Source organism: Gymnodraco acuticeps, unplaced genomic scaffold (genome assembly GCF_902827175.1).
Source record: "Gymnodraco acuticeps unplaced genomic scaffold, fGymAcu1.1, whole genome shotgun sequence".
Classification (NCBI taxonomy): domain Eukaryota; kingdom Metazoa; phylum Chordata; class Actinopteri; order Perciformes; family Bathydraconidae; genus Gymnodraco; species Gymnodraco acuticeps.
The window spans coordinates 1,803,893-1,948,071 of NW_022989899.1; the positions used below are offsets into that span (position 1 = coordinate 1,803,893).

General features: G+C 41.5%; 4 protein-coding genes across 6 annotated transcripts; 1 reads left to right on the forward strand and 3 right to left on the reverse strand.

Annotated features, from left to right (window-relative positions):
- Positions 1 to 27,123: 27,123 nt before the first annotated feature.
- wsb1 (WD repeat and SOCS box containing 1) lies at positions 27,124 to 39,231 on the reverse strand. Its single transcript, XM_034206011.1, has 9 exons — positions 38,857 to 39,231; positions 37,342 to 37,510; positions 36,127 to 36,410; positions 35,454 to 35,585; positions 35,074 to 35,174; positions 32,467 to 32,639; positions 31,064 to 31,177; positions 29,961 to 30,068; positions 27,124 to 29,201 (listed from the first exon to the last, which is right to left on the reverse strand). Exons 1-9 carry the CDS (start codon positions 38,897 to 38,899, stop codon positions 29,039 to 29,041), a joined length of 1,287 nt encoding a protein of 428 aa, XP_034061902.1. The 5' UTR covers positions 38,900 to 39,231; the 3' UTR covers positions 27,124 to 29,038.
- Positions 39,232 to 44,492: 5,261 nt separating this feature from the next.
- Positions 44,493 to 89,192, reverse strand: cuedc1b (CUE domain containing 1b). 2 transcript variants are annotated; one of them, XM_034206187.1, is made up of 11 exons: positions 89,091 to 89,192; positions 55,836 to 56,489; positions 54,206 to 54,333; positions 53,162 to 53,288; positions 52,620 to 52,872; positions 50,890 to 50,955; positions 49,777 to 49,857; positions 49,592 to 49,685; positions 49,342 to 49,400; positions 49,038 to 49,107; positions 44,493 to 47,301 (listed from the first exon to the last, which is right to left on the reverse strand). In XM_034206187.1, coding segments are annotated over exons 2-11 (1,179 nt in total). In that variant the 5' UTR covers positions 56,136 to 56,489; positions 89,091 to 89,192; the 3' UTR covers positions 44,493 to 47,300. The 2 variants fall into 2 exon arrangements, with proteins under 2 accessions (XP_034062078.1, XP_034062085.1); XM_034206194.1 differs by having other exon boundaries at positions 89,095 to 89,175.
- Positions 89,193 to 96,205: 7,013 nt separating this feature from the next.
- LOC117539831 (A-kinase anchor protein 1, mitochondrial-like) lies at positions 96,206 to 120,940 on the reverse strand. Its single transcript, XM_034206173.1, is given in 12 exon segments — positions 96,206 to 98,966; positions 100,172 to 100,237; positions 100,317 to 100,390; positions 101,871 to 101,937; positions 102,891 to 103,045; positions 103,898 to 104,075; positions 107,171 to 107,218; positions 107,220 to 107,299; positions 107,418 to 107,544; positions 108,445 to 108,569; positions 114,327 to 115,876; positions 120,809 to 120,940. Coding segments are annotated over 11 exon segments (2,508 nt in total). The 5' UTR covers positions 115,852 to 115,876; positions 120,809 to 120,940; the 3' UTR covers positions 96,206 to 98,903.
- Positions 120,941 to 134,340: 13,400 nt separating this feature from the next.
- Positions 134,341 to 143,865, forward strand: LOC117539852 (dehydrogenase/reductase SDR family member 13-like). 2 transcript variants are annotated; one of them, XM_034206209.1, is made up of 5 exons: positions 134,341 to 134,385; positions 141,690 to 141,808; positions 142,090 to 142,213; positions 142,320 to 142,646; positions 143,220 to 143,865. In XM_034206209.1, exons 1-5 carry the CDS (start codon positions 134,352 to 134,354, stop codon positions 143,477 to 143,479), a joined length of 864 nt encoding a protein of 287 aa, XP_034062100.1. In that variant the 5' UTR covers positions 134,341 to 134,351; the 3' UTR covers positions 143,480 to 143,865. The 2 variants fall into 2 exon arrangements, with proteins under 2 accessions (XP_034062100.1, XP_034062094.1); XM_034206203.1 differs by lacking the exon at positions 134,341 to 134,385 and adding an exon at positions 140,014 to 140,163.
- Positions 143,866 to 144,179: the final 314 nt, after the last annotated feature.

Sequence of the window (144,179 nt, forward strand, 5' to 3'; positions counted from 1 at the left end):
CATTTGCGTTACATCAGCATGTGTAACAGTTGTAAATATGCAGTGGTGTTTATTTGTAAATCATTTAGTATAATCACACAAATTCTGTGTTTTATATTTAATAATTCTGTGTTCTATATTTATTGATTGTTCAATACCTGACAAGGCCGGAGATGAAAAACAAGACATCTGATCAATATGTGTGTATACCTCCACCATTAAAATGAGCTGCTCCGACCCTCGGTCCTGACCATGGGAGCCTGCCTGTGCCTGCAGACCTCCACTCTCAGGACAGTTAAATAAATAAACACAAGGATAATTATGTGTTATTGTTGAGTAAATGGAGAATTGCACAGGGGAAAATAACGTATAACAGAAATAATATCGATAGCAGCATCCCTAGCAACCATCTTGGTGACAATGAAAACGTTGCATAGACACAATTTCCTGAAGTAATCTTCGTAATAACTAGCAAACTAAAGATCATGTACATCCACTGCACACATAATCTGAAATAACAACTCATATTTCTCGCATCAAATGACATCAAAACGCATTTTAATGGCCAAACTAACTTTAAAATAGGCATTTTCCACCGAGAATAAAACGAAGTGCGGCCATGTTTTTTTTTTCTGCAGGGAGAAATGTGAAGATCACGTGACATAGACGCCAGCCATTGGAATGAATGGTGAAAAAAAACGTAGGGATCTTACAATTTCAGAGGCGTTTTTGTAGAAATACTACGTCCTACGTTGTGGACCAACGTAGTTATTACACGTTTTTTTATGAGACTGGGTTGAAAACTCAAGTTACCAGATAAATAACAAAAAGTTCAGAAAAAAGTCCTAAACATTACCAACTTTGTTTGTCTACAGCAGTAAAATGCTACTTCATGCAACAATATTACCAATCTAAAATTGTTAATAAAAATATATCACATATGGAGGTAATTTTTCTGCATAATGAGTACTTATACTTTTGATACTTTAAGAACATTTTGCTGATACTAATTTGGTGCTTTTACTGAAGTGAGACTTTGAGATAAATTATTATTATTGTTATTATTAAACAAGAAAGTGTGATAAGTTGGAATACACTGCCATCTGCTGCCTGCACTGTCCATCAGGAAATGGCACACTACCACACAAATACCCAATGTATGTCAAACACCTGCTGTTGTGTATCTGAAGGCTAAAACTGACATTTTATGATTGTGCTTTAGTGCAGTATCACATTGTTTCACAGCATTACACCTCATGTTGTACTCAACCAGTGAATTGGTCCATAGAGCAGTCAGCAACTTGTATTGTTGAACCTTATTTTTAAAACCATATTACATTTACATTCATTTATCTGACGCTTTTATCCAAAGCGACTTACAATAAGTGCATTTAATCATGAAGCTACTAGCTCAAAATGCAACTTTGAAAGAACTATAGCTTTCAGGGGTTTTTCTAGAAAAATAGTATGATGGCGCTGATCTTGTATAAGATATATAAATTCTCGCGAGAACATGAGGGCTTCATGTTCTCGCGAGAATTTATATATCTTATACAAGATCAGTGTATACGGGCTGTATACACTTTGAGGACGTAAACAACAATGCAACATTGTAGCTCCATAAAAACAAAGCTGTCTATGCCGTCTGCAGCCTATTTGACACGATTTTCATATTTTTTGAGTAATTATACCGTTTTTGACGAACAAAAATATTTTTCTGGCATCACTTTAAAACTTTACCAGAAGATTGACATTTTGGTACGAGGGTGCACGCCGAAGGTGCCATGGCGCCCTTGAACAAGGTACCGTACCCCCCCCATTCGCTATTGCTCCCCGGGCACTGTACAATAGCTGCCCCTACTAGGATGGGTAAAAAGCGTACGTGCTGTGTATATGTGACCAATAAAGAGGGTTTCATCCTCTCCTCTATCTATTTCTATCTATTCTATCTTCTATTGGCTTCAGACCACTCGCACTGAGGAAGTAGTTGTCAAGTAAGGAAATCAGGTCCGAAAGAAAGAAACAGGGAAGGCAGGTTTAAAAGTATAAACAAAAAGCAAGTTTCACTAAATTGAAGCTGGTACAAAAAGCAGGAGGAGCAGGCAAGGTAAAACAAAAGGAAAGTAGCAAAATAAAACGAGGAACAAACCGGAAAGCATCGACAATAAGCGATTTGCCATTAAAGCTGTGAGGTCCGTGCAGAAAGCAGAGCAGTGTGTATATGGGGCATTCTACCGAATTAGAACAGTGCCGTCCCACAACAAAAAAAGTATTCAGACATAGATATTTACTAAGAATATGTTATGGTCTATTTAAACACAAGGCATTAAATTAGATAGTGATAAGCTTAGTATATACAAAAACATAATGTATAGGGTACTTTCTATTGGGAAGTAGCTGTCCCCAACCCTGACATCTACATTTCAATTTCTGTAAATAACACTTAAAACATTTTATTTTATTTTGTTCAATGGTGTATTTAGAATATCTTTATGATTACATTCAAACAGAAGTTGGAATATTTAGATTGATTGTGGGTATCATTTTTTAATAAAAAAACTATACTCAAAAAATCATGTCCCCAGTTTTCATGTCACTACTGAAACACAAGGGGTTTTAGTCCAATGGCTGAGCCTGGTCTTTAGCCACACCCCTGCATTTTTTACTAGGCAGTGACACTGCATCACCGTCCCTCATGGCTTAATGGCCAATTCATACTTTTGATATAAATCTGTTCCAAAATCTGAAAATCGGCGTGTAACCTTAACAATTGTCACTACCGAACACATATTATCTTCAGTTAAGTAAACTTTTTCGGGGTTTTATGCAAAGTATTAGGTTTTGATGTGTGTAAACCTCTTCAAAAACGTGTATGCTAGCCATGTACTTGCTAGCATTATTTAGTTATGCTCAATTTGAGTTAGAATCGTCACTACCGAAACAGTCACTACCGAAACAGTCACTACCGAAACATATGGTTACGTTTCGGTAATTGACATGATCGTTTCGGAAGTGACAAAATGGAATGGTAAGCAGGTAAGTAGTATTACAGATGCCGCATCAATCTCATTAGTATGCATACAAAAGTGACAGGTCACACCTCCCCCACTTATGCAAATTAGCTAAGTCCCGCCTCCTATTTGGTCGAGGTGTGATATCCCAAGTAGGTGTGATTTCCCAAGTAGGTGTGAGATCCGTCGATAGGAGGGGGTGATGTGTATTATTAAAAAATAAAATAAAATGCTGCTTCAAACACATTAGTATGCATAGAAAGTGACAGGAGGGCCCGCCCCCAATTGTGTGTGTGTGTGTGTGTGTGTGTGTGTGTGTGTGTGTGTGTGTGTGTGTGTGTGTGTGTGTGTGGTGTGTGTGTGTGTGTGTGTGTGTGTGTGTGTGTGTGTGTGTGTGTGTGTGTGTGTGTGTGTGTGTGTGTGTGTGTGTGTGTGTGTGTGTGTGTGTGTGTGTGTGTGTGTGTGTGTGTGTGTGTGTGTGGTGTGTGTGTGTGTGTGTGTGTGTGTGTGTGTGTGTGTGTGTGTGTGTGTCTTCCCCTAACTCCTGCTGTGGACCGGGGGGGGCTATATCAAATCTTATTTTAGTCCCTAAAGAAAAGCCCCCCATAAACATAATAATTAAAAAAATAGTATTGATGTATGTTACCACTTTCCTTCTTCATCAGACAGCCCTTTCTAACGGGAATCTAAGCTAAAATCTTCTATCGTTTCAAAGCCTCCTTCCTTCTGTGGTGATGCCTGCACTCTAAAAACAAATGCCTTGGCTCAACAAAGAAAATCAACGCAACAGTTTGCATCAATGTTAATTGAGTTAAGACAACTTCTAATGAAATTGTCTTAAAGCAACAAAGTTATTTGAGTTAGGGGAGAAGGCTTTTCCTCTACAATCAGAGTTTTTTTAAATTACCACTTACTTAATAATTGGTAGCATAAACATAGGTTTTGAAGTTGATTACTCAAAAGATTAAGTTGTTCCGACTAGTTTTACCACATGATTTAAAAGGAATTTTAAGTTTTATGTACTTAATTACCATCATCGTGAACACACATTTTTAAGTTGACAACCATTTATAAATGAAGTTGCTCCAAATATATTGTATTCAATAGTTTTTTTCTTAGCTTTTTCATATTTTTGCCTTTAAAGAAAGAAATTAATTGATTCCACAACAAAAATATTAGGCAATTCACTTTTTATTTTGAACTGCTGTTGTTTATTTAAACACATGATGTTTCAATCAGGAGAGAATTCATTTAGTTTGAACATTTATTGACACATGCGATAAGGTGCATGAACACCTGAAATCACAGCTGACTGCAGGAGAGAGGAGAACCATTTTATAGTGTGGCTGCAGCTCGTTGATTGGCTGCTGGAGAAGGAGGTGAAATGTAATAGGTTAAAGAGAACGCCTGTGATGAGCTAATTGTATGCAGCTGCGGAGTGAATGTATATACACCCAGTCTTCCTGAAAGAACTTGCGCTGAACTTCATTTAAATCTTGAAAAAAAAGATAAATAACACAAATTTAAATTGCCCCACAAATAATAAATAAACACATGAGCCATATTACCATGGGACATGGGGACACAGCAAATACATGCTGCCATCACATCGAAGTTAGAGGCCTTTGCATATTTAAAACCAGTGCCAAATATGTCAAATCTGTAAAGTCTTTGTAGAACTACAGAAACAAACTCTCAATGGCCATCAGTCTGCAGATCACACACATCAATTTTATAAAAGATGTAACAAAGATGTTTACACTGCAGACAGTCATTATTTCAAACAGTATGAACACATTTAACGCAGAATGCTCATTCATTTGTTTCCCTCGACCACGATGGTTGCCATCGTATGGTCAGATCCTGGGGTGGACCGGTCACTGATGAAGGCGATATTCATGTCCTTTTGAAGCACATTAAATAATAGGTTAGCGCATAAGAGATAATGAATTAGGTAACTGCATACTTTTTAAACTGTCACTCTTAGCGAATTCAGAGCCATTATTACCAGCTGCTAAAGCAACGCTGGTATTGTTTTCACCTATTGAGTCTGCATGTGTGTGTCGTCATGGCAATGTGGTCCTGAAGACACACAGAGGTGGTTTTTAATACTTTGCCTAGTGTTTAAATGCATGTGGACAGATTTTGTCACTCACAACCGTGCACGTTTTAGTGTATCTTCTCATCTTTTTTGCAGGTTCCATACAATATGTGAACTGGTTAAGTGAAGAGCAGAAGCTACTTTTCAAATGTTACACAATCCTTTTCCCATGCCATTGCTGTCAACACCTATCCATGCTGAACGTTGCTAAGATATTATTGATTGGGGCGTGGCCAAAAGTGCAATATGCTTCAAAATGTAACTGACACACACACATGCAAAATGTAACTGACACACACACATGCAGACTCAATAGGTGATGGCAGTGCTTTTGTCCTGTGTTTTTACACTGTGCCCATGGATTTTATTTTATTTCAAGATTTGTAATTACGTCGCTAAACTCCTTGAAAAGGTCCTCTTCCTTTTCTCCAAGGTACACGACAAGGCAGCGGATGGCTATAGTTCTCTGCGTACTTCAATTGTATTGTGCTATTTTTGAAAAAGGAAAAAAAGAGAAATGACCTAAATGAATATATTCTGAATGGGAGACTGCCAACAACTTGCATTTCAATGACAACTCTAAATAACGATCCTACCTCAAGAGGCATGTCCTTGATCTGCTTCACGAGATTAATTTTGAATCAAAAGCGATATCACAATAGTAACCAAAGTATTTGTACTCTCACAGTAGCCTCTACTTTGTATCCTCTCACAGAACTATTCACAGTTCAAAGGCTGCTAGTGTTGGTCAAACAGCAATTTGCCTATACAGTGCAACTACAAGGCTATCTGTATTTGAATGACAAAAGATGACACTCACCTTAAAATGTCCTTTGTATATTTCTATGTGTCTTAACTGTGGGAACTTGTCCAGGCATGTTAAGTGGGAGTGGACTTGAACTCCTTAACTCAAGGTGTAGAACAATGAAGTTATCAAGCCAATTGCATTACTTACTACAACTTGAATTTAGTTTTAAGTCAATTAACGCAGAAATCAGAGTTCAAATTACACACAATATTAAGTTGATGTAATTACCAACATTATTACGTCAACACAACTTATAAATTAATGTTTGCAACTTAAAATGTTTATCTAAATCAATTAACTCACATTTTTATCTTGCAACCATGCATTTAATTAAGTGGAGGTGAAAGGTCGCCTGAATTCGTTTTTAGAGTGTATATAGATGGCGTGTGTGATATGTCTACCTGGGTTTATAAGGAGATCTAATTTCTACAGCAAGAGAAAGGTGATGATGAACCATCCTGGCATTTCTTCTCTGCGTTTTCCCGACCTGGATCTGATCCTGAAAAACTATGGTAAGTACTTCATATCATTATTAAATGTTGTATGTTGTGTGTTAAACAACCTCTGTATATATATTGTATTTATTGTGTATTAGCACTATGATTCATAATGATTTTTAAGTTTTTGGGGAGACTGTTAACTAATGTTGAAGTACTTTAGTTTATAAAGGGATGGAGTCTCACACAGTGTCTGTGAAGGTGTGTGTGTATGTGTGTGTGTGACTGTGTGATCCTGTCCTCCTCCCCCTTCCTGCCATCTTATCAGTAGAGAGAGGGGGGATGGAATTTAAAAACAGTTACCGTACACTTGTATTGTTCTCGATTTAGAAGCTTTGGGAAAATACCCCTCTATGTACAAATAATGTGGTGTAGATTTTTAATCAAATCTTTTTTGTGTGTGTCTCAGTTCAGGAAAGTCTGAACCAAATACGAATTGGAATATTAGAGAGGCTTAACTCTTTTGGTGGAACCCCATATGATTCATTCCCTGTGGAAAGTGAGTATATATATGTATTTTAAAACTGTATGTGTTTGTATCTAGCTTATTTTTAAAATAAAATATGTTTTGTTTTTTTGCTGATGTGTAAAATATCCAAAATAATGTTTTATATCTCTTGTTAAAAGGTGATGAAGTTTGCAGCGTAAGCCAGCCATCAGTGTACCAAAACCTCCCCTCTCTGGAGTTTACACACAGCCTACCTTATGCGACAAGTGCTGATCTAAGTTTGATCTTCAGTGATCCTCTCACTCACCACCCCTCAGAGAGCCAGACAGACTCGTCCCCCTGTAACGCCCCCCTTCAACTGGTCTGATGCTAGCCCCCAACACCACTAAGGAATTCGGCTTTTTTCTCTTGCAGATGCCCTGCTGGCACCTTTTGTCCAGCTCTGCAAAGTTGCAGTCCTTTTAGCTGCCTCCTTCAGATTTCTCTCTCTCTGCTTCTGTCTCCTCTGTCTTGAAGGCATTCTTAAGCACAGAAATGTAACATTAGGCTATGCATAAAATAACCAAACGATTATTACATTAACTAATTTGAACAGTAATTCACATCATCATCTCATAACAAAATAAGCTAAGGCAACTACTTGCATTCAGTGACTTGATTTTTTAAATGAAAACCAGGGATATCTTTTGTTTTGCGGTCCATATCTCATTAAAAATATCTAATGTTAGTAACTATTAAAGAAAAATTCTCTCACAAAGGAACTGTAAGATACACTTTTTATGTATGCAAAACCTTAAACATTTCTGAAAATAAAATACTTTATCTGAATACATTTTCTTTTAAAGGCACTTTTGAAATTATTTATTTATTATTTCAGTGGAACAATCCAGTTTTTGTTAACATCAATGCTTTTTTCGCTTTTCTCGTGTTACTAAGATACTTTTAGACACACTTTGATGTATGCAACACTTAACAACCGGTAGAATATGAAGTACTTTGTAAGGAATTCGGGTTTTTTTAATGGCCTAGGCAGATTTTGGTTTTTTTTCTCTTGCCAAGATACTTTTAGACACACTTTGAGTATGCAAAACCTTAAAGCTAGAAAATGAAGTACATTGTCTGATTAGATCTTTTCTTAAAGACTACTTCTCTAAAAGTCAAGTTTGTGATTTTAACATCCAATGACCAAAACATACACTGACCCTGTACGGTCAGTGTATGTTTTGGTCATTGGATTTTCTTTTCACAAATGGAAATTCAAAAACAAAAAACGACTGGATATTTGATTTTCGTTTTCAAATTGAAAAACCAAAATTGAAATACAAGGCGTTTTTCTTTATCATGGTTAAAAAGGGATTTACTAAACTTAAAAAACGGGATGATTTTCATTTTCTACTTCTCAAAACAAAAAATAAAATCACTAGAAAACAGAAACAAAAAAACTACAGTTTTTTCATATTCTGCTACCGGAAGTTACCTTACAAAATAAGAGCGCAGACGAAACTCACGAAAGTGATTTCAAAACAAAAGCACTAGTAGGCTATGCTAAAATCACACTTTGAATCACTACAGTATCCTGTTGAAGGAACTGTGATTATTATAAACAAGGGGAATTTAGCGATCACAATGAAAACGGCCAAGACACACTTTGAGCCCAGAAAATGAATGTTATTAAGGGCTAAATATAGGCCTAATAGGCCTATTTCTAAAATGGACAACATTGTTAGGAGATTTCAACTATACAGCGATTCTGCACTGCGGTCAGCTCAGCCGTCTGGGTGACCAGATGTCCCGCTTTGTGCGGTATTGCACAGCATTTTCACGACTGTACGTGTACGACCCGCACATTGAGACGATGTCCCGCATATTTCATTTAGATTGGCTAAAACGCTTTTCTAAAATCTGATGACATGAATCAGATGCGGAGAAAGGCCGGCTCAGTTCGCTGACGGCCCGCCCTTTATTATTATATATTTTAAACGGCATCATGTAAGTTGCGCTGACAGGCGACAGAGGTTCACAGCAGTGGCGTTTTCTCCTGGAGGCCAAGGGAAGCCAGGCTTCCCCTGTTTTTTTGGATTGTAGTTATAATTTTAATAAATAAATAAAAACACTTCGTTTAGTTTCGGAAATTCTTTGTTGTGTGTTGCTGCCGGCCCGTCTCTCCCCCATTCTCATTGAGTATTTTACAAAGAGTGAAACAGCGCCCCTGTCGATGTTATGGTGAAACAGTAGATTGCACTCTCTGTTGCGAGAGGAGGCCAGCCGAAATTGGCTTCCCTTGGTGAAAAAAAATGGAGGGATTGACCAATCAGATGAGGCTCACGTCATGCCCCTGCCAACCTGTGATTGGTCAGGGCCATGCCAAGGGAAGCCAGAGGCGGCTGGCTTCCCTTGCCTCACAATCCAATCAAATCGCATCAACTTAGTGTTGCAGTGACGAGTCCTAAAACCAGGAAGTAAGCTGCGCTCGGTTTCCCTCGACAAAAAACAATGGGATTTCTCCATAGGATTTAGGAAAATAGCTCGAAATAAGGTCAGTGGAAAACAAACCTGTTAGATAGATAAATGCATGTTGTGTTCAGTCGGATAATATCCACATGTCTACCCTACTTTTATAATTTTCGAATCATAAAACTAATCGATAGAAGATAGATAGCGCCACTGCACCACTCTCACCGCCGTTAGAAAGTAGCAAGCAACTGAAGCAAGTGCAATTATGGAGGGTGGAGATTTGGAGTATTTAATCAAAAATAATTGTACTAAACTTCCGCTACAGCAGCAACAAGAAATACAATCTGATGACAGGCCAATGCCCAAACTGGAGCTCTGTACAGCGAGGAACAAAGGAGCGAATTGGACGTAAAACGTTAAAGGTCTCCTGATTTAGTTTGTGAATGAATGCTTATTTGAGTTTGGGCTGGAGAGTGAGTGCGGACCTGTCGGTTAGATAACAGGCGTGAGTAAGTCCTGCATCTGTATGATACAAATGTGTGTAAAATTATACCGGGTGCTGTAATGTGTAATCACTCATCTGGTTACGTTATTACATTGACCACCACACCCCCGACCCAAAAGAAAGGACGTATTATTGGCTTCCCCTAATTTTTTCCCCACGCCACGCTACTAGTTCACAGTGTACCCCCCCCCCCCCCCCCCTCCCTCCCTCCCTACACACTGACAGTTCACGAGCGCCCATAGTGTCTCTCCACCCCCCGTTGACAGTTCACGCGTCGACATTGCATTTACATGTCCCACGGGCCACGTCCCACACAAACATACTCTAGGGTAGAAGTGGCTTGATCTTGTTCTCAGCAAGGGACTTTGACAGGTGATTTCTCAAAAAGTAAAGATTAAAATTACTTCAATGTAAGTAGCCTAGTAGGCTAACTAATACAAAGTCAAACAGTAGCCTATCAATTTCATTAAGAACTAATGGTAACATTGTCTTTTTATCATTCATCAAAGATAGCAGATAAACATGCATTATGTAGGCTCCTATGGAGGGGACTCTGACAAGTGGGACAGAGCTCTGTCCCACTTGTGGCTTTCTGGCACCTGGGGCCTCATTTATAAAGGGATATACGCTCAAATAATGGCGTACGTCAGTTTCTACGCAATGTTTGCGATTTATAAAATACTAACTTGACGGGAAAATGTGCGGTCCTCCACGCAAACTCTAACCCATGCGTACGCACTAAGCACAACAACGGGAGAGACGAGAAACTGCGACACCGTTGGCAGAAGGAAGAATGGAGAGAAATATGTGGAAATAATACCATCAATAAAATGTTACCTCTCATTTATCATATATGAAGAATTCATTTTCAAACATTGATTAAAGCCAATCTTACAATTATTAAACAAACGCCTGTTTGAGACTCCTCAGTGCACACAAAAACATAACTTGGAGAAATAAATAAATACGGATATGTTATTTAAAACCACCTCGAATATGTTGTGTTAATGTTATGAAATGTTTTCTCATAAATGATGCGGTAAGCAGGAGGACAGAATTACGTCTAAACTGACGCCGTTTTGCATTTCTATAGGTTCTAGATACAGCATGGTTTTATATACTATCACGTTTAATCGTGTTTTATGCCGTTTGCCAAGACTTGATAAGTCGCTCGTAAAACACAGGAGGTATGGAAGCTAAGAACACCATGTGATCAATTGTACAGCTGATATAACACAACACATTAGTTGTATTTCCTTTAACTGGTGGATATAGAGTTGCTGCGGGGGGGGGGGGGGGCACTCTGGAGGGATTCCCCGATCACTTCTTACAGTCTCTCATCAAGAGGGTGTCTCCTGTCCCCGGTACAAACACACGGCCTGAGGAAGGCTATGTGTATTTTTTTTTCATGAACCTTTTTCGGACCACTTATTTATTTATTTTGGTGACGATCCGACCTCCATGCTGCTACTCTGGTTCAAACTGCATCCACCAAACAATATGATTTATCTCCACCTCCCCAAAATAACCAAAATCTGACACGGTGTGAGATGTCTTTTTTAGCTATTCCGTCGTCATTTCCTGCGATCTTCTTCATATAGTCAGTCAGAATGAATGGGCATTTCTTTGACTATTTATAGGCAAATATGGGCGTTAAGCAACCTTCCCCCGTGATATAAATATATAATAAATGAGGCCCCTGGTCACCTCAGCCGTCTCTCGAGTTTGTTTTTTCAAATCAGCTGCTTTTCATTTTTTTCCCTGCTATATTCAATGAGTGATACAAATATTTGTGTCCACAAGTTCATAATAAAACTGACACTGTTGGGCTCGGTACTAATTTGACTGCTACTGTTTAGTGCTGGGGGGAAACGATTATTTTGAAAACGATTATTCGGGCGATTATTTGTTCGATTAGTCGACTAATCTAACGATTATTTTTCTGTTGCTCAATTCATAAAAAACGTAATGTAAAAAAACGTAATGTAAAAAAACATTTTTTCACGATACTGTGTCTCAGGGGATCTTAATATTTAAGAACCTATTAATGTGTTATACCAGATTAACGGAAATAATCTCAGCTAACTGACGATACAAACCATGTTTACCAAAACAAAACACAAGTCTCATAAGCAGGGTCGGCGTCATGGGGGGGTCATTCGCGGGCCATGCCCCCCCCAAATGAGTCACTGTGCCCCCCCAACGCAGGGTTGGCAAGCCTTGCCACTTTGCCGGTTTTTTCTTTTTTTAATCATATAAGTGAAAACGTTTCTACTAAAGGTTTTTTGTGTGAAATACATCAGAAATAAAGAATACACATATAAAACACAGCCTGAGGTGTGCTCACTGCTGCTCTCTGATTGGTGTGTTGCTTGACCAATGACCCCCGACCTTTTTTTTGTTATCATTACGTGGCTGTGTGTTTAGATGAAAGCCCAGTGGCGATCTGTTCATCTGTTACACTGATTATACAGTAAAGCCATCGAAAATAATATGATATACAGTACAGTACAAGTACATGGGTCTCTGTGTTTTATTCAAGCTCGGCTCTGTGTGGCACGAGCGCATTTTGTGAGTGCGCGAGTGGTAACGTGAAATGTTGTTAGCATCTGGTTAGCTAGCTATGCTAACGGATATAAAGGGCTATTTCTACACCAAGGTGGAGGAGAGTCCTCTCCTGTCAGACTGAGAGGATCTTATAACGTCAGCTCAGTGAGGTAAGGACTCTCTCAGTGTTTAGATAGTTCACTTTAGTGTAAGTTATCTCAGTGGGTCTCAAACGGTTTGGTCACCATTTATGTAAGTATTTTCGAGGAATACCTTTATATGATCATTATAGTTGTTAAAGAGAGAATACATGAAAAACGGGTATGAAATACTATAGGACATTAACACAAGAATACAGTTTAAAAGGGGAATGATTAGTAAAATATCCATAAAGAAAAAGTAAATCTGTGTACAGTTCTGTTTCATATGGATGCTGAGAGATGTAGGCTATCCATAGATCTCTTCATTTTGCTCTCAAAGTGCACCAGATTGATGCATTTAACTTCAATATTTAAAAAATAATCTTCCCAGGGGAGCATGCCCCCAGACCCTCCTAGAGGAGGTTAGGTCCACCCCCACCTAAAACATGTTCACATGGATAGGATACTAAATACATTTGCATACTTTTTATATGGTGGCCTATGTCCATATCAAATCAAATCAAGTTTTATTTATATAGCACATTTTTCAACGATTTTTGGTCGAGCCAAAGTGCTGTACATATAATAAAAAATAACCTACAGTAAAGACACTTTACAACAAATACAACAGCACAGTTTGTGCAGAATATCAGTATGAGAAAACGACACCCTCTGTCCTTATATGTTTCTGTTTTGGTGGTCGTGCCACAACCGTGCATGAATGCACAAGTCATAGGTGCGCTATACAATAGCACTACACCCCTGCAATGTGTGTGAAAGACAATAGACTTTACAGCATGTTTTTTTTAATTGAAGTTGCGTTGGTGTTTGTGTGTTGGTTGTTGACGGCAGTGTGTGCCCCCCCTTAGTAAATGATTGCCCCCCCCATTCGATTTGTTCTAGAGCCGACCCTGCTCATAAGAAGCATCTAAATGACCCCTGAGCGAAAAATGCTAACGGACATTGGCACAGAACTCAAGATAAAAGTACCCTTATTACTTATCGTAGCTGCACATACAATATATCCGATTAAAGCTGAGACTCCACAGATTATGTAGGTATATAGTATCATCACTGAGTGATCCGGACTCGCGACAGGGGAAGCAAATACAGTCATCACAACACGTACCTTCACAGAGCTTCTCGGGAGATCGTCTCACCACCGTAATCTGATCAAAAGACGTGTTCAATGGCAATAAAATGAGAAAAAACGCGGCTGAATCGGTTAATCCATAGGTTTTTAACGTCTATGTATAAAAAAATGATTGAATTTATAATCCATAATTCCATTTTATGTAAAAATCGGAGAGCAAATGCTAGCTGCTAATGGTAGCCACCACAGCTAGCTGCTGCTTCTGCTAGGCTATGCAGCAGTCTCAGTGAGATATAAATATATAAATATCTTTGCGTTTTGGACTAACTTTAAAATATTCCCATGCTTTTGAAGACCTAGGGCGAGATGTTTTCGTTTGGGGGCTTCGTGTGCAATCCTGTGAGGAGGAGGTGGTAGCCGTTTCAGTCTCCATTGTGTTTGAAGTGCGATTGCGAACTGCTTGTTGCTTTGGGTGACCCACGTGTGTGTAGCGACGCGTCGACGCGGAAATATGTCGTTGACGATATTTTGAAGTCACACCACTCAGACCGCAAGGGTATTATAAGTGTAGAAAACGTTCATTTATTAACTTCCACAAGGCACAAACGATCTCAAAGCACAACACACAGACACACTTCTTCTGTTCATCTCCAGCATAAAACAATGATGAACCATCAGGTGATCTGCCCCCTTGTGGTATAAACATGCATGTGCAGGTAGACAACCTCAACCTTATGGGTGCTACACTACCAGAAAGGAAATGAAGTACTTTTACTATGTACTTTGTGAGTAATCCTCTGTCAGAGTCCCCTCCATATAGGCTAGTAGCCTACATAATGCATGTTTTTCGAGAGGGGTCTGCCTGCAGACCTCCACTCTCAGCAAGGGCGCCGGAAGCGGGGGGGCCAGGGGGCCATTGGCCCCCCCCACTTTTCAGCCCTGCCCCATATTTTCGCAGCAGCAGATGCCGCGGAAAACTGTACAAATCCCGTTTCAATAATTCCCCTCTACTCTAAAGTCGCATCTAAAACGCGATCTGATCTAGCTGTGTACATTTTGTTATTTGTTATTGTTATATATATATTCAATCTCAGCTACACGCATTTTTTAAGCTTGTAAAGGGTTGACCACAGCTCGCCTCTCACTGGCCACTCTGCTTTTCCACAGCGCCGCTTCCCCTCCTTCCGCTGACATTATGAATGTAAGGCATATAATCATAGATAACACGGCAGGGTCCGTTACAGTTTGTTTTCATCTGATTTCAAATAAACAAAGTCTTGGCTTTCAGAATATTAAACTTGTTTCAGCAAATTCAGATGATAAATACAGGTTCGAAGCTTGTAACGGCATAATTACAAGCGGAGAACGGAGTAACTTAACGTCACAACAGGCATAACAACAGCCGGTGTTTCTCGTGAGTGCAGTAATCCAAACGAAAATATCTTCCCTCCGTAGTATTTTGATCATTTGCTCCGCTAATAATCAATCAGATCGATCCAGAGAAGAGGACACTTTAAAGGCCTTTTTCTCAAAATGATGACTCTGTAACAGTCATTATATAATGTGACATATTTTGCTTAATATTTGGAGTAGCCTACAAAAACAATCCTGATATCATTAGAAAGCTAGGAATCAAAATGTGTCTTCGGGTCAATGCGACTGATTTCGATGGAGCAGGTCACTTTGCATTAGGTAAAATAAAGCAGGCAGACATAACAGGAAGAATATGTTGGCCTACATTTTAACCCAATCAAATAGGACATTGTCACACCATTCTAATGTATCCATGTAAATTACAACCAATAAAAAAGCTTAGATTTGTTTATTTGTTACGTTGTTTACTTTATTTGTTATGTTGTTCTGTGTGTGTCAGCCGTTAACCTAGAGATAGAAATAATATATACACTTGCAAATATGTCAGAAGAACCAGCGCAGAAGAAAACTAAATACAGTCAATCTAAACTTAAATTTAACAACTGGAAGGCAGTGGCGTAGCTGTGGGTGGGCCCGGGTGGGGCCCACCCACATGCATGTCTGGCCCACCCACAGCCAATCAGCGCTTCATAGCGCAGAGCCGGGAAGCCCAGAAGGAAGTGCCACAAACTGCAGTTCATCTAGTGGCCGACAGGGGATGGATGCAAAAAGGAGCAATTCCCATAGACCCCCATGTTAAAATGCCCAACTTTACAGCAGAAATAAACATGTTTCTAGCCTGGATCCAATAAAACGTATTCTGGATATAGTTAGATTCCACCTTCATGACAATGGAATAGGGAGTGCATTTTTTTACCGTGAGTTTTTATAGCAAGTAAAGTAACTTTTGCCGTGAGTGAATGAGCGAGGATGCGGGGCAGTTTACACACACGCAGCTGCTACATGCAGCAACACACACACACGGAGGAGATGGCGGAGAGAACGCGCTCCGAGGTGTGGTTAAACTATAGCCGTGTCGATGTGGACAATACTCGTTACCAAAAGTGGAATAAGAGTTTAGCATGTAAGGGCGGTAACACGAGCAATTTGTCTAAACATTTAGCAAAAGTGCTCCACATTCAGACGGAGAAATGCACCGGGTTCCACTGTCTTTCTAGTAGCTCTGTAGCCCCATCCACGAGTAACGTTTCCACGTCAGGTGTTATGTATGCTAGCAGCAACACACAGAGTTAACTACATTATACAAACATGGGTTAATGATTAGAGGTAACTGAGTTAGTTATTTTGTTAAAGTTTCAGCTATTCTGTTTACAATTCTGTCATCACATTATTTAATACGATTTGTTAAAACATTGTTGTTTCTTTTGATGTGAAATATTATTTATTTAATTGAAATAAAAAGCAATGTTAGTTTTGTTCACAATTTGTTTAGTTAGTTTACCTTATTTTTTTCTCCAAAAGAACCGATAAAAGTAATGTTAAAGGACCGGATCGATAAGACATAGACATAGACATACTTTATTGTCATTTCAACAAGACACAGAGTGTACTATTAAAACGTACTGGCTTACAGGAACAGGATAATATAAAAACTTGCTAAAATTGTACATATAAATAAATAATAGTGACGTGGTGCTGATAAAATTAAAGATAAAGTGTGCGTTTAATATATAAAGACTTACTATACATATAAATAAAATAGACTAAAATATACTATATAACAAGTGCTCTTTACACAGCGTAATGTAATCTTTATGTTACTGGTCTACTTGCTGTTCAGCAGTCTGATGGCATGGGGGAAAAGCTATTGCAGAATCTGGCTGTTTTGCTCTTAATGCTGCGGAACCTCTTGCCGGAGTGCAGCAGGGAGAACAGAGCACCTCCTCCATGTAGGCCTGTTCGTTGTTGTCCCTGATGAGTCCCACTGTTGTATCGTCCGCGTACTTTATGATGTGGTTGGTACTGAACCTGGAGCATAAACATAAGCGCTATCGATAAAAGTAGTAGTACCGTTAAAGCCTTAACGATACCCATCCCTATGTGGATGTCAGTTTTACACACATTCTGAGGCCGCCGTGCCTATTTTGTTTTGTTTTCACTGCTAATTTATGCTTATGTTCTATTAGTGCATTAAAAAATCATTAATGAAGTTTCAGCTCAGACCCCACGCTTAATATGTCTCCCCCTGGCCCACCTACATTTCTCCAGGCCCACCCACACAATAATTCCTGGCTACGCCACTGCTGGAAGGTCACATCCCTGACATCCACATCTCCGGAGCCTGGACCTTCTTCAAACAGCGAAGCCAGATGAACGACGTCGTCTGCTGCCTTTTTTAAATTTTCACAAATAGAATTAAGGTTTCACAAATCTCAAACCGTGTTATAAAGAATCTTTAGAGTCTCTGGGATAATCCAGTCCAAATAAATCGGCTATGCAGAGATTTAAGAGGTTCAAACACGGAGGATTGTTCGCTCAGCGCTGTCAATTAAATGTCCCTTAACTTTCCCCTTAACTGCCGAATCGGATGCTCTGAATCGGAAGCCAATTTCAGCGTCGTAAGCAGCAGCTCTGCGGCCGCAGAAACTGTCAAAACCGCCGCCGCCGCCCCCACCGCCGCCGTTGTTGAACCGAAACAGGCTGGTTCCGACTGCATGGAGGTTTGTTGTCGGGACATTGAGGCGGGTAAAGCATACTTGCCAACCTGGAGACCTCAGAAATCGGGAGCATTTCAAAACCACCGCGGGGGAGGGGTGGAGGGGTGCTAGTGGATGGCCGGAGCTGGATTAACATTAACATGCTTATTGTAGTTGTAAGGGCACTGCCTTGCGGCCTGTAGCACCATCCTTTATGGAGCATATGTGAAGGACAGGAGTGAGCAGAGTTGTCAATTCTTGTTCTGTTTTCTGTGACTATTTTCCCCACCCTCTCAGACTTTCAGTTGCGTGCGCTGCTAAAGAGACGCGCTACCATGGAAACCAAACAATGGTGTAGCTGTATTAAAGTCCGAGTGGAAACAGAGTAAATCTGATTTTGTCAGAAATCGGGAGAAATGCGGGAGAAATATGACCCTGGGAGGAAACCGGGAGAGGCCAGTGAAATCGGGAGTCTCCCGCGAAAATCGGGAGGGTTGGCAAGTATGGGGTAAAGCTGTACAGCTAACTATCGGAAAAAAGGAGACCGCTAGTAGATTATTTGAGCAAAGAGAAGGTAGCCTACTTCAAATAACGCAGAATGGTACAAAAACAGAGAGTGGTTAATTCTTTGCAAAACCACTAAACGATAGTGATACATTGCGATGTTAACAACCTCATGATAACCACATATTTTTTTAACTTAGGATGATACCTGTGTTTAGTCTAGAAAAAGGTAATTGTGTAGGCCTACATTTTATTATAAAGTTGTGTATATTTACAGACTGTTGCAAAAACTAAGAAACTATCAACATCAGGTTTAAAACTAAAATAGCTTTACAAAAAAGTAACACAATTAAATATGTTTGGAGTTGTATTTGAGTTATTAATTTACATTTTTTGTCAAAGAGATGCTGATTTGAAACTGTTGTTAGGCCTACATACAGTTACGGCATTTCCTGTTTCTGCCGGAGAGAGGGGAGGCCGTCCCAAAGCTTGCTGCTGTGTTTACTCCCTCCATCTGACAGGAGGGAGCTTAATGTGTCACTCCACGGAGTTCACTCCGTCACGGAGGGGGAGTGTGTAGGGGTAGGGTGTAGGGCGTGGTTTGGGATTGGGCCATACACACGCACTTTTTTTTGCCCCCCCACTTCTAAAATGAATCCGGCGCGCCTGACTCTCAGGACAGTTCTGGTGCAGGCGTCCACTCTCAGGACACCTCCACTCTCAGGACAGAAAGTGCACGCTAAGAATTCCAAAATAAAATCACCACTATCAGTACAGTGCCACTTTCCAAACAGGAAATGCACGCAAATACAAAATAAAATCGTACTGACACTTATTATCTATATAGATATATATTTATTTATATATATAAATACGACATCTTGTATTTTAGTTACACCCGCTAGACAACAGTGGAAGGTTCGAGAAACAACCGTGTTTGCCGGGTGCACCGCGGCGGAGGTGGGGAGGTTCCAGCTGGGAACCTCCACCCCGCTGCGGGACCCGTGGGACCCCTGGACGGTGCGTCTTGGTCACGCTTCATATCGGCCGGCCCGGGAAGGAAGAGACACGCAGAGTGGGGGAAGTCCCCCACCCTAACGCAGCACAGCCTCCCGGCCATCAGAGTCGAACCCGCAGTTCGGAGGAACCGACCGCCAGAGCACCGGCACTAGGCCGAGCCGGCGTGGAGGCCCTCCGACAGTGGGTCGCGTTTGCCATTCGATCAGTGAGAGGAGAGGAGAAAAATGCAACAAAAATTGTCAAAATCCGTTAATATATGGATGAGTATGAGTATATGATAAAAAATAATAAAACAGGGGAAAAGTGAAAAAAAGTGTCCAAGAACCAGGCTGGGGGGGTCAAAAGGGCTTGACCAAGGCCGACCCAAAGTGCACGGTGGGCGGACTCATCACCTCCGTGATAAGTCTCCATTGTGATTTGAAAACTTCCATCAAACGAGTCCTTCGGTGGGCGGGGGAAAAAACGCGTCAGAATCGTCACTTCCTGTACTGACAGTGGAGGTGTCCTGAGAGTGGAGGTCTGCACCGGAACTGTCCTGAGAGTGGAGGTCTGCAGGCAGGCTCCCATGTGTTTTTCTGCTATCTTTGATGAATGATAAAAAGACAGTGTTACCATTAGTTTGTTGTGGCGTTCCAGCATAACACAACAGGAAAGAATGAAACAGAGAGGAATCAATAAAACACAAACACAGACATGCTGATCAGTAATTATTATGTAGTTGTTGCAACAAACAAACAAACAATAATGGGAAGTACATCACCTGCTACCACAGCAGCCAATCGCAGAAATGCCCCCCACAGTAGCAACAATCATACAGCATATACACTCTAAAAACGAATTCAGGCGACCTTTCACCTCCACTTAATGAAATGCATGGTTGCAAGATAAAAATGTGAGTTAATTGATTTAGATAAACATTTTAAGTTGCAAACATTAATTTATAAGTTGTGTTGCCGTAATAATGTTGGTAATTACATCAACTTAATATTGTGTGTAATTTGAACTCTGATTTCTGCATTAATTGACTTAAAACTAAATTCAAGTTGTAGTAAGTAATGCAATTGGCTTGATAACTTCATTGTTCTACACCTTGAGTTAAGGAGTTCAAGTCACTCCCACTTAACATGCCTGGACAAGTTCCCACAGTTAAGACACATAGAAATATACAAAGGATATTTTAAGGTGAGTGTCATCTTTTGTCTTTCAAATACAGTAGATAGCCTTGTAGTTGCACTGTATAGGCAAATTGCTGTTTGACCAACACTAGCAGCCTTTGAACTGTGAATAGTTCTGTGAGAGGATACAAAGTATTAGATGCTACTGTGAGAGTACAAATACTTTGGTTACTATTGTGATATCGCTTTTTATTCAAAATGAATCTCGTGAAGCAGATCAAGGACATGCTTCTTGAGGGAGGATCGTTATTTAGAGTTGTCATTGAAATGCAAGTTGTTGGCAGTCACCCATTCAGAATATATTCATTTAGGTCATTTCTCTTTTTTTCCTTTTTCAAAAATAGCACAATACAATTGAAGTACGCAGAGAACTATAGCCATCCGCTGCCTTGTCGTGTACCTTGGAGAAAAGGAAGAGGACCTTTTCAAGGAGTTTAGCAACGTAATTACAAATCTTGAAATAAAATAAAATCCATGGACCCTGCTTTAAGATGTAGCACGGGAAATTAATTGGACAAACAGGTGGGAAAACCCAAAAGCAGGAAGTAAACAAGACGCAAGGACAAAATATATTTCAAAATAGGAACCAAAAACTAAGATTATGACAGTAGCAAGCAAGTCTATTGGTCGATACAGAGCCAAGTGCCACATCGGTTTAACTTCATCCTGGATGTAAGAAGGGCCAGATAACTTCACAGCATGGTCCGCCAGCACCAGTGTCTTGAAGCGGTAAGGGCAGCAAAAGAACAAGACCACACATTAAGATGCATGTTGGGCTTCACAGAATCAATTTACTTAAATCCTGTCCAGGACACGGAGATAGTGATTTGATCATAATGTGACTCGTAGAAACTTCTTAGCTACAGTGACTTTTTTCATCGTCATTCTAGTTTCATTTGCAGTGATAGAGCATAGAAAGATTGTTATTCACAAGTTCATCAATGCAAGATTAATATCCAGAAACAGTCATGGCTAAATTGGATGAAATATTGTATTAAGCCCAAATTGACCACCCTACACTCTCATAGCTGATAGTGCACACAGAAATGATTGAAGATGACAGCCTTACACTCCGCAGAGACCAAGGGCATTGAGCTGTTTGTCAAGGCACTTTTAAACGTCACCTGACTAAAAGACTAAACTGGAAGTATTTCTTCTTAAATGTCTTTTATTTTATTTTTTTAAGCACTTTGAATTGCCGTGTGCTGAAAGGTGCTATATAGATAAACTTACCTTGCCTTGCCTATTTTTAGAATGTGTTCTCACTTTATAGACAGGACAAAAAAGCTGATATGAAATCATTTTATTAGGAATGATTTTTGGATGTGCATTGGACCTGCTGGTGCTAAAGACAATAGGAATGATCAGTCAGCTTTTCATCAGTGTCCTGCAGGAGGCGCTCCGCTGCTTCTCACTGAACAGCAGCCTCTCCAACCCCTCTCTTTCAACATGGAATGCTTACGTGACATCTCTTCAAGTGCGAATGGGGGACACATTCAAAACGGCTTTTTCATTTTTATTCACATGCTCTGATTTAACTTTTCATTTGAATAATTTACAGATAATTATAATTACATATTTACAGAGGTGAAAGAAGTACTCAGATCTTTCACTCAAGTCAAATGCAATACTAGATTGTAAAAATACAATGCAGTCAAAAGTCCTGCAGTCAAAGGTATGAGCATTGAAATATACTTTAAGTACCAAAAGGAAAGTAGTCATTATGCAGTGTTGCCCACTTCAGAATCATATATATTAAAAATAATTGGATAATAATTTTTCAAAAGTGCATTATTTTCTTTCTTTTTTTTTTTTTATTGTACAATAACAAAAAGAGACATTCCTATCTCAGACAAAAACAAAAACCAAACAGACAAAATTAAATAAAATACATTCAGTTGGTCACTTCAACATTTCATAAACAAAACAAAAAATTCACTTCAGAATCATATATATTAAAATAATTGGATAATCATTTTGCAAAAGTGCATTATTTTCTTGATCAATTCAATTATGCAGCTGGTACAAGTTGGGTTTGTTTGATCTATTTTATATACTGATAGGTAGCTTAACCTATCATAGCATATCATACATTTAATAGTTCATACATTCTTTTTGAATTAATATTCTGAATATGAAAAGTAACTAGTAATTTAAGTTATAAAATAAATGTAACGGTGTAAGAAGTACAACAGTTCCCTTCCAAAATGTAGTAGAATACAAGTGAAAATACTCAAGTGATGTACATGTACCTATGAGAAACTTAAAAAAACAAAACATATCACTGCACAGTAGCATGCATCTGCACAAAGACAGAAAAGAGCTCTTACATGAAACAGCTCAAGGACAACACCGAGTAGAGTCTGTTACATTATATTGGAGGAAAAGGCAGTTTTTTCTTACTGAGACGGAATGAGGAAAAATCTGTATTTCGGGTGAGCTGTCCCTTTTGAGTAAATCCTAACATTGAGTAACATTGCACTAGCAGAGCATTAACACTGATACTATCAGAATGTTCTAGAAGCAGAGCAGCCAACACCCTCCTACTTCTGCCAAATGTATTTAAGACTCATTGTAACTCAATACATGATATTTATTTGTATCATAGTATATCTACTTTTACAAAAAGGATGTGAGTACTTTGTAGTTTAGAGAAGGAATGCAGAGGTGTAGTTCCTGCACTGTTTTTAGATTTGTACTGACTGTATATAAATGTATGTTAATCTATTATAGTTTTCATTTGACTTCTGAATAATGCCTATCTGCCTTGCGTAGAATTTGACCAGTGTACGTGTACTGGTGTTGTTTGTGAGAAGAGCTGCTAGCTGAATGGCTCCACCCCATGCATGCACGTGCGCACGCACGCACGCGCGCACACACACACACACACACACACACACACACACACGATGTTGATACTTTTGGATGCACAACACCAAGAGAATACAAACTCTGCATGCTGTGTTGCATGACACCATACCGATCACATGTTCGGACACGTTTAGGATTCCATTCTGCAATCTGCTCATAATTGCAAACAAGCAAAATAACTTTGAAAAGGTTTCTTGCTTTGAAAGTACATTTTAGCCAGTTGTGTGTTTTATCACCGTGAGCAGATGTGTGAGGAGGCATGCATGCCTCACATCCCCCCCCCACAGCAGCTCCATGCTGCAGTGTTGGTGTTAGTAGTGTTTGTGGGGGGGGGGGGTTACAATCCTCTTGTGTCATGGATCATTCGGGTTCTCGGATATTAACATGTCAGGAATATTAGGAATTAAAGTGAGGCGCAGAGAAACAAATAACAATAATTCACAGTACATGTATCAAATCGCTGCTGCCTGCACCTCCCTCCTATTCTTGAGAGCCCACAACACAGTGATGACTCACTTCCTCTGTTTGTGTAAATGCCTGAGAGAGAGAGAGTCACATCCTCTGGATGTCATATGATGATCATACAGAGATAACACAGACATGCTTCCTAGATTGGATTATGACTTGAAAAAAAACACTCAACTTAAATGTGTTCTCTTAATGCTACTCTTCCATCAAGCACATTTATTTTCTTTACTAATTCAAATGTAGGCTTACTGTAGTCTACATATTCACTATGCGGATGTAAACATTCAATCAAAACGAATTTGTAGCTCAATTGAAATAAAACATGTTGTGTTTTACTGAAAACAAAAACAGAAATCAAAAGGAGGAACTTCCAGGTTTCTGCCCGTTATGACTGCATTCATATTTCACGGTGCCGTTAGTTCTCCACAGAGACCGACTGACAGGAAAGGGATGATTTCTACATTTCCGCAAACAAAATATTCCTTTTGATGATTTAATCATTAAATGTATTATTAAAAATATGTTTACTGGAAAATGTAAATGTGCTGAACTTCCATCAGCGGAAATAATAAAAATAACTTTTAGACAGTGTTATTTTGTTGTCTTTTATAAAAATGTGTAATGGTACTGCTTTACTGATTCTTATATATTATGTGTAATTGTCTTTTATCTATTTGATCGTTTAAAAAATCGTTTGATTGTAACTGTTCTATTTATTTACTTTATTCTTCTGTTTATTTATTATTTGAACCATATTTGTATAAGCTTGTGAGTGGTTTGTCTGCACAAACCCGTTCAGAGAAGATGTATCTTTAATGCATGGGTGAAAGGTATACATGAGTCACAGTGAAATGCTCTGCTCATCATTATGTCAGCGAGAAACATTTGTGACGCAGATGTTTCACATGTTTTGAAATGGCCTTTTGTGCAAACCAAGCCGGGGCAATAATAAACCCGATCACAGCTCGTGTGTGTGTGTGTGTGTCTAGTAATTTTCCACTCCTTTGTTAGGAGGATGGTCCCACTAAGATCCATACACGCTTCACAGACACTTCTATTAATAAGTAAACCAAACCAGTTTAGAGCTGTCAGTGTTGTAATATTACAGAAGAATGATTTCACATCTCATAACTACTGTTTGTTTACATTTTGAGGACCACCCTCAAAGCATTGTTTATCATAGTGAAACTATAGAGTAGGCTATTCTGAAATGAGACACAGGGACAAGTATTTGTTCAATTCAATGTGAAGTGTTTAGTATGAAAAAAGGAATGGGAAAGCTTCCCGTTACTCTTCTGTTTACAGAGTGGTGCAGTAAACGCATATTTTTGTAGGCCGACCACGAAGTTAGCATCGCGAGGGCTCCCTCGACAAAAAGCCAATTGGAATTTTCCATTGGATTTTGGGATATTTAAGATAAGATCTATGTTAAACACACATTTATAATACATACACGTTTTGTTGAGCAGGATAATCTCCACATATTAACACCACTTAAATTATTGTTGAAGTGTAAATACAATTGCAAGGTACAAAATTAACGTCAGGCTATGCCAGTGGTTCCCAACCTGGGGGGGGCGCCAAAGATCGCAGGGGGGGGGGCGCCAGGCCTCAGATGATTTGAGGCCAAATATCATATTTAGAATTATTTTATTTTTTTACATATAATTGGAACGCAATACATGATTGTCACTAAAAGCCTTGTCTCTACATTACAATAAAAATATAAAAAGTAATTGATTCATTAATTTGAATACAAATTCAAGTTAGCAGCTATTAAAGGCATAAAAAGACAGAAATGTGTAAGGGAAACTTCTGTGTAGCAGCAATGCAGTGGGAGTCACCGACTCAGGAAAGAGACACGGTAGAGCAGGAGCTTTGATGTCAAACACTGATGGTTTATTTGTAGTTTCGGCCGGAGAATTCACATCACAAGTCACAGCAGCCACGATCTGACTGCACGGGTGGGTTGCCACGTCAATTCTAAAGATATTTAGCTAGTTCTGAGAGCATCATCAACATGCTGCATAACAAGATAAAATCATAACACCTCTATCAGCTGACGCCAACAGGCAGGAACATAGAATCATAACACCTCTATCAGCTGACGCCAACAGGCAGGAACATAGAATCATAACACCTCTATCAGCTGACGCCAACAGGCAGGAACATAGAATCATAACACCTCTATCAGCTGACGCCAACAGGCAGGAACAGGAAGACAGAACACTGAGCACAGCAGCCAAGGTTACGAGGTGCGTGTGCTCAGTCAGGACAGTTTGAACTGGGTCAAAGTTATGGGCCTTGGAAAATATTTCCACAACAAAATGTATAATTCTTTCTTTTATAGAAATGTTTCTTCTGCCCGTAAAGTGTCCGAACCAGGCTTTTCTGGATAAGTGCATTTTTAAAACATAACCATTGTCCATGCCGGTTTCAGTTGGATTATTTGTCACAGTTGCTCCGATCAGATCGGTCTCCTCCATTTTGTAGATTATTTACGACTTTTGAATCCACATAAACACATCGGCAAAATCCGGTTTACTTTGAGCATGTGTTTTAAACAGTTTAATCACTTTGTGAATTGTTTGTGCCGTCTTTAATTTCTTCATACAGCAGGAATCCAAATGAATTAATCCTGAGTCCAATAACCATCAAAGTCACTCCAATAGTGCTTCTTAACTACGCGTTCATCCTCCTTTAACAAAATACTCCACATTCATCCAGTTTGTGACAGTAGTTGTAGCATTTTGAGACTTTGAAACTTAATTACCGCTGTTGCGCCCCCCCCCCCCGTGTGTGTGTGTGTGTGTGTGTGTGTGTGTGTGTGGGGGGGGGGGGGGAGGGGGAACAACTTCCAACAGGAGTCATTTGGGGGGCCTCTTGGGAAAAAAGGTTGGGAACCACTGGGCTATGCTATTAACAAACTACATCATGGTCGCATGACCTGACATCATCACCGCTAAGCTAAGGTGGCTAATATTAGTCGTGATGACGTTAACTAGTCTTATTATATAACTTGGTAGCAACCTCCAACGACACCTAAAAGCAGCAGATGTTCACAAAAGCTAAAATAAATAGACTCATGTCTGGCGTGATGGAGTTTAGTCATCTGCTCATCTTATTTAGACACTGTTGAGCCACCGCCATTTTTAAGGCATGTGCATTTTCAAACATTCAACAATGGTGAATTTACAAACCGTTACTAACTCATTTGATATTGTAAAGGAAAAGGCAAAAAAAAAATCTCATCTGCTTGTGTTTACCACAGACCGTATTACCAAAAACGAATTGAAGACTTCCAGACCAGGGAACCCTGATGTGCTCAAATGCTAACTCATTCCTGGAATACAGTATTTACAGGAGCTACATGTTCTCATGTATGAGGATTCCAGGGAAAGGATCAAAGTAGAGGTCTTCAGGATACACACATTATTTTATCAAAAAAACTTTTATTGAAACAACAAACCCACAAAGAAAAATTACCTTTATACATTCATATATATTTGATTTATTTAACGCTTCATACTGCAAACTCACTGAGGCAGGACTGTGTTTTTCCAAACACCATGGTAACGTAATGCAACCCCCGGTAAGGATATACATAACGAAGCACTTCAGCCCCTTCATGAGACGCACTCCATATTTCAGCAGGAAACTATAAAAACAAAGTGGAAATGAAAACCTTTGGCATTAGCACCGACTGTCGGAGAACGTATTGCCAAAGTGATTGACGGCTGATGCGCAGCCACCTCCCTACAGAAACACAGGAAAAAACAAAAGGCTCACTTTGCCCTCTTCACATCTCACAACGTGAAAGTGACAATCAAGAACCAGAAGACTCCTAGAATACTGTATCTCCAAAAAGCGTCATTGTGGATTATCATGTGAATACATTTCTATCAAGAGTGAACATGAAGCTCTTACACCAGATAGCCTAGTTTAAATTAATTTCAGGGTCGCTTAAATGTCTTATCGTAACTTCAACATAAAGTGACACTTCCACTGTGTCCAATCTGTAAGGAAATGTAATAGCTCTCTGGGCTATAACAGTAAGACGTGTTACCATGTGTTGACTCTTTCACATTTATAAGGTTGACAAAGAACAACAAAAATGAGAAAGAAAAAATGGATATAAATGGCAAAGTGGGGAAACAAACGCTTAAGACTTGTTTATAGACATTTTCATATACACACACGCAACTCTGAGAACAGGGAGGGGGGGCACGCACACTTAAATTCAAGCATACTATTGCCATTGATCTCACCAGACTGAGAAAGGTTTGGGGGCAGAGTGCACCTACATCATGTGGTCGGACACATGTTTTCTGTGCAATTTACAGAAGTTTTGTTGACAGCCAGTTAGCGTGGTTTGGTAGCTTGCAGGATTGTAAGATCCCCCGAGGAGATTTTTGTAAACAATGTTATGTTTACACTGAGGGTTTCTCACTTCAACACAATGCTTGTAGGCCTGGGGCCAGCACATGTTGAATGCCTTCCTTCCTCGTTAATCTTTAGCAGAAGCCATTTGCTGCCTGAACTATCTTGACTGCTACATGTTTCTCTGTGCATTCCCACCACCAACAATCATAATGGAATGATAGTTGGTGAACGGTTCAGAAACAGTAGATTCCTTAAGGCTGTCAACACAATGATCAAAAGGAACAAATACAATTCAACTTTCTATGGTGCTTCTCTGGTAAACCGACCAATGAAATGATGCCTTTGCCCCGACCGATACAAGATTTGCAAAGCCAATGCAGATATTTCAAAGACATATCTCCACTTCAGTTCCTTGTCATTCACTGGCTGAAATGTTTCGGGGAGGGAACAATAACTGCTTGGCTGTTCTTTTCTTATGCCATGGCGATGATGTAAAGATACTTTACAGTTCACACATGTAGCATTGGCCTTTTGAGATCTTGAATCTTTTAAAAAATCCCACGTCTCATCCCTTTTGCTGACCCACCTGCAAACGGCACTTGCATGAAGTGCAACGCCCCCTTCAAGTTGAAGGGTTACTGAACCTGGCTGAGGCAGCTGGAAGAGGGGCTGCACACAGGCATGTAACGGGGGACAGGAGGCCCTGGAAAATGTTAACCTAACCGGTATGGATGTGTGCTTGCTACTGAAGAACTTACGAAAATAAATATTGACAGAACACGATATCCTGCTGTGAGTGGGGGGAGGAAGGGGTCTCTCTCTCTTTCTCTCTGTCCTGATTGCATTTGTTCAACAAAGTTCTATGAAAAAAGGTTTTCCAGGAAGTATTTTGTTGGTTTTCAAGCATGATGCTACAGCGACAGGTGCAGTTGAGTCAGCTGGTGGTCCTGGGTAGGGGTGGGGGTTAAATGATTTTGTAGGTCAGGTAGTCGCGGAGCGGTGTAGGAATGGCCAGCGTCTCCACTTGCTGGGTGGTAGTCAACCGGCGGATAGACATCCTACACATGTGCTGCAGACTGGCAACGCTACGAGGACACTCCCAGAAGAGCACACTCCCGCCACGAGTCCTAAAAACAAACAAAAAAACAAGGAAAACAGGTTGAGGGTCAGGGCACTGATGCATCGTAACCACACTGGGCTCCATTCCAAAACTGGCCCCTACCCCCCCTAACATCTGTCCTGATTAACCACCTGCCCTACCTGACCATGTGCTACGCTGTTTTATGTCCCTCCTGAAACACGGCGTGTACTAATAGTTCAGTGCAAACATTTACTTGTCAACGGCGCAAAATAAGGTAGAATGGTAGGAGTTTGAGGTCTTTAAGATTACATTGTAATTTACGATTATATATACCCAAGTCTAGTCTAGAAAACAGTAGATGATGTGTTCATTTGATTGTAAGGTTTATTATATTTACAGTGACTCTTGCTATAACCAAGAAGCTCATAAACATTGGACCTAAAAGAAATGGCTGTTTTGCGTGTTGGAGCAATGCTGATTTGAAACCATCTTTACGGAAAGTTGCGACAGTTCTTGTTTCTGACGAAGAGAGGGAATTTTGTTCTGAAGCTTGCTGCTGTATTTACACCCTCCACAAAGGAGCCTCATTCAGCTGGGTGTGTGACTACACACAGTTTAGTCATGGAGTGGGAGGTGGTAGGGATCGGTTTGGAATTGGGCCAGTGAATTTAGCAAATCTAAAAACAGCAGAGAATGCATGGTGCCAGCAAGCGGTGATAAAAGACGGGAAACTGGTTCCTCTGCAGAAGTCAATAAGGTGTGACTGACGTACGTGTGTGTTCAGGGTGGAGTGACAGAGCCTTACCCAGTAGCAAGGACACTTCCTTCAGCGGAGAAGGCACAGCAGAGGCCGTTAGAGAGGGAGCCGATGGCCTGAGGGGCTTTCTCCTCGATGCTCCAGAAACGCACCATTCTGAGCAGAGACAGAAAACACACTGCTGTCACATTCCAGTACAAACACTGGAAACTTGATGTTAAAGCAATATTTTGACATTTAAATTGAATTTAAACATATTTATAAACTTTGAATTATATATATTCCTTGTGTTTTAATGATTTGACCGTGCAATGAACTCTCATTGACGGGCTTGCAGTACATTTCCATAAATAACTTTTGAGTATTGCCAGTGAAAGACTGTTTTCCCATCTGGGAGGTACTTTCACTTGACCTTCCTTTTAGATCAGAAATGCCAGGAGAAGATTCAGTGTGCCTGGCAGCCCTGTTCCCACTCAGCCGCAATTAGGACTATTCCTCAGAATAAAAAGAGGAAAATAAATATCACCTTATTCATGTGGTCTTAATCCCCTTCCGTAGATTCCTAACAATTTTGCAATAGTTTTTTGCTTGATGGATGAATCTTACGTTTCATTAAATGTATTTACTGATTCCCTACATTCAATTGTTGCTACATAAACCATGTCCGGCAGTGTCCTCCCTGAAATACTTTCGGTGGGAGAGCTCTGTTTTTTTCCACAGTTGCCACTTCCCAGAGCTTCTTCCTGCCTCTCTTCCCAACATGTATCTGCCAACTACCATCACAGATATTAACTACCTTGTGACAGTCATGTGACCTATCCAAACACACCAGCATACAGTAGCTCTTTTCTCCCTCGTCCCTTTAACACTCATGACTCACTGCGAGATTTAAAAACAAGCAGAAGCACACAGTGAAGCTTTTCTGCAGCGCCATGCTGTTTAAATATCAGCCCGCGTTAACTGAATGAAATGTTCTCTACCGAAGTCAACAACTTCACATTTTTAAAGTTTCCCCGAAAAATGATCAGATCTTCCTCTAAAGGAAAGTGAGAAAGCAATAACACCCTAACCAACCAAACACAGAGATAGAGGTAAAGAAGTAAAGTAAAACAACAGGTCAGTGAATGTAACTAACTCATTCTGTGTCGTACCTGTCATCAGTGATGCTGGCGAGGTGGCGGCCGTCAGGGCAGAAGCTCACAGAGCGAACCCAGCGGTCATTGGCCCCCCCGGCAAAAATGGGTGATGGAGGAGGGAAAAGATGGCTGGAAAGAGAGGAGAGCAGGTGCTTAGAAACAGCATTAGTGTCAAACAGTTGGTGCAGAACCTCCCTTTACAATTGATAAGCATATCACTTCTAAAGAAATAACACATCTGAACACTTCAGTAGAGTGGGGGTTTTGCAATGGAGTGGTGCGGGAATGAGTCCTAGGATTTTACTACTCAGTTGCGCCACTTATGTGACGGGCAAGAAGAGTATGTGACGGGCAAGAAGAGTATGTGACGGGCAAGAAGAGTATGTGACGGGCAAGAAGAGTATGTGACGGGCAAGAAGAGTATGTGACGGGCAAGAAGAGTATGTGACGGGCAAGAATAGTCAATTCTAGTGTCTAACACTTAATGTGGAGAAAGAGATTTCCTGGATGGGTTGATTGTGCGTTGCTCTGTTGGTAATGCCTCGGGGTTCCGGTGGGCATGTAAACAAATACATAATGCTGCGCTATACTTTGTGGCCTCACCCAGTTGCATAGCGACACTTATTGTTTAGGTGTCTTTTAATAAGCAGGTAGTCAAATCATTAGCTAGAACTAGCTGGATCTGATCGATATGGACATAAACGCAAGTGAAGTCTAATCTGACGGGAGAGAGAGATCAGCTGCTGCTGACGAGTCGACACGCAGCTCTGCATGATCACAGAACAAAACACACACTTCAGGTTAGAATATCACACGTAGCTATTTTAATTAGCTCTCAAACTACCTAAACTAGTTATAGATGTTTAGTTTTACTGCCGGGTCACTCATTACTCCAGTTAAACAGTGGACATCGTCCTGCTGAAGGAAACGTTTAAAGGTCCCATGTCATGGCCATTTCCACTGATCATAATTCCATTGTTGAGGTCTACTAGAATAGATTTACATTGTTCAATGTTCCAAACTCACATTGGTTTCTCAAACAGCATCTCATGCGTACCCGGAAGAATCAAATGGACAGTGACGTCTCTCCAACGAGGCGTTTTGGGGAGGTATTTTCTGTGTTAGAGTTGTACTCGCTACAGGGTGTACTTTGAGGGTTTTGACTCTGCACACCGTTTACATGCAGAAAAACCTTCATAACACACAAGGGGACGGGTGATAACCGGAAAAACATGACATGGGACCTTTAAGTATCATAAAGAACACAGCTTTAAAGTGATTCCCCCTCCCCCCAACACATATTACTTTTAAATGCATTTTTCAGTTCAGTTGCCAATTAGAATACTGGAATCAAACCACCCTGACCAGTGCAATGGTGGGTAATAAAAGCGTTGCAGGGTAGCCTATTATTTTCTTACCCGAGTTCCAGCAGGATGGTGGCCTTGTGGTGGTCCCATACGATGACACGGGTGTCATAAGAGGCGGTGGCCAACAACGCCCCATCTGGGGAGAACTCACAGGACACCACGTCATTGTGGTGTCCCTCCAGCTTCCGGATCAGGGTTAACTTATCCATGTTCCATAGGAACACCTGCAACGGGAAGAGAGGATTGTTAGAGTCGATGCAAGGATTTGAGAGACATGACCGAACAGATGTGCTACTTTACACTTAATCATTACTATATACACATTTAGCATTTTAAAATTTAACTCAAGCAGAAGGAATTAAAGCAATTAAACAGTCAAGTTATGCTCAGTGTCATTGTAATGCAACCTTTAACCAGGCCCAAAAAACAAAAGAGCACATGCTACACAAGCAGCAAGGCTACATCAAAATACAACTACTACACCTACATTAACATAATAGCTTTAAGAGCACAATCATTTGAATTTATACATATTTAATATATTATTCAAAAAATTCAAGTAAAAAATAGAGAAAATAAAATAAAACAAGTAGTAACTTAAGGTAACATTAAGTTACTCCACTGGTTTCCCCTTTCAGAGTTTTAGTTCACTGTGTTTACAATAGGCTCGCAGCTCCGGCAGAAGCCTATGAAGAGACAGATACTGCAAGAGAAAAGAATATTTTATGGCCAAAGGGTTGATACCTCTGGCAAAAACACATATGCACACACCCGCTAAATCATCTGTAGAACCAGTTTGTCAGAATATGATATTTTTGCCCCAAAATCATGTCACTGTTAATTCGTCAAAAATCGAAAATGCTTTAAAGCGATGCTTGTTAACGAATCCAGTTAATAATCTAGATAAAACGTATAACAGTCACATGCAGACGAAAAGTTACGTTTCTCGACTAGCTAGTGTTCTCATTTAAGTTACAGTTAGCATTAGCAACATTAGCATTATTTTCTGTGTTACATTTCTAAGCTGCGTTTTCATCACAAGTGAACTGATGGAGTACTGCAGTTAAATTTGTTCCACTGTTGCTGCCAAGAGCTGTCATACTTTTTATTGAAGCAGACAAAAGCCCCAGGAGAACCGCTGATGGAAACACTACTGGCCAATTTGTCGAATGTTTTCTCAATAACAGCTTAGCTCTTATGCAATTTGTAAGACAGTGCATCCTTAACCTGCACCATGCTTCTATCAGAGAAAGGGGTTTGTGTAACATTTGCAAATCAAATCATTCACAGTAAAGAAGGGGGGGGGGTGCAGCTTGTTGGTTAAACTGTTTTCTATGAATTTTCCATTAGCGGCACAACAATGCTACACAGTATGCTACTAGGGAAACACTTATACTGACAGTTAAAGAACTCCTAGCAACAAAAGAGAAGTGTGTGCAGACAGTGGACGGATGGAGCTACTTAGGATGGGGGGGTGAAGGAAGAAAGGTGGGGGTGAAGGGGGGATAGAGGGAGTATTTAATAACTGAAATTAAAAATCAATAGAGGGACTGCAACAGCAGAGGTAGACAGACACGGAGCAGCACCTACGTACAGGGTGGTGCCAGGCTGCCCCTGGCCTTGGGGCAATGCGCCCTGTGCGTCCCCGGTTTACACCGGCTGCTCAAAATGTCAGCGCGGCGCTCCCTTCAAAACCAATCACACACTGAGCTCTGCCACCACCTGTGACAGGGAGAGCAAGACACACACTGTAGGGACACACACAGCCTAACAGAGCTACTACCACCAATAACAACCATGAGCACATTGATCTAGAGCTGCAACAGTGCATAAAGTCAACTGATGGGCGGGGGGGAACCGGTCTACAGGATCAATATCCAGAAACATGTCTGAGGTAAGTGCTGATGAAATATGGAAGATATATTCAAAATGTAATGAATTTTAAATCTGACCCTTGGATCGTATGCAGGGTTTAACATGAGGTCACAAGTGTCTCAAAGCTGCCATTATATATTTGAAGATTCCCTTACGTAATGATTTGAAAATGTTGTTTGGTTCCCCCCACTTCAACAGAAATACTAGAACTGAATAAATAATAATAAATAATATTTTTGCTCAATGTTACAATTCCGATATATTACAGGCCCTGAATTTTTTTTAAACTTTTTTTACATTAGCATTGAACAGAAATGTAAATGATCATGATTTAATTTGTATTTGAATGCCCTGAACCAAACAATGGATTTTTGATTACGCAATACTTAAATTACATTTTTCTCAATATTACATTTTAACCAAATATTGCGCTTACTGCCATCTGGATAATGCACTAATAGACATCATTATACCGATAATATTTCTATTCATTGTGCAGACCTATTTCAGCTGTAGCTGAATTATAAAATGTAAAGAGTTTACCATACATGTTCACACTATAATTTAGCTAAATAACAAGAGTGAAACAGTGGTCTGCTGGGCATGCAAACTTCAGAACACCAAAAGCATGTTTTTTGCACTGCAAACAAAACCAAACAGAAGGCACAACTTATCATGACACTGAGCAGTTTGTTCTTAGGAGGGAATGGGTGGGTGGGGCATTTGTAAGTTGATTGGCTATCAATGACATCAAAATAAGTAAAGAGGAACTTGTGTACTTACTGCTTTGCCTGCACCCACTGAGCACAGGATGGAGGAGTCAGGGGAGAAGGCGCTGCAGTACACCCAGTTCTGATGCCCCCGCAGAACCTTCACCATGTTACCTAGGAAACAAACAACATTATCTCAGGCAGGAGCAGGACACTGAGTCCTTCACTGTCAAACACAAATATTTTCTATAGCGATTGTAACTTTTTATCTGAGCCTGGGAGTTTAAGCCTGCTGAGACGAATGTAATCCTTTTACATTTGATTTTGTTTCATTTAGCTAGCAGGATGGCCACATAATGAGTCAATTACTTTTAAGTGCATTGCAAAGGGATTATGGGGCACCATTTGACATTTAAAGGGTACAGATCTAATTCACCTCTAAAAGAAACATACCATCATCTTTGAGGTCCCACACGCGGAGGGTCTTATCTCTGGAGGCAGACACCAACATGAGACTGCCATCGGGAGCAAAGGTCAAGTCTCGCACTAATTCAGTATGATCCATCAGATTCAGCAAGAGCTTTCCTGCAAAGAGACAAAGGAAACAGAGAAATCATGAACAGCTCATCCACAGTGAAGTAAAGCTGCCCCTCACTCAAGCAACACAAAAAGACAGAAACCAAATGTTTAAAAGAAGAAGCAGCAAGAACTCCTGTTCTGGTAATGCGCCTTAAAAAGTGTAAGTAAAGAATGAACCTGATAATGCTATACACAAACTACATCACAGTCACATGACTTATTGTAAACACCACTAAGCTAAAGGTGATTCGATGAGGTTACGTAGTCTCATTTAGCTGCTTACCTAGTGCTGTTTTAAAGACACATAAGAGCTTCAGACAATTAACGAGTGGGGCGTTTACTGACCTATTTGATGTCATAAAACAAAGCGTGAAAATCTCTTAAGCTTGTCTTAACCAGACACCTTATGACAGGAAGCTAACAAAACACGCTAACAAAACATTGACCAAAAGTGCTAAAATGTTAACTCACTCCAGGGTTTTGGAACTCATTCCTGCAGATCAATATTACCTGATCTGATAACAAACTCATGAAGCTATTTCCTCACCAGTGTATACATCCCAGATCTTGATGCGACCATTGTTGAGGCCCGTTGCCAGTAGCAGCTGGTCCTGACCGAACTTGAAGCGGTGCCACTCGATGTTAACGCAGCGGCTCTGCTTCTCGGGGACGGACGAGCCGAAGGCCAGGCCACAGACGATGTCACCGCAGTCGATGGTGTGTTCGCGGGGCTCGTCGGCCGGCTGGATTTCCTGGCCCCCGTCGCTGTTCTGACGGGACAAACGGCGAGGGCTCGAGGCATTGGTGGCCTCTCCATTGTGGCCGATTGAACTGCAGTGACAGAGAATGGACACAAGAGACAGCCAAGATGAGCAGCTGGTCTTAAAACAGAATGACTAAATAGATATGGTAAAGGTTTCCACCATGAAGTTGCTTATTGCTTAATAAGCTGTAGGGTATTTGGAGTAAAAAAAGAAAAAAAGAAGAGTAATTTCATTTTGGAAGAAGACATGCTGCTGAAGTTTTTTTAAAAGTATTTTTGGGATCTTTGAAGCGAAGTGAATACGTGAAATCACAACAGGAACACAGGAGTGAAACTAAACTCCAAAACACAGCTCCTAAGGCACCAACATCTAAAAACAGAAGCGGTTCCATCTAGTCTCCAGCACAGACACACTCAGTGAGCTTTTCACTGCTGCGAGGCTGTAGTGAAAACAAATGTCATCAGTTTGGCTGGCGTTGATTAAGCAGACCGACTAAATGTGTTCTGCACTTGCTTTACAGATAGTGTGAGAGTCACAAGGCCCTATTGAGTGGAAAGAAAAATGGCCCATTAAGCAGAAAGGGAGTCAATAATAAAAGCCACATGTCCTGGCAGAGGAGCAGTGGAAGAGCTTTGCTTCTCCGTATCTTTCTTAACCTTTCCTATCAGGACAAACTCTAAAAGTTGCGAGCATGAAAGTATGCTGAATCAAGTGCTAGAAATACATGTTTGAGAATAATTCTGCACACAGCCTGCAAAAGCAACAGGTCAGCGATTGGCATAATACTATCGGCATCAAAGTTCAGTCTCAGTGGAAACTGATGGTTTACTAAATTACAATGATTTACCTTACTGCAGATAAGGTCATTACATTTGAAAATGTTTATGTTTATGTTGGGCTTTCTTTGAACAGCCTGTGTTGTTAAAGCCCTGAGGTTGATTCCTACACACTGTTTAGTGGGGGGAACTGAGTGATTTGCAGTTTCTAAGGGTACTTACAAGTTCTTCAGACATTTTGCCCAGGGAATGAGCCTCACAATGCGATGCCCCTGAGACCAGGCAAAGTAGGAACCATTAGGTGCAAAGGCTACTGTCCACGTCTCGCGTCCAGCCTTCTGGTCGAAGGGAGCAACAGGCACCAGGAGTTCACCGATGAACTTTGCCTTTCCTAGAAGAAGAAGACTGTTGCGTTAGCTACACCCATCGAAAGACTTCCAAACATCCCAAAGTAACCTCTTCACTCAGAGGCATGGAGGGCTTGTCACAGATGCAGGCATCTGATTGGCTAACTATGTCAAACATAATATTGGTAAAAAAAACAGGTGGGGAAACTGTACAAGAGAAATGGTCAGAGGTGGAAAAGTACTCCGATGTTGTACTTAAGTAAAAGTAGAACTACAACAGAATAGGAATACTCTTTCACAAGTAAAAGTCATGCATTCAAAATGTTTCTCAAATACAAAGGTATTGGCATCAAAATATACTTAAAATACCGAAGTTAAAATAGTCATTATGCAGATTGGTCCACTCCAGAATAACATATCATATGTTATGATTATTGATGGGTTTATCAAAGTTGGTAAAGGTGCAGCTAACTTGAATCACTTGGTATGCTGCAGGGTACAGTGTGCATTTAGACTATAGAATTATTTATATTTCACATTATTAATCCAAATCCACAAAGTGACTATTTACATCTGAATTGTAGTGGAGTACAAGTACAAAGAAACACATTTAAATAGTAAAAGTATCTCACAATTGTACTAAAGTACAGTACTTGAGAAATGCACATAGCTTCTCTGATTGTATGCTACATTTATGTATTATTATTTTTAAATACTGTTACTGGTGCTTTTTATTGTCCACCTGGATGTGTATTTTTGTAATTTCCATTTATATCTTTAATATGTTATGTATGCCTCTTAATATGTTGCCATTATTGCCCTTCACTTTTGCTGTAACGATGCAACTTTCCCCTCCGTGGGACAAATAAAAAGGTATTCCAATACACCACTGGAAATTGTCAAAATGCTAAATTACGTAAATAATGCAATTACTCAAATGCATATGTATTTTAAGTAGAAACTATCAATGGTTAGTTTTCAATTATTTAACAAGAAGCGTGACCTACGTGTCGGACCATGAATCACTCACTGATTGGGGGAGGGACGCTTTAACCAAGAACCCAGCATGACAAAAATCAAACATTGACGTACTTGAAAACAAACAAAGCGTGGACAGTGACAAAACAGTCACATGTAATAACGTTATATACATAGATTGATTAAACAAAGCACTCGCTAAGTGAGACGGTGCTAACGCTAAAAGGCATGAAGAAAGCTAAACTGAGAGCTAGCTGTGATGCTAAGCCCCGAGACTGCACACCACGCAAGACCACTGAACACAAGCTAAACGAGCTAACTACGTTACACACCCACATGCTAGTTAGTTGCATTTTTAAGGTTTTAAAGAACCGTTGAGAACAACAATTAAACGGTAACGGGTTGGACTTACCTATATCATTTTCGTTTACAGAGTCTGGGAAGCTTGCCGCCATCTAAATAAGGGCACAGACCTAAGAGAAAAGCCAAGCACGGAATGTAAAGCCGAAAAAAAAATAGAGGAAATTAGCAAGGGGAGCGGACCGCAGTTCTTCCTCCTCCGATGTCGGTTGTATCCCTTCGCCGAGCGTTAACTTCCCTGGTGGAAAAATCAGTCGTAGTTCGCTTTTTGTGAACCTCTCGTTTTCTTTACTTTTGTCGATAATTTGCTTTATTTTACGGTTCAAATTCCATTAACATGAAACTGTAGAGTTGGGTGCAGTACGAACCCTGGTAGTACAATGGCTTCTAACCACAGGCTGATGTTCATCAAGAGCCTCAGAGGAGTGACGTAGAACATCCTACGTCATCACAGTTTCCATGGTAAAACTGTGAACGCCTCCCCCTGGAATTCTTTCATTGTACTACCATTACCGCCACCTTGTGGTATTTCACATATTTTATGTGGAAGTCATTTATATTTATGTTTTATACAGTCGGTCTTTGGTAGAAATAAATAATTCCATACTATGTGAAATGTTAATACATAAGCAAATAACATTTTTCCTACAGATCTCATACATTTGGTTTTGCCAAAGATATGCACTAAATTGAACATATTAAATAATCCAACACAGAACAGCAAATTAAACAGTCGGCTACACTTTAAACAATAAACTTGAAACTTAATCATCATTAATAAAAACAAAAATAGCTTCAAATAAATGTATATAAGTTACACTATCTTAATTATAACAGCCTCTTTATTAATTGGGTTTCATGTTCAACTATGTGTTCTGGGTTTTACCTTTTTACTTTAAGACAGATTTTCCTTCCATTATCCATACATTTAAGGTTGAACATTAGTTGACCTCCTTCAATATTGCAGTGTTAATTTAAGATCAAGTTAAAATGCTGATCTTTGTGGGAATACGTGCTGTATACAAAAACATATTTAGCCTACTTCACTGAAGTACCTTCTTTATTGTAATGTGAACAGTTATTTTAGAGATGCAGTTTTACAAAATAATTTAAATGTTTCATTTGTTTTTCAACCCGAGCTAGTTCAGTCCAATCCTCTTATTGGATATACTATACTGTATTTGTTTAGGTTTTTAATGGCTGGTCTCAATTACATTTCAAGATCGAGCTCTACACATTCCATTCTTAAACCAATAACAGCAAGAAGACATTTTGGGTATGTAACCTCAGCCGACTACTCTGGGTTGATTCATGTTCATACTTAGCTTAATTAATAGTCAAATTAGGAATTGTATTACCTTATGTCCATTGTTTTTGTTGTGATTTTACTAAACATCTTCGCTATTTAACACATTTAAAAGATACAACGTTTTACATTGTACTAAACTGTTCATTTTTATACATTCACCATCAAAGGGCAATGTATTGTTGGCAGATTGTGAAATGAAAAAAATGATTACCTTATTTTAGAATAGACTAAAAACATCTAGATATTTGGTTATTTAGACCTTAAACAGATTTCGATATTTTAAAGACTAGAGCTGGACTATAGTGTGAATAGTTATAATCATTAACTTATATTTGTACCAAAAGTGTGTATAATTCTGGGCAAACAAAATCACAGTGGACAACACATTTTACTTTATAGAAAAACCTTTAATGATCATGGTAATATATTTACAATATAACTCAAACAAATCCGACAGGGTACAACAAAAGGATATCCGGGCTCACATGTTTCCTTGCGTAAAAGAAAACCTGTGAAGAAATTAAATCACTAACAAGCTTTACAAACATTGGGGGAAAAAACATGTCTATCTTCAGCTTCTTCACAAATACAGTTGTAGAGTTCCTTTCGTGGTTTGTTTCTTCTGTTTGGCATTTTGATAACTAAAAGTAACAAAGATAGACCCATTTACGTGTGTGTGTTTAAGGAATTACAACAAAACTGTGCAATATAAAAATTATAAAATATTAGATTAATTGAAACCTTACATTGATTTAAATTGAAAAGAAAAACATTTTAGAAAGCTTTTAATACTTTACATTGCTTTAAATTTAACTTTCGTTAGTGTATTAAGTGCATCTCTTAAAACTCACACCTCTTCAAGATTTAAAACAAAAGTGATATTGAACTATACTTGAGCATTAGAAACTGTGCGATTATAAATGACAGACCATCTTTAAAGGTAATACCAAAAATACATTTAGCTCTGGCTGTTTAGATGTAATCCTGCGTTCACACCGGAAGCGATGCGATGTTCGTAAAGCCAATGCAGAGACGCGGACAGACGCGAATTCGCTCCGACGGCGAGCATGAAGCGGTGGACGCGAATTCCGCGGCACGATTGAGGCGATTGAAGGGGGCCGCGACAAACGCTCAAGTTCAATTTTTTCAACTCGAGCGTCATATTCGCGTGACGAATATCTGTTCAGAAACTAGACAAAAGTTAAACAAGTACAAACCACAGACTGTCTGTGTCATGGCGAATACAGTCGCTGGTTTATTTATGTCTGTAGGCCGTTGTTATGAGTTTGGACGGAGTATATACAACGTTAGCTTAGCCTGGTCGATCCGATCTTCATTCAGAAAAACAAGAATTGTAAGGGTCATTCCAGAATTGGAGGACAGTTTAGACACCAACATTTTAGAAAAATGAACCTTTTTAAAAAAAAATGTATTTAGGAAAAACAGACAATAAACCATCAAAAAAAGTGATTTGCCCAGCTAGGCATCAAATTAATATTTTCCAATGAAGAATTTCCTCTGTTACTCTAATTATAGTAACAGGGTTGAAAGTAACAGGGTTGAAAATCAATGCTAATTTGAGCTTTAACCTCAGGAATTATTGCTAGATGTAGCATGTAATGCTACTTTCAAGGCAAGGACAAACTTGGATATCTAATGCAAGAAAGATAACTTTTAAATGAATATGCTTTATTCTGACAATATCAGTAACAGGGTTGAGTGGGTCAGAGTGCCACACTCTTTAAAGACTGAAAATATTGTAAAAATATGAAAAATAAAAGAGAGGACTTAGTTTTGGTCTACCCATGGCACTAGCACATGGCTAGCTGATGTCACTTCCACTGTGTCATCTGATTTACCGTTTTTTCACTTCCTGTGCCAATCTAAAAAGGTTTGGGTAACAGGGTTGAACGCATGTTGAGGGACACACCTTCTGTGCACAATTACTGTTATTTAAAATATGTTTATGATTTAACAAATTGATTTTACCATTACAAGAGACATAATATCAATAGAATAATACCAACAAACGTTCAAGAGCAATTTGATAATTTAAATAATATTTTGAAACCACTTTTTCTACAACTTTATATACATTTTGTCTCAAGACAAGTATGTTTATCACAACAAGTGCATGTTTTAGCATTTTTGGCATGGATTATTAGATTTTTTATATGGGGGACATGAAATGTCCTCCAATTCTGGAATGACCCTTAAAAGGTTTTTCGCCGTCTTGTCAAAGCATTAATTCATGGTTTTTACTAACCGGTATCAGTCTATGGTTTAGAGCGATGCGATAAGAGCTAAGTGAATATTCGCATCGCGTCCGGTGTGAACACAGCATAGGCTTTCCGACACTTCGCGAAGCCTGTGCTCTTTACTGGAACTACACTCCCATCATTGTTTGGCATCATGTGACCTACGTTTGTTTCAACAACTCAGCAGAAACATTTCCCAATAACTAAATAAACTGCGAGAGCTGCAAAATAGTGTCTTACATTTGTGACCACCTATGCTGTGTTGAGGAAGACTCATGGAGGGGAAGTAATCAAAGGGAAATTGAGGAGAATAATCTGGGTGGGTTTCCCTGAGAGGAGAAGACATCAACAAGTTTTCCTTAAGAAGAATCGACCCACTAACACACCACGACACAAACCAGACGCACAAATGCTCCAGACAACTCAAGCTGTTTGACATTTCAATACATCTACTCATCTTTTTTCAGTGGACCCCGGTTCACAGCAGACATTTTGAAACGCTCAACTGGATTAAACATTAGGGACGACAGCGTCATGTAGGTGAGCCTACTCACAGGACACCTCATGGAATGGAGACTAGTTAAAGTAGTTATTTACACTTAATAACTTCTTGAAACATTTTTACTTTAAAGAGTGTGCTGTGAGAAGGCTCCTTTTTTGGCCCGATGATATGGGAGTTGTTCCGGTGGCTGGGTGAGAGGTCAGGACCTAAAATCAAGAGCCAGCCATCCGTAATGCTGCGTTTACCGGCTCTCTTTATCTTTGTTTAAAATAATTACATTATATTTGTTGTGATTGAAATGGCACACTAGTACAGTCTCTCAACGTTTCAATGTGTTGGTTTCACATGAAAAACGATTTGCCCTTTGAGCAAGCTAGCAGGGAAGGTAACGATAGAAATAAAAAACGTAACTATCCGTTTTAACTGCGAGGCTATGCAGCGAAAAACCGGTGAATACAGCTAGCTAAATTTTGTTTCTATCATTACCTCCCGTGCTAGCTTGCATCGCTACATACAGCGGTTATCTGAGTTTGTGCGTTGGAAAGTCAGCAACAATTGAGGACAAAGTTGAAATATTTTGAACATTAAGAGCACCAGGGCCCAGTAGTTCAAAAACGTTTAATCCCTATCTGATCGGATCAGATTTGGATTTTGGGTAGTTCAAAACCAAAAAACAGGATTAGGATCACTTTTATATCCGATCAGATCAGGACATCAAATCCAAGCTTTAATCTGGATTAAATCTTCAAAACGGATAGTTCAAACCGACAACACAGGATTGGGATCAGTTTGATCCCAAAAAACTGGATTATCTTGATCCCACCAGAGGGGTGGGTTTCCAGTGGATTACCAGAGCAAAATGTACTGTACAATTTATTTAAAAATATGTTTCAATATAAATAAGATGGCAACGTTTGTTAACTGAAATAATAAAAAAAATGTTAGCCTTCATGACAAATCAATTTTATTTTTCATTTTTTGATCACGTTTGTGGCGGCCTATTTTGTTTTCAACCAAATGATGACATAAATGTGTATGCTCATCAAATTATCACAACAAAGATTGTCAATCACAAATGTAATTTAGATGAAAGAAAACATATCTTCAACAAAAAAGAAGTCCATCATCTGTCATCACCTTTCAAAAGTAATTGCGGACAATAGAGGTCTCTGCAATGTGGTCTCTTGTCTTCCTTGTATTATTTTTCATATCCACTAGATGGAGATCGGTAGGATTAAAGCACTGATATTCAGGATCTAGTCATTTTGAAAAGTCTGAATCTGGATAAGGGTGATCCTATCCTGAATTGCTTTGAAATACTGGGACAAAATCTGTCCGAGTTGTCCGATCCTGGATCACAAAAAATGGGATTTCAAAATCTGATTGAGATTAAAAGTTTTGAACTACTGGGCCCTGGCGACCATTTCTTAAACTGAATTTTCCCACCGCGATGTTGGGCGCAGAGCCTCACAGTGAAAACAGCTAGCTAGTTTTGTTTCTACGGTTTCCTCCGCTGCTAGCTTGCTCTGTTAAATGAAGCTAAACTGTTCTGTTGTACTTCGAGTTGCCAAACAACTTGTTGAAAATGTAGTTTTTAAAGTGAACTTTAGGAAATAGTGTGAATGAGAAATGAGACACAGTTTATTGTGATGAAGCACTGCTGCCCCCTACACACACAGTATATAATACATGACTACTCCTCGTGTTTCTGCATGTTTCAGCCTGGTGGCAGCAGTACTGTAAACACAACATTGACAAAATATATTCTCACAATAGTGATAAACACGTTCCAGGACACAGAGCTACATTAGCTTTCATTAAGAGTTAAACAGCAGGTTTCTCATCAGGGCGTTTCATTGAGAAAAATCTGCTGCTACTTTGAAAAATACTGAAATGCCCATTGAGAGTTAGCGAGATCTCTCTGTGGGTTTCTCACAACAGTTGTCTCCCTCCAGTCACATGATATATTTTTTTTATAAAAATAGTGAGAAATTAGCTTTACAAGTAAAGTTGTGTGTACATGACTTATATTAAATAGTCTAAAACATGCATTAACACTGGAATGGTCCAATTACTTACTATAAATCACTTTCAGACATCAAACTTCGCTCATCCCTAAATAATCAAATAACACATGTAAGTAGTTTAATCAAAAGGAGATAGATAACACACACAAAACTGTGAAAACTTTTCCAAAAAGGTTAATTTGTGGAGATTTTCTGAGGTGGAAACAAAACATTTTATGCACAAAGGGAGAATTTTACTCGTTCTCCAACTCTGACTGTTCACACAGGCTACATCACACCTCTTACACCTTTACCCATGCTAGTTTCACATCTACCGTTACATATCAAGTCATTTTGTGTTTTTCTTTTGTTCTGTCTTTACTCTTGTCCACATCGTATCAGAATGAGTGTTCACAGGATGATCCTCCAATCACCTTTCAGATACTTTATCCTCCAAGAGACATTTCTATCACTCGTGTTCCTCTGAGCTCGCAAAGATGAGATCAACAAACACATGATTTGCTCAAAGACTCAGGGGACATTAAAGAATATGGCAAAAAAGTCTGGAAGATATTTCTTATCTTCATAACATCTTAGGAGTTCAGGAAACCTGGCAGAATACAGCGGAGCAATGAATGGAGAGCAGAGCAGTGGATTCAGACTCTTAGTTTGCTTCAAAAGGCCAGGTGAGAACAATGCCATTCCCCAAGGTAAAGTACAATGATGTCCCAGAAGAAGGTCTAAAAGCTGAACCCCCATGACCTTGAAATGCAAAGGTCTGTGGGTAGGAGGAGGTAGATGTTGATACCTGGAATAATTTAACCTTGCCAATGTTGACAGTAATGATGTCCTGGAGGAGGGGGGTGCTGTTTCTTTAAACCTGCCACCTGCACTAGCGCAGCAACAAAGCCGAGAGCCCTCACTGGCTTTCCACCATGAGAACACATCCAAAGGCGGGACTATTTTACTGTATTTGTCCATCCCTCTCTAGGCCACCGCTGCTTTTCTCAAATTACAAATGGGGGCCATCAAAATGTAAAAATTGTACGCTGCTAACCGAACAAATTCCACATCATGCTCCTTTTCATCTTAATCATCTTAATGTTATGGCTGTGTGGGGAAGCAGCATGTGTTTTACCATGGTATATTCACCATATGCTTATATCATACCCTGAAGGCCTCAGTGTACTTCACACAAATTGACCCTCCTCCAACCACACAGCACTATTTCATCTTCTCTCTTCACATTGTGATGCCTAACAAGTTTGCCTTTAGACTGTGACCTGAGTTATAACCTATTTGTATAAAGTAATACAGTGGTGAAGGGATTGAGTGTTTTTCTAAGCTAATCCTGAAGTGAGGGCTACCTAAAAGATAAGCAATGGGGTTTTTCCATTGGATTTTGGAATCTTAGATCTGTGGCAAACACATTTTATGAAGTTTACACATTTTGTTTGGAATGATAATCTCCACATATTGAGACTATTTTTATAAAAGTTGAAGTATAATGCTAACGGCAGAAGTAGCTAACTTAATGCTATAATCATACTACTTCACCGTAACACAACTTTTGTCCACACCGCTTAGCCTAAGGCGAACTCGTCCTTGAAGTGTTGACGTTTAGTAGTCTTATTTAGCTTCTCCTTTTAAGACACATTAAAGCTTCAGACGTTTACCAGTTGGGTATTTACTGACGTATTATATGTCATAGGACAAAGCGCAAAAATCTCGTAAGCTTGTATTTACCACTAGTCTGGTATAGAGGGTTTAGAGGTCATCCCTGCTATACTCTATTCTATTGAAACATAGTAGAGAGGTTGTCATGTCTTTCTGCTCATTATCTGTCATCCTGGTGTTGTTGTAGTGTTCTATGCTACAGTATGAATGACATAGTTTTCACCTTGCAAACAGAGCAAACCAATAAGCTGCTCCGTCGCTGTCCGAAAAACGATCCTTTAAATGTAATCAGTTTGATACAAAGTGTTGACATCTGGGCAGCCACAACTTTAATGGCCGCAATATTCTGTCACTTACGTAACCCCGGACATGGAAAAACATCGATTAAGAACACATGGTAAAAAAGCTCTACATGGTTTAGTGTATAGAAAGCATTTGAAATGCCTGTGGTTCGCAGTCAGATACACAGTGTGTGAGTAAGAAAGGTTCATATGGTAGAAGTGTTCCGTCACTGGGTTAAAGGAAGCCGGTGAATACTGTCAGGACTAATGCTTTTACCTTTACGTTTGAAATGATATGTTAACAAAGTGTTATAATGTCGTTCCCCTTCTCCCTGGGCCTTACATTGTCTGGTATCGGATTAGGGTGGGGGAGCAGGGGGAGACAGGAAGAGCTGCAAGGCCGGCTCCCATGGGTCATGCTGCCGTCGCCATGGTAACCCTGATATGGTGCAGCACAGGAGGATCTGAAATGTAGATGAGAGTCTGTCTGATATGGGTTTCCATCATAAAATCAAACAATGAATGAGCATCTTCGGTAAACGTGGCCCCTGCAGTACATGTGGCCCATATAAGGACTCAGCTTTAGTACATGTGGCCCCTGCAGTAAGGACTCAGCTTTAGTACATGTGGCCCCTGCAGTACATGTGGCCCATATAAGGACTCAGCTTTAGTACATGTGGCCCCTGCAGTAAGGACTCAGCTTTAGTACATGTGGCCCCTGCAGTACATGTGGCCCATATAAGGACTCAGCTTTAGTACATGTGGCCCCTGCAGTAAGGACTCAGCTTTAGTACATGTGGCCCCTGCAGTACATGTGGCCCATATAAGGACTCAGCTTTAGTACATGTGGCCCCTGCAGTAAGGACTCAGCTTTAGTACATGTGGCCCCTGCAGTAAGGACTCAGCTTTAGTACATGTGGCCCCTGCAGTACATGTGGCCCATATAAGGACTCAGCTTTAGTACATGTGGCCCCTGCAGTAAGGACTCAGCTTTAGTACATATGGCCCCTGCAGTAAGGACTCAGCTTTAGTACATGTGGCCCCTGCAGTACATGTGGCCCATATAAGGACTCAGCTTTAGTACATGTGGCCCCTGCAGTAAGGACTCAGCTTTAGTACATGTGGCCCCTGCAGTACATGTGGCCCATATAAGGACTCAGCTTTAGTACATGTGGCCCCTGCAGTAAGGACTCAGCTTTAGTACATGTGGCCCCTGCAGTAAGGACTCAGCTTTAGTACATGTGGCCCCTGCAGTACATGTGGCCCATATAAGGACTCAGCTTTAGTACATGTGGCCCCTGCAGTAAGGACTCAGCTTTAGTACATATGGCCCCTGCAGTAAGGACTCAGCTTTAGTACATGTGGCCCCTGCAGTACATGTGGCCCATATAAGGACTCAGCTTTAGTACATGTGGCCCCTGCAGTAAGGACTCAGCTTTAGTACATGTGGCCCCTGCAGTAAGGACTCAGCTTTAGTACATATGGCCCCTGCAGTAAGGACTCAGCTTTAGTACATGTGGCCCCTGCAGTAAGGACTCAGCTTTAGTACATATGGCCCCTGCAGTAAGGACTCAGCTTTAGTACATGTGGCCCCTGCAGTAAGGACTCAGCTTTAGTACATATGGCCCCTGCAGTAAGGACTCAGCTTTAGTACATGTGGCCCCTGCAGTAAGGACTCAGCTTTAGTACATATGGCCCCTGCAGTAAGGACTCAGCTTTAGTACATGTGGCCCCTGCAGTAAGGACTCAGCTTTAGTACATATGGCCCCTGCAGTAAGGACTCAGCTTTAGTACATGTGGCCCCTGCAGTGCATGTGGCCCACATAAGGACTTAGCTCAAGGATTTGTAACATGGTAATACGTAGTTTTTGAAGGAAAACTTAACAGTAAACATTTCAACTTGAGATTATCTTGTTAAATGGTATGACAAATGAGATGCATCATAATCCATGGCATATCTTTTATTTTGGTGATATTGCTTTGAGAATTATAGTTATACGAAGATGGCGGTCGTTGAGTGGCAGAAGTGTCCAGCGTTCCACACTTCTTCACTGTTATTGATAGTGCCATCCAGGTACTCACTGTGCATTTTGTCATACTTTGAATTGGGATGCACTTATGTGCCCAAAACGGCAAATATAAATACAGAAGTACGTAAATTGAGAAGCAGCATTAGTCTATAGAAATTGGGATTACTTACCATACTACTGGCTCATGGCGCTGCTCATTCTGTTCCTGAGTATTAGTTCTTCTGGGCTGACCATCTTCCTCTGGAACAGAGACATCAGATTAAGAGGTAAAGCTCAATTTAAAGTTTGAGAACAAAAATCTTCCAGTTGGTTGTAATGGAGAAAAAACATTGTAAAACAAACAGTTAAGGCAAGGGGATGAAGCTCTCTTAAACAAGGTGAGAAAAATACACTATGGGGACACAAGACCTTGGTAGACACTGCTTTGTGACAAAAGCTCCATGTTACATTGTTTGGATGACATGCAGTCCTTACCACAGGGGTTTGCCTCCACATCGTCCAGGAGATTTGCCGTAGAGTTGGCTGTTCCCAATCTGAAAAGGAGCTTAGTTAAGAAAACAATCAGTCTCACAATTGATGGACTCACAGTCAGATCAGTAATGGAAGATGATCCTTAACTTTTTTTTGAAATGGTTAACAGCTGTGGTAAATAAATGTGATTTGGCTACAACCTTAAAACAGGTGGGTTAGGGTTAGTATATGCTCAAGGTAAAGCAAAGGATACGAGTGGTGCTTCAGGAGCATCTTCCTTTTGGACTTTCTCCGCTTTGTCTTTTCTGAGAACGTTCTGGCAATTTCAAACAGCTTCTTTCTTGTTGCTAGAGGAGAAAAATATCCTAGGTCAGCCACTACAATAGGAAATGCTAATTTGAGTGAAATATCAGTAGTGTTGTGACGTAATTGACTTACATTTGCCCATGTGATTGAGTTTGTCTCTGAACATGGCGTCATCTGAGACGGTGTCCATTGAAGCTGCAGAGTACTGTTCTCCTGAACACGGACACACACACACTGATGTACTGACACACATGCTACAACTGTAGTAGCAGGTATTTATAGTAGTGCAAAACCTTCACACAACAAACAACTCTCACAGTGAATGCAGAGACAAAACCCAAACTAGTATAGGGAATGGGAAGGTGACGGCATCAATGGCAAGTCGGACATCTTTGAAGGATACCAATTGACTAACTATTATGGTGAGCAAAGTATAGCCTTAACCCTATCAAATAAACGTTTAAAACATGGTCGACAGGCACTGTTGTGTGGTTGGCTGTAACAGACAATCCAAAGATAACAATTAAAATACAATTCCCATATGAATACATTCCATACTTTTCCAAGATGGAAACCTGATCAGTAAGACATAGCTAACATGGGAAGCTAACAGGGAAGCAGATGATACATTTGTTGGGTGGCAGCTGTCTGCTAACGGTTTAGTTTTCAAAAATTAGCTAACTAAAGTAACACGAACCACTACATAGGGCATACGATATAAAACATGAAATGTCGCAATATAATTAAATATATCATTAGATTAATGATAAACAGATTTTTTTTTGGTTAGCATTCAGTTAGCAATAACTATCTCACTTGTGTCCGAATTATTGTATCATTGTGTGATTGTACTGTCCTTGGATCCATAGGTACTGTACCCACCTGTTTGTAAATTAGACAGGAGATTTAACATTTTTTAAATTACCGGAAGATGTAGGCGCTAACTCCAAAGACCAGAGAGGTGCTGACATCTGTATCAGCGATTGGTGGCAAGTTGTCAAGATTCTTAAACCAAGAACTTCTCTCTCTTAAGATTTCATATTCTGCGCATATATTTTTCATTTTGGATACAAAAAAAACTTTAAAATGACTGGTGAAAAGCTGATAGATATTGATGGCTGCCGACGTTGCTATAGTCGCTATCCTCCAAAGATGACAGTGACGCCCCAGAATGCATCAATTCCCATTCCCTGTTCAGTAGAGTTCAGTGTGCAAAGAGCTTGGCAGAGGAAGCTTGATATCTACCTGTGCAACTCTCCATACTAGATGAATGATGAGACTTTGATTTCTTTGATTCATACTTCAAGCGATCTAAAAACAGAGAGCAGATGTTATGACCACTGATGTGAGGGATCAAGATGGTACAACCACCCGAGTCCTGAACCTCCATTTCAGTATATCTAAAAACAGTGTCTGATGAGGGCACAAAAACAGCCAAGGCAAGCATTTAGCTAAAACGTTAGCATTTCCATCGCTGACAAAAAACATTTCACTGTATTAAACAATCTCTAAAGTGGGAAGTAGTATTATTTACTGTCCAAAAATGTTGTTGGTCATCATGTTTATGCTGTTTAACTTTTTAAAGACTGACTGATTGTGTGAACTTTTAAGTTCTAATCTGAACATTAGACATTTACTTTCTCCATTTAGTTTTCAAACCCTATTAAAGAACATTTGCATTCATTTTCAAATTTATTTTAAGAACTGAAATAAGAGAAGTTCATCCTTTCAAAATAGTGTGGGCGTCTAAATGTAACTACTACAACAATGGAAGCACCTTGATCATAAGCTGAGTAATGTAAGAATGTGACAAATAGAGACATAAGGAATTCATTTAGTCAAAGTAAAGAAAATCTAAGAAATGCACAATAATTAAATAAACGCCAGCAATTAAAAGCTAGTTCCACTGCTAGATATGGCTGTGCTTAAATGGAATAGCAAGAATATTGTATTTGTATCCATAATTAGTTTAACTAAAAAATAAATGCTTTAGTGTGAAATGAGAAATTCCATGAAAGTCTTAACTCTGTACATTGGACATTTTTAATCATACATTTAAGTTGTATTACTTTGACAAAAAGCATAGGACTTGCATCAAGTCAAATTATGGCAATAACGGCAAAAAAAGCTTTTAAAAGGTGCCCTGTGGAGTTTTCTTGTGTACCATCCCAATGTTTATAAACTGGTATACTTTATGTCAGTGTAACTCGCCAAAATCCATCGTCTGTCCTTCCTGTCAAATCATTTCCAAGCAGCTTTTTGTATTTTAAATCCGGTATTGGTCAATTCATGTTTAGTAGCTTTCAGTCTTCTTATTCATTCCTCATCTGGTACATAGCAGCATTATTAGGTGCGTTACCACCACCCATAGATCAGTGGAAAAGTGTGCAACCCTCACAGTGTGTAGTGTTTATGTGAGCCGTCATTTACCACACTTGGCGGGGAAACTCTGATAAAGTCCGACAAAAATTAAATCTCTCCGGTCGTAGAGTCGGAATAATAATTCCCCCTAAGCCTCTTGAAAAAAAATCTAAATCTACATGCCATGATGATAACATTCTTTGTAAAGCATGTTTTTAAACTCAATATTAAAGACAGATAATATTTATCTGGAATTCTTCACCATTTGTACAGTACATTGAAATCTCCCCGGACAAGTTGACTTGAACCAAAACATAAACTGACTGCGTTCTGTGTCAGCCAAGTGTCCTTTGAACGTGGATTATCTGATAGAACAACAGGTCCATAGCAATACTAGAGGACAAAACTACACAGGGAACATTTTAGGATAACAACCTCAAGGACTTGTCAGTATCTCAATAATTTATGTTAAATGTCTTACTCAACCGTAAATGTCTTTACATTTGCAGTGACTACTATCGTGTGTACAATACTTTACCATTAAAATCAGCTGTTGCCACTGACCTCATGAGCATAGTTGTGTTGCATGGAGTGACCTGTGTACTGAGTCTTACCTCTCTCTAAGGCCATGAGGAACTCGCGGTTGCGCTGCAGCTCTTTCATAAACTCCTCGTTCTGCAGGAACAAGGCGATGCGCTCGTCCTCCAGATACTGCTTGAGTTTCTTGTCTTGCTCCGAGGCTCCTGTCGTCAAACCTGAACCTCCAGGGGTCCCTGCACCTCCGGGCCGAGAAGCAGACTGGGCTGTCCATTGGCTTAGGGAAGAAGCTGAGGATGATGAAGGCTGGCATAGACTGCTCTGAGAGCTCTGTTGAGGTAAAGCAGGACCAGATATTAGTTAGTATTGCGCATCTGCTGCTATATGTACTTTACAGGGATTGTTTTGGACATGATTTGAAGACTTCTAGACTCATGTAACTTACATTTGCATTTCTGTTAACAAAGCACTTGGTTTGAAAAGAACACTGGCTTTTATACTGCATTTTATAAGGAAAATGTGTATTTTCCGAATTATTACAAATTAAAATGTAACTACATTAAGACATATAAATAAACAACCAGATGCATCGATTCAACATCGAGCCGACGTTTTTTACCTTGATACTGTCCAACTGTTGCGGTAGGATCCGCAGAAAGTCATCGGGGAGATTTCCGAGCAAAGGGGGGTTCCAGTTCCGGTAGCTTCTGACCTGCTGGTGACCCGGAGGTGGCTCTGCTTCAAATCTGTAAGAGCCCATGGAGTAACAGGACAGATGAATGTCTCAGCCAATTAACTACATGCAGCTATCTCAGACTATTACATATTTACATGAGAGGTGAGAGGCTAAAAAAGGAAACATTTTCATCTTGGTGTTTTCACATTTTAATTGAAATATCTGAACAACTATTGGATTCATTGCCATCGCATTTGAAAAAGATGTCCAAGATCCCCAGATGATGAATCCTAATTGCAATATTTACTTCAAGGATTTGCAGAAAATGTTATACAGCCATGGTTCCCATTTGATGCAGTGAAAAAATGCACACATTGTCCCAAAGAGCAGAAGTCCAAGACCAGTCAATTCAAGAGCATAGAACTGCTGTGCTTCGTTGTGTTATTTTGTCTAAGTCATGGTGAAAAAGGTTGGTTGCCTATTGCAGTTTGCTAGAGGAGACAACCAGAGGCTAAAGGCTAAGCTAAATGACGTTGAGGGAAGCAGTAGTAATGTCTGGCAGGTTGGTCTCCTGGAGGGGATAAAACAAAAAGCGCTGGCGCACCAAGATCTTCTACAAACAAAGAGTCTAGCAAGATTAACACCTATACCCGTTTAATCCAAATGGTGATGGAGAAATGTACTGAACTGCCTTGATTAAGAGCAGACACAATCCAATCAATTAATAACAATAGTAAAGTATCTGGCTAAGTTTTCAAAATCTATCAAATTGAGGATTCAAATACGGATAAGTTCTATAAAGTGAAGTAATATTGTCTAGAATGTTGGTACTGGCTTTAAAAACAGAAGCAAATAGTTTTTCTATCTAGAAACCGCCTATCTATTCAATACAATCAGAGGTCCACTTCATTTGTTGAAAAAAGCTTTGAAAGTGGATCTTAAAGGCTTCAGCTTCTTTTATACAACAGTTCAGTCGCACTTTCTTACCTCGGCGGGGGTGTTGGTGGAGCTTCGGGGTATTTCCTGTCATAAATGTGCATATCATATGTTGGTGGAGAGTAGACTGGAGGAGGTTCCTCATCTGAACTGTCAGGCTCCAGGGTTCGCTCAAGAATCTATAAACAGACAGACAGTGCAACACAGCCTTTCTTTATTAAATGTTTTAAACCTGCCTTGCTCATATGCACTTGCAATTCTAAAATGCTCCCCTTTGATCCTAATTAGGGTTTGTTGTATAATGTTTAGATCATGTGAAATATAACATGCAAAATGTAGACCTCCCTCTAATCTTTTATTTATTTTAGTACAAAGCTTGGAAGTTATAGTGGTGCTGCACATCAAAGTAAGTGGATTTCCACTACTGCACATTTGACTGTTGTTTAAATTCAGAAAACTTAAAGGTCCCATGTCATGGCCATTTCTACTGATCATAATTCCATTGTTGAGGTCTACTCAAATAGATTTATATTGTGCAATGTTCCAAACTCACATTGGTTTCTCAAACAGCATCTCTGTAAGTATGTGTATTCACTCTGTCCTAAACGGCTTGTTGGAGCTCCTGCCCCCCCCCCCTCCACTGTGAGCCCAGTGGCCGTCTGCGAGACAGCGAGACACAGCAAGACCCAGCCCGAGCACACACACAGACTCACCGCGTCCCGCCGTCTCAGGGAGGAGAAATCGGCGGAGCTGCAGCTGAGAAAAGATTGAGTGTGTGTGTGTGTGTGTGAGGAAGTCCGCGAATTGGTCCATTTGGACCAATCCGCAGACGTAACGTAACGGCTCCATGGATTGGTCCATTTGGGTATGGGCACGTCACAGTACCCAGGAAGAAAACAATGGAAAAGAGAAATCTCCAACGAGGCGTTCTGGGGCAGCATAGACAGGTATTTTCTGTGTTAGAGCTTTACTCCCTACAGGGTGTACTTTGAGGGTTTGTGACTCTGCAAACCGTTTACATGCAGAAAAACCTTCATAACACACAAGGGGACGGGTGATAACTGGAAAGACATGGGACCTTTAATGAAAAGATGAACTTTGCTCATACTACTGTGCCTGTTCTTTAATGTGACACAATACTAGGTTGTTATAAGGAAGTTAGAAAGGACATAGATCCTTGTGTAACTTCCTAAGAGCTGGTTCATAGAATATTCTCAACAAAAAAAAATGTTCTTTACGATTGTAGTTGAACACAACATGATAACATCATCCTCTACTTTTGTGAGAACATGAATACAGTGTCAATTATACGGGATCTTCGTTCACCTGCTGCTGAAAGCTAACAACTAAATGCTAACGTAAGTAGCTATTCTCCCGACTTTTCAACGCTGATTTGTAGTTCACAATGTAGCATTATCAGAGAAAAAATAGGGTGCGTTGGAAGTGAGTTTATCGTGTCCCAGACCCATTTTTCTATTGTCAACTGGATGCCATTAGTCTCAAGCCCTAACAGTATCTGTGGTATCTTCCATACTATAGTAAAGCAAGCACTATCACATTTTCTGAATTAAAGAACAAAGTATTGTTTCTCGACATCCCTATAAATAAAAGTGGAGGGTTTGGTTTATAATCAATATTAACAGGCTAGGCTTGTCGGTACCCTTTGACCTTTTCAACTGACCTCTGGGGGGATGCTGTCATCAGAGTCTGAGCTGTCATCTGAGCCCTGTCCGTCAATGCTCATCTGGAGCAGCTGGTCGATGGTGGCGTCCACTGCTCCGTTGTTGGAGCGCAGCACGCACTCGATCACCTCATAGTCCATAGAGGGGAACATGATCTTGAAGTCCTCCATGGCCTGGTTGAACTCCAGGCGACGGACCTGCCGGTTGGACCGGCTGTTGTTGAGCTGCCCCTGGCCGCTGCCACCTCCGCCACTCCCGCTGCCCCCATTGCTGCTGCTGCGCTTGAACAGGCTAGTCATCCTCAGGGCCTTGCTGCTTTAATTGATGCCAACCTACTGCTAGGATGGCTCTTCTTTTCCGTCACCAACACAAGCACTTTGGCCCCTTCAGTCTCACTTGCTTTTCACTTTTTCCTCGCTCAGTTTCTCATTCTAACAGAAACATGGCAGTCTTTTGTTGGGAAGGTATAATCACTCAAGTTCCCCCCAAACCCCCCAATGCTACTTGTTATTCAGATAAATCTGGCATGGCTAACCGTATTAAAGGGTGTGCAGGTGGTGACAGAAATGAACAATCACGGTCCTGTCACCAGGTAGAGATTAGAGTCAAAATCCGCCAGGAAACACACATAGCTACATCACAGTCATCAGCACCTACAGAGAGAGAAGACAGGCAGTGTGTTAGAAGGGGCTAGCAACCCAAAGTCTATATTGTTCTTTTATTAAATTATACATTGAAATACATAATTGTTTCTCGACTGGGACCAAGCACTCTGATGATTTTCATTTAGCAGTAGCTCAATCAAGGGACTTTAATTGTAGGACCAGCAAAAACTACACGATGTTGCTTCCAAATAAAAATGATATGTATTGTATGTCAAAACGTGATGAAAAGGAACAATAGAGACCCTCATTAGATTTGGAAAGAGAAGGTTCAAAAAACGACTTTAGTCCTTTTTAGTTTGCCCAACTGAGAACAACATCATGATAGTCTTTGAAATAAGAAGTTTGGGGGCCCACAAATAATGAGGAGACAAGAAACACAACCTCGGCCCTGCATAGAGTGGTGCAGTGATGACGTATTGTCGTAGGCCGAGGCCCACCCAGTTTACTCATTGGCCCACCCTGAGAAAGCTTTGGTGTAATTTTTTTTTCAAAATTATTATTATAAAAAAATGTATTCACCCATTGAGAATATCCAAGCATTCAAAGTGAAATTCAAGTGAACAAATATCGAGTTGAATTAATGTTGTATGTGTTTTATCCTCTGAACCAAACTCATTTACGGTAAAAACTGGTTGTTGGTTCCGGTGTCGGTACCATATGTGTTCGGGCCAAGCCCCCAGGAAGTGCGCCGGACTCAGATGAAAATATTCGTGTTGGCCAAACGGCGGTAATACACTTCCGTTTGGTTGCCAGGCCCGGAAACACTTTTTCTCATTGACTTACATGGGGAAAGAGTGGTCTGTAAATCGTTGGATAATTTTTTTTAACTAAATAAACTACCCAGTATTAACACTTGTAGCCCTTATTAAAAACATTCGTTCCTCAAGTTGTAATAATGTGCTAATAACGTTATTCTGAGAGTTATTTCCCTCTGCATTATGAACGCGCATCTAACCCACGGGACAGCGCCGCCCGGCACGTTCATGCAGGGCTGCCCCTGGCCAATTTGGGGCCCCAAATTGTGAGATGAGGCCGCCCCACCCCCAACCGACAGGAGTGAAAAAATATATATTTGGAAACAAAGTAGGCTACTTTGCAAATATAATTCCTGTTTATTATTATTATCAACGGTTACTTTTGTATACAGTGAGGTAAATGGTAAATGTGCATGTATGTCGTTCAGTATGCGTTTACAGGTGAATACGTCTGCATTTCCTGCCAAATACTAGCCTCAAAAAGATTAAAATATAATTAATGCAAATAAACTACTTCTACTAATAATAATAATAATCAATTCAATAATATAAATACTATATTATTTTATTATAATATAGTTGTAATATAGTCAAGACAAAGCATGCTTATGACATGCTCAAAAACTGATATTTCTTAAATCTGTATTCTAGTTCCCTCTGTCAGCAATGTATCAACAACTACACACACATTTCTATCATTATTTCTCTGTGTTGTGGTTGACATGATGATGACTGTTAGGAGTTAAGGGGAGAGGCTGAGCGTCACCATGAAATGTGCAAATTGACATAAAAATTAATAAAAGGGAAAAAAATGCTCCATGTTTTTTAGGCTGTAAACTTGAACTGTTATGTAAGCCAACTAGACAGACAGTTTATCACTCTTCCTCCTGTACATTAGCAGATAAAAGGCATAACATACTTGAATGAATGTTAAATAAAGAATGCTGGAAATAACTGCATCTCCATTAGCCTGTATGCTCTGCAGAGACTGCCTTCTTCATGTTGTGAATTGCAGCTGATGTTTTAAGATGGCAATTGGCAATTTGACTTATACAACATTCGCAAGTTGTACATTTGACTCATTCAATAGCCCACCTTCGAGTGATGCTCTAGTTTGTTCATGTTTTGTTTTTTCCCCTCTTGCTTGTGCCGGACTGAAACTGTCTTTTCACCGACATCTCTTCACCTGCACTAGTGGCCGTATCAAAGCCGTGATTGGTCAGATGTTGATTCATTGCAACGGTGTCGGGTTACAGACGTGCTCCCCTTGTCTCACCTCTCACTCTCACGGGGGGGGGGTGCGCAGAGAACTGAGCGGAGAACTGCGCACAGCAGCTGAGGCCCTCTGGCGGGGCCCCATGCAGCCTGCGTGATTGGCCTGTAGGGAGGGGCGGCCCTGCGTTCATGTTACGTGTCCCGACCAATCAGAGCACACTGTGCTCACAGGAAGGGTGGGGGCTGAAGCTATTGGAGCTACAACGAGCCGTTAAAGGCAGAGAGTGAAATTCAGTGAATACAATACACGTAGTTTACAGAGATGCTGTTTGAAAAACCAATGTGAGTTGCGTTTATCTTTACCCATGGATGCACAATGGGAACGGACCCATATCGTCTTACTGCCATCCCACAAAGCTGTAATAATGGATATATTGCACATGTTTGCTATAATTCATTATCAAAGTACATGGGCTGTATGATTAAATCTTGTACCGTAAATGTTGTATTAAATAAAGTTAATATTACTTATTATTATAAGTATATATATATATATATATATATATATATATATATATATATATATACACATACTTATTATTATAAGTATATATATATATATATATATATATACACAGTGCAATCATTCTTTCATGCTAAATGAAGCTCTGTTGGATATCACTAGACCCTGTTACAGCGTAATATAAGTACATAACGATTGATGTGCACATTAGCATAATTACTAGCTAGCCGCTAGCTGCCGCCTCGTTAATATCAAATCCATCATAATAACAAATCATTACCATGCTGTCATGAACGTGCGGTGCTGTTACGTGTACGCAAATTGACGTGCTTGATGTGAACGAGCATTTTGGTTAAAGTTGCGCATGCGCTATGAGCGCACATACGGGTACTTCTCAGGCATGCCGGGTAATCTGTGACGTTTCGCTCTCTCAAAAGTTGGGCCATTTTATCATCATGCGCTAATGAGCAACTCTCATAGGAATGAATGAGGAACTCCCACGCTGTATCCAGTTCTTATTATACATCCATAGTTCGGGCTACCATCAATGAAAGGTCAAAGTCTGGACAGCCTATAGGCACACTGTGATTGTGTGTGTGAGTGTGTGGGGATGGTTGTAGACATTCAAATGAAATGTGGACAGGTAAGGCCAAAGTGCATATGTGTTCGGGGTCCGTCTCTTACCAATGACGTCACGACGTCATTGTGATTTTGCGATTTCCCCGCAGGCTAGGCAGTCAAGAATATTCTAATTAGCTTTGGCTTGATGTGGAGATGTGATTTGATGTGTCGTTTGTCCCCCAACTCCTCTCCAAAGTTGAGATATGTAATAAAATACTCAGGGGAGTTTCCTGAATGTTCATGGCCAAAGCCAAGCACGAGGCCCTGGGTAAATTTAAGAGGCTGATCTGGGGCATTACGTCATTGACGTCATTGGTAAGAGACGGACCCGAACATATATGGTACCCCGAACACATATGGTACCCCGAACACATATGGTACCGACACCGGCGCGCGCCATAGTAACGTGAGAGAGGCAGAGAGCTGCCTACAGGGACGCGCTTTTCTGTAAAATGTGCAGACATTTTCCCAGCCCAGAAACGCTGAATGAACTTCATCTCCGTCTAGCAGAACAACACACGTCACCAAGATGGCCGTCACTACTGTCTTGTCAACAAAAGGATTGACTACCCTCACCATCACCACAATGAAACACGTCCAGAAGAATGTCATGCAAAGCTGCCTGCCTTCCTTTGATTCTCTCTGAACTGCCTGGTCTTTTTAATGTTTAATGTCAACCATTTGTGCAGATAGCGTGAAGTAGAAAAGATCGCAGATGCTAATGTAGCGTTAGCATTTCTCCACCGGGCTCTCCGTGACAGTACTCTTCAAAGGTTTCACAAAATATGACTACTACTCTTACTGTTTAACATTTTGGGTTACTTAATGTTACTTCATGTTAAGGCTAATAAAAATGACACGGCTGTAATGCTAACTAACGTGCTAGCTACTAGCTAGGTAGCTAACTTGATCCAGCCACTCCTGGTCCTTTCATCAGACGGGAAGCGAAAGAACGAGCAAGACCCATTGCTGGTATGATAACAACCTGGTACTAAGCACACAGGCATCTTGTTAAAGTTATCTTATCTTAGCCAGCACCATATAGATAGATTATATCTATATGGCGCTGATCTTAGCTATCTCTTAGTGGAGGAAAACAGTTATGACATCACTTACGCGACTCTGGGATTTTTAGTCTTTCTAGTTGCGTATTTTTCATAGTCTTATATTTCAACAGTTTTACGACAAACTGTGACTTTTTTGACATGGAAATTATTTTTTAAGATTGACAAACATCATATGTGTAATTCATGGCACAATTCAAACGGGAACGAAAGATAAGTTTTCTCTCTTCATTGACTTCAATGCATAATTTTTCCGAAATAAGGTCCCATGGACCGGAAGTAGATGGGCGTGACTTCGCCACTCTATTGTTGCTGTTACCTAGTGCAATAAAATAGTTACCTAACGATTGTAAATATCCCAATTTGTGTTCTGTGAAACTGAAAAGGATATTACATTGTTTTTGTTACTTTCGTTGCAGTTGTAAATATGTCTTAAATATAATTTAGGTTAACTTCCTGTGTTATTTAGATGCTTTTATTTTGTAGGCGAGTTTACGCAGTTGACAGGAAGTTGTTGTTGCTATAGAAACAACGTGACGGAGAAAAGGAGCGGAGATTAATCTACATATAAACACGGAGAAAGTAAAGGATAAAGTTTATGTTTAAGTTTAGCACCCCCCGAAGAGAAACAAAGTTGGTATTAACTATAATATAAACATGTAGGTTGTGTCCTAATTCGTTTGTATGCTGTTTTGTATATTTGCTGTCTGTTTACAGTTCACTTTTGGTAGTATGCTAAAGTGATTCTAATACGGATGGAGCCTAAATGTATTTGTTATGTTTGTGTCTTTATAGCTCTTACGTTGATATTGGAGATTTCAATGAATTCATATCATCAGTCAGGTCTTCGACCATTATTCGGGAGGGAAATGCTACAACGATGCTTGGCAATGGGCATTATTATATATTATTATTATTATTATTATAGGCCAGGCCTACCTTAAAGTAATTTTTCCCCCTGGAAAAAGCCGGCCCACCTTATTTTATACAGGCCCGCCCTAAAGTACATTTCTGCCTACGCTACTGGGTCGACCAGGAAGTTAGCATTGCAAGGGCTCCCCCAACAAAAGACAACGGGATTTTTCGACTGGAATTTGGAATATTACAGAAAATAAGATCTGTAACAGAAACACGTTTATATTACCTGCATATTTATTTAGCAGGATATTAACACACATTTGTAATAGTTACAGCGTGTAAAAGCAAATAGCTAATGTTAAGTTATAAACAAATAAAATCATAGTTGCATGACTTCACTACAACATTTCCAAGCTAAAGGTGGCTAATGTTTGGTGTGATGATGTTAATTATACTAATTATATCGCTTGCTAGCTAGCAATTGCCAATTTCTAAAGACACAGAAAAGCATTAGACTTTAACAAAAAGGGTGTTTACTGATGTACTTAATGTCGTGGAACAAAACGTGAAATCTTTTAACTGTATTAACCCAGACCTGGTTTTGGGATCTTACGTGTGCCAACTAACCCTGGTCTCCCCTATTCAAGAACTATATCAGTGTGTAGGGAGAAGTTCGATGTAGCTCTGCCTTTATCTAATTGCAATTCCAGCCTCTCCCTTCCTTCCTGCTACACTATGGGTCATTGTAGCTGGCAGTTGCCCAGTGCCTCATGGCAGTGCCAGGCCCCATCAACAGCCCATAGACAGAGCCCTCTCATAGCCTCATTTACCGAGAGTCTGGCTTTCATGAAAGCAAGATGCTGGCACCAATAGCCTCGCCTTCTTGCCAGGCTGAAACTGTGCGTGCGTGCGTGCGCACACACACAAAGAACAAATTAGACTTAATGAGTGTGATACAGAAATTCAAAATAGTCACAAAGTTCTGTCATGACTCATGCAAGACTGCACTACTTTGGCTCCAGTGCATCTCCTTTGTCTCAGTCTGTAGTCAACACTTTTTAGTAGGGTTGTTTTGATATTCATTATAAATTGACAATGATTAAGAGTAAGCTTTCAAATTATTATATTTTTCTCACTGCCGTCGCCTACTTGCATGGATCAGAACAAAATTTGATCAGAAAAAAATTGAATCACAGTGTAGTTAACTGCCTGGAACTCAAGGACAACTCAGTGTAGGTCCTTTTTAAGGCTGCAGCTCAAAAACATCACGATGTAGTTTATTGTTAGCGGGCGGGCGGTTCAAAGACAACAAAACGTTTACCGTTAGCCTGTAGCCTAAAAACAAAAGTGTAGTTTACCGTTAGCATGAAGCTGAAAGACAACTAAGTGTAATTAATTGTTAGTCTGCAGCTCAAAGACAACACAATGTAGCCTTCTTTTTACCTGCAGCTCAACGAAAACAAAGTGTAGTTTGCCATTAGCATGGAGCTTAAAAACAACTGTGTGTAGTTTGCTGTTGGTCTGCAGCTAAAAGACAAAAGAGTAGTTTACCGTTAGCCTGCAGCTCAAAGAACACAATGTAGTTTACTTTTAGCATGCAGCTAAAAGACAACACACCTTAGTTTACCGTTAGCCTGCAGACACCTTAGCTTACCTTTGACCCACAGTTCAAAGACAACACGTTGTAGCTTACCATTAGCCTCCTGCTCAAAGACAACACAGTGTAGTTTACTGTTAGCCTGCAGCCAGTGTTTCCACCAGACCAGGGCTGAGAGGGCGTCCACCCCGAGAGCGGGGGGTTGACTTGAGCTGTCCCTTATAGATAGTGGCCGTTTCTCAATCTCGAGGATACTGGCTTCCAAGCCAATATTTCAAGGATGCTACGTCATCAAGTGCCGCCGAAGTACTGTTCCAATGTCCCGCATACTTGGAATTCCACCGAGGCCGCCTCCTTGGTTTGGGGGAAATTTCGAGGCTGCACATGGGTAGACTTTGCGTCCTTAAAATCCCCACAATGCTTTGCGCACGGACCAATTTCAAAAACTCTTGCGGAGAATGGCTGAACCGACGCAGCACACATTTAAATGTAAGTATGTAGTGGCGTAGAACATGTGTTGGTAAATATGTTACTTTGTTATCACCAAAAATGTGTTCCGTGAAAGCAAAGCAAGTTCATAATTAGATAGACATCGTGAGGTATTTATTTTCGGTACAGTGTATGTTGAAACCGTTTTCCGAAGCCCTGGCTTGGAAGTATACTTGCTTAGTTTCTGAAGGAAGTGACTTGGAAGTACGCGACTACCAAGCCAGCATCCTAGCGATTGAGAAACACCCACTGTCTTTTTATGTTAGTGAGCCGGATCATTTGGCTCGGCTCTCTTAAAGCGCCGGCTGTTTCGGCTCCCAAACGGCTCTTCATGTTACCACAGTTTACCACGGAGCCTCAGTTTCGCCGCTGCGAGGCTCCGGCGCTCGCAGTTCACGCGCGTGCTCCACTAAAACCCCCCTGTTCATCGCGTCTAAATCACGCACGTTCCGTGTTGTCCTGTGGCAGGAACCTTCGATGTCGGGGAAACGATCTTCAATACTCCGAAAAGAATCCCACCAGACTCCTTTGCCCCTCCAACAGAGGGATGTCCTTGACCTTTTTCCTTTTCGTTATTTCAAGCGATAAAAACTCTCGATCTTCTCTCAAATTATTAATATGTGGACGCCCTCAGCTCGAGTTCAGGGCGTCCCGAGCTGAATAAGGGCGACAAATGACGGCAAGACGCCCCCCCTGGCGGAAACGCTGCCTGCAGCTCAAAGACAACACAGTTTAGTTTACCGTTAGCCTACAGCTCAAAGACAACACAGTGTAATTTACTGTTAGTACGGATGCTCCGATCAGGTATTTTGGGGCCGATCGCCGGAATCAGTATCGGTCGATAGTATCGCCGATCCGATCGGGTGGGTGGGGGCTATGGGGATCTTCCATTTAAAGTGATGTCTAAAACTCAGTTAATGAGGCTCATTTTTATATTGCTTCAGTTTATAATCGTAACGGATGGAAAAGTTCAGAATTTTTCAATACATGATGCGCTTCCACAAACAACATAATTATTACATTCATTACATTATTCAAGTTTACATTAACTTTGGATAATAACACGGGAGAAATTAGCGGAAGCGCTCTCTTTTCCTCTCTCCCTCCCCTGACAGCCCGTCAGTATCTCATGCAGCTCACTGATCCAGCAATGAGTGACCCGACAGTGAAGAATAAACCTTTATAAATAGTTTAGCTTGTTCCAGAAATAGATAAAATGGCTAAGTGTGTTAGGTCTAACTCTTATGTGTGTTTTGCTCTGCTCACCGGTCCGTCACAGCGGGCGGAGCTGCAGGATTTCTGCTTCACACACGTTGCATACCGCTATTTTATTGTCTTTTTCGGACACCTTAAAATACTGCCAGACCGGTGTATTTTACGTCATCTGGTCGGCTCTCCTGATCGGCCTTTATAGAGAGCACCGATCGATCAGCCGAGAGTGAATATATCGGCCGATAACGATCCGCGGCCGATCGATCGGAGCATCCCTAACTGTTAGCCTACAGCTAAAAGACAACATAGTGTAGTTTACTGTTAGCCTACAGCTCAAAGACAACACAGTGTAATTTACTGTTAGCCTACAGCTCAAAGACAACATAGGGTAGTTTACTGTTAGCCTACAGCTAAAAGACAACACAGTGTAGTTTACTGTTAGCCCACAGCTCAAAGACAACACAGTGTAATTTACTGTTAACCTACAGCTCAAAGACAGTGTAATTTACTGTTAGCCTACAGCTCAAAGACAACACAGTGTAGTTCTCATTCATAACACTCCGTTCGATGTCTCACTATGGGATGCGCCTCAACGCGTATGCAAACAGAAGCATCAATCTCATTACGCCAATCCTGATTGGCTGGTGATCTTGACGTCTACGTCAGGGAATCCACCCACCCTTTAAGTAGCTTGCGCTACGTCGCAGCGTCATTCAAACACCTCTTCTCGCTTCAGAGCACATCTCGAATATCAGTAGCCGGGCTAGCTTAACGGTCCACAGACTGAACCCAAGCTAACATTCGGTCGACGGGCGCTTGCCGGTTACTTTTTTGCTTTGCAGAAGAATTGAACAAATATTAACACACCAGTTAATATTGTAATCTGCCCCGCCGTTTTTTCTTTCGAAATAACGGTAAGGTTTGATTTTTTTCTTCAAACGGTAACATACAGTGGGGCAAAAAAGTATTTAGTCAGCCACCAATTGTGCAAGTTCTCCCACTTAAAAAGATGAGAGGCCTGTAATTGAGAGACAAAATGAGAAGAAAAAAAAAATCCAGAAAATCACATTGTCTGATTTTTAAAGAATTTATTTGCAAATTATGGTGGAAAATAAGTATTTGGTCAATAACAAAAGTTCATCTCAATACTTGGTTGTATACCCTTTGTTGGCAATGACAGAGGTCAAACGTTTTCTGTAAGTCTTCACAAGATTTTCACACACTGTTGCTGGTATTTTGGCCCATTCCTCCATGCAGATTTCCTCTAGAGCAGTGATGTTTTGGGGCTGTCGCTGGGCAACACGGACTTTCAACTCCCTCCAAAGATTTTCTATGGGGTTGAGATCTGGAGACTGGCTAGGCCACTCCAGGACCTTTAAATGCTTCTTACGAAGCAACTCCTTCTTTGCCCGGGCGGTGTGTTTGGGATCATTGTCATGCTGAAAGACCCAGCCACGTTTAATCTTCAATGCCCTTGCTGATGGAAGGAGGTTGTCACTCAAAATCTCACGATACATGGCCCCATTCATTCTTTCCTTTACACCAGTGTTTCTCAAACTTTTTCATACCAAAGACCACTTAACCAATAAAAAAACACTCGAGGACCACCTAACTCCACAAATATCCAAAAACACATCGTTTTTTACAAATCGCCTGAAAATGGTACAAACAAGTGGCAACATGTGTGATGAAGGTGTTTATCTGGGCTATATCATGCAATCGAAAGCTCGCTCCATTGCGGAGATATTCCCGCGAGAGTGCGAAAAACTTTAATTAATTAATTAATTTCAAATGTGAAATGTTACCAATATACTCACGGACCACTAGGGGGCGCTCACGGACCACCAGTGGTCCGCGGACCACACTTTGAGAAGCACTGCTTTACACGGATCAGTCGTCCTGGTCCCTTTGCAGAAAAACAGCCCCAAAGCATGATGTTTCCACCCCCATGTTTCACAGTAGGTATGGTATTCTTTGGATGCAACTCAGCATTCTTTCTCCTCCAAACACGTCGAGTTGAGTTTTTACCAAAAAGTTCTATTTTGGTTTCATCTGACCATATGACATTCTCCCAATCCTTTTCTGGATCATCTAAATGCTCTCTAGCAAACTTCAGACGGGCCTGGACATGTACTGGCTTAAGCAGGGGGACACGTCTGGCACTGCAGGATTTGAGTCCCTGGCGGCGTAGTGTGTTACTGATGGTAGCCTTTGTTACTTTGGTCCCAGCTCTCTGCAGGTCATTGACTAGGTCCCCCCGTGTGGTTCTGGGATTTTTGCTCACCGTTCTTGTGATCATTTTGACCACACGGGGTGAGATCTTGCGTGGAGCCCCAGATCCAGGGAGATTATCAGTGGTCTTGTATGTCTTCCATGTTCTAATAATTGCTCCCACAGTTGATTTCTTCACACCAAGCTGCTTACCTATTGCAGATTCAGTCTTCCCAGCCTGGTGCAGGTCTACAATTTTGTTTCTGGTGTCCTTTGACAGCTCTTTGGTCTTGGCCATAGTGGAGTTTGGAGTGTGACTGTTTGAGGTTGTGGACAGGTGTCTTTTATACTGATAACGAGTTCAAACAGGTGCCATTAATACAGTTTACGAGTGAAGGACAGAGGAGGCTCTTAAAGAAGAAGTTACAGGTCTGTGAGAGCCAGAAATCTTGTTTGTAGGTGACCAAATACTTATTTTACCGAGGAATTTACCAATTAATTCATTAAAAATCCTACAATGTGATTTTCTGGATTCTTTCCTCCCATTCTGTCTCTCATAGTTGAAGTGTACCTAGGATGAAAATTACAGGCCTCTCATCTTTTTAAGTGGGAGAACTTCCACAATTGGTGGCTGACTAAATACTTTTTTGCCCCACTGTACCTGTTGCTAGTTTATCCCTCCGCACCGACACCACGGCGAGCGGGGACGGACTCTTCTCTCCCTCACACCAGAGGAGACGGAGATAAGAAAGATATTAACACACCAGTTAATATTTTTTAAAGAAAAATCTACCCCGTCGTTTTTTCCTTTCGGAATAACGATAAGGTTGGATATTTTTTAGTAACATACCTGTTACTAGCTTGTCCCTCCGCGCCGACACCCCGGCAAATGAGGATGGACCCTTCTCTCCCTCACACCAGAGGAGTCGGAGGCTCGGAGGCTCGGCTCTGCGGCTGCGGGTTTAGGATCTCGGGCACGGACTCACACCAGGTCTGCTCATCCTGCCTTGGGCTGGAACACGCCCAGGAGGCTATCGATACCCCCGGTTCGTGCGGGCATTGTGCCCGCTTCACCATCAAGAGCCTCCGCCGACGGCTAGCGCGCCAAGCTAGCCTGTAGGGACGTGATCCCTTCATGTCCGTTGATTCGCCCGCCGGCAATCGGGACATGGTGGCGACAATCCCCATGGTGCCTCCTCTTTGGACTGTGTCGACATGGAGAAGCTCGGCCTGCTCCGCATGCCGCCCATGGAAGCGCTGGTGGCAGCCCACCTCCAACCGCGGCTGGCTTCGGCACAGAGCAGGAACCCAACGCTACCGGCAAAGGCAGACCGCTTCCAGTCAGCAATGACCGAACGAGCCTATAAAGCCGCAGCTTTGTCCGCCAGGGCGCTCAACGTCTCCTCGCTACTGACCGCCTACCAGGCGGAGCTCTGCGAGGACATGACGATCAATCCTGAGCCTGCCGTGTGGGACGAAATCGCAGCGATCACGGACATTGGGTATGTTTAAACATGCATTATCATCTCACTTTCAACTGGTCTGCACTTGTTATTAATGAAACTGATATTGATGAAACTGATTTGCTTGACTGTCTCAAATTGTAATGATTGTATGCATTGCTTGAATTTTTCTTAACAGACTGTATGTGGTTTGTCTTGTGTGTCATGTTTTGCATTTTGTCTTTTTGTTTATGTATGTCTGCAAGTTGTTGCTATTGTCGGGACCCCCTTGAAAACGAGATGGTGCATCTCAAGGGGTTTATCCCAATCAATAAAAATGTCTATATATATATATATATATACATTTGCCTCTGTGTGCAGCGCTGTGCAGTCCAAGCCACGGGCAAAGCACTGGGGATAATGGTGGTACAGGAGAGAGCCAGGTGGCTTACCCTGACGAACCTTCCAGACCGGGAAAAAGAGGGCGTCTTGGACATGCCTATTGTTCCCGAGGGCATATTTGGCTCCGCTCTAGCTTCGAAGAAGACACGAGGCGAGGACGAGCTGGCCAAAAAAGTCTCCGGTTCCGGCAGCAGCCGCTCAGGCACAGCCGGCCCAGACTTTCAGCCACCAGACGAGGAAGAAGAAGAGGGCGGCCTGACAGCATCCTCTCCTCGATAAAGGAGCTGGAAGTTCCCTATTCTCCAGCTCCAGAACACGTTCCAGTGTTAGATGCTCATGTGTTTCCGGGGTGCAACCATGCCCCCATCTTCCCGCCACCTCGAGTGATGTCAGAACGTCATCCTCAAGTTCGCGCCATGAGGGAAATGGACTTAACATCAACGACAGCAAGCTCCGCTGCTCGTTTAAGTCACACAAACACATGTCATCACTATTGTCTTTTAATAAATCATTTTCCACTGTCGTTTCCAGGCTTAAAGCCAAAGGCGCAGTCAATAAAAATGAAAAGAAAGACAATAAAAACAATAAACAGTCTGACGTCTACCCCCCTTCTATGAGTGGCTGCTACCTCTCTCAGAAGGCGGACGATGGACGGGGCTGTGAAGATATCACCGCCACGCGCATGCGCAGTGTTGACCGGGGTTGTCAACCTGGAGTACCACCGTGTTCAGACACTAGAGGGCCCCATAACACAACAAATAAAGACACAGAGGGCAGACGACAGAGATGTGACATCTCCACTCGCTTTGAGAAGCGAAAAGTGGAGGATGCTCACAGATTCTGCTTGGGTTTTCAAGACAATAACACAGGGTTACAGACTCCAATTCGCTGTCAGCCCCCCTCACTTTTTGGGCATTCTGCATTCGCAAGTCCGGGGAGAGTCGGCCCATATTCTAGAGCAAGAGATCCTCTCGCTACTAGACAAGAAGGCTATATCTATAATACCCTCCGAACAGAGTCAGAGCGGCTTTTATTCCAAGTATTTCCTCGTTCCCAAACGGGGAGGGAATGGGATTCGGCCTATACTAGATTTGAGGGCTCTGAACAAATATCTCAAAAGATACAAATTCAGAATGCTCACTCACACATCTCTGTTGCGTCTCGTGCGCCAAAACGATTGGTTCACATCAGTCGACCTGAAAGACGCGTATTTCCACATCCCAGTATATTATCCACACAGGAAATATCTGAGGTTCGCCTTTCAGGGTGTCTGTTACGAGTACAGAGTACTTCCCTTCGGTCTGTCTCTCAGCCCACGAGTGTTTGTATGGTGTACGGAAGCCGCGATAGCCCCGTTAAGACAACAGGGTATTCGCCTGGCAACTTATCTGGACGATTGGCTCCTTCTCGCACAGTCGGAGCAAGAGGCTATTACGCAGACGAATGTCCTCGTAAAACACCTGCTCGACCTGGGTTTCGTAATAAACACAGAAAAGAGCATGTTGTCCCCAGCCCAGACTGTACTCTTCCTGGGCCTACGCCTGAATTCTGAGCCCTTTACAGCCCGCCTGTCAGCAGAGAGAGTGAAAGCCTTCAGGGCTTGCCTCGCTCATTTCCAGCCACGCAAATATGTTCTCTTCAGATCATGTCTGCGGTTACTGGGGCTCATGGCGTCAGCCATCCTGGTGGTACGACTGAGATGCTTACACATGAGGGAGTTTCAGCGCTGGGTAGCTGCCCTCAGACTGGACTCCGTGCGTCATGGCGCGCGGAGAGTGATGGTCACTATGAAATGCATAATGACACTGCGCCACTGGCTGCACCCGACTTTTCTAGTACAGGGCGTGCCTATGGGTGCTGTCCTATCGCGGAAGGTGGTCACCACAGATGCATGTCTGACGGGCTGGGGGGGGTATATACGAAGGTCGACCTGTGAGGGGTCTCTGGAGCAGAGACCTCCAACGGTTACATATAAATTATCTAGAGCTTTTAGCGGTGTTCCTCATCCTGAAACGCTTTCTGCCTTTTCTCAGAGGACATCATGTCCTCGTGAGGACAGACAACACGACCACAATATTGTATATAAACCGCCAAGGGGGTTTGCGTTCTCTCCAGTTACACATGGTGGCACGCAAACTGATCTTATGGAGCTGCGGACGTCTCCTCTCTCTGAGAGCGACGCACGTACCAGGAGTGATGAACCTCGGGGCAGATCTGCTGTCCAGAGGTGCACCACTTTATGCAGACTGGACTCTACATCCAATAATTGTGAGTCAGCTGTGGGTGCGTTACGGCCGGGCTGCGGTGGATCTGTTCGCATCAAAAGAAAACGCTCAATGTCAGCTGTTCTTTTCAATGCGCGATTTAAAACGCACCGTTAGGCGTGGACGCGCTCGCGCACGTTTGGCCTCCGGTCCTTCTGTACGCGTTCCCACCCCTGGCTCTGATACCCCCAACTCTGGCCAGAGTGAGAGAACAGCTCCACACTGGCCTGCAATGTACTGGCTGGCGGAGATATATCAGCTGCTGTGCGGGCAGCCGTGGGAGCTCCCGCTACGCAGGGACATACTGTCTCAGGCGGGGGGACGAATTTTCACCCACACCCAGAGCGCTTGGCACTATGGGCCTGGCCCGTGAGTGGTATAACCTGAATACAGTGGGACTCCCTCAGAAGGTGATAAACACTATTCAGAGTGCAAGAGCTTCCTCCACCAGGTCCCTCTATGACTGTAAGTGGAGGGTGTTTGAGGAGTGGTGCCTTCAAAAAGGACACATCTCTTTTCAATGTCCTGTCGGGGTGATTCTATCATTTCTACAGGACCTGATTGATAAACACAGAGCTTTCTCTACGATCAAAGTGTACCTGGCTGCTATTGCTGCATGCCATGTGGGCTTTGAGGGAAAGACGGCTAGCCAACATCCCTTGGTCTGCCGTTTTATGAAAGGCGCTCGCAGGCTCCTCCCTGTTTCCAGGTTATGGGACTTGGCAGTGGTTTTAGATGGGCTCACTCAACCTCCATTTGAACCCCTGGAAGAAGCTGACATGAAACACCTGTCACTGAAGACAGTGTTGTTACTGGCTCTGGCATCTGCCAAGCAAGTCAGTGACATTCATGCGCTCTCTGTACATCCTTCATGCACTCAGTTTGCCCCGGGGCAAACGAGAGTGTTGCTGAAGCCCAACCCTGCCTTTGTACCTGGTTGGCTCATGTACCCCCATTGACATTGAGGCATTTCCTCCGCCACTGTGTTCCTCTGAGGAACAGCGGCCGAATTTGCTGTGCCCAGTCCGTGCTTTACGCACCTATATGGACAGGTCAAAAGAGTTTCGATACAATGACCAACTCTTTGTATCCTGGGCTAACCCTCATAAGGGCAAGCCCGTTACCAGGCAACGGCTCTCCCACTGGATTGTGGAAGCGATTGCTCTGGCTTATACGAGTCAAGGTTTGCAGGCACCAACGGGCCTGCGTGCTCATTCTACTCGTGGACTGGCTACATCCTGGGCTTTGTTCAAGGGTGTTTCCATCCAAGACATTTGTGCAGCAGCGAGCTGGTCCTCACCGCTCACTTTTGTCTGCTTTTACAGGCTAGATGTCTCTGCTCCAAGTGTGGCCCGCGCAGTGCTGGGCCTGTGTTGAGACAGGGTTCTACCTGTTAAGTTCTGGTTGTTTTCGGGATTATCGAGATAAGCATGTCTAGCAATATGGGAGTTTCAATATCCCATAGTGAGACATCAAACGGAGTGTTATGAATGAGAACTATAGGTTACTTACGTAACCCCAGTTCTCAGAGTAACATGAAGTGAGATGTCTCACCAGACGGCCCTTCTTGCTAAGGCGAAGCGAGAAGACGTGCTTATTTTGAATGACGCTGCGACGTAGCGCAAGCTACTTAAAGGGTGGGTGGATTCCCTGACGTAGACGTCAAGATCACCAGCCAATCAGGATTGGCGTAATGAGATTGATGCTTCTGTTTGCATACGCGTTGAGGCGCATCCCATAGTGAGACATCTCACTTCATGTTACTGAGAACTGGGGTTACGTAAGTAACCTATAGTTTACTGTTAGCCTACAGCTCAAAGACAAAATAGTGTAGTTTACTGTCAGAATACAGCTAAAAGACAACACAGTGTAGTTTACTGTTAGCCTACAGCTAAAAGACAACACAGTGTAGTTTACTGTTAGCCTACAGCTCAAAGACAACAAGGTGTAGTTTACTGTTAGCCTACAGATAAAAGACAACACAGTGTAGCTTACTATTAGCCAGCAGCTCAAATATAACTAATGGGCCCAAGGGCACTGCAATAGTTTTGCACATAAAGGTTATTATTAATGCCTTACTAGTTTGTTTTTTTGCCGCTTTTTTTTCTCTTCCACAAACTACAATATTTCAAACTCAGAAATTGCATTTAGTAAAAAAATAGCATATTACAACATTTGTTTTGCAGCTATCGTTAGCTTTTAGCAACAAACTAACTACTGAGATTGTTATCAGAGGCTTTTAATGGTTCTGACACAGTATGCGAGTGTGTAAGAGATACCATGCAGGAACAGATTTATTTCAAACATCATCACATCAATCTGCAAGAACCTTGCTATATTTAGCACACAATCCAGGACTCTCTGTCCCCAGGGGGAGTGTGTGTGTGTGTGTGTGTGTGTGTGTGTGTGTGTGTGTGTGTGTGTGTGTGTGTGTGTGTGTGTGTGTGTGTGTGTGTGTGTATGTTGTGTGTGTACTGTATGAGGGGAAGACAGTTGCTTACCAGCTGAAGCTTTTGACCTGCTACAGTGGTCCATGAGCAGTGAACACATGCACTAATGTTTTAAGTATCACACTCATATAGGACTTACGGCTTAACACTAAACCTCAGATTGCACTTGCCTCTCTGCTTGAGTAAGGGATCACATTAACTTAACACATGACTTTTGAAGTCCAGATTTATTTTAGTCGATACTGAATTTCATTTGCATGTTTACCTTATTTTAATGTGGTCTGGTGTTGCTTACCTTACACAATGAGCTTAGTGTATAATATTGAAACGTGTTTGTCGCATGGGTGTTAAGTCATTTCATTTGTCCTTTAATTGAATTAAAAATTGTTTTTATTATTTTTAGTCCACTCCAAGTAGGGAATGAGTCCTTACCCCAAGTGAAGGAGTTCAAGTATCTCGGGGTCTTGTTCTCGAGTGAGGGAACAATGGAGCGTGAGATGGGCCGGAGAATCGGAGCAGCGGGAGCGGTACTGCAGTCGCTTTACCGCACCGTTGTGACGAAAAGGGAGCTGAGCCAGAAGGCAAAGCTCTCTGTCTACCGGCCATTTTCGTTCCTACCCTCACCTATGGTCATGAAGGATGGGTCCTGACCGAAAGAACGAGATTGCGAGCGGCCGAGATGGGTTTTCTCCGCAGGGTGGCTGGTGTCTCCCTTAGGGATAAGGTGAGAAGTTCGGTCATCCGGGAAGGACTCGGAGTTGAACCGCTCCTCCTTTGTGTCGAAAGGAGCCAGTTGAGGTGGTTCGGGCACCTAGTTAGGATGCCACCTGGGCGCCTCCCTAGGGAGGTGTTCCAGGCACGTCCAGCTGGGAAGAGACCAAGGGGTAGACCTAGGACCAGGTGGAGGGATTATATCTCTTCGCTGGCCTGGGAACGCCTTGGGATCCCCCAGTCAGAGCTGGTTGATGTGGCCAGGGAAAGGAACGTTTGGGGCTCTGCTAGAACTGCTACCCCTGCGACCCGACCACGGATAAGCGGGAGAAGATGGATGGATGGTATTATTTTATTCCTGTTTTATTCAGTCATGCATTGGTATTAAGTAGGGATGCACGATATTGGTTTTTTGAAACCGATACCGATAACTTCCTGCTTCTCAAGACCGATAACACATTTTTTACGCCACTAATTATTTTAACGCGATTAACGCATGTGTATTTTTTTTCCTTGGCCGCCCCGTAGTTTCAGAGTGCATCGAGTTTAAAATACCATCTACAAGCTGATGCTGACAGCCCCGCTCCTGCCGCCCGCTTGTGGCAGACCACACTTCCACGCTCACCGGCAGGCACCGACTGGCCATCTGGAGGACCGGGAGGGTGTGTGTATGTGTGGCCCGAGCGAGCGAGAGAGAGACCTTACGTGCATTGTTGTTGTTAGCATCTGGTGCTAGCTAGCTGCGCTAACGGATATAAGGAGTGGTTTAAATGAAAACAGAGGAGCGACATTTCGCCACAACTGCGCCGAGCACTTGACTTTATGCAGGAAGCCAGACAGTGGGACATTGTACGAAAAGTCAGCACACTCAGCACGGATAGTGCGCAACATGATTGCAGCGTCCAGGCAGCTCCGGGTTGAGCATATGCCTTGAGTTGCACATAGCTCCAACGCCCATACCACCGACGACATGTTTGTTTACTGTCCTGGCTTCACGGCCGCACACCATTTACGTCACAGCCAGGCATGAGTTAGGGAGCGCTGGATTTGTGAAGAACTCCCCTCTTCCTAAACCACTAATACCACAGTACTGGCAAAACGGGAGGAGCCGAGTGAAAAACTAGCGCCCCTCATCCCATTCCACCCACACCGCAGTATTTTTTTCTACTCAAAAAATATATTGTATATTATCGGGGCTATTAATACTGGTATCGGGTTTATCGGGATGACGTCATAATTCCTAATATCGGACCGATAATTATCGTGCATCCCTAGTATTAAGTGTTCTTTTAAAATCGCTACACTCTGTGGTAATCTGGTACCTGGGAAGGAGGAGATAGTATTAGTGTTTTCATTTTTTGTAAATTGTGTGGTTTGTGAAACACTTTGAGTTACCTTTGTTTATGAGAAGTCCTATATAAATAAAGTTTGATTTGAGGTGTTCAATGTGGCCTCAGCTGTTGTGAGATGTATGCCTAAGTGTAAATCTGTTAATCTCATGTTGCCACCATGGCACACCGAGTTACTTCTCTTTAACCGGGCTGTCTGGCAGAATAGCCCTGGGGGGGCGCAGAGGCATGACAGGGGGCGCGCTAGAGACCAGGAGGAAAAATTGTTATGACAAAAATGACGTCGGCATGACCGGCGGAAATTACACTTAGAAACCTATGCGGGCGCTGTAGGACACAGGTGTGTAATGTACATTTTGAGGATGGAAGGTCAATAGGCGGCGTCAGGGGGGCGCTAGGGGGTGCTGCAGGTCCCCCTAGGATAGCCATAGCACCCCCTAAGCACCCCCAAGAAATGTATGTCTTTTTTATTTTTATGTGTGAAATTCATAATTTGAAAAATGATTGATTCGAAAGTAATATGCTACAGTATAAGTACGTCTGGGTCTCTGTGTTTCATTCAAGCTCGGCTGTGTGTGTGTGGAACGAGCCATTTTGTGTGCGTGCGCCAGAGAGAGAGAGCGCGCGCACCGGTACCGGAGATTGTTGTTGTTAGCATCTGGTGCTAGCTAGCTACGCTAACGGATATAAGGAGCTTTTTCAACAACAAGGTGGAGGGAGAACTCTCGCCTGTCGGACTGAGAGGCTCAGATAACCTCAACTCAGTGAGGTAAAGGACTCTCTCTCACTCTCTTAGTGCTTATCTTTCTTTCTTACAGTGCAGACGCTTTTCTGCTTGCTCCTGCCTCTGCTTACTTTTTATGCTGATTTTCCTATTCTTATTCTCTGAAAACTTCGAGCAGCAGCTCCTGGACATTAACTTATCACTGGGACAGTTCATCTTCGTCAATAGATGGAGGGTTTCAGCCATATTTCAACATTTTTACGACGACCTCAGTCTTACAGTAGCGTGGCCTAGCAACAGCTAAAGCCTGGTAGGCTACTGTATGCTATTTAGCTTAAGCTAGTTGGTAGCAAAATGCCTCCGTTCTCTACAGATGACTTCCACAACCTTATACAGAAGATAGCTGTGTTGGAAATGAAAATGCAATGGTTGGAAGTTAACGTGGAAGTGAATGGACTATGTCATGGGAATGACACCACTTTACCAGTGTTGCAAAATAATGGAGAAGGGTATGCTAACTCACAGCTAGTTAGCAGCTACAAGGATTCCAAGGAACAGGAGGGCTGTGTACCGGGTAATAAATCTACAAGTGGTAGTCCTCCCTGGAACACTCTGGGTGCAAAGCCTAAGAGTAAATCATTTCCATGGGATTTGGGAGGACGGATAACAGGCAGAGCCCAGCGCTCTCAAATCTGTGATGCGACCGGCTGGCCTGCATTGTTATCACCCAGGAAGAGCGCCTCTTCAACCCCTATTCATACTAGGAAACAGCAGTGGACAGCTGCTAAAGGGAGAACTACAAAAAATCCTCCTAAACCACCAAGTGTGCCAATCCAGAACAGATACGCTCCGCTGACCGAGAACCGGAGATCTGATGACCTGGATAATCTGTCCTCTTCACACAGCAGGGTAAGGACCAATAGCTACTCCAAAAGTAAAAGGCTAGAGGGAAAGCTAACGACTGGGCCTGAAACTCTGATTGTGGGTGACTCTGCTGTAAGAGATGTAAAAGGTCTGTGTAATAAGAACAACACCAAAGTACTCTGTTTTCCCAAGGATGTGGTCTCTGACTTGGCTGAGAAGATCCTGCATATTGGGGCTGAACATCCGACTGTGAAGAATGTGGTACTGCACATTGGAACAAATGATGTTGTGAAACAACAGTTAGAAGTGCTGAAAGAAGACTTTAAATGTTTGTTGGAAACTGCCAGCTCTCTAAATGCAGAGGTGTTCATCAGTGGCCCTCTACCGCCAGTCAGAAGAGGAGTGGAGAGATTCAGCAGATTGTTTGCACTGAACACCTGGCTTTCAACTGTCTGTACTGACCATTCTGTTCATTTTATTGACAATTTTAACTTTTTCTGGGACCGCAGACATCTTTTCAAGGCAAATGGAGTTTGCTTGAACAAGTCAGGACTGAAATTGTTTATCTCTAACATATTCAACTGCCTGCGTTATCAATCTGTTCCCTCTGCCAAGGACAAGCGGCAAGAGGAATCAAAACAGGAGAAAGACACAACACATCGCGCAGAAAACCCTGAAGAATTATCACTGCACCCGCCTGAGGAATGTTCTGATTATGGGAGACACATGGAGGAGTCTCCACTGCCCGTCACCCTCCCCCCTGTCAACGCCTTTGAGGATACTCCGTTCACCCTTTCACCCTCGCCCACCCTCCTGGGGATCGTTGAACACATGAAGGAGATAGAGAGGGTTGGCACCGATTCCTTCCTGGAGTTCAAAGACCAAACTAAGGCGATACGCAGGGCTGGCACCACGTCCTTTACCCCCGCTCCTCAACGACGCCCACCAAAATCACCGCAGAGACGCCCACCATCTCCCCCGTCTTCATCACCGTGCCTACGTCAACCACCTCCCCTCCCTGGCAGCATGTCCTCTACCCCCGCACCATCTCCCCCGTCTTCATCACCGTGCCTGCGTCGGCCGCCTCCCCTCCCTTCGAGAGGGCATCTGCAGTCTCCGAAGCCTGATAAGGATGTGTGTGTACTAAACGCTGCAAACTGATATTTGCTGGGTCCAGCCTCAAGGGCGTATGGCACTCTCAACTCTTTCCAGGACATGCCGGGGCCCTGCCTGCCTATAGCTTTGCCGATATCTGTGTTGATAGGTAATAGATTAAGAGCGGTGAATCATCTTAGATACAGGAAGCGCTCAAACGTTTGTGTGAGTTAATCTAATTTAGCAGTGATTCCATGTCAGCCACAGCTTGTTACAAAAAACATGACTGATAGTGTGTCTAACAAACTTAAACTAGCTTTATTAAATGTCAGGTCTTTGGCAGGAAAAACATTTTTAATCAATGATTTTATCACTGAGCACAATCTCGATTTTATGTTTTTAACAGAAACTTGGATTGAACAAAATAACAGTGCAGCTGTTCTTATCGAATCAACCCCTCCCAACTTTAGTTGTATGAGTCAGGAAAGAATGCATAAGAAAGGGGGTGGAGTTGCTATTCTGTTCAATGATTCCCTTCAATGCAGGAAGACATCTTATGGAAACTTTGATTCTTTTGAATATGTGGCCCTTCAGCTGAAATGCTCTTCTCGAGCTCTGTTCCTAAATATCTATAGACCACCCAAATACTGTGCAAGCTTTTTTGATGACTTTACTGAACTGCTGTCTATAGTGTGTATTGACTTTGACCGTCTAGTCATTGTTGGTGATTTTAACATCCATGTTGACAACCCCCAGGACAGAGGGGCAAAATAACTGTTTTGTGTTCTTGATAGCTATGGACTGACTCAGCATGTGACGGAGCCCACGCACAATAAGGGGCACACTCTGGACTTAATTATCTCAAAGGGGCTGAATATCTCTAAGGTTGTGGTGACTGATGTTGCACTCTCTGACCATTCCTGTGTTTTCTTTGAGAGCTCTATTTCTGTTCACAAAAATGTTCAAAAAGAGATAACCACAAAGCGATATTTAACTAAAAATACTAGGGAAATGTTTACTCAGAATTTTTCTTCCACACTTGCCCCTGCAATCTCAGTAAATGAGCTAGTAGATCATTTTAATTCAAAAATTAAAAATGTTATAGATGCCATTGCTCCAACTAAGGTAAAGGAAGTGTCTGGCAAGAAAATATCTCCATGGAGAAAGGCCATGAGCGTGAAAACAGAAAAAAGAGAGTGTCGAAAAGCTGAACGCAGGTGGCGAAAAACAAATCTCCAGGTTCACTTTGAAATATATAAAGAGAGACTTGGCCTTTATAATTTGGAATTGAAAAACACACGACAATCGTTCTTCTCTGACATCATTACCAAAAACAACGCACGTGCCTTGTTTGCTACCGTCGACAGACTAACTAACCCCCCAGTGTCAGTAGCCTCTGAATTTCTATCCACCAGGGCGTGCAATGATTTTGCCTCCTTCCTTCACTGACAAAATTCAGAAAATCAGACAAGCAGTCAGTGCCTCTGCATCAGCAAATGTGTTGTCTCTGTGTCCACTTAACATCAATTCAAACACCATGACACAATTCCATCAGATTAATGATAAAAACCTTGAGGACATTATACAACTTCTGAAATCCTCCTCCTGCTGCCTTGATATTATTCCAACAGGATTTTTTAAAGATGTTTTGCCTTGCATGGCCTCAGATCTACTTCATATAGTAAACAAATCTCTTCACTCAGGTATTTTTCCACAGGCCCTGAAAACTGCAGTCATTAAACCGCTCTTAAAAAAGAATAATCTAGATGCTTCAGTAATGAACAATTACAGGCCCATATCAAACCTCCCATTTCTAGGTAAAATCATTGAAAAAGTTGTTTTTCAACAGTTGAGTAATTTCTAGCATTTAAATAACTGTTTTGATGTGTTCCAGTCAGGCTTTCGTCCAAACCACAGCACTGAGACTGCTCTTGTAAAGGTATTTAATGACATCCACTTAAAAACACACAGTGGCAGAACTTCAGTGTTAGTATTATTAGATCTCAGTGCTGCGTTTGACACTGTTGACCACAGCATATTACTAGACCGACTGGAAAACTGGGTGGGACTTTCGGAAACAGTTCTAAATTGGTTTGAATCCTACTTAAAGGACAGAAACAACTTTGTTTCTATAGGTAAATACACATCTGAGTTGACAAATATGACATGTGGGGTTCCTCAAGGCTCCATCTTGGGGCCTCTTCTCTTTAACATCTACATGCTTCCACTGGCTCAGATAATGAAAAACAACAAAATAAGTTACCATAGCTATGCAGATGACACACAAATTTACATAACAATTTCACCAGGAGACTATGCTCCAATTCAAACACTGAGTAAATGCATTGAACAAATCAATGACTGGATGTGTCAGAACTTTCTCCAATTAAACAAAGATAAAACTGAGGTAATGGTTTTTGGAGCCAAGTCAGAACGTATAAAAGTTAGCGGTGAGCTTCAGTCTGCAATGTTCAAAACAACAGATAAAGCCAGTAATCTAGGTGTAGTCATGGACTCTGACCTGAGTTTCAACAGTCAAATTAAAACTGTTACTAAATCAGCCTACTATCACCTAAAGAATATATCTAGGATTAAAAGACTAATGTCACAGCAGGATTTGGAAAAACTTGTCCATGCTTTTATCTTCAGTAGGCTCGACTACTGCAATGGTGTCTTCACAGGTCTCACTAAAAAATCTATTAGGAAGCTGCAGCTGATTCAGAACGCCGCTGCTCGAGTCCTCACTAACACTAAGAAAGTGGATCACATCACTCCTGTTCTGAAGTCTTTACACTGGCTTCCTGTGTGTCAAAGAATAGATTTCAAAATACTGCTGCTGGTTTATAAAGCTTTGAATGGTTTAGGCCCAAAATACATTTCTGACCTCCTGCTAAATTATGAACCATCCAGATCTCTCAGGTCTTCAGGGACTGGTCAGCTTTCTGTCCCCAGAGTCAGAACTAAACATGGAGAAGCAGCATTCAGTTATTATGCTCCAAATATCTGGAACAAACTCCCAGAAACCTGCAGGTCCGCTGCAACTCTGACTACTTTTAAATCCAGGCTGAAGACTTTTCTTTTTGTCGCTGCTTTTAATTGAACTATTCACATCTTAGACTGCACTGTAACTTTTATCCATGTACTTTTTTTCTTTAATGTTTAATTGACTGCACTGTAATTTTTATCCATGTACTTTTTCTTTTAATGTTTAATTGAACTATTCACATCTTAGACTGCACTGTAACTTTTATCCATGTACTTTTTCTTTTAATGTTTAATTGAACTATTCATATCTTAGACTGCACTGAAACTTTTATCCATGTATTTTTTCTTTTAATGTTTATTTTATTAGCTTTTCTTTTAATGACTGATTTTAAATGCCTTTTTCTTAATGTCTTTCATTTTTTGTAAAGCACTTTGAATTGCCTTGTGTTGAAAAGTGCTATATAAATAAACTTGCCTTGCCTTGCCTTTAGATTACCCACTGATATTAGTTATCTCAGTGGGTCTGAAACGGTTTAGTCACGATTAATGTAAACAATTATTTCCGAGGCACACGTTTATGATCATTATAGGTATAAAAAATAAGAGAACAAATGAAAAAGTTATGAAATACTATATGACAGTAAACAAGAATACAGTTTAAAAGGGGAGTGATTTGTAAAATATCCATAAAGAAAAAGTAAATCTGCTTACAGTTCTGTTTCATATGGGTGTTGAGTGATGTATCCATAGATCTCTTCATTTTGCTCTCAAAGAGCACCAGATTGATGCATTTAACTTAAATATTTTTAAAAAAATCCTCTCCACTTATAAACATAGCACTTTACCCCTGCTTACACCTATATACCGTGAGCTGATTATCGAGCCTTCATTGTAACAGTCGCGGATTTTCATTTCATTTCAAACCTTTATTTAGACAGATAAATCCCATTGAGATTATTGATCTCTTTTTCAAGGGAGACCTGCTCAAGTAGTTCCACATGAAACATAAAAACATAAATAGAACAACAAAAGGACATCATACAGCATCATTTACATAATTATCCACATGAACAGGTACCAATAGCTTCCGATTGAGTAGCATCCAACCGAGCTTTAAAAACATTTAGTGGCACCAGATTGTTCAGTTTCCATTTAATATGCAGACTATTCCAAGACAGAGGAGCTGCGCATCTAAAAGCTGTCTTCCCTAAGACAGTCCTAGCAGTTGGCACATTTAATAAAACCACAGCATTCGATCTCAGACAGTAGCCACTTACAATTTTCCGTGAGATCAGGGAGCAGATATAAGATGGACATTTCCCTAACATGGCTTTGTATATAAAAATGTACCAGTGACTGAGCCTCCGTACAGTTAGTGAAAGCAAACCAGCCCTTGCATACAGGGTACAGTGATGGGTTAATGCTTTACAGTTTGTCACACATCTCAGTGCGCTGTGATACGCAGCATCTAACTTGACCAGGCAATTGGCAGGTGCATTCATATACATCAAATCACCATAGTCCAGCACAGGTAAAAAGGTCACAGTGACTAGCCTTTTCCTGGCTTCAAGCGAGAAACAGGACTTGTTCCTGTAGAAGAAACCTAGCCTAACCCTCAGCTTTTTAAGCAGGTTATTGACATGAAGTTTAAAATTGAGACAATCATCAAGCCAGATACCAAGGTATTTGTAACAGGTAACCACTTCAAGTTTTATTCTTTGCGTAGTTACAATATCTAAAACAGGCTCTGGTGTCTTTTTAGCTTTAGAAAAGAGCATTACCTTGGTTTTCTCAACATTTAAAAGAAGCTTTAGTTCAGAGAGCTGAGTCTGAATAATGTTAAAAACAGCCTGTAATTTAACACCAGCCTCCTTAATCGAGGGACCTGCACAGTACATCACGGTATCATCCGCATAAAAATGTAAAGTAGCTTCATCCACATTTTCACCTAAACTGTTGATGTAGATGGAGAATAAAAGTGGACCTAAAACAGAACCTTGAGGAACACCATTAGCAATGTTTAACCACTCAGAAGACAGCCCATCAAAGTGAACACATTGGGACCTTTCAGAGAGGTAGTTTTCAAACCACCCCACTGCATGGCTGGACATGCCTATACTGGCTAGCCTCTGCTTTAAAATGTGATGATCGACAGTATCAAACGCTTTTGACAGGTCAATAAATAGAGCTGCACAACTCTGCTTATTATCTAAAATACTCGCCACATCATTCACCACTTTCATTGTGGCAGTGATGGTGCTATGTTGTTTTCTGAAGCCTGACTGATGTTTAGACAGGATGTCATTTGTACATAAAAACACCTTTACCTGTTCACTCACTAAGGCGTTCGAAGCACCTTAGCCAGAACTGACAACTTAGAGATTGGCCTATAGTTATTTAATAAGGTGGCCTCCCCTCCTTTTAGCAAAGGCAGGACATACGCTGACTTCCACAATTTTGGAATTGTGTTAGTGCTGAGGGAGAGGTTAAAAAGAGTAGTGAGAGGTGGAGCATTAAAATCTGCAGCTATCTTTAAAAAGAAAGGTTCTACGTTGTCCGGGCCAGCCGGTTTCTTAGGATCTAACTTGGTTAAAGCTTCACGAACAACATCAACAGTAAAGGGGTAAAACTAAAAGGGTTTTCCAACACACGTTTTTCAGACTCACATACTGTAGTGTTCACAGAAGCAGAGTTAGTGACAGAATCAAATAGAGAACCACAGGACACAAAATGCTCATTAAAGCAATTTAGCATAGTAGCCCTGTCCGATATAAGTGCCAGATGCTGTGGTAATGCACGGAGGTAGCTCATTACGGATATCAGCCGGTGGATAACGATTTAATGGCTTTCCAACATTTTCCAGGATTATTCAGATTCTTTGTGGTTTCTGACAGATAATACTTTGATTTAGCACTTTTGATATGTGAATGTGAAGCTATTTCTTAGCTGCCTAAAACGCAGCCATTCTACCTCTGAGCCTGATTTCCTAGCCTTTGTCCCAGGCCTTGTTTCTCTCATGATAGGAGACTAGACAGCTCAGCAGAAAACCAAGAATTGTCTCGTCCCTTTACTCTAAATTTACGCAGGGGTGCATGTCTATCAATGATCTCCATAAAACCAAGATAAAAATAAGACCATGCGGTTTCTACATCAGCACACAGATCGATTTTACCCCAATCAAAATCAAACCGATCATGCACAAAACCCTGCTCCACAAAATGTTTTTTGTCTCTCTTAATGATAATGCGAGGTTTAACCTTTTGGACTTTAGTGTCCCTAATTGTGGCTACAACACAGTGATCACTCAGATCATTTGCAAATACTCCCACAGATGAATATTTATGGGGAACATTAGTTAAAATGAGATCAATTAGGGAGGATTTATTAGGGGACTTAATGTTAGGGCGAGTAGGACTGTCCACAATCTGAGTAACATTTAAAGAGATACAAAGGTTTTTAAAATCCTCTGACACTGCAGTTAACCAGTCCCAGTTAAAATGTCCAAGTAGCACTATTTCCTTGTAGTCTAGTTGTGATAAAATATTTGCTAGTGAAGACAAGGAGTCTTTGACAGCTGAGGGGGGGTCTGTAACAGCCCACCACCATGACCTGTTGACCCTTTGCCACTTCTATATTTATGGCTAAAAATTCAAATTGCTTACTGATCGATTTGGAAACTAATGTGGTTACACTGAACTTATTCTTAACATGAATGGCAACGCCACCACCTTTATTAGGCCGGTCGGTACGATACACATTAAAAACCATTTAAGGCAATGTCAGAGGCCAAAATAGATTTGTTTAGCCATGTTTCTGATAAAACAATGACGTCAGCGTCATACACTGTGTATGTGCGTGGGGAGTGTTGCAGTAGAAAATGCAACTGTAGCGACCGGTACATTAATGGGAAACCCTATATGTTAGCCTTCACCCTCTATTGCCCCTTTCACACCAAGGCTTTTGGTGTGAAAGGCTCGGAACCAGTTCTTCGGTTCAGCTCCCGCTCTGTTCACACCGCTCAGAGTCCGACTGGTGCTGCGTCATTGCGTCATCGTTTGCGTCATGACGTAACCGTTTGCATGCCTGCTTCATAAAGCCAAACCGCGCGGAACCCCCTCACATCGACAACAACAATGGCAGATTGTATTGAAGCGCTACTCGTTTTGGTTTTGCTCTGTCGAAACAAAATGGAAGAAATGGGAAGACTTTGCTACCAACTTTACAGTCGTTACATGCTACATTCAAATGTTCTTTACAATCATCATCAACTTCAACGACGATTCCGTAGGAGAAAGAAGGTAAATATACGTCCTATTCGATGGCGTTAGAGCTAGCTGTTGTTAGCCTCTGCATGTGCCAAGCTCAAAATACCCAGCTTTGCAGCATTAATTACTATGGTATAACATTAAAACTGATGCCCCTGCCCCCGCCTCTGACGTAAGCGTGACGTATGCGGTGCTAGCTTTCTAGACCGACAACTTTTTGGTGCCTGAAACAAACCGGATTCCGGAGCTTAGAGGCGGCTCCGCTGTGGTGTGAACAGGAAAAAATGGTGCTTTTCAAGCTCCAGCTCCGAACCGGCCCTGGAACCGCGTTGTTGTGAAAGGGGCATTAGAAACGTCAAGCTACCCCACAGCACCCCCAAAAGAAAATCTCTGGCGCCGCCACTGAGCCTGAAACCCCGTTTTGAAGAAATGTGCAGTGCAAAGCAGGCTCATTGCAGCCACTAATGCTGTGATAAGAAGACACTTTTTTGCCAAATATCAGCATTTTCTTTCTTTTCATTTTTTTGCACAGATTGCAAAGTGGCAAAGTATTATAATTTATTGTTCTAGCAAAGGATTGCACAATTGTATTATGTATTTATTTTTTTGAGCACACAGATTTATGGAGAATTGTTTTATTATCACTGTTCTAGCAAAGTGATTTCTTTAAAGGAATGCTCACGTTCATATTGATGTATTTTAATAAATGTTAACCCATTACGTGACTATTTGTGTTTTTGTTTTTTTCCTGACGGAAAATGTTTGAGAACCACTGACTTAATGCAATGGGATTTTGCCATTGGATTTTAAAACATAGCAGAAAATAAGGATTATGACAAACAGGCGCTTATGACACTTGCACGTTTTATTCAGCAGGATAATCTACACATATTTACACTACTCGTGATTTTTGAAGTATAAATGCAATCTCCAGAAGTAAAAAGCTAACGTGACGCTAAAAACAAACTACACCAGTCACTTAGCTGCCCATCACTAAGCTAAAGGCGGACTCGCGTTGAGCGTGATGACGTTTAGTATTCTCATTTAGTCACTTGTGATATTTACCGACATATTTGATGTCGCAGAACAACATCTTATCACTTAAGCTTGTGTTAACCGCAAACCATAATTCAGAAATCTAACCAAAAGATTACCTGTTAAAAACACTATAACTCATTTCCGGGTTTTAGGACTCATTCCTGCACCACTCTATGGAAAGCAAGCATCCTCCCTGGCCTAGGACGGGAGGGCTCTGCATTGGTGGATTCAATACAATGGCAAAGAAGGCAATGTCTACATCAACATTCAGCCTGGTGATGTAGCAGTATACGTAGTGCCAGAACACTTACAGAGCTCTTCAAGGCTTTGTTTGGCTATATTTTGACATAGCACTTTAGGTTACACACACATCGGAATAGCTGGATTAGTATGGACAAATGCAGTGTCCGTGGCCCTTAACTCCTATAGCTGCACATGATGTAAATGACAAAAGGGATCATATCCTGCTGCAGGGGAGGCAGATGTTCCATGCTCTTACAACAAAGGCTCGAAATGAAGGCTTAATAAAGACTTGGGATACATTTGTACTGATACAATTACATTTGAGGTAAATGCTTGTAAGCAATTCAAATGCATTTGTTAAATGTTCCTTCACATTTCACTATGATAACACATAGCCTATTACTGCGTGTGTAAAGGCATTGGTCTTTTGACTAATTGCAAATAAAGACTAAAAGGAGTGAGACTGATTAAACAAATGGGAAATTGAAATGTTTTCATATCGTCTACTCTTGAAGATGTTCTGGGACGAGAATCGCGTTTCCACTGCATGGTAATAGCTCTAATGGACTCATTCGCTCCGCTCTTTTTTTATCCACTACACTACAGGATAGTACCTGGTCCTTTTTTTAGAACAACCTCAGTCGAGTTTCCAAGCGAACTCGTACAAAACCTGCAGACCACAGAATGTTTAGAGAGTCGCCACTTGAGTGTCACGTGACTTTAGGTCTTTAAATAGCAAACAGTTCAATATCATTGAACATAATGAAGATGATTTTGTTTTTAGGGAATAAATAACAGCAAAAAAAAAATTATATACATATATACAACTTTAAATGGACAAATTCAGGGCATCGATATCAGACAAGTGAGTTTATAATTAAGGCAAGAAAATACTGTTATGATTATTGTAGCTGTTGAATAGCAATATTGGTATCAGTATGTCTGTGAAGCCCAGAGACAGATCCGTCCTCCAAACTGTCCCATTAAGACTCAAAACAACTGACTCTCACACACCGCGCCCATGTCAGCCCTGACAGAGGACATGCCATTCACAGAGGACGCTCCATGGTCAAACTGTAGATACACACTGCTGTTACACTTGTCATTTGGTTTGGGAATTGGCACTTTTATAGCTTTATTATAGTAATCAAATTTATTTTGATAACAAAAGGGCAATACAAAAATCCAGCATTTTGAGAACAACAGTGTGACAAACTAGTGGCTACTACTTCTGTAACAAATAATCAAAATAAAGACCAAGGTGTCCACAATAGAAGAAGTGGAGGAGGCTTGTAGAAGAGGTCAATACAGTCCCTATCACATGAGAAGTGCTTTGTCTCTCATGGATTGGTCTTATGCTGTAAAGTATCCCATATGGTTTGTAACAGCTGAGAACTCGTGTTTCATTATGATCCTGTATGTGTGGACATGCGGGACCCCCTTTATACCACTTTGTTATGTAGCCTTCATACTCTATGCATGTGCTCTTATCGTGGACATAGCAGGTCGCTGCTAACAGGCTAACGCTACATCAGCAGTTTAAAAACATATCAACAATTGCTCCATACAAACCGATTACGCCAGTTTTCCTAACAACATCGATTTAAACCCCATAGGGTTGAAGTAATGTAACAATAGGTGATGTTAGCTAGGAAATGTAGTGAAACAAGGATTAGCTACGATGCTAACTAATCACAAACAGACACATAAGGTCCTCCGTACACACACACACACACACACACACACACACACACACACACACACACACACACACACACACACACACACACACACACACACACACACACACACACACACACACACACACACCACACACACACACACACACACACACACACACACACAACACACACACACACACACACACACACACACACACACACACACACACACACACACACACCCCCACACACACACACACACACACACACACACACACACACACACACACACACACACACACACACACACGTTGTCATCTACCTCGGCCTCGGCTCTGTTAGCTGTACCAGATTAACGGTGTCTAAATATGTCACTGAATCCACGTACAGTACCCTAATGTTCAGTTCCCGTTACTGTCGAAAACGACACTTGGTCGTGTTTACAGCGAGGAGAGGGGAAGCTACATAAGGCAACACATTGGCAGTAGAGGTGGTAACGTTAGTTAAAGCAGTGTGTGATGTTAACTTACTCACTGGCTGCGGCGCAGAAAAGGTATCCACAGCGTCGGGGCTGTTAGCATTGTACTGTTAGCAGCACATTAGCATTGCACTCAGCTGGCCGGAAGTGTCAGCGCAGCCTCAACACACTAACACCTTCAAAATAAAATAAAATATTCAAATCTGGTTTATATACTTGTCTTTCTCTTGATGATATGTCATGTTTTAATCAGGATTTTAAAACAGTTATAACCCATCAAAGATATATGTACATAAACACACTTTATATTAAAGATTATAAAACGGACAAGTCAAATCAAGCAATCTGATTGGTTCTTAGCCGTGATATACTGAGCGTATACCACGGGTAGAATTGTAAATTACTTTTCACAACAAGTCAGTATCCCTCCGCGTCTGAGTAAAACAGTATACCGTTTTCAAACTGGAACAAGAAAGCAGCGGAGAAGTAACGGGGCAGAAACCCTCGTTTTTACGCAGCGGTCCAAACATAGACATCAAACGGCAAAACATATTCAGTGTGCAGTTCCTTTGGCATTATGGCAGGGATATCTAGATACTTTCCAATGTTTGACATCATGAATTGAGCTACTTTTAAAGCAAGCAACAATGTTTTCAAATCTGTAATCAAAGAGGTCCGCAAAAACACTATCGACCAATCAGATTGCTTGATTTGACTTGTCAGTTTTATATATTTCCATTTCTTCCGTTACGAAACAAACTTACAAAGCATAAGATGGAAACATTTAAGATTAACTTCGACCTCCGGGGGGGTCTTACTATGGAGGAGTGGATTGAGGAGTGCCTATCTCCAGAAAGAAAAAAAAGCACCTAAACGACAAAATGCAGAGCTACGTGAAGAGCAGGTAGACCAACTCGAAAAGTACCACCATTCAAAAGCTTTCTGATGAGGGTCTTGAAACAAAGCAGAGAAATTATGACCGTTAGTGGCCACAGGTGCGAAAGCTCTCTCCAGAGCTACTGGCAGCCAAATCTCGGGGACCGGAGAAAGTGGAGCAATATTCTGACCACGCCAAGCAACAGCCCAGAACAACCTCAACCTATACAAGTAACCTCGTAAGCCATTCTACTGATGCTGGACAGTTTTTCAGTGGCTGCACAATAAACGGCAACATACAAATGAATGTAAATAAATAGCCAAATAATGGATCAACGCTCTCTGTCTAATATGTTCGCTAGCTGTTAGTGTTGTTGCATAGCAACCACCTCGCACTATGTTTCGTGCAGAAGGCAACGGAGGGACTATTTTATTTTGAACATCATTATTTACTAATAAAAACTATTTAAATTAGAGTGTGTATTTTTCTTTCATATTGCCACACTTGGTAACCGTTTTATAAAAGCAATAGCTCACTTCAGGCCGTGATATATGCTCATTATATCACAGCTAAGGGGGTTGTCGCCACGCCCCTTAGCTGTGATATAATGAGCATATACCACGGCCTGTCGTGAGCTATTGCTTAATTAGCCAAGGTCAAGTCACTGATAATCTAGCTACATAACCCCCAACGGTAAAACAAATTATTGTAAAGACTTATTCTTTAACTTAGTTATTTTATTGAGAATATTCCAGTAATAGCAGTGTTAACAGTCATTTGTGAAATACGCCATACATGTTTACAGTTTGTAGGAAAAACAATGCCAGCTTGACAAACAGAGAGAAATGCAGCAATACAGTAGTGTGTCGTCCGCATAATGCACATATAGATTAATTTACCGGGTGACAATATCCGCTTTCACACCAAGTACTTTGCCGTACTTAGTTCCCAGCACTTAGTTCCCAGCACTTATGGCGCATTGCCATTGCAGGCCTCGCTCGGCTTAGTACGGTATAGTTAGGCCTTGTTAGGCCAGGCTCACTTTATGCTGCGTTTCCATTACAGTTTAGTAGCTGTAGTATTACAAACCACAGACTGTCTGTGTCATGGCGAATACAGTCGCTGGTTTATTTATGTCTGTAGGCCGTTGTTGTGAGTGTGAACGGTTCGGATACTGCGTTAGCTTAGCTGATCTCCATTTAGAAAACACACATTTTAAAAGGTTTTTTGCCTGCCGTCTGTCTGCAGACTTGTCAAAGCATTCATTCATTTCATTTCATTTCAAACCTTTATTTATACAGATAAATCCCATTGAGATCATTGATCTCTTTTTCAAGGGAGACCTGCTCAAGTAGTTCCACATGAGACATAAAAACATAAATAGAACAACAAAAGGACATCATTCAGCATCATTTACATAATTATCCACATAAACAGGTACCAATAGCTTCCGATTGAGTAGCATCCAACCGAGCTTTAAAAACATTTAGTGGCACCAGATTGTTCAGTTTCCATTTAATTTGCAGACTATTCCAAGACAGAGGAGCTGCGCATCTAAAAGCTGTCTTCCCTAAGACAGTCCTAGCAGTTGGCACATTTAATAAAACCACAGCATTCGATCTCAGGCAGTAGCCACTTACAATTTTCCGTGAGATCAGGGAGCAGATATAAGATGGAAGTTTCCCTAACATGGCTTTGTATATAAAAATGTACCTGTGACTGAGCCTCCGTACAGTTAGTGAAAGCAAACCAGCCCTTGCATACAGGGTACAGTGATGGGTTAATGCTTTACAGTTTGTCACAAATCTCAGTGCGCTGTGATACGCAGCATCTAACTTGACCAGGCAATTGGCAGGTGCATTCATATACATCAAATCACCATAGTCCAGCACAGGTAAAAAGGTCACAGTGACTAGCCTTTTCCTGGCTTCAAGCGAGAAACAGGACTTGTTCCTGTAGAAAAAACCTAGCCTAACCCATCATATGTTCGCCGAATTGACAACGCACTAACAATCATGAATGTGCCGTAGTCAACTTCATTAAAACTGTATTAACGTGCCTAAACTCAGTAATTCACTAAACATTTATTTATTTTTAATGGAGCCTCGTCATCTCCCCACGGGCAAACAAGAATATGTACAATGTTAATAGTTTACTGTATTATTAGTGTTTAATATTACTGCTATAACAATCACACATTGAGTTCATTGTTGTGCAATGTTAAAATCAGACTGTTTTTAAAAAAATAGTCTGAATGAAAACGGCAGCTCTCAGGGGAACTCATAATAAACAGCTGATTCCTCACACACACAGTAGCCTGTTGTTTCTATGCATAAAATAGTGAGAAACATGCCTCTGGTTAATAATTATATAACTTATTTTCTCCATAAAAGCTGGTCACGGATATAATCATATTCTTTAATCATTTAAAAAAAATCCTATTTCGTTTCTATTTAACGAAATAAATGTGGTTTAATCCACGTGAGTTTACAACTACAAAAATAATCGGTTTGTTTTTGTATCACATCCGACGGGAGGAAAGGCAGCATGGCTCTCACTACCGATTTGTAATCATAATTTAATCATCATCTTCACGATCATTTATGTTTATGTTCGCCAAATTGACATGAAAGCACTAACAAATATTAATTTGCTGTAGTCAACTTTATTAACTTGCCTAAACTCAGTAATTCACTAAAAAGAGGTTTATTTTGAATGGAGCCTCGTCATCTCACCACGGGCAAACAAGAATATTTACTATAATATTATTGTTAATAGTTTACTGTATTATTACTGTTTAATACTGCTATAACAATCACACATTGAGTTCATTGTTGTGCAATGATCAAATTAGACCGTTTAAAAAAGAAATAGTCTGAATGAAACTCCGCAGCTCTCAGAGGCCTGTACTACGAAGCCGGTTCAACCTAACCTGGATATGTTTGAGTTAGCCGGTTGGCCTAATCCAAAACATACGCGCCCTCGCTAAGCAGTCCTACAACACGGGTTATCAAGTGGAACTATGGAAAGCCTAAAATGCCACTATTCGCACGTTTATTTCGCCCGTTTTTCGCGCGTAAAAAACGGGCGTTTTTTAATATGATAATGAGCCCCTCCTTCTGATTTCCATAGCCACTGAGTTCATAGTGTCTGTAACCAATCAGTGAAGAGTAAAACCAGACCAAAGCAATCTGTTGATGAAAAGTTCCTGACATTGTGAGGCTGTGCCAAGCCAAGCTCCATTTAGAAAGCACGCATTTTAAAAGGGTTTTTCGCCTGCCGTCTGTCTGCATACTTGTCAAAGCATTAATTCATGGTTTTTACTAACCGGTATCAGTATGTTGTTACTTCGGCATCATTTTGAAACGTGTATTGCAATTAAATCACGGTCAAATATGTTCATCTTGTTGTAGTTGTAGCCCCCTGCCAGCGATTCTCTCTCTAGTTTAGCATACTCAGCCCGACTCAGCCTGGTTGTTCCTGGCCCTAGAACCACGATTTAGTCGGGCCAGAAAAAAGGTGAAAAAGTAGCCCCGGGCCAAGACTAGGCCAAGTGGAAACGCAACGAAAAACGGGCCCCGCACGGCTCGGCATGCTTAAAGCGAGCTACCCGCTGCAGTGGAAACACGCCATAAATGTCCGGATTACAGAGGCAACAGTAAATCGGCTTAGATTAGGCTGAACCCTCTGTCCAGCCTCTCTCATCGTCAAACCATGGTTGATAACATTTCATTAGAGAGTATTCTTCTTTGTCCACGTCCTCTCCCTCCAGCTCTACCTCTACCTCTCATTCTTCATAAACTATCGGTGAGCTGGATGCAATCCTACCTGGAGGGGAGAGAACAGATGGTGGAGGTAAACGGTACTCTGCCCCCCCCCCCCCCCCTCCCAGTGAGCTGTGGTGTTCCACAAGGAAGCATATTAGGTCCGTTACTCTGTTCCTAATTTATGTAAATGACATGTCATCAGCATGTGACTGCAACTTTGTTCCTGTTCGCGGACGACTCAGCCCTGCTGGTCTCTGACAGGAACAGGTTGCAGGTTGAAAAAAACCCTCAGCTCCGAGCTCGGCAGAATCTGCACCTGGCTCGCCGATAATAAATTATCATTACACCTGGGTAAAACAGAGTCCATTCTCTTCGGTTCGAAACATAATCTCAGCAAATCCGACGACTTCTCAGTTGCAGTGGGTGACATTATTGTCACAAGTAAGAAGGAAATTACATACCTAGGATCTATTCTTGAGGCAAACCTCTCCTGTGACAAAATGGCATCCAATGTAATAAAAAAAGTCAATCAAAGAACTAGATTCCTATACCGGATCTCCTCTCTGGTAAACAAAAACACCCTGAAAAACTCTGGCAGGAGCACTCATTCAAGGGTACTATGACTATGCTTGCACGTCATGGTACCATAGCACCTCCAAGGCTCTAAAAATAAAACTTCAAACATCGCAAAATAAACTGGTCAGACTACTGCTTGACCTTTCATCTAGAACCCACCTCACCTCTGCCCACTTTGACAACCTAGGATGGCTTAGAGTAGACGACAGAGTACAGCTACTTGCAATGGGCCTGGTCTACAAGATCCACTACACCTCTATGGTACCCATGTACATGTCAAAATTCTTCCCAAAGGTCAAGGAATACCATGATCATAACACCAGAGGGAGCTCCACAAATCATGTGAAACCCAGATTTGGCACAAAAAAGGGGGAATACACGTTTCGCAATTATGCCACATCAAGGTGGAACGCTCTTCCACAACTGTAAAGGAAAGTAAAACTATACTTACCTTCAAAACCTCTCTTAAAGAGCACCTTCGGGGGAGAGCATTGCAAAACTGGCCCCGGTAATGGTACAAATCTCAACCTGTCGTACAATGGACAGCTTCCCCCCCCATCTATGTATATACTCGCATTTTAGACTCTGTTACTAACTGTATATCTGTAGACTTGGTATGTCTTAAATGTCCGGTTAGGATGTATTAGAAAGAAATCTAAAATGAAAATTGTAAATAAGCAATCTGTATGTAAAAAACCACCTGTATGTAAATTGTAAATAAGCCATCTGTATGTCAAATATGTCTTATATGTCTTAAATGATATGATGAATTGGAAATGGGGGACCCTGATGTAAACAAGACGAAAGTCTTTCTCTGGTCTGCATCCCCTTAACAATTGTATGTTTTGAGCTGTACTGTACTGTACCCAATATACAAGCTGTTAATACACTTTTCAATCAATCAATCAATCAATCTTCCTCCTCTCACTCTCACTCCACCTCATCCTCTTGCTTCCATGTTGGCTTCCATTGTTGCTGCAAGAAAGTACTCATCTGTGGTCTTTTCATAGTGCTAACATCCTGATTGATGAGCCAACAATTATGCTATCAGGTGTTTGCTCAGGTGGAACGTGTTTCTTGATCATTGGTCTATGTGTCCAATTTTTGTGTGTTAGCAATCGAGAAAAACTGTAACGTCGTAACGGCTCCGCGGACGTGACGTAACGGCTCTTCGGATTGGTCCATTTGGACCAATTGGTCCATCGGGTCGTCGTTACGTCACTTGGTTCCCGGAAGAAAACAATGGAAAAAGAGAAATCTCCAACGAGGCGTTCTGGGGCAGCATAGACAGGTATTTTCTGTGTTAAGAGTTTTACTCGCTACAGGGTGTACTTTGAGGGTTTCTGACTCTGCAGACGGTTTACATGCAGAAAAAGCTACATAAAACACAAGGGGACGGGTAATAACTGGAAAAGCATGACATGGGACCTTTAAGACACTTGCACAAGATTATTTTTTGTTGCGCACAACATTCAGGTGAAAGCAGTAGCCTACTGTGTTTATATAAATGTTAAAGAGGGGGGAACAACGTTTTTCTCACTTGCATAAATAAATAATCCTAATTTTGCCAATATTGATCAAAAATAATTGTGATTATCATTTTGGCCATAACCGAGCAGAAGAATGTGTACTCAGTCAGTGTGTGGGAGAGAAACTCCCTCCGGAGGGAACACAGGGATTTGAGCCTTTGCAGACCATTGACATGCACAATAACCTATAGAATTCATTACAGGAAAGGGCAAAGTACAGTACATAAAGCATATCAGGGCCTCTTTAGGGATTCAAAATAATATATATTTCAGGTATCGCATAATAAATATTGAGACATTATTTATAGCATTATGTATAGCCATACCTCAAATGTACATTGAACGACAGAACTTGAATTACCTAGAACTCCAAACACCTTCATCAATGAGCAATGAGCGGAGAAAAAAGTACCATAAACACTTTCAATAACTTTTATTTTTTCCCTTAATAGATCTGTACAATCAACAAATCAAACTTAAGATGAGCCTAGCAAAAACTGATCTGTACATGTTAAATGCTTCTGGGCACAAAAAGCTCCACACCCATTTAAATAATCAAAGGATGACTTGTCTAGCTATGCAAACACTTAAAATCAGTCCCACAGTCGAGAACATTGTGTGGTACAGGGGGAGGCAGGATGAACCAGAACAAACCAAAACAGAAACAAAAAATATAAATGTTCCCTTTATATCTTTCTCTCCAGTGTTATAGAAAAGTACAGTCAAATATCTTATTTACAGAGAAATGAACACAACTCTAGTTTGATCAAACTGATGTTTAAAAGGTGTACTGAGGGTTTGTCTTCAGTTATCTGGATTTAAAAATGAAGGGACAGACAGTTTATGTGAAAAGGAAGAAGGATGCACACAGGCCTACAACAGACGATATGGCTACTGCTCCCATTCCAGCACCAACACCTTCTTTAACTACACACGCACACATATATATGTATGCATTTCTTACAATCCTCTTCATTCAAGCACAATCCTGCATGATTCACTAATCAACCATTCCTGAGATACATTATTCAAATGATTTGATGTTAAGGTGTTTTGTTAACTTTCTTAGTAGTGCCAAAATGTACGATTAAAGCCCGCCCCTGTTCCCCATCCTGTCGTTCAATTTCAAAATAAAGCTGCCTTATTGCGAGGGTAACAGTGATTTCATGTCCATTGAAAAGACATTTCATAAAATATTCAACGCATGTCATGTTAATGTTATTTAGAATTACAGTTATTGTGGAAATGGATCCCTTTCCGCCTCATCAGGCCGAGTTAACATTGAAGCGCAAACACAGGGAAGGTCCCACACTGCATACACATTACGGTGATACATTTTAGTAGAAATCTGTACTCGGATGCAGACTGAAGTGAAAACAAAAACAAGTGGTTATCCCTGTTCAGCAGGACCTTGTTCTTCAAATTTAGATAGAGGAAGGTTTCATAAAGCAGCATAACCTCAACTCATTCAAAGGTTTTAATAGAAACCCCAACATTCCTATGTCACTTTTTTCCTATTTCCATGTCTGTTTCTTCACTGTGCGTTGAGTCGATCCAGATTTTCTTAATTCCGGTTTAAATTCCTAACTGGATAAAATGATTTGGCCAAACAGTAACAAAGGACAGGCTTATGTGTAAACTGACATCTATGTGTTCCGACGACTTCAAGGTTTTTATTCCGACAGAACAACCGTTTACATTATTTAAATGTTTTATGTCGATCATATATTTTTCAAAATACAATTCGGGCCACATGTGAAATCAAATTTGAGATCTGACGAAAAGTAATTTTTTTCTAAGTTCTGACATTAAAGCCTGACTTTTTCCCCAGAATTATATTTTTAAAAAAAACATAATTTCCATGCTCCTATTTCTCTTCAGTAACATCCTAACTTTTAACATTCTAAAGGATACTTCAAGTATTCTGCCCAAATGTGTTTTTATTAATACAGTATCAGGGTTTGTCTAACAAATTACAGTATTGCACTCATGGCTCTTACAAGGTTTGTATGAAGACCGGGAGTTGACCCATAAAGTCAGACTTTTTGGACATGTTGCCATTACAACCAGTTCAAATCCAAGCTCCTCAATGACGATATGAAGAACAAGGCCCTGCAGCTTGTGCACACCGTGCCGTTTGCTGTGCACTCTAATAACACTTAGTGTATCACACCTCAGTAAACCTGTCATTTCTTAACCAGAAGACACCCATATAGTAATTGGACCAACATGAAATATTGTTAGGTAAAACTCAATGTAGTGTTTCCTTCAGATTGAGATGTTTAACCATCTGTTAGCAAGTGTTTCTTGGAGGTGCCATCACCAAATGGGAGTGATCCTAACAGTTCTGTCAGTTTTAAAAATCAAACATTTCTTAGAGGTTTACACCCTGTGTAACGACTAGGCTGTATACTGCAAAAAATGCATCGTGAAAACATCGAGTGGAAAAAAACCTTGAGTTTCGAATTTTCAAAAGATGTTTGATGGCATTTTGTCTGGGAGGTTGAACAGTTGGTGGAGAAAGGTGGGTTATAGACTGGTGCGAGGTGCAGCAGCAGCAGCAGCAGCAGCAGGGTGCTCCACCAGGGACCACCATCACCATCAGTCTCTTTCCTTTCCGCCCCCACGTTGTATCCACACAGAAACCTGCTAATCTACTTTGAAATGTAGTGGTCAGAGTCAGTGTTGACACAGTGTCTGCAGAGCGACGGAGGCCTTCCACGATCCAGTCAGTGAGCAAAGGCCCAGAGCCACAAATTAGGTAGGATGGGAAAAATATTGGTTGAACCTTTATTTAGTTACAATATAGATATTAAAAAAGGTTTTTTTTTTTTTACAAGTACCTCTTCCCTCTTTCTTTGAGTTATTTATGTGTACAAGAACCAGTTGGGGGGAGGATTCTTTTGAAGCAGTGCTGTTCTTGTGGATTATGCCCGCAATTTTTTTAATTTCTTTTCAAAAAGGAAAGGGAAGAAAAAAAAGGAGAACAAAAACGAAAGAAAAAAATGAAAAGGAAAAACAATCTTCAATCCAGTGGTGTGTGTGTGTTTCACTGCTGATCACAAAAGAGTACGGAGGGTGGTGGTGGGGGGCGGAGATCAGAGCATTTTAGGAGTTCAAAATCCCTCCACCCAAACTCCCAGACCCCTCTCTGCCAGCGTGCGGTTCACTGAAATCACCTGAAACACCAAGAGACACAGTATTAAACACATTATAGAGACCTTATTCACATGATATGATGCTAGAATATAATGGAGAACAGGTCTGCACTGAAAAAGCTTATACTAATGAAGTTTGACAAGTCACAGTATGCAACTTGGACTTTATTGGCCGTTTTGGTTAAATATGGCGATCGCTAACAAATGATGGCATGCCTGAAATGTATTAGTCAATTCCAATACCAGTGAAATTCCACGATTTTCTAAACTCATTTTATTGCGGGGTTGAAAACGAATAGTTTCTTGACATTAGTAGTTTTATTTATGTAAAATAATATGCTAGTGCGAGGAAGTTAAACTGGTTATAATTGTATTTGGTCACACAAAAACTAAATGTACAAGATTACATTTGACTATATCAACATTTTTGTTAGAATGTACAGTCATACAATGCTATTGTATACTGAATAAATCAGATTCAGAATAAGTCATTTATCCCAGGGGAAATTAGATTTTGTGAATGTTGCTCTAGTTAAGAATAAATTAAATAGAAAAAATATATTTTATAAAAAATGTAAAATGTTGAATAATAGATCAAGTAAAATGGAAGTCGAGTAAAAATGTGCACACAATTGATCAAATAAAAAAAGTTGAACGCATCAAAATGCAAGTCAGTGGAAAATCCGTTAGCGCTGTTGTTTAACCAAGCAGGACTGTGATACCCTGCAGCTGCTAACAGCTAACATTAGCTAGCTCTCCTCCTGCCTTTCAACTGACTTGTTGACAATTTCAAAAAATAACCCAAAAATAAGGGGTGCATCTTTCAGACAGGTCAATAGTGTGTTTACTGTGTTCTTTTGGATTGTAACGTGACGGCGCCTGCATCCTACGTTCAGACTTAAGCCCTGATCCCGGTACCTACTTTACATACAGAACAGTAGAAACACATACCGTCCCATTTACAGACTTCTGGCATAAACTTGGTAATAGTTCCTGTCACATCCATATTACAAATATGCACATGCAACATGATCCCTTTTCTTTACTTAAACCTTACCATCTTAATTTCATTCTCTTCTCGACACACAAAATAAAGTCTATTGCATATCTTAGTTTGGACAACGGGGATTGATCTTGATGAAGTCTTTTCAAAGCTAGGCCATAACAGCACCAGTATTCGGTGTCACGTCCAGTACAGAGCATTATGGATAATGTGAACACCGTACCTCGTCTCCGACCATGTTCCACAGGTGGACCAGAGGCAGTCCCGTGTTGTTGTCGTAGTTTGAGACCTACAGAGAGGGAAACACAGGAGGTCAGTGAGCTGCAGAAGACTCACTCTGGTGAGGAGTTTAGAGAGGGGGGGCTCACCTGTGCGAGCAGAGCAACTCCTCGGGTCATCTCCTCCAACGCTGCTGTGGCCTCTGTGGAAAACCGATCCTCTCCTGGGGGGGGGGGGGGGGGGGGGGAAGGAGACATTTCAACATGTCAGAAAAAGAGCAACACAAAACCTGACCGTTATGGGTTTACCATCAAGGGGGCTAATAGTGCATTTTGCCATGTAAGTACAGAAGAACACCATTTGAGACACAGCCTTGGAATACTGGCACTGCCCTTGTAGTAGCAGGCCTATTGTTTTCAGGCATATACAGGTTTATGGTTTATTGAGTTATTGGGTAAGTGTTAAGAGTTAACCTGTTAAGCCCCAAGCCTGTTTTCCAGGTCTCCGGCTCGAAAATGGCATTCCCAGAACACATGACTATATCGTCACTTCTAAAAAAGGGGTAAATTAATAATCTTTTTTCTCAAAGCAATGATAAACCTGTGAGATGGATGTAGAAAAGTCAGAATCTATATAAGAATTGTTTTTAATTTAAAGTAAATTCAGATTGAACATAGTAAAAAATGTAAATTATTGTGTCCGTCGAAAAAAAAAAAAAATTACTTAGTGAAAACCACCCTTGAATGATGGGATAGTAGACTAAAAGCTTTAGGAATCCAAACTATAACATATAATAAGTACCCTGTATCAAGATTGATGCAAAACAAGTGGAAATTGGCCTTTTTAGAGAGATTTAGCAAAAGAAAACCACTTCTGGGGTCATTTGACCGATCTCTGGCCCCCCCTTGGTCGATTTTGATGATTGACACCTCTTTTTAACCGTTAGAGCCAATGGAATCGAGGGGAAGTTCAACATACACACACGTTACCAAATAAGGAGTGAGAGTGACGTGTAGCCAGAATACCCAACACAGGAAGGTGTCATACACTCTGGAAGTTATCATTAGCAGCTAATATGAAAAGTCAGTCTTTTACATAACAATTGAATTAAGGATTATCAAAAACATTTTCAAAGTGACAAACATTGGATTAACCTATGGATTAACCTTCAGCCGCGTTTTTATCATTTTAATACCATTGAAGACCACTTTTGATCAGAATAACAGCTAAAGGTGAGCATATCTCCGTTTTTTGCTACCTAAAGCTACGTTGTGTGTTGTCTGGTTTTGTTTCCCCTGTCGCGAGTTCTGATCGCTCAGTGATTATACCAATACCTCTAGAATCTGTGGAATCCCAGCTTGCTAGCAAAGCTTGTTTGTGCAGATTCGATAAGTAATAAAGTATTTATACCTAGAGTTCTGTGCTAAGTGCGTCAGCATTCTTTCGCTCAGGGCTCATTTTCATTTAGCTTCTTGTGAGACTTATGTTTTGTTTCGGTAAAAATTGTTCATATCATCAGTTAGCTGATGATATGAACACCGGCGGGGGCTAAGGGGCTTGACAGGTTAAGTGGATATGACACATTCATAGTTTGTTAAATGTTAAGAAGCCCATAGATGCTGTTTCTTACAAGATGTTGCATTTTGCCCCCATGGGGGCATGGGGCTTAACAGGTTAAGACTGTTACACAAACAACGTTGTACCTGGAAGTGGGCCGATGCTGTCGAGTAATACTTCGGCGCCTTGAAACGGTAGTGTTACAAATCAGATCTGAAAAATAAAAATAATAAATCAGTCAGACAACATGTTAAAAAATATATCTCATAATATATAAATGTGTATTTCCTATGGTATTGCTGCTTGCAGCATTTAACAAAAAAAAAGTTATCATCTAAAAAACGTCCACTTGTTGAGGACACACTCACAGAGATGGACTTCATACCGACACATATAAAACTTACTTTAGTCACTTTTATAAATGTAAAAACCTACTATAGTTACACTTAAACAAACTATTTGCCATTTGGAACACCTGTAACTAAACCATTTCGCCATTTGCTATGTGGGGGGTGCTTGCAATTAAACACTGTTGTGCCTTCCTCTGTGTGACATAGTTGCGGATTAGGCATGATGCTCGTCAAACCACCCACATTTAAGAAACAAAGCCAATAAATAATCGTCAAAGTGTGCGTGCAGGGTGCTGTAACGGTGGTGGACTAATCAGAACAGATTGGGCAAGCTGACCAATCAGAGCACAGTGGGCTCATAGGGAGGGGGGCAGGAGCTCCAACAAGCCGTTTAGGACAGAGAGTGAATACACACTATACAGAGATGCTGTATGAGAAACCAATGTGAGTTTGGAACATTGAACAATGTAAATCTATTCTAGTAGACCTCAACAATGGAACTATGATCAGTAGAAATGGCCATGACATGGGACCTTTAATAATTCCAATTGGCCACAAAAGAAAATGTACAATTATGTGGATTATTTTAAATTAAAGTAAAAAAAATAAATATATAATCTATAGGAATATAAAAACGAGAATTGCATTTTAATATACACACAAAAGATCACGTAACCTGTACAAGGGTTACTCTGGGTCAAACACTTTTGGAGAGCAGAGTTTGAACCGCTACAATGAAACTATGATGAGCCAGATTTAAGAAATTCCCTTCCATTCCGTTTATTCTACATTTCTTTTGCGAGAAACCTCTGACACTCACCTTATTTGCCGTAGTGTGTCGATCTTAACTCTGTCGTAGCCTCCGTAGTCGACGTATCTGATCTCCACTTCATTGGTTTCTTTGTCGAAGGTAATGACCTGAGCTCTCCACCAGGCTCCCTCCACCGCCGGAGCTGCACAGATCACACCAACTGCAACACACAGACAAATAGGAACAATATTAAAGCTGCCGGTAGCAGTAAAAGAGGGATTTCTAACTGATAAGGAGTTCTATGCTACTTTTGTTTTTGCTTGATTGTTAAAATATTCACATAGATTGACTTGTGCAATGTCCAATTTTGCAGTAAAGGCCAAATAGGAAAAAATATCATGAATGAATTCAATAGTTTGTAGCTGCAGAGAAGTCCTGGCCGATAAACCGTATTCTACAAATAAATACAAATCCTTGTTCGGTACAGATCCTCTTGAAAAAACACATTTCAATATTTCTTCAATGTTCAGCTGCAAATGATTCACTGCATTAATTATGCAATGCAGGTGTGTGTGTGTATTATTAACCAATACAAAATCAGCTAATAAATAAACATTTAAATATAATCATGGGTTAGGACACCAAGCTGCAGTATATCAAGTATTATTTTAATTATAGTCAAATTAGATCCACTTTACCAGCTGAGACATTATTGCATAAAAATATAAATAATCATAATCCAGTTATTTCATGCATACGTTTCTCAAACATAATGATTACTTTTAGCGTTTATATATATATATATATTTAGATGCTAATACTTTTGTACTTTAAAGTATTTTTAACAGTAATTCACAATATGGTATTGTTACAGTTACTAAAGTAAAAGATCAGCGTACTACTTCCAACTCCGTTATCCTCTTGCTGTTAATATAAATCAAAGTGAAACTAACACAAACCTGGATGTACTTGTTTGTACACTATAGTGTAAATCACAGATAAGAACGATCATGAACAGTGGGAGGTGCAGTTGTAGCTCTAGTTTAAAACATCAGTGTGTGACCCGGCCTACCTTCAGCGGGTGAGGGCAGGGCGGGGGTGCCCGGTTGGGAGTAGCAGAGGAACATCTGCTGGTCGAGGCTCCGCAGCGCGTGGTAGGTGGGGTGGGTGTGCTGCTGCACGAACACGTGACCTGCAGACATGATGTTCACCACGATTACTTCCACCGTCACCCCGCTGGGGAGCAGGAGCTGAGGGGAGGACAGGGAGGCAACAGTTAGCGACAGCGTTGTAAAAGAACAGGCAGACAACGGAGGAAAGAGGTTGCCGCAGAATTAGCTACTCTTCACTAGCTCTGTATAATAAAGAATCAAATGTAATACTCTTCTCCTTGCATACAAAGCCCTTAATGGTCAGGCACCATTCTATCTTAAAGAGCCCATAGTAGCCTAATGCCCCACTGTGGCATTATGTTCCAAGAATGAGGGTTATAGGAGTCTCCAAAAGTACAATAAGAGCAAGTAACAAATGTCACTTGTTAGACGCTTTTACCCAAAGCGACTTACATACTCAATACTGTGGGCAATCCCCACAGGAGCAATTTGGGGTGAAGTGTCTCAGGGACACAACGACATGCCGACTGCAGTGGGGTTTGAACCTGCTCTATCCACTGCGCCAGACGCCTCTCTACATTTGAGAGCAGGTTTAATACTTGCCTTTATGATAAAGCTTATAGTGAGGTCTGGTTGAGGCTTGCTTTGGATCAGCCCCTAGTTATGCTGCTATAAGCTAAGACAGTCTGGGGGACTTTGACCTTTCTTCTCCTCTATGTCTATGCACCCATATCCCATACATTTCATTCGTTAACCAAGCATGGCAGGATGGCCTTAATAAAGTTAGTGTCTGGATCACGAGTCCTGGCTGTGCCAGTTGTCCTTATCCTGTTTCACGCCCACTTCATTCTTTTTTTGACATCCTCCTGAATCTATCTTTTTCAAAAATATATTATTTAGTTGCAGCAAATAATTTGCTACTGTTGAGGGTCTGTGCCTGCAATGTAGTGGCTGGCTAAGTAATTAAATAGTCTTCAATGCGAGTGGTTGGCAGTAGGAAGCGCATCAATGACCTCGTTAATTTAACACAGTAGAGTTAAGTGACGCGCTGGAGAGGTTGCGGTGTCGAAAAGCGATTCATAAATGTTTAAAGAAAAACTCTGAAGTGAGTCCTTGACAAACTTCTGAGGAATAATATTTGCAGTTTAAGCGGCCGTACGAATACTGCGGTTTTTTAACTGCTCCACTGTTGTCAATGTGCTGCCGTCTATAAGCACTACCGCTGTGCGTAAAGAGGAAAAGTTACTTTTTTCCAAGTCGGAAAGAGGCTGTGATGTGCCCGCTGACCGAACGGCTGCTTCACCATAAGGCAGAATATGAAGTAATAACCGAGAATCAGATGTGTGTGGAATGTAGGGGTGTTGAAAATAATCGTTTCTACGATGCATTGCGAAGCGGACGTGGACGATTCGGTCTCGATGCAGTGACGGAAGATAATCGGTTATAGCGTAGTAACGTTGCTTCCTGATTTTCCGGCCTTGGCTTTACTATAACGTTTTTTTTCCTATCACTTTAATATCAAATCGGTCGGTGACGCAGAGATCAGGGAACAGACGTGACAGCGGCACAGCAACACCAAACACGGAGCAGTCTGCTTTATCCACCAACACAAGAACACCAGTCCAGAACCAACAGCAGAAGGACCCGCTCTGAATCACTCCGTGTCGCTGCGGCTCAGACACACAGGGATTTATGTTTTTCAAAAATAATCGCGTTACAATCATGTCAGGTTTTTGGTGGATTTAATTAAGTCTTGGATTGCAGAGTATGAATGTCCTCTAGCAATTTTCAGACGATATATACGTGTGTAAAGTTTGTGAAGGCAGGAGGAAAAAAGCTTCCGCGATCACCGTCTCCTCTCCGTTCCTCCAAGCCCCGCCCCCTCCCTGAAAATAATGAGTGACAGGCTGATAGTGACCCGATAGAAACTTATTATTCACTTAATCACTGAGATATAATGAAGCTAACTTAATCTCATACATTCATGGGATTTATGTAACAGTAAGACAGAGAATGTAAGTGTGCACCCACATGCACTATTTTTGTTTGTATATGCTGTTGTAAATACTCCTGTTGTCTGCTGTGTTCAGACTCAAGTCCTGTGTGTGATGCCACATTCAGGACATTCAGTGTCCTTTCTTTAACAGAAGACCGTTGCTAGAAGCTGCAGCTAGACTGCAGAAGCATTCGTTTTTTGTTTTTGAGGATGGAACACACACAGATATAGGGAGGCTAGACCTATACAATTCATTTATGTTGGTTTATAAATGAATGTCAAGACATTTATGTTATTGATTTCTGAAGCACTTTCTAAATAATAAAAAGAGAGTTCATATGTATTTACTGCATGTATGCATTGATGAAAAATAAGCCATGTGCAGTAATATAGAAAATTGAGGATGCAACGCATTGGTATGAATTGTGATGCATCGGGATATCGAATTGAATCGAATCGTGAGACCAGTGAAGATGCACAGCCCTAGTGGACTGCGGAGTGCAGCAGCAGCAGCTCTCGTTTTGAGCAGATCTAAAGGTAAACAGTGGCTGGCTAAAAGGTTCTAGATGACATCTATTGTTGTATTCACTTAGTTTCCAAGGTTTTACAGTTCTGCCAAAAGGAGAATGAACCTGCAGTATTTCTTTACCTCACAGAACTGCAGCACACTCTTGTGGTGCTTCACCATAACTATTGTGACCAGGGCTGTGGCTAATAACATTTCATTGGACATGTACACACTTCAGATGTTCAAATATTTTTAGATAGTTTGTTTGGTATGAAGTAAACCTGTTCTCTTTGTTTCAGCCAGCACTATACCTTAATTACACTGTTCATACCTTCTCATTCATTTCTCCACTAATCACAAATGTTGCATTTTCTAGTTTCAGACTTATTTTGTGCATGTTGTGTTAACTTGAGCGAAGTTTACCCACACTCATGAAGGTTTTGGTATTGTGTCTGGTTCACTATCGCACTGAGCAAGTCCGTGACATCACCAGTTATCCTTTATTTGCATATGTCTGGGGTGTCAGATATAGATTAAACAGTTTGTGACATGACCATGTAGAAACGACTGACATGTGCCTCTTGACCCAACTCTCAGGAAAAGTATGTGATAAACTCCAACTAGCTCCAAATTGTCTCTTTTAAAGTCATGCTACTGCCTACATCGTTTTTAGGGTTGAAAATAGGTGGCATTAAGTAAACAGAGAGCAGCCAGAGAGCCCAGCCTTACCCAGGAGGTCATGGGAAGTGATGGCAATGTGAGTGGTGGTGGGGGGGGGTGCGTATAGGTTGGTCAGGTCCAGATCTTTAAACTTCTTCCCGATCAGAGACAGGGCTTTGTCCACCTGCTGCTGCGTACCTGGAGAGAAACACAAGGTTTTAGGGGTGGTTACAAACAACACTGATGATAACATTTGGAGCTTAAATCGTTTGAATGTGGGTTTTTTTTGGGGGGGGGGGGGGGGGGGGGGGCTCACCCTCTATGTGGCAGATCTGGAACTCCTGAGTGTAAGGCAGGGTGGAGATGTAGATCTTTGCACCCGAGTTCTGCTTCAGGAAACTCACGTATCGTCCCTGCTTCCCTATTAACCGGCCTACAAGATGCTGGAGCAGGAAGGAAACAAAAGTTCATTTACACAACCGTGGACCAAACATATCCAAAATAGAAAATAAAACAGATCACTAATTGAACCTTGAACATCTTAATACATATCGTCTCAGCTACTTTGAACTAAAACAACACTGGCTGTAAACTCTCCGCAGTGGTAACTACTCTGGAAAGTTATTTATTCCAAGAGGGGATTTGGTCAGCATGTTGTCACATATCAATCGATACATTTCAAGATTCTAGCCCACTGTATTAAATGTTTCATTTTGCTACTTTAGTCCAATGGTTCCTCACAAAAAAACAACTCATATTTCAGACAAGTTTATCTTTGAAAACGGCTTTGGTAATTTCCTTTAACCACTGGGAAAATATTTCTTTCAGTGACTGTTTTTTTTGTAACAGGACTTGTTTGAGCAGCAGATACATGTGCTATTTCCTGTTGGTAATTTGACAAGGCTACATTGTAAATGGTTGCTGTACGTTGAAAATGCCCCATATTGCAACTTTTGGAGGGGTGAATTTGCTGCCTTGAAAATGAAAGGTATAAATAATAAAAAATATAAATGGTTATCATGCAGCAATATAATTTATAGAGTTAACTTAACTGAGTCAAGGGTGCAATCTTCGTTGTTTCTTGTCTGCATGAGGTTGCCAAAGTCAAACAATTTGAAACCCTTACCCTTAGAATCAAGACTGACATCAATATTGACTTTAAAATGTATATTGCCTACAATTTTAATATTTTAATCTAATTCCTTAAATATTATAAATAGCCAATATAACATTAAATAACTGATTTGCAGCAAACATTAGCATTTTTTCAAAAATAGTGTGAAGGGGGATCAAATCCTGCCACACTTAGAATTCAGGTTTCACTTCCAGAAGTCCAGACTCACCTTTGGCACCTCGATCTCCCAGATGACGAGGTCGGAGGTGGAGGCGGCGCCGTGGTTACTCTGGATCTCCCCAGCCCCCATCGTGCAGCCGCTGTCCACAGAGTCCATACTGTTCACATCAGAGCCTGCACACACACAGTCATCGGTCACATTTTGGTAGCGTGATATGAATTCAAATGAATGTCAGTGACTTTTGGTTTTTGCAGTGCAGGTATATTACGGTATTACATACAAATAAAAGCGATGTGTGTCCAAACATCATTCTACCTCTTATCACTCTACTTTCAAATGGGAGGGAACTTGTCTTATGGAGAGAAAACAAATCAATACAACTGATGTGTTTATGGCTCCAAATATCCATGAAAAAAAGATATAAGCCTGCATGTGTTTAGGGAAGAATTGCCTGCCCCATAATAGAGGCTGTTTTTTTGTTTTAAATAAACTATTAGCAGAGGTGGGGACTCGAGTCACATGACTTGACTCGCATATTTTTTGACTTGATACTTGCTTGACTAACATTGATAAAAGACTTGACTTTGACTTGGTATTCATGACTTGAGACTTGAGCTCGAGATAGATGACTAGAAAGGACTTGACTGTTTAAAATTAAATATTTGCGTTTGTTTTTGTATTGAGATATTATGTTTAGTTTTTTCGAAAAACGTGATTGGGTGATTATAGCGCCATCCGCGCAAACCTGGCAACCCACTAGAAGGCAGGAGCGTCAGTTCACATGGCAGCGGCGAGCGTTACTCCACAAATAGTCAAGTTTGGATTCAAGGATTATTTTGTCGATGACGGTAATAAGAAGAGAACAGCGGTATGCAGGGTCTGCAGCATAAAGATCAGTGACAGGACCACCACAACATCCAACTTCATTCGTCACTACAAAAAAAAAACACAGAGAAAGGTAGGCTACGTGCATGTGTTGTGTTAGCTAGAAAGCTAACGTTAAGTTTAAGCTACGATAGACTTGGTTTCAATTCGATTAAACATTGCAAAGAGAAGACAAAACGGTAAATGAACACTAGAACCTCCAAGGGATTCATTTTGACTAACCCTGATACTGACGTGCTGTCAGGAGAGCGAGAGAGAGAGAGCGAGAGAGAGAGAGAGAGAGAGAGAGAGAGAGAGAGAAAGAGAGAGAGGGAAAGAGATGCCTCGTTTATTTCCCCTGTGTTATTATCAGAAGTTACTGTAATAGGTTGAATAATGTAGTTCATCTACTTTTAGTAGTTTGTTTAAATGTTTTAATTATGTTGTTTGTAGAAGTGCATCATTTCTTGATTTATTGTAAAATGAATCTGAACTTTTTGATCTGTTATGATGATAAACTGAAGCAATTTCTAAATTAACCCAATTAAGTGAGTTTTAAATCGTCCTACTTAGTTTATAAGGAAATTATGAAGAGGAACAAATTAAATGATGTGAAAATGATATCTATGTAGGTGCTGACGCTGTTGGCGGTTCTAGTGTTAACAGACATTTCAATTAAATATGTGTAATGGCAAAAGCCATATATGATTTTCTAACCTGGAATTCTGCCTTTTTGAACAGACTTTTTGAGTCCTCGCTTATTGTCTGCAGTTCTAGGGTTAATATTAATCTAATATGATTGTCATCGGTCTAAATTAGATTTCAAATGATTAACTGTGTATGTAAGAAGACCATAGTGTGGGTTACATCCATTTTCATAACCACTGTCTTTGAACTGATTTAAATGTGGAAACTGGGCTTATTCATCAGAATGTTGTATGACTTGACTTGACTTGCTTGACCTGAGCAATGACTTGACTTGACTTGCTTGACTCTCATCACAGTGACTTGGGACTTGCTTGATACTTGTAGGTCAAGACTTGAGACTTGCTCATGTAGGACTTACTCCCACCTCTGACTATTAGTGAGAAACCTGAATCTGAGAAAAAAAGGAAATTTGGAAGCCAAAAATACCATTTCAGTTTTCCCCCCTCTAAAATAGAGGGGCCACCTAATTTGTAATCTGAAAAACCACAACCATCCAAACTGGGAATCATCCTTGGAGAAACGGAATGCTGACAACATTGTTCAAATCTCAACTATGTACTGTATATGCTTGAAATCCACATGGAGACAGTTTGAAACACTGCACAGCATTCATCTGTTGGACCAATAATGTACCAAATTGTCAGAAACGTGGCTGCTGCTCATCTACAGATTTGCTGGGTCCACTGTTTTTTAACCTTGACACACAAAGTTCTCCCCAAAAACTGACAGTAGCAGCGCTGCCCCCCCCAGACTGTGATTCGCTGTAGTTTAGGTAGGTAGCGGCCACACCAGGTAGGCAGCAGCATAGAATTTTTTTGAATGTGTTTTCTTCTTCAGGGACGTTTTCATTTTGTTCAAACCCGCGACGCTCTGCAGAGCCACAGCAGCGCCTCTTCATTTTTTACCAGGGAAGTGATCGGAAGTCGGCAAGACTCTCTGAACATAGGATTCGTATACAAATCCTGTAAAAACTCCCTCCATGGGGAGACAATTCCTCGTGCAGCAGGAGACACCCTTTGAATTACTGTTAAGTTACTGCAGATTGCCCTCAGTCAGTGTTCATCATTTCTTCAAAGTGATTGACAGCCTTCAGATTTTGCCCGTTATTTGAAAAAAAAGACGGCAATAGTGACTTCGGCCAACAGTACTAAATCACATGGCCCAACAACACATATTGGCTATTGCACTACAGTGTTTCCCCTAGGATGGAGTCATAGCAGCGGTGCGGGCCCAGCATAATGTGAGCGCGTGGAATTTCTTTGTGTGTGCGCATGCGAAGTGCGCCCCGCCAATATGTTTCTATTGCCCCTTTCACACCAGCGCTTTTTCAGCTCCGGCTCGGAGCTGGAGTCTGAAAAGCGCCGGTTTTTCCTGTTCACACTGCAGCGGCGCCGGCTCTCAGCTCCGGAATCCGGTTCACTTCCAGCTCCAAAAAATTGTCGGTCTAGAGGCAAGAGCTTCGGAGCTAAGAGGTGGCGTCGCTTACGTCTCTCTTACGTCGAGGCGTGCAGGAAACTAAACCCTCCTCCCCTGAACATGGGTCGACTGTCATGCCTGCCTACAAGCAGTAGTGCTTATAAACACACTTTATAAAGTCAGGCAACGCTTCGTGTGATTCTGTTTATTTCTACCTTACTTTGACCATCCGTTCGCTGTTATTGATCATTGTGGAGAGAGGCAGACGTTTTGTTTTGTATTATAGCAGCTATCGGATGGAATCAATACATGGGCTGCACAGGTTGTCGTGTCCGACTATCACAAGTAGAATCATAATAAAAATACGCCGGTAAAATGTGCCTGTCGAAAACGGTTCATGCCACAATAGGATAGCAATAGCAAGTAGTCAGTTTAGCTTCGGTTGCTATGCTAACATCACCCATTTTATACCAGAGAAACTTTCATAACAGCGTTGTGATACCAAACAGCGTAAATTCAGACTGACACACATTCACTTTAGGCTAAGGGGAACTGGGGATATGTATCAGCTGCTTGTGTGAGTCGGACAGTGAATACTTTAGAGCGGCCGCTGTGTGAGCTAACCGGGAGCTAACGGAGGAGAATAAACTCCCGTGGAGTAAATGCTGCAGAAACACATTAATAAACAATGAACCACGGCACTCTGGAGAAAAGCATAAGGTTGGAGAAGTCGTTATTTAATTTAATCTGGCTTCGTGTGATTAAAAGCAACACGATCATCGACCCGACGCAGTTGTTGTTGTTGTGAGCGCCGTTGGGGAGCAAATCAGCGATGTAAACGGTGACGTCATGACGCAGCAGCGGCAGCACCCGTCGGGCTCTGGGCGGTGTGAACAGAGCGGGAGCAGAAAAGGGAAACCGGAGCTGAACCAGAAAAGCTCCCGCTCGGAGCTAGAAAGGGAAAAGCGCTGGTGTGAAAGCCGCATATGTGTCTGCCAGCACAAGAAAGGCTCTTGTGGCTCTACAGGTGTATTTTGCTAAATCACCTTTATTGAACATACAGTAACACAAATACTACACATCCACATAAACAATAAAAATGTATGCAATTAAATTATTTTAACCCGTTTTATTTTGGGGTGGACCTCACATCCCCTAGTGGGGTCCGGCACCCCCGGGAAGATTTGTTTTTAAATGTTGAAGTTAAATGCATCAATCTGGTGCACTTTGAGCACAAAATGAATTTATGGATACAGCTCTCAACACAGTATATTAAATAGTTAAAGGTGTGCTCTCTCTAGCTCTCTGTCTCACAGAGGCTGTGTGCTCTTCCGTGGCGATGACGCGAGCGCCACATATTATTCTTTTAATGTATAGGGGCTGCTGAATGTATATAGGGGAAACAATGAATAGGAGAAGGTCACCTCCTTATTTGCCAAAGTGCCTGCTCTGTGGACACTGACAGCTAAAGTTAAAAAAGGTTATCTGGTATATTTACCCGATATAATGTACTCCAAATCAAAATATATTAAACTACAACAATACATGGCAAATGTAAGTACTCTTCTATTTTCCCCATACGTCTCAACAAAAAAAAAAAGGTATCATTGGGGAATCTTCTTTGGAGGGTCGAACATTTGAGAAAATAAGGGAATTGTTAACAACAAGTTCCTTAAAACAAATTAAATAATGAAGCTGGGAATTTGTACTTTGGTCCACCAGTTACTGGGAGATGTGAACCCTGTTTTGTGAAGGCACAGTCTCCCTGAATGTAAAATATTTCACCCTCAATCACTAACATCAGGTGAAAATCACCCCAACACGTGCCTTTTGAAAATACAACTCAAGACCGCAGCAACAAAATGAAGATCGCGTGAACAATTGCGTTGGTGAAAATCACCCAACTTTATTTTTCTAGGGTGTGCAACAGAAGGTAGACATTAGGTCTGTCAAAGCAGCCCCACGACAGTTCGGACAGTCCTTCCAAACCAACATGTACCCAAGACCGAGAAAAGGGACGAGTGCACTTAGACAGTCTACTACACACACATTTCTGGCGGATAACATCATGTAGATGACATCAGTTTGTAATGGTGGATAAAGCTGCAGCAACAGGTATCGTGCGATATGTTTGTCATTTTGTCTTATGTGTAATCTGAACCCCTTTATTTTTTTCAATTCAAGTTTGTTTGTTTTCAACATTTTAGAAAATATTTGTTATATAAATCGCAGAATGTATAATGGCACTTAAATGTACTTTAGGGGTGAGTTTTTGCAGATGCTATGTATTTGATTGATCCAACCAGCCTGATGTGCTTCAGGTCATTGCGCTTACATTCTGTACAAACGTGACCACATGACGCACTGAGTGACAGTCCCCTTATTCGCACATTGAAGCAGAAAGGCATAATGAAATGTAGACAGAAATATCTAAGTTTTTGGAATAAAAGAAGGGGGAAACCTGAAAAGAGAGAATAATGCTGCCGAAATAAATACATTTAATTAAAGCATAACAACACTTTAAAAAATGATTTAATAAATTCATTTAAAAAGTTCATAGGAATAGATAATTATGGGAAATAATCAAAAGTGCAACATTTAAAAATGAGATGATATATCATAGTTTTTTCAAGTAATTAATTAAAGCCTATTTTTATTTGTAATATTACTTTTGGAAAATGTAATGGCATATTTAAAGAGTCATGTCTTTTTTGTTGTATTTTCTGTTCTGCATAGTTTACAACACAATGGTTTGAATCAAAAGGGATTCAAATAAAATATCAGCTGTGAGCTTTTTATTGTCCGTACACACAATACCTCAGAAAAGCAACGGTACATGACAAGATACTACTACAGTATACCTCCTGATGACGACATTTTAAACATTCTCCATCAATATCAAGTATCATGCCACAGAGATAATTGACAGAATGATGGCTCACCTCCGGACTGGTCCGTCTCTGCCTCACACGTCCCATGGGCTCCGTTCCTCAGACCCATCCCATTGAGCCTCTTAATGTCACACACAGAATCCTCTGAATTTTCCTCAGTAATGGCCAACACTGACGCCTCCGCGGCCGCCTCGTCCAGCATTTGAGGCGGCGTGGCTTCTCTTGCTGACAAGTCTGTAACCTGGATGGCGTTGAACATGCTGTTCTGGAGGTCCTCGTTGCTGATGCCGTCCTCAGAGTGGCACGTGCTGCAGGCCGAGTCTTCCGTCAGCGCCGCAGATTCCTCGCCTTTCAGTTTCTCGCTTAGCGAGGGCGAACTGAGCACTGCTTGGTGCGACGGCGTTACCCAGTGGCTTCTCTGTGCGTGGTTTGTCTGATGAATCTCGTGACTGACCTCCACGGGCTCCCATACCGGAGCCGAGGAGCATCCGTTGGGAATCCCTTGCTCTTCCTCTCTACAGCCCGTCTGAGGGGGGCTTGTCAGAAGGTGCTGTGCTGATGCTATGATCGGTTCCTCTTTGGAGAATAGTCTGCCGCTGTCCAGGGCTGTGCTGCTGTCTGTGCCCTGGCAGCTGGTGACACCGAGAACCTCCTGGGTGGCTGCCGAGATGACCTCAGTTATGAGGCCAGCTGCTAGGAGCTCCAGATCCTGCTGCTCTCCACAGCCGCTGTACACCTGGACGTCCTCAGATACGGAAGTGAACTCTGGGCCCGGGGAGGCAGGTGTGCTGGTTAGAATGTGTTGTTTGAAATCCTGTTCTGAAGGGGGTGTCTCTAGTGTGCTGTCCTCTGATGGCCTCACCATCTGCACTCTGGCTGGGGTGACGGCACAAACAAAGATCTCGTCTTGTGAATTAACAGCGCTGTATTGTTTCGCGACTTCCCCCTCGGGCTCCGGCCTCTCGGCATCGGAAAGGTATGTTGTTGTGGGGGGGGAGCTGGTGACTTTGATAGACTGGCACGACAAGATAACATCTTCAACAATGTCTTCTGGTGTAGAGGCTGGGTCTTTGACTAGGCGTATCTCCGGTTCTTCTAGGGAGGCAGGTGCTGAGCTTTCCTCCTGGTATTTATGATCTTCCGACGACACCTGCAGGGTTTCTTCCTCTCCAGGTGAAGGTAGAGGGGAGACCGAGGGTTTATGGACTTCCTCTTGTCCTATTCTGCCAGGGTGAGGGGCAGCTTCCTCTGAACTTTGTTCTTGTAAAGGCTCTGCTTCAGTGTGCTGGACATGGACCTGTGAAATATTTTCATGTTCTGTTCTCAGGTTACCGTCCTTTGCAGGTCTGTGGGTTGGGCTTTCTGTACCATTTGTGGGGGATAGAGTGCCTTTGTCAACCACACCGTTGCTACCTTCTGTGGTAGATGCTTTAAGGCCCATAGCAGTTGGAGTCCCCTCTAGGCTGTCATGGCGGATGAGCCGCTCTTTCTTCCGTGAGATGTACCACCACCAGCCGATCAGTGCAAGGACTCCGGGCAGTGTGTAGGACACAACAGAGCGAAACCTCAGCGGCATTTCCTCAGGACACTAACAGCTACACCTGAAATACAAACACAGATAGGTATTAGTTAAGGGACACTTCACATTAAATAAAAAGGTATGGCAAATATTTGGAAACCTGTGTGGAACTGCCCGTTGGTTGTAAGTTGATTCAAGAGTTAAGATTTAGTCTTTCACCCAACATATAGTGGTACATGTAAGCGATGCCATGTGCAGCGGCGAATGAAAAAAACTTTACTTTTCATGTTTAAAATCCTCTTAAATATAGATTACAAAGGCATTCCACTTGTATATTCACATGAAAACTACCCAACTCTGCAATTGTTGAGGTCAGGATTATAGCAAAAGCTAAAATCAGGGTTATTGGACCCATGGCACTGAAGAAGTCTTTGATAGTTACCTGGAAACTTGACACTTTGGATATCCTGATCTCGTTTTTTGCCTTTAATGTTTCAATATTTCTTATGCCGATCTACAATCAACCATGAACCACAGTGTAACCAGTTGAGAACCTTTTGTTGCAATAAGTGTTGGGAACCAAAACTAAGTTGTAAATTAGATCCAAATGGAGCACGTTCTTTGACCCTCTGCCCGCTTCGAAGTTTGTGAAATCAAGAAGCGATTGGCTCAGTAATGTGGTGCATGGTGAGCAGACAAAAGCCACAAATAGAAAAACAACAGTTGCGCCTTAAAGGTGCACCATATGAATCTCTCCACAACCCTAACGGTACATTTACTCTCGATGTGAATCAAGTTACCACCGGAGTACGTTGAGTCTTAAACACCTCTTGCTGGCCGAGCACACAGCTGATGCTGACCTTTCTTTTGAAAGCAGTGGCCAGGATCAGAAAACTTGATTTACTGCCTGCTGTATGTTGGAGCTGTTTTTTGCAGGTGCACCAAATCAGAACAATTATTGATATCATTCCAAAACAGATTTAATTTACAGGTTCAATAAACTATATGCAATGCAAATATACATTGTGTAAAAGGTTTTAGAAATATGAATAAGTGATATAGGGCATGTGACCTACTTTGACCCACTCAATCAGTTTAAATCAAGAACCATTACAATTCGGAATTGACGAGTGAACTGCTAAAATCCAAAACGTAACCCTGGGTTGAAGGTCACAGGGGTGACTAAATGTTCAGCTTGTACTCTGGAAATCTGCCCCCAGTGAACACATTGGAACAGACCTCTGCAACTCATGCCGTGGTGACTCTGTCCAAGTTAAAAAAAGGACATGTGCACATGCCTTTCCTTAACAAACCTGGCCAAGCCTGCCTCCACCACTAAAAATGCATCACATGGTTTGGCTATGACTCAATCATATCCGCCCATGCTCCCAGACACCGACGTCCATTGCAGCCACACACAAATATATTATATGTATATATGGACTTTTGACCTCTATGGTTGCTGGCACTACCACCTGCTATACGTAACCAACTGTTGGCCTGATGCAGGCTAGCAGTCCTTGGATATACTTTCCACATTAGTAACAGAATGAACTGCCTTAAAGGAAGTTGTTGTGCCAGAGCAAAATGTGTTTAAGATAACAGTTTATGTGTTAATTTAAAAAAAAAAAAGGACACCATCAGGGAAAACCCTGGTTGCGTCAATGGTTCCGCAGCCACAGTTTTCTATGAATTTTAGCAACATTTAGGGTCGGCCTACAAAAATACATCATCACTGCACCACTAAACTGGTAAAAAGGATTTCATATTTAAACCCTAGAAGCTTAACTGTTCTTTACTTGTTATATTGCACCACAAGGAGCACTGCAACAACATACATTGGAGTGTCAAAGTGGTTATGGTTAGGGGGACCAGGGAATACAATTAATCTGAAGGAATTCATTTCAGAATCCGGTTTATTGCCAGGTACGTTTACACATACAATGAATTAGTATGGTGCTTAAATATTAAATCATTTTCATCTAAGCTGAGATCCATGGATATAACCTGGATTGAACAACACAGTATTTATCTAAATGCAAATCTAATGATTTAATCTGCTCCACCGTATGATGCTTTAGAATTATTAATGCAAGAAACTAAGGGGTTTATCAAAAACAAATGTAATCAAAATCTAATACATTTTCCCCTTTGATTTTTTTGTATACAAGGTGAGACTTTCAGTCTGCACCTGATAGGGGAGCTCTAAGGGTGAGATGAGGTTAAGTAAAAAGTAGGTCAAAAACGTGATACAACATACATTTTTGTACTTAAGATGCAGTTAAGTGTGCAAGATTAAGTTATTCTTAGTTGTACATTCAAGACTGCTAAGACATCAAAGTTCTGAAAGTCAGCTTTCACAAAGCATTGCACCAATATGATCCATTGTTTGAAAAGCCAAACAAGCCATTACATGTCAGAGCATCCTTGAAAGCAGCAACAGGAAGGATTTCTAAAATGCCCCGTCTGTGCCACATGTTGATCTCAAAAGGGAAAGTATTAACAATGTAGATTTGAAGTGAATACAACAGTTATGATACATCAACAATATGGCAATTTAATATGCCGTTTAATAATAAGAATAATTAAACTACCGTTACTCCTAATAGAAATTCAAACTTGAACAAAACTTGAGATACCATTCAAATCATTTACTTGAAAGAAAGCTTCATTTAAAAACAGCAAATCCCAACTTTAACTCAAAAGACGTATTGTGAGCGTTGCTATCAAATTTAATTTGTCCAAACCCTGCTGCTTGCTGTTCATCAAATTTTCTACAAAATAAGTAGGGGGAGACTTGCATGAAACTTAAAAGTAAAGGGAAAATTAATAGAAACATGTCTGACATCAAATAATGAAACAAAATGGACAGTCCCTGAGCTCCAGAATTAAAATGATATCAATAGATTGATCCAAAGCTCCCAACATAAATCATGGCCACCTTAAGTGTTACAGAAAGGCAAGGATGAACCTGTACATGTGAAATGGAGGCCAGCACTACAATCACCTTGGGCAAGGTTACTGCCATTTCAGCAGTCAAACTAATCTAGAGCTTTTCTTACAGGTCGGACTGTGTTCATTAGTGCTTTTCATGACCTTTAAGTCAAGAATCACACTGTGACCTTGGATAGGGGAGTGGTCAGGCTGTATTTACAACGTGCTGAGCACAGGGAACCTAAGCACATTGCACACTGTATACAGAACAGTCTCTCTATGCCTTACTGACAACACACCGTTACTCTGTACTAACGGAACATAGCGTCAGAACTAGAAATATTGGTTAGTGGGCTGATACACACTGTTAAGTTGAACACGTGAAACGTTTTACAAGTGTTTCACAATGTTCACCGAGCAGACACGTTGTATGGAGTTCCCGGAAACGCATTTGTTAAGGTTGACACTTTATAACCATTATAACACCTGTGTGGGAGCTGCGTGTGAGCCGCGCATGTGCAGATTGCAAACCAGCGCGCTGTCTGATTGTGCATCAAGGAGCTACACTGCTACAATTTAATTTAGCTTAACTACCCTTCATGTTAGAGAACGTTACAACAACCACAATTTAGCTGACAAATAGCCCAACCCAAATAGTTGAATTTCCCTTTACAAGCACATGTCAGAGAAGATGTGCACCTTAGCCATACCGAGTTGTCTGCTGTTCACGAGGGTCATAATGCAAACTTTTTGCAAAACCATTGCCGCTAGCTACGTGCTAATAATACCCACACGGTGAGTGTGACTAGCAAGAAATAATCCCATTCACGTTGTCTCGTGTGGAAATGAGCTCAATACTATCTTTACAAACTCCGCCGTGTAACGCTACAACAATTTCATCACAACACAGACCAGCGAAAGGCATTAGCTCGTAAACTAGCGAGTGCATTGACTGCCCTTACGAATCTGCTAGTTTAAGGTTTCATCGCAGTAAGCTTGTGAAGGGTAACGGTGCGTTTTACATGTCAGAAATAAGACTCGGGGATAGCATGTTCAACTACAGTTCTTGTTGTACTTCAGTTAACATAGCACAACCCTTCATTGAAACTATAAACGTGGGCGGTATGTTAGCATGCAATGAGAACAATTTATAGAAACTGTAATTTCATTATTGCCGCTCGGTGCTTCATATACATGCATACACAGAAATACAAGTCTCAAGTGATAACATTCACATCGTTTTGCCAGTAAGGTAAATTGACAGATAAATACAGCGGGTTTGGCGTAACATGGTCGGCAATGAAATCCGGTAACAGAGGTGGCTGTGACCTAACGCTAACGTGACACTACTGGGAATAAAGCATGGCTGGCTGGGAGGCCGCAGTGAAGGATACAAAGTGTGAAGTTAGCAGGCTAGCCCCGCACACGGGATACAATGTAAAAACGTCTATGGACATTAACACATATTAAAATATCATGGCAGCTTATCGCAAAACCAACGCCTCGTGTTTTGAGCTAGCTTTAGGCCACAAAATAAAAAGGCAATTCATCACAGCTTTACAGCAAATGCACCAGTGGGGTCCCATACTGACGCAGGGTTTAAGGACGCTTGTGGAGTGCTGCTTTCCTGCATGGGCCGCAGACCTTCCCGTTAGCCTATTAGCTGGCCTGGCGAAAAAGACAGCCGACTAACTTACATTCTTACTGCCGACATCCTATAGTCATTCATTACAATGCAAAACACGAGACCTTTTTGTTAGTAAATGCACAGAGCCCTCATGAGAAAGGGAATTAAGGTAATCTAAGTTACACAACAGGGAAAGAGGCTAGCTTCAGTATGCTGACTATGTTAAAGGAATATGTGTAGGCTAGTTCAATGACATGGGATTACTGCACTCAGTCGGTGACACAGTAAACCCTGGACAGCTTGCAGGGACGCCAACAAATGTTAATGGATGTGGTTGTGTAGCTTTATGAGTTGATTTGAACTAAGTCACGCTGTTCGAACATGGTGCAGATGGCTAAAGGCTTGCATGGTCCTTCACCTACATTGCATATGCGCTCTTTTTAGTTTACTTACAGTATTTTAAGGTCCTCGGTGCCGCCACGATGAGATCAATATTGATGGCAAGAGTTTTAATTAAACGTGTCCCTGTGGAAAGTCAGCCTCTCCTCCCCACGTGTAGACCGACGAGCAGCACCAGTCTAAAAAAAAAACAGACTAAACAGCTGATGAAGTCTCGCGATACTCAGCTGTTCAAGCCGTCTTTAGTCTCGCGTGAACTGAGAATGCACCGTTTTCGGACATGCACTCCTGTACGTTATCCGGATGGCCATGTATTTAACATGTTGCTCTCAGGTTTTTATACGCGCTTGGTTAACTTTAACATTTGAGTCACGAGGACAATTTTAAGATGTAGCTGGGAACATTTGTATATTATGTTCGACATTCAACATCAACTTGCAGGCAGCAGCAGCACAAGGTTAAACACACACACTTGCGCGCGCACGCACGCACACACACACTACACACACACACACACACACACACACACACACACACACACACACACACACACACACACACACACACACACACACACACACACACACACACACACACACACACACACACACACACACACACACACACACACACGGAAGGTGTGCCTTCTAATGATTGTAATACTTATCTCAATCCTCTTTGTCTCATGCACACAATCAAGATAATTGGGAAAAATCTTACAAGATTATTTACGAGATTGATATCTGAAGTTATTCGGGGAAAAAAATAATATATGGATAGATCTGTATGATAAAATAGTCAATTTATGCTAATGAAACAAATGATGGTGAAATGTATGTATTTATGCAAAGGATAATATAAAATAAAATAAAGATATATGCAGACTTGGATAATACCATAGTTATCTTTGAACAGTTGCCCATTTTGGCATAGGTGTTGATTGTCACAATGATGTTTGCTCTCCAGCCCCTGCAAGTCAACATGTGTCCTTGGGCAAGACACTCACGGCCCGTCCACACAGCGGCGTGCATAGACGCTTGCCGGCGTGAGTGTCTGACACTCGACCAACAACCAATCACATGAATCTCCCGCCCCTGACACACAAGCAGCGGTTTGATTGGCTAGAGCTTGTACTGGCATATGATTCGATTGGCTGACGCTTCTGCCGAGGCGTCAAAAGTTGAACATTGCTCAACTTTTGAAGCCAGCAACGCTCCACGTCGCTTCCCAAAATGCAGTTCGGCTAAAAGTGACGTCACCCCATTCAAAGTGAATGGGCAGAAGCGTTGGAAGCTTCAACGCACGCCGCTGTGTGGACGGGCCGTTAGGCCACGTTTACACGGATACGATAACGAAAACGAACCTTAAGCCCCGGACACACCAAGCCGATTTTGGCCGTTGATGGATGTCAGGCCGACAATGAACGTCCTGTCGCCCTACTCAGATTGGTGTGTCCCGCACCGTTGTCTTTTCGGCCGTGCAGACACCTTTTTGGCCGAAAACCTACCGATTCTACATGTCGAATCGGTAGGCAATCGGCCAAAGGCTGTCGGTCAAATAAATCACTCTGATTGGCTGTTCAGCTTAGCGAATCAGTGCATGAGAAGCTAAACGGAAGTGAGGGACCCAAACAAACTATTAAGAAGGCAAATCTGAGATTTCATTTAACTCCAGCTCTCGACACAGGTTCGGGAAAGCCCCATGAGCTTCTCGTTGTAGAGTGAAAATGGAACGCACACACTATTTGTTGTTTGTTTATATCACGCAGTCTGTTCTTCTTCTCTCGGTTATCACACAGTCGGTTATGACGAATACACACTACCGCCGCCTGCTGGTAAGGAGAGTTATTGCCACTCACGCATGCGCAGTTCGTACGTGCAACTGGGCCGTCGGCTGAAGTCTTTGCGGTGTGTTCCAGTGCGAAACATGGCCAAGACGCAGGAGACGTGAGGCGACACAACTGTCGGGTCCGTCTGTGTCAGTTCTTTGGTGTCAGCTTGGTGTGTCCCTACCTTTAGTCGATATCAAAAGAGTCTTCCGTCAACACGGTATCGGCTCAAGAAACGTGTCCGTCCACACCAGATCAGCAGTGAGCAGCAGAGGTTGTTGGCGAAAACACATCAGCAATGACGCAGGGGTGAGCAGGAAAAGTGGGGCTATGGCGTCGTCGTTCTCAGGAAATGATCGTATAGGACGTACACACGGAGCCGTTAGGCCCCCCAGAGCGTTTCGTCCGCAGATCTACCCAACTTGGGACCCGTTACCGTTTGAGGGCTCCGTTTCCGCGGTTCCGTTACGGCCTCGTGTGGACGAACCGTCCTCCATACAATAGAGAACTGTAGCGGATACAACCCGTTTCGTCTCTGTGTAAACGTGGCCTTAACCCCTCATTGCTCCCGCTCGCATGGTATGGTTTGTATGTGTGTGCCCCCCCTCCCTATGAGCCCACTGTGCTCTGATTGGTCAGCTTGCCCACTCTGTTCTAATTAGTCCACCACCGTTACAGCTGAACATCAGTGTTTATGTGTTACAATGGCGTTTGTTAGCAACCAGAAAAGGACACCAACAATGACAAACAGATGGTGTGTGTGTGTGTGTGTGTGTGTGTGTGTGTGTGTGTGTGTGTGTGTGAGAGAATGTAAGTCTCCTGATAAGCATATTGCAACCATAGGTGGCACCTTGTATGGCAGCCATGGGCGTCATTTCCACTGGGGACAGGGGGGACATGTCCCCCACACTTTTCAAAATCCCATTTGTGTCTCCCCCACTTTTTAAATGTGTTTATTATTATTTTTTTGCGCAAGCGGTCCTCGTCACGGAGGAGCGTCTGTGTGTGTGTGTGTGTGGCACAAGCGCATCTTGTGAGAGAGAGAGATAGAAAGAGAGACAGAGAGAGAGACAGAGAGAGTTACAGGGGTTGTTGTTAGCATTTGGTGCTAGCTCGGAGCTAACGGAGATTAGTAGCTGTTTCAACAATAAGGAGAGGGAGAGCTCTTTCCTGTCGGACTTTGAGAGACTGAGAGAGAGAGAAAGAGACTGAGAGAGTTACGGGGGTTGTTGTTAGCATCTGGTGCTAGCTTGGAGCTAACGGAGATTAGAAGCTGTTTCAACAATAAGGAGAGGGAGAGTCCTCTCCTGTCGGACTGAGAGAGATAACGTCAGCTTAGGGAGGTAAAGGACTCTGAGTGATTAGGTTGTAAACTTTAGTCTAAGTTATCTCAGTGGGTCTCAAACGGTTTGGTCATCTATGTAAACAAATATTTCCATCTATGTAATATTAGTTGTATATAAAATAAGTTAAGAAATCCTTCCAATGTGTACTAAAGGTCAGTACAAAAATAAAAAACACAGTTTGAAAGGGGAGTGATTAGTCAAATATGCATAAATAAAAAGAAAGAATGCAGAGGTAAGATAAAGATAGGAGAGAGGAGTTTATCAATGATTTGTTATTGGTTGTGAGAATATTCGAATGGTTTTTTGATTATTGAAATATATACAGTTCTGTATCATATGAGTGTTGGGAGCTGTATCCATAAATCTCTTAATGTTGCCCTCAAAGTGCACCAGATTGATGCATTCAACTTCAATTTAAAGAAAAAATATTCCCGGGGTGCATGCCCCCGGACCCCCTAGAGCAGTGGTTCTCAAACATTTTTTCAATAATGTAGCCCCTTTGAAAAAAAGATTCAGCCAAGTACCCCCTGATCAGCGCACAAACTATTTGTTAGGGGAAAAAAGCCTATATAAAGAGGTACAGTGCTGCACCATCAGTGTCTGATTTATTAAAACAACATAATGAGAAACACTTAAATGCTACATTTCAAATGTTTACAATCCATCACTAAATTCATGGCAAACCAATTTTAACATCATGCAATAACACTAAGACGACATTAGTTGCATTGAACTGATCTTTTGTTGTAAGTTGTACTTACAATGTAGTGAGAAACATGGGCTTGAGCTTCACTGAGGATCTTTGTCATTCTCGGTGACAGGGAGGCAAACTGCAGTTATTACACTTCGCGTTTTGAAATATGTGTAACTGTTAATATAAAACCCACACTGCTCAAACTTCGTAACTTTTCCTAAAATTGGTATATTTATTTATAAATTTTGGGGCGTGGGGAATGAAGAGAAAAAACATATGAGCATTTATACCTATAACCGCTCATATAAACATGCATAATGCTGCGCTATACTTTGCGGCCACACCCTGTTGCCAAGCAACGCTTATTGTTTAGGTGTCCTTTGATAAGCAGGCAGTCATGTCATTAACTAGAACTAGCTAGATCTGATGGACATAAACATAAACGCGAGTGAAGTCTAATCGGATGGGAGAGAGAGATCAGCTGCTGCTGACGGAGACACACGCAGCTCTACATGATCATCTGCAGCGGTGAGCGGAGCAAAACACACACTAAGAGTTAGAACATCACACTTAGCTATTTGATCTAGTCTGGAACTAGCTAAACTAGTTATAAATATGTTTATTTACTGTCGGGTCACTCATTACAGGTTCTTCAGCGAGCTGCTGAGCCTGACGGGCTGTCAGGAGAGGGAGAGGAAAACAGAGCACCCCGTTTATTTTTCCCATTTTATTATCCAGAATTACTGTAAACTTTTGAATAAAGTAGTTCATCTACTATTAGTAGTTTGTTTAAATGTATTGCTTATTTAGTTTTTTTCATTAACATCAAATAAATCTCACGTACCCCCTGCAGTACTCCAACGTACCCCTAGGGGTCCGCGTACCCCCATTTGAGAACCACTGCCCTAGACTAGAGGATGTGAGGTCATCACAAATAAGACAGGTTCACATGGATAGGATACTAGATAAGTGTGCACACTCATTATATACACTACACATTTTTCTTGGAATTGTTAACACTATAGTCCCTAATATATTTGTAGAAAGGCAGGAAATGGAATTAAATTGAGAAAATGCTTCATTGCGGCGGACCCCCTGTTTTGTGTCCCCCCCACTTCTCAAACCAAAGTTACACCCTTGATGGCAGCCTCTACCTCTTCACAAAAGTGTGTGCATGCTGACCTTTATATGTAAAAGGGCTTTAAGTGTGTGCAAAGACTGATAAAGCACCATATAAAGGCAGTCCAGTTAACGTTTACCATTTCTGAAGAAGAAGAGTGAGAGCATTTGCTATTGGTTTTGGTGATAACGGGCCAATGGGGGCGGTTTGGTTCAGATAGTTCATGACTAAAATGTATTTGATTCTTAGAATGCACACAAATTGCATTGTCAATCAATAGAAGTACAAAATTACAACATTTGCCTGATTTAACAGGGGACCCTGCCCGCCTCACGAGTGCCTATGTTTTCACTTTCCCCCAGTTTTATTCTTTTTTTTGTGTGGCTATTTCACCCGGTTCCCTGTACCGGAAACACTGCCCGGTCTCGGGTGTCCCCCCACGGCCTGTGTCCAGCAGTTCCCCCCCCCCCCCACTCAACCATATAGTAACGGATTTTGACCATTTTTGTTGCATTTTTCTCCTCTCCTCTCACTGATCGAATGGCAAACGCGACCCACCATCGGAGGGCCTCCACCGGCCCGGGCCTAGTGCCGGTGCTCTGGCGGTCGGTTCCTCCGAACTGCTTGTTCGACTCTGATGGCCGGGAGGGTGTGTTTTGCGTTGGGGTGGGGGACTTCCCCCACTCTGCGTGTCTCTTCCTTCCCGGGCCGGCCGATATGAAGCGTGATCAAGACGCACCGTTTGACTCAGGGGTCCCACCAGGGGCGGACTGGCCATTGGGAATACCGGGTGGGCCGGTGCTGTGCGTGGGCCGGAGGGCCAACAAAAAAAAAATAATAAGAAAAAAATAAATAATAATAATATATATTTTTGGTTGGCAGGGAAACGGGGTTCAGGGGGAGTGGCTGTACCCGTAGGATAGAAAAGGGGGAAGTGACGTCTGACTCAGAGGTCGCGCGGCTGTGGAGAAGAACGTGTTGCCCACATTCTGTTACTGAGTTTAGGCTAGTTAGTTAGCAGGTTTATTGTTTTGGGTGCAGTCACTTTTGCCTCCACTTGCTGTTCAAATAAATGTTGAAAGAAAAAGTGAATCTGTTTACAGTTCTGTTTCATATGGGTGTTGAGAGATGTATCCATAGATTTAGTCCCTAATTTTGCTCTCAAAGTGCACAAGATTGATGCATTCAATTCAACATTTAAAACAAATCTTCCCGGAGGAGCATGCCCCCGGACCCCCCTAGAGGAGGTGAGGTCCACCACCTGCTCACACCCCCTGTTAAATGGTCTCACCCACATTGAGGATGCTTCCTACGCAGTGGTGGCGCTAGGGGGTGGCTACTTGGGCTCAGGCCCCGGATGTTTTCTGAAAAGCCCCGGATGTTTCACTTAAAAAAAAAAATAAAAAAAATTCAAATTACATTTTTTTGAAAACGTCTCGGGAGTAATGTGCAGAACCGGAGTCCACCAGAGAGGCAGCCACTGTGGGACATTAGCCTGCGTACTGCGTAGCCTGCCCTGAAGAAGAAGTGATCCTTCCTAGTGCCTGACGAGTTTTAAGCTAATAGCCTATACAGTTATGGATATTAGAAAGTTATTGTCATTGAAGCAGCCGGCGCCACAAGCTGCAGCAGCAGCAGTATCAGCAGCTGACAACAATGTCATCACCAGCAGTCAAGAAATGGATGATGTTTCAGGTTTGTTAATCTAATGATGATATCTGCACTCTGGCTGACTGAGTAAGAAGTGAAAAAGAGTGATGTAACGTTAATGTTATAGCTAGTAAACATGGAGTAACCACACTAAGTATACCCTTATATGTTAGTATGTATACAGAACATGACTTTAAAATTATCCTAAGATGTAACGTTAACCCTTCATAACTCAGTCTACTTTTAAGACACTAAAATAACGTATTCCAATTTGTATTTTGTTTTTGCGCGTGGAATTATACCGGCTCGCGTTTCAGTACACATAACAACAGAACTGACAGGCAACCCTCTGAATCAGACTCCGATTGGCTGTGACTGCATCCACTCAGATTGTCCGATTCAGAAACGTGACTCTTACACTCTTTACGTCACAAACAAAGATGGTGGATGAGAATAGATCTATAAAACGATAAGCAATGCGCCAGAATCAAGGTGAGACTATCCGCATCCTTTAAAACTCTACGCACATTCGTTTCACCTTAATAAGTAAACGACTATTTGAGTGAGTTAAGGCATTAGTTTGCTTCATTAAAGGGTGTTAATGAGTGTTCTCCAGTGCCTTTTGTCCGCTTTAAGGTGTTATTAAGGTAGGGTTAATGTTGCTCTCAAAGTGCACCAGATTGATGCTTTCAACTTCAATATTTAAAAAAAAATCTTCCCGGGGGAGCTTGCCCCCGGACCCCCCAAGAGGAGGCGACGACCCCCCTAAAGGATGTTCGGTCCACCCCCCACTTATAAAAAATAGCACTGTACCCCTGCACCCCCCCCAACCCAACGACTCCTGGGCTAAGCCCCGGATCTCCTACAATCCTAAATCCGCCTCTGCTACGCCCATGTTTTATTCCATGTGTCAAGTCAGGCAAATTGGGTCCAAATGTTATTACATCAATGATCTGTTTATTGAAATCACTAAATATATGCTGTAACTATTTTACTAGGCAACTCAAGGGCTCAGGTAATGTGATTACCACCTCGAGTGTTTGTCTCTGCACCGGAAATAATTTAATTTTAAAGTTCAACCGCATATTATATAGACTATATCAGCGCCACACCTGCGTAACACATGGTGCCTCTTGTCTGAACCATTTTTTAAGCGATTTGTAATCTATTCTTGTCGACTTGCAGCCTAAATACAAAGATAACTTCACTCTTCTCCTACCACTCTTCTAATAAGCCTTGGTAGAACTAGTGTCCGAGTCATAGGGTCCAGGACTGACTGAAGACATGTGGAACAGAGTCCCAGACATGCATGGCTCCATGTACAGGAAACTGGAACTTTGAACAGGTGTTTTCATCTTTTCTGCCTGAAGATTCACAAGTTCTTGATCAGGTGTTTGATGTGGGCTGGCATGATCCTTTCTGCAGCGATAAATAAAGAAAACAAAGAAAACATTATTAATAATAGTAATGATGGTAACAACAATAATATTAGTATAACTATTTATATAGCACTTACACAATTGCAAAGTGATTCTCACAACAAAAATAAAGAACAATACAATATCAACAATAAAAAAACAAATGATTATAGGAATGTTAAGATACAAATAAATTATAAACATTCTGAGAGGCCGACTACAAAAGCTAGACTCAATGGCTCTTGATGACATCAACGAGCAGTCCCAATAGATGCTGTTGTATAAAAAGAAATAGAATAGGTCCAGATTTCTTCTATTTTATTTGTTTTATTGGTTGCTGATGGATGTTAAGATGTGTTTTACAATTATAACAAAAAGATTATTGCAATTGGAATCAAAAAGATTTCAAATCATAGTTTTAATAAAATCATTAGCAATATAAGGTTTATTCAACAGCAGTAAAGCATTAAGTTGCTAAATGAACGTACACTGAACTGTAAAACAACTTACCACTATTTAAGAAAGACTCTGATCAGAAGGATTGACTAGTAGGACAGCGAAGAGGTGGAGGAGGTCTATGTCATGTACAACCATTGGTAGATGTTATACCTGAAAGAAAGATAAGGAAATAAGAGAAGAAAGGAGGACAAACATCCTCTTAAGTAAAAGACCAAACCATGTCAAGCTTTAACCTGAGCCTGTTTTTTCAGTCTTTACAATGCACTGTTGGAAATTACATTCCAAAGGCTATATTTCAAATTCAATACCATAAATAACTGGGTACCAAAGTGCTTTACCTGATAGAACACGTTCCACATGGAGCAGCAACCATCCGGCTCGGCCTTTTGCTGCATATCATCTCCTCCCTCTCCACTGTTTCCAGTAGATATCTTATGCCTCTGTCCAATAAAACTGAAATTCACCAAAAAATCATATTAAAAAAGTTAAAAACAATAATTTGCTTTTGGCATTCAAATGTATTAGAATCTCACCTTTTTCCTGGATGTCAGGAAGGCCAGGAAGTCGTTCCCTTCAAGTCCGCAACCAGTCATAGGAGTTCAAATGCAAAGACTGAATGATGACAAGAGCGGGAGACTTACATTTTACAATTATATTTTTAATTAATACCAGAGCAGTGTGTACATAGGCCCTGTACGACACGCAAAGAACAGGTCAAATCCCCTGACAGACTCACACACTTTGGTGATGTCCTCATCTGATAATGTTTCATTTTTTAGCAGCAAAGTAACATTACTCAAAGTATATCAAATCAAATCAAGTTTTATTTATATAGCACATTTATAAACGATTTTTGGTCGAGCCAAAGTGCTGTACATATAATACAAATAGCCTACAGTAGAGACACTTTATAGCTAATACAATAGCACAGATTGTTCAGAATATCAGTATGAGAAAAAACGACACCCTCTGTCCTTAGACCCTCACATCGTACAAGGAAAAACTTCCGGAGAAAAACCCACAGTTTAAGGGGAACATGGGAGCAACCTCAGGAAGAGCAACAGAGGAGGGATCCCTCTCCCAGGACGGACAGACGTGCAATAGATGCCGTGTGTAAATCGAAGAGATAATACATTTTACAACATAGGTAGTCCAAATGTTAGGAAATGCATGTGTCTGACATAAGAAGATGAATCTACGAAGATGTCAACTACAATCCTGTGGAAGCCTTCAGGGAGGCAGCAAGACGAGACCCAGGCAGGACCGCAGAGACAGGTTTAGCCACGACCCGAAGTCCACGACTTAATCCAGAACTCAGGATAGAGGATCCAGGACCACAGCAAGAAGATCAGCCTCGACTCCGGATCCCGGCGTAGATATAGACACAAAACAAGAAAACATTTGGCTGGGTTAATCGGAACAAGAGAATACACAGACAGACAGACAGACGGAAGAACAAGCACTCCCTTAGAATAGATTGAGGGCAAAGGGTAGCAAGTAAGAGAGTAAGAAACATAGGTGGAGAGGCACACTCAGGGAACAAGGTCCCCACTGGAGCCTTAGTTGGAAATTGATGAGAGATAGGGAGGTACGCTGTGTCTACGAATTGTAACACTCCCCAGCCTGTCTAAGCCACTCTACAAACCGTTTCCCTCTAATAAAACTCGAGAGGTTAGAGAGGGAAAAGGTCTTGGGTAAAAGTTATTCTTGATAAAAGAAGCCTAAAAGGCCAGAGAGAAAAAGTGAGTTTTAAGTGTTGATTTAAAAACCCCCAGGGTCTGGGCCGACCTCACATGGAGGGGCAAAATGTTCCAGAGCCTGGGGCCCGCTGCTGCGAATGCTCGGTACCCTCTGGTTTTGAGCCTGGTCTTAGGCACTATCAGCAGCAGCTGATCAGCCGACCTTAAGGCTCTGCCTGGGGTGTAGCGATGAAGTAGTTCGGCTACATAGGCTGGAGCCAGCCCATTTAGGGCTTTGAAAACAAATACAAGGATTTAAAAATCTATTCTGAACCGAACTGGAAGCCAGTGCAATGAGGCCAGAATTGGGGTGATGTGGTCACGCTTTTTATGGCCAGTTAGAAGACGTGCAGCTGCGTTCTGCACTAGCTACAGGCGTCTAATTGAGGCCTGGTCCATACCCACATACAGAGCATTGCAGTAATCCAGTCTCGAGGTAACAAAGGCGTTAATAACCCTTTCTAGGTCTTTAAAAGATAAAAACGACTTGGTCTTAGCCAATAGTCGTATTTAAAAAAAGCAGGTCTTACTGTAACTACGGTGCTGACCTGCTTATCAAATTTAAAAGCGCTATTGAAGGTCACTCCAAGGTTCATGACAGAGGGGAGGATGTTTTTATTGAGGGAGCCCAGAATATCAACCGGAGAGGCTGGAGGTCGGGGTCCAAAAAAGATGACCTCGGTCTTGCTCTCGTTGAGGGTGAGGAAGTTTTGGCTCAGCCAGGATTTAATCTCTGTTAAGCAGTCCATCAACTGCTGTAGTGAGTTGGCATTTTGATTGAGAGGCAGATAGATCTGTACATCGTCAGCATAACAATGGAAGGGGATATTGTGTTTTGTGAGAATTGAGCCTAGGGGCAGTATGTACAGTAGAAAAAGGATGGGACCCAGAATCGAGCCTTGGGGAACCCCAGAGGTAAGAGGGGCTTTGGCAGAGGAGAAGGCACCCAACTACACTGAGAGGCTACGGTCTGTCAGGTAGGACCTGAACCATGCAAGGGCAGAGCCAGTGATGCCTGCGGACTGTTCAAGCCGTGACAACAGGATGCTATGGTCCACAGTGTTGAAGGCAGCTGTCAGGTCCAACAGCACCAAGACATATTTTAGCATATGTTGGACCCAACTCATTTACAGTATGTTTTGCATCTCCTCAACAATGGTCTGTATCATTGAGTAGAAAAAAACTGTCGTTACAATGTCAGGTAGATTAACACACATTTGTAAGAAAAGTTTACAATGAAGCAGAAAAACCCTCTTTGTATTAAGCGAGCTGCCACACAAAGTACGGCTTAACATGCTAACCATTGGTAGAGTGAGCTACAGTTAGCTAACTTCATGTTCAACACAAAACCTCTAATGGAATTACATTGACGATTTTAAACAAAACGTAACTCTCTCAACTTGTAAGATAATGTTAAAGGTGGGGTATGTAATTTTGGAGAAACCAGCTCGAGTGCGCTAGAATTTGAAAATACACAACCGGAAAAAATCTGCCACTTCCTTACGGAGCCCCTCCTCCAACACAAAGCGACTTACTTATTCAGCACTGTGGACAGTCCCCACAGGAGCAATTTGGTTTGAAGTGTCTTGCCCAGGGACACAACGACATGCTGACTGCAGTGGGGACTCGAACTTGCTATCCCCTGACTCAAAGTCCAGCACTCGATCCACTGAGCCACAGCCGCCCACACGTGTGGGACGAATGCTAAAACCAGCTAAAACCAGCAACCATCTTAAACTGGTCTATGCTGGTTTTTTCAGCAGGGCCAGCAAACACGGTTGTTTCTCGAACCCTCCACTGTTGTCTAGCGGGTGTAACTAAAATACAAGATGTCGTTATTTATATATATAAATATATATATATATAGATATAATAAGTGTCAGTGCGATTTTATTTTGTATTAGTGTGCATTTCCTGCTCGGAAAGTGGAACTGTAAGAGTAAACAATACATTGTAAGGTGTGTAGAGCCGATGAATGGGAGTCAGAGGCGGTGTGTTCAGTATGGAACTCCACACTTTATTATCCATTAAACCAGACAAGGTAAATACATTTACTGCTACTGCATGTCAAGCTAGCATGAATGACAACAACCCCGGTACCCTCACTAACGGGTCCGAGTTGCAACACAATAATCTCAACGGTGAATTATGTCTTATAACGTGTCACCACACAAGCCCCCCCAGAATTGACCCATAAACAAAGTCAGCGTGGCGGGGAGGAACGACAGGTCGACCCCCAAGACTCCTGAGCACGGGAGCCGGAAAAACGACCTCTGCATGGGCGGCCTCCGGAAGAGGCGAGACCGGAACAACGTATCTCAATTCAGTGACAGGGATCAAGGCCGGGGGTCGCCCCCACCGCGGAGGTCGTGCCAGCACCACCGGCTGGTCCAAATCCAGGTGGGCCGCCTTCAACCGGTCCACGAGACGTGCTCGGCCTTACCACCCAGGTCGACCACAAAGTGTTTGTCCCCGTGTTCCAAAACCCGGAAAGGTCCATCTGTAGGGGGAGGCTGTAGGGGACCCCTGTGCGCATTGTGCCGGATGAAGACGTGCTCCGCCGAGCGCAGATCCGCGGGAACCCGGGACACCTGAGTACCATGTCGAGCAGTGGGAATCGGAGCAAAAGTCCCAGCGGCGTCCTGCAGGCAAACCCGCTGCGCCGACGCTGACCAGGGAGCCGATGCGTTAAGGCCCTGACACACCAAGCAGTCACCAGAGGACGCGCCGACACCGGCTGTTGCGTCGCCGTGTTCTCCTGCGTCTTGGCCATGTGTCGCACGGGAACACACCGCAAAGACTTCAGTGCGTGAGTGGCAATAACTCTCCTTACCAGCAGACGGCGGTAGTGTGTATTCGTCATTCAAAAGAGGCAACAACCGGAAGACAGAGAAGAAGAACAGACCGTGATATAAACAGGGTTCGTACGGGTGCTTGAAATCCTTGAAAATGCTTGAAATTTGACGTGGTGTTTTCAAGGTTGGGAAAGTGCTTGAATTTTGGGAATGGTGCTTGAAATTGAGATAAAGTGCTTGAAAATGTAAATGCTTTACTTCTACAATAAATTGCTGTCTGTCTGAATAGTTCGCTTTTTAGATTAAAAGAAAAATAATTGCTTCGCTTCTCCATAAAACAGCTCTGCTGCACCTTCCCGCGCTATGCGCGCGACCTGCAAGTATTTGTGTTACGTGTGACCTGGGCATTCTGATGAGAGTGATAGATGGCTGTGTGCCAGGAGGTTGCAGTTTCAACGAGCGTTGGCTAGCAGAAGACAAATACAAGCCATGGCTAAGACGAGGGTCAAGCCCACGAGTAGCCTCCTGCAAAGTTTGCAAAAATAACGATGCGAGAGTCTGCGCTGACGAGCCACATGAAAGGTACGCCGTAGTAGAGCATTTTAGATTAGGCTAACGTTGCATGTTACGTTTGTTTAAGCTAACGTTAGCGAGCTGAATAGCGAACTCGATGAGGGATAATAATAATTGCAGGGGACAATCATTTCAGAGGAGCGTACCTATGTTGTGTGCGTTACAGTCGCCATCGTGTGGTGTTCAGAGGATGAAGCACTCACGGCATTTCGTGTTATAGTCACGAAATATAATCTATTGATTCGACACAGAGCGATTTTGAAAGCAATGTATTTCTACTGGTAGTATGTTTCGTGCCTAAACCAAATGTGACTTGCTCTATCGAAATCAGTCACATTGACCCGAAGACACATTTTCGTTTGTATTACTGGTCTGGGGGAAGCTCGCGAGTGTGTTTGTGTATTTTTGCGTTTGTTTCCCGGGGAAACACTCACAAGAAACACCGGCTGTTGTTATACCTGCTGTGACGTTAAGTTACTCAGTTCTCCGCTTGTAATTATGCCGAAGCTTCAAAGTTGTATTTATCATCTGAATTTGCCGAAACAAGTTTAATATTCTGAAAGCCAAGACTTTGTTTATTTGAAAACAGATGAAAACAAACTGTCTTTTATATAAAATTGAAGTATTATTCAAGTAAAACTACATTTTGCTTTAATCCCATGTAATTGTAGAATGAACACAGTCTTCCTTTGAAGATGTATAAGTCAGGTGTCTTGAGTAGCATTACCTACAAATCATTGTACACATTTGTAAATATTATTTTCCACTTGTTACCATTGTGAGTCTATTTTTATGCAGCTCTGCGTGATTTTGTGGCTACAATTCAGACTAATACACTACCAGAGATGGAATAAGTACTCAGATATTGTACTTGAGTAAAAGTATAAGTACTCAGATCTTGTAGTGAAATTATAAGTACTCAGATCTTGTACTTAGCAAAAGTAGAAGTACCAGAGTGTAGGAATACTCTGTCACAGTAAAAGTCCTGCATTCAAAATATTCCTCAAGTGAAAGTAGAAAAGTATTCTCATCAAAATATAGTGAAAGTAGCGACAGTAAAAGTAGTCATTGAGCAGATTGGTCCATTTCAGAATAATATATATGATATGTTTTCTAATGATTGATCATGAAAGTGTTATCAAAGCTGGTAAAGGAGCAGCTAGTTTGAATGACTTTGTATACTGCAGGGTAGCTGGTGAATTTACTCCAGGTGGAACTAAAGTCTGATTCAACACTTGAGGCGTTGATAAAAGCTCATTCTAATGTTGTGTTATGTGTGCATGAAGGTACGAAATAAAGTTTTGCATTGCCTATCCTGCTATTTGTGTAATATTCTTTTAATCACACAGTGATAAGAAACAATAACAATGTGCCTACATAACTGTCAGTTGCAGCCCTAGCATTAGTATTGGTTATAGTAACAGCTACAACATTAAAATACTTCTAGGCAGATTGAGGAGGATAATGGGAGAATGAACAGAGGGGCAGAAACATCCATCTGAATAATAATAACTTTATTTGTATAGCACCTTTCATACAGGGGATTGCAGTTCAAAGTGCTTTACATCAGTAAGAAATAAGGTATAACATCAGTGTAAAACAAGCAGCAAGAGCAAAGCATCAAGTGGGATAAAATAATGCAGATATATTTTATATATATATATATAATAATCCCAACAGGCCACCTTGTTTATGGTTTGATTCAGTTTTAGTAGAATATAAAATACATGAATGAATGATGAAATGAGCACATCAAGTGCTATATACTATACTATAATTATATTGAGGTACTTGAGACTAATCCTGCAACTGTATAGTTCTGCTCCACAACAGTTCGAGAATGAAGAAACCATCACGTATGAAAGGCTACATGTGAATAGAGGGGCAGAAAAACAGCTTGAATATTTACATTTCAATCTTGAACAATGAACAGCTGTAGACAGTATCTCATTTAGTATCATCATCCTGCGCTTCGCCGGAGGCCTTCGAGTGCTGAGTGTGCTTGGCCTCTCTCCGAGCCGCGGTGCCGGTGTGGTGCAGATGGTGGATTCTGCCAGGGGAGTGCAGGGCTCAGCATCAAAGTGGAAGGACTCCTCAGTGGTGCTGGTCGAGGTTTCACTGCTGGTGCCACCGGGGGTTGATTCTACGTTCCTTACATTTTTTAAAATAAATTCACAGTTAGTTGGATTTAATACCATGGCTTCTTCAAACTGTTTACTAAGCATTCATAACAAAACAATACCCTGAAATGTGTGTGCCATTAGTTTGGGGTGTGGTCAAGTGTGAGAGGTACATTGTAGACACATTGTGATGCTCTATTCAGATGCTAAAGACATACTTCTAGAAGATTCAGAACACTACAAAATATAATCAAGACATATTTTATCATGTATTATTATTAGGGCTGTCAGTCGATTAAAAATATTTAATCGCATGATTGTCCATAGTTAATCGGGAATTAATCGCACATTTTTTATCTGTTCTAAATGTACCTTAGAGGAATATTTTTCAAGTTTTTAATACTCTTATCAACATATGAGTGGACAAATATGCTTTATGCTAATGTTTATTATCATTTCAATAATAACAAATATTCTCATGAATATTAAACACAACAACCTCTGAACATTACAAATATTCGCCTCAATTCAACCTGGAACCTCTCATACAATAATACAATACAAATGGTGTGTGTGTGTGTGTGTGTGTGTGTGTGTGTGTGTGTGTGTGTGTGTGTGTGTGTGTGTGTGTGTGTGTGTGTGTGTGTGTGTGGGATCGTTGGAGCTATGTGCAACTCAAGGCATATGCTCGAACGGGAGCTGCCTGGACGCTGCAATCATGTTGCACTATCCGTGCTAAGTGGGCTGACTTCTCGTACAATGTCCCACTGTCTGGCTTCCTGCATAAAGTCAAGTGCTCGGCGCAGTTGTGGCGAAATGTCGCTTCTCTGTTTTCATTTAAACAGCTCCTTATATCCGTTAGCGCAGCTAGCTAGCACCAGATGCTAACAACAACAATGCACGTAAGGTCTCTCTCTCGCTCGCTCGGGCCACACATACACACACCCTCCCGGTCCTCCAGATGGCCAGTCGGTGCCTGCCGGTGAGTGTGGAAGTGTGGTCTGCCACAAGCGGGCGGCAGGAGCGGGGCTCTCAGCATCAGCTTGTAGATGGTATTTTAAACTCGATGCGCTCTGAAACTACGGGGCGGTCGAGGAAAAAAAATACACATGCGTTAATCGCGTTAAAATAATTAGTGGCGTTCATTTTTGTTTGCGTTAACGCGTTATTAACGGGTCGGGTCACTCCTGCCCGTCTGAACCCGGGAAAACACTCCGGCCATGTCGTCCAGAGCCACCCTTTCCCGTCCTAGGGGAACGGGGAGACCTCTGCATGCTGCTGCTTTGCCGATGATCTCCGGCAGCTCCAGCATAATGCCACCCAACGCCGGTAGCCACGGAGAAGGGGACCGCGTGCTCGGCCGCCACACCCGTACCTCGCTCCGACCCCGTCTCCCCCGACCAGGGGAGAGTGGGAAGGGGAGAGCCGCACGGCGAGCCATGGAGGGAGACGGCTCCATAGACAGGCCGTCGTCCCTGTTCTGGACGGGCCAATCGTCCTCCTCAGCCACAGTAGCTAGAGCGTCCGCTCTTCGCTTCCTGTTGGCTGACGGGAGACGGGCACAATGCGAACAAACGACCTGCTGGCTGAGAGCCGCGTCCGCGTGCTCTGGCCCCAGGCAGGATTCGCATATCGCGTGTAAGTCGTAGCTCATGATGTACCCCGTCTTACATGAGGGACAATCACGGACACAGTTGTTCATGACTCGACTTTTTCTGTGCTTCAGTACTGTGCTGGTTGCTGAAGAAAAGAGGGAGCAGAGTGCCGGGCCCCCTTCCTATTTATACCGGAAGGAGGCCCGAGGGTGGGTCCCACCTACTGGGTGGGCGTGGACTACAAGTGTTTCAGTGCTGCGCGGGGGCGCAGAGGGATAACCCAATAGCGATAGCCTTAGAGGGCGAAGCCATATACGAAATAGAACGGACGCAATGCGAATATTCTCACCCTACCGCTGGAGTTTCACCACGGCTGTCAGCTGTGTTTACTCTTGTCATTCAAACAGGACGCGCTGGAGAGGGGGCGGGGCTTGTATCCATGTAAATACTGTGGTGGAAACCAACTACGACAAAATTAACCTATTTTACCGTGATTTAATTGTAATACACGTTTCAAAATGATACCGAAGTAACTACATACTGATAACGGTTAGTAAAAACCAAGCTGTCTAGTCAGGATTCAGACAGTATTGCACTTCATTTATTGTCTTGGTTGATTCTGTTGGCTTATATTTTATTTTATCAATAAGGTATTTATATTGTTTTTCCCTTTTGAAACAGATGTTCAGTTATGTTAAAGTCTTTGATTGCACTTCAAGTCTAAAGTTTACATTTTAATTGTTTGGCACTGACTTTTCCTCATTGATGTTTTATGTTTTACTTATGTTTTATGTTTTAGTTTTACATCACTGCTAGTGCTACCTAAAACAGAAAGTGAATTTTTATACTGCGAAACTGTGCCTTGAATATTTTATTTTATTTAGCAAGAGAGTGCACTTTACTTGGTGAAGAAACCAGTGTTAACGTTTGTTGTAGGGTGTAGGCCTACCTACTTGAACACTGAGGAAGCCATATCAAAATTCCTGTTGAATTGTTCAGGGATTCATTGCAGAATTAAAACCAGCTTGAAATGGTATTTTGGTCTGTGACTCCTTTTTATTTTAGTTTGTGTTACCTTGTAGGTGGTTGTACTGTTAAGTAACTTGAAAAATAACCATAATAACCGACATGAAAAAATATCGTGATAAATATCGTCTATCGTGATACTGCTTGAAAAATATCGTGATATTATATTTTTCAATATCGCCCACCCCTACTCTAGACCGACAATTTTTTGGAGCTGGAAGTGAACCGGATTCCGGAGCAGGCGGCGCCTCTGCGGTGTGAACAGGAAAAACCGGTACTTTTCAGGCTCCAGCTGAAAACGCGTTGGTGTGAAAGGGGCATGAGAGAGGACTCCTCTCTAGTGTCATGATGAGGTTCAGGTAAAGCACGGTTAATGTATTATAGTATTGACTCAATAATATAATACATGACTTTGAGAGTAGGCAATCTAGGCATATTAACAAAATTAATTAAACATACTTATCTTTTTTTTCACCATTTTTTGCATTTTTTGCTAGGGGGCCCTAAGCGGCCGCTTATGTCGCTTAATGGGTCGGGCCGGCTCTGGTGGCACGTGTGCCAGGGGTTGCCGACCCCTGTTCTAGATGATCCTGGATGGGAGGTCAATGAGGATTCATGTAGATGTAGACTAGTGCAAGACATGATTTTAGGATTTAACCCAACATTATTGTACAACACATATTTTGCTAGTTTACATGATTGTAACTCAAATATGAACTGTATAGTTAGATTTCTCTTGGATCTTTCCTTAAAATTCCTTACGGGCTCAAACTCATATGCAGTTACATTACAGAGAGCACTGTCACCACCGCCAAACAGGAAGTGGGAGTGTTTGCATAACTGGGCTTGTCCCAATGCACAAATTAGCTTGGACTTTCTCAGTGCAGCCAGTCTGATGTGAGCAAGCGAGGCTTTCACAATGTCTACCTTTCTGCTGCTCGTGGGTGCTGTTGTAGGAATCGCCTACCTTTTTCGTCATATTGTGGTGAAGGGAAAGCAGTGCACCAGTAAAGCAAGGCTGGTTGGGAAAACTGTGATTGTGACCGGTAAGAAAAAGGTTTTTGTTTTTATTGGGTTGTTTTTTGATAGAGTGCTACTGTACGCTGCACTGTGTGTTATTTGGGTGGCAGAAGACATGTGACTGACTTTTCTAACAAATGATTGTCTGTGTGCACAGCAACAGTTATGCATGGAGAAACATACTGCACATTTATAGCTTCTCAGTCAACTTCAGTTTTAGTCAGATGGTGACTGCACAAATACAAGACTTTACACACATCATTTGAAAGTAGGGCTAAAAGGGGGATTGGGGCAAAACAGTACAGCCAGGAAAAGCTTTTTTTCAAAACCTATATTTGACAACAATCTTTTGAACATTTGGTGATTCATCATTTATTTGACTTTTTTCATTACACACAGTCATTTGATCCATTTCTAATGAACAAGTACTGTTATGTGCAGTGTTCAAAATGTGCAGCTCACATAGGTCTGGATGAACCCGCTTAAGAGTCCCTGGGGTAAATCTTATTGTCAGAGTGCATCTTTTGGAGAGAGAAAACAAATCTGAGCTGGTGTTTGTGGGCTAAACATTTGTTTAAGAAGTGCACCAAACCCTAGCCCTAATCCTAACTCTAACACATTCAGAATAATTTATGCATGGCTCACCCAAGTCTAGCTTTCCTGCACAAGCATTTTGGTAATTACCCTAAGGCACAGAGGATCTTTGAATTGGTTCACCCCGAAGATAATTTAGAGTTAATTTTCTTTATTAAAAATATTCTTAAAAGAATCATACAACTTGACACATCCAGTGCTTTTCCACCTTCAACACACTGAAACAATCGGAAGCGTTCTTTCTTCAGATAGCTGGGTATTTCAAGTTCCCCACCCAGTTTAAGAGATGTAAGGGACACTGCCAGTTTGGACACCAGACGTAGTGTCAAGGACTGCTCACTGCAGTGGTCATGGTCAATCCTCAGTGGTCATGGTCAATCCTCAGCTGGAGGGAATAAATATCCCTATAAATATCAGTTTAAGAAGGACACTTTGAGGTATTTCATAATCAATTCACAAGACCTAGAGGATGTTGCTGATAATCACTTGGCAAAAGCTTTGTTGACATGGGGTTCATATGATGGAGATGAAAAGGACAACTAAGAAAAAATAAGACATACTTTTTTAATCTCCTAGTTTGACTGTGTTGTTGATTCTACCGTTTAAATACACACAGGATGCTTGAACCAGTCCGTTGTATAAACATAACTGGATACAGCGTCGGAGGCTGGGCCCCGTTCATACCTATGAAAGTTACTCAGTGGTGCATGATGCCAAAATGGCCGGACTCTTTATTACTTGCGTCTTCCTTAAGCCCTCGCTCCAATCTGCTAAATGACAGCACTGTTACAGGAGTGACAGAAGAAGAAGAAATGAACATAACTTGTATCATGAGAACAAACTCCATCATCCAAGCACCATGATTTAACATAGAGTATATGTCGATATAGATTCCGTTCATGTTAGAATTAGACCAATAAAACGTGTATGACTCGTTTCTCTCACTTTTCCTCTCCAGGCAGCAACACAGGCATTGGGAAGTCTACCGCCATAGATCTGGCAAAAAGAGGAGCCAGAGTGATTCTGGCCTGTCGCAGTGTGCAGAGAGGACAGGCTGCTCTTGAGGAGGTCAAGAGGGTGAGCCGAACTGAATCATGCTCTGTTTCTTTTTCTAAGAGGTAATACTTTGTTTTAAATATGTTGTTGGCGAGCGCGTAGGTGCCACATGACATGCAGAAGCTTATTGTTGCTTTTAATCATGATGTTAAATGTTTTTTAAAGACTTATATTTGTTACAATACATCTACATTTGTACACTGGTCCACGGTTCATGAAAGACTGTGAATGCTATAGCCATGCTACACAGAGGACAGTGTCTTCCATACCTTCGTTTTATATTTAACTGCAATATCTCCCAGGAGAGTGGCAGTAACCAGGTGGTGTTCATGCCGTTGGATCTGGGGAGTCTGAAGTCTGTCCGCAGCTTTGCTGAAAACTTCCTGAAGTCTGAACCTAGACTGGACCTCCTCATCAACAATGCCGGTTAGCTTAATCCTAAACCTGAACAACATCAGGAAACATTTTCAAAAATTGAAAAGATTAATGCAGAAAAAATCATTCCCATGTATAACCAATGTTTTTGTTTCAGGTATTTTCGTACAGGGTCGAACAGAGGATGGACTGGGGATGATGTTTGGCGTCAACCACATTGGTCACTTCCTGTTAACCAACCTGTTGCTGGACCGGCTGAAGGAGTGTGGACCCAGCAGGGTGGTCAGTGTGTCGTCTGCGGGACACAACTTTGGAAAAATTAATTTTGATTGCCTGAACACCCACAAAGCTCTGGGAATTGGGACCTCATCCATGGATGTTTTCCAGTTCTACTGCGACAGCAAGCTGTGCAACGTCCTCTTCACCCACGAGCTGGCCAAAAGACTTAAGGGAACCAAGGCCACCTGCTACAGCCTCCACCCAGGTCAGTAGCCAGAGCATTAAACGCATGCAAAGAAAAGGGGATTATAGTACACTGGTTCCATAAAAGGAGGAACAATGAGGTGCTTTGTGGTAAGGTTCTAGGGATAGCAATGTAGGCCAATTCGCCCACTAGTATTGTTTAGTCTGAAATATCTAAGGAAATATTGATATTGCCATGAAATGTGGACCAGCACTTCATGGTCCCCGGAGGATACATCCTAATGACTTTGGTGATCCTGTTTTTAGGTGCAGGATACTGGAAAGAAAATATTTGTTGCAATTATATTGTAATTGTTATTTGTGTTTACACTAACAGGACCAAGTGAGTACAATTACCAGAGGAACGATAGGGAAATTAGAAATTCATAAAACTACAGTTCTCTAAATAGAAAATATTGTGTAATCTAGCATAGCTATCAGGTGAAAACTTGTGGATAAATATACAATATTTATATGCCAAAGCAACTAATAATAAGTGCAATATGCCATGAATATACAAACTCAGAACAGCAAGAAACCTGACATTTTTACAAAAGCTGCTAAAACTCTGCATCATTTTTTTTTTCCTGCGCAGGAGCTATCAACACTGAGCTGGCAAGGAACACTAGCTCAGTACTGCAAATGCTCCTGAAGCCAATGACTGTGTTCTTCTGGAAAAACACCGTTCAGGGATCCCAGACCACCCTGCACTGTGCCCTCCAAGAGGGGATTGAACCGCTCAACGGACGTTACTTCTCCAACTGCACCGTGAGAGAATTGTACACTAAAGCAAAGGATGACGCTGCAGCAAAGAAGCTGTGGGAGCTCAGTGAGAGACTGTGTGGACTCGCATAAAAAGCTTTCCATCTAATGCCTGATGTTGGGTTGGCATTGTTTCTCTTAAACATTAATAATGGAATGGTGACACATACAGGGAAAAGGTTAGCTTGCGCCTGGCGGGCGAGATTAGTCAAGTAATGTAAGGTAAAGGTTGGTCAAGCCCTTCCATGCCATTGTCTTCATGAAAAAGAGAACCAGTCTGACTATCTTGGAGTCGCCATGACTCAGCAGTTTTTACAGCACTGTGTTTTCATTCTTTGGATTTGTTTGCATACTGTAATCATACAATGTGTACTCACAGATAAGGTTATAAATGCTTCTGCAACAGCTTGTTAAAATGCAATAAATCCCTTTTGTTTAATTTAAATGTATTAAAGTTATTGATGCCAAATGTAAATAAAAATGGGACTGCATGAGATGGTTTACTTACAAGCATTTAATTCTTGCAAGCAATGGTTTCCTACATGAACACATTCCTGGCTCATACCATATACTGTTTTTTTACATGAAAGATTGATGAGATAAGGTGTGTTTCAAACATCAATCATAATGTATCAATGTAAGACAAATCATCAGATTACAGACAGGCCTGTAGTAAATGAACCCCACCCACACATAACTGAAGCACATAATCATCTACCTTATTTATTACTTCTGATCATTTATTGTTCCTTACATAACTAATTAGTGTTATAAACTATTGTTTCAGGAGTTT

Coding starts and splice junctions, on each gene's coding strand:
- LOC117539852 (XM_034206203.1), top strand. CDS start 140,037: ATGTCTACCTTTCTGCTGCTCGTGGGTGCTGTTGTAGGAATCGCCTAC. Junction 142,214..142,319: donor CCTCCTCATCAACAATGCCG/GTTAGCTTAATC, acceptor TTTTTGTTTCAG/GTATTTTCGTACAGGGTCGA. Junction 142,647..143,219: donor CTGCTACAGCCTCCACCCAG/GTCAGTAGCCAG, acceptor TTTCCTGCGCAG/GAGCTATCAACACTGAGCTG.
- wsb1 (XM_034206011.1), bottom strand. CDS start 38,899: ATGGCGGCAAGCTTCCCAGACTCTGTAAACGAAAATGATATAG. Junction 32,640..35,073: donor CAGTGGGTGCAGGCAAAGCA/GTAAGTACACAA, acceptor TTCCCGTTGCAG/GTGTTCCTATGGAACATGGA. Junction 30,069..31,063: donor GCCAGCATCACTGATGACAG/GTACGACACAGA, acceptor GTCTCTGCTCAG/AATGGTGCGTTTCTGGAGCA.
- cuedc1b (XM_034206187.1), bottom strand. CDS start 56,135: ATGACTAGCCTGTTCAAGCGCAGCAGCAGCAATGGGGGCAGCGGGAGT. Junction 50,956..52,619: donor CCTCATGGCCTTAGAGAGAG/GTAAGACTCAGT, acceptor CTCTGTTTTTAG/ATCGCTTGAAGTATGAATCA. Junction 49,401..49,591: donor ATGCTCCTGAAGCACCACTC/GTATCCTTTGCT, acceptor GCTCCTTTTCAG/ATTGGGAACAGCCAACTCTA.